The sequence below is a fragment of the Puma concolor genome, chromosome C1, assembly GCF_028749965.1.
Source record: "Puma concolor isolate L17-30 chromosome C1, mPumCon1.1.hap2, whole genome shotgun sequence".
Taxonomy (NCBI): domain Eukaryota; kingdom Metazoa; phylum Chordata; class Mammalia; order Carnivora; family Felidae; genus Puma; species Puma concolor.
The window spans coordinates 31,271,570-31,413,795 of NC_141674.1; the positions used below are offsets into that span (position 1 = coordinate 31,271,570).

The following is a 142,226-nucleotide window of genomic DNA, read 5'->3' on the forward strand; positions in this document are numbered from 1 at the left end:
ATCTTTAAACGCAAATCTCATCACTACCGCCCACTGTCTAACAGGTCTGCACTCGGAACACCCCAATATGGGCCCAAATCCCGCACTAAGAATGCCTAGTCTCGCTCTCCGCTCTCCCTTTCAGCCCTAAGGTGTCCCGGGCACGCCAAGCCTCAGTTTGATCTGCGCCAGGTCAGAAGCACGGTTTCCAGAGCCGGCGAAGTCGGCCGCTCTGCGGCTCTTTCCGCTTCCTCACGGCGGGAGTGGCGGCCCCCTCTGCGTCAGCCCCAGCTCAGTCCCGACCACCAGTGGGCTTGCGCTGGCCGGGAAGGTCCCGCGCAGGCCGCAGCCCTGCCAGGGCAAGCCAGGCACCGAACGACGCCACCTCCCCCTCGGGGGAAAGCGACAGCTCTGCTGCGTTGCCGGGTCCAGGAGGGAGGCCGGAACCCTCGGCGAGAGGCCGGCGTGGGAGGGAGGGAGGGAGGGGGAAGAATGTTGGTGCAACGCAGCTCCGAGCGATCTGACCGGGCGGCCGAACCGCAGCGGACGCAGGCCGGAACTCGGCGTGTGGACTTCGGCCCGCCTTGGGCCGGAAGTGGGGAAGGCGGGATTGTCCTTTTCCGGCAGAAAGTAGGAGGAACCGGGGGCGTCGCCGTGGGGAAGAGTGTTGGTGTAACACTGCCGGCTGCGCCGAGGGTTAGGATGGAGGCGGGTGTCTGTGTAGGGGCGCTCGGAAGGGACGGATATCGCTGTGGCACTGCGGGGACGCTCTGAGGGGACTGGTGTCGGTGTGGCACCGGTGCACGCTGAAGGAGCTGGCGGAACCGGGTGGCCATGGGGATGTGGGCGTCGCTGGACGCGATGTGGGAGATGCCGGCCGAGAAGCGTATTTTCGGGGCCGTGCTGCTCTTCTCCTGGACAGTGTATCTTTGGGAGACCTTCCTAGCGCAGCGACAGGTGAGCCTAGATGGGGCCCACCTGACCCCGACACCTGACCTGCCCGGGCCAGCGTCGGTCTCGACCCGCAAGTCCCTGGATGATTCCTGCGGCTCCAGCATCAGCCTCGACCCTGTGGGTCCCTACTAGGCCTCCTAAATTGGCCCTATGGCGGGCTTGGCCTTGAGGGTATTTGGTGCCTCTGGGAGGTTTTCCGCGACGTGATCCTGGGACCCAGGCCGGTTAGGGCCTGGTGAAAGGGAAGTCAGGGTTGACTTGAGTCGTGCCTGGCCCACAGCTTTCTTAGGATCCTCAGGCCCAGACTTACCTCCTTTACCTTTGGCAGAGACCCATGAGCCTTTAAAAGGAAGATGCAACATTTTTACCAATCACAACTTCCCGGTGATGCTCAACCATGGGATTAGGACACCATTTTCTGAAAATAAAGACTTAACAAATCCTTCTAAGGACCTGAACTTTTTTCCCTTAAAAAACAAACAAACAAACATGTATACAGTATGTTGTTTTGCCCAAAGAACAATATGTTCTTTTGTTTAAACAATTAGAGCTGTAAAATAGAAACTGAAAGTTACTTAATAACAGTTTCCTGGAGGTAATCATAATGAACGGCCTGCTGTTGGAGATGCGAACTTTTAAATGAGATAGATCTTAAGTTTGTCTGCTTTATTGTCTCTGATTGCTGATTTGTTTTATCTACATTCTTCTATGTTGTCATTGTGTCAACCTGATGGCTATGAGAACCTTTTTTTTAACTGCCAGAACTCTTTCTTGAGCATTACCTTCCTCTACAGTACACATTTCTTCTCTCGGGTTACTTTCTGCATGAATCTTTAAATTGGAATTTTTAGTTTTTCATCAGTGGCTGAGTTGTGTCTTGATCTCTTCTTTTAGCCCAGGATATTTTTTTTATTTACTTATTTTTTAGTCTTTTGAGTCTTCTTCTTTTTTTTTTTTTTTTTTTTTTTGTCTTTTTAAAAAGTAATCTCTGTGCCCAATGTGGGGCTCAAACTCATGACCCCAGGATCAAGAGTCACCAACTGAGTGCTCTACCAACTGAGCCAGCTGGGTGCCCCTTAGTTCAGGATCTTTAAAGAGGTGTTAAGCTGTATAGCACTAAGTTCTCTGACATAGATATCTTTGGATAACTTTATTAGTACAGAATCTTGAGGTCCTAAAGAAGATCCTTTGGATAAGGTAAACACAGTATATAGTGTCTAAATTGAGGGGCTTATTGAACATCTATCTGTCTTACTTTAACGATAAGCCCAGTTACAGTAACTGCTCTTTGAGAATGTCTCCTTTACTCAATTATGCTTAATTTTTTAAATGTTTTTTATTTATTTTTGAGAGAGCGACAGAGAATGACTGGGGGTGGGGCAGAGAGAGGCCCCAGGCTCTTAACTGTCAGCACAGAGCCTGATGTGGGGCTTGATCCCAAACTGTGAGATCATGATCTGAACCGAAGTCAGATACTTAACCGACTGAGCCATCCAGGCACCTCCTCAGTTGTGCTTTAATGTAATGCCTTTTATTGAGGGTTTGGTAAGGTGCTCAACAACGTATAGGGAAGCCATGTGTCATAAAACCATTGTAGGAGATACTGTCCATTATATTGCTTAGTTTCTGTGCCCTGTATTATGTCCCGTGGTCTGAAATTTACCATTTCGAATTTGGCATAATGATAAAGTTTGTCTTTTATTTTTTTAATTTTAGAGATAAGAGTGTGTGAGCAGGGGGGAGGGGTAAAGGGGAGAGGTAGAGAACCTTAAGCAGGCTCCATGCTCAGTGCCGAGCTCCACCCTGGGCTCGATCCCACTACCCTGGAATCATGATCTGAGCCAAAATCTAGAGTTGGATGTTCAACTGACTGAGCCACCCAAGTGCCCCAAGTCTGTCTCTCTTGAAGACCTGATCTGTTTCCATTTGTCATTCCTCAGATTTCTCTGAATTTAGTTTCCAGGACCAAGTTTAGTAATTAGCTACAATATCTGTTAATACTTATGGCTAGCATGGCTTCCTTCTCCTTTCCATGAGTTTGTTTTCTATATTATATAGGATGTATGTTTTTCTTGGAGTGAGTGGTACATCACCCTTTGTACATCACCATTTGTGATGTACAGTTTTGGTTTACATGTGCAGACTGAAGTGTGATGACAGCCCTGATTTTAATTTTCCCTTGTCAGCTAGCCTCTGAGTCTCTTGTTCTGCTTTTACTTTGCTGCGTCAGTTGTCTTCGCGGTCAATGCACTTGATCAAACGTAATATTTGTGTATATGTAAAGCAAATTCAGTAGGCTTAAGTGACAGGTTAAGGCTGTAACTACTCAGTGTTTGATCATAAATGACTATTGTAATAAATAAGGCGTTGGCTTGACTGTCTCAAAGTGTTTTCTTCAAAATATTTCAGAGACGGATATATAAAACAACAACTCATGTACCACTGGAGTTAGGACAGATCATGGATTCAGAAACCTTTGAGAAATCCCGACTGTATCAGCTGGATAAAAGTACTTTCAGCTTCTGGTCAGGACTCTATTCAGAGATTGAAGGCACTGTGAGTAAATTACTTTCTGGAGAGACAACTTATCAAAATGTTTAGTACTCTGTAATGTTGGTTTTCATTTTGTATTCTTGTGACACAAAAGAGGGTACCATATCTACACATCCTAGAATGCTTTTTTAACCTTTGTTACCAGTAATAATGGGTGTGGAGCAAAAGAGGCTCATACATAATTGTTAGTGAGTTGAAAACTGGCATATGATAACTATCGTAGGTCAGGTGTGAAAAAGAACCTTCTATTATAAGATATTAAGATCTTCTTCTTCTTCTTCTTCTTTTTTTTTTTTTTTTTTTTAGTTTATTTATTTATTTTGAGAGAGAGAGAATCCCAAGCAGGCTCTGCACATGAGGTCAGTGCGCAGGGCCTGACACAGGGCTCGAACCCACGAAACCATGAGATCGTGACCTGAGCCAAAATTCAAGAGTTGGATGTTAAACCAACTGAAGCACCCAGGCGCCCCTCTGAGATATTCAGCAGTCTTTACAGGCCTTCCTGCCTCCGTCTTAACTTTTCTATTGCCCTTCACACTGCAACCAAAGGAACCCTGAAGGATAATTCTGATCATGCTGTTCTCCTGCATAAAACCTATCCCTGGCTCACTGTTTCCTTCTGGGTGCGGTCCAGATTTTTTGGCATGAGTTTTGGGGGTACTTTTGACCTGGCCATTGCTTACTTCAGCTCTTTTTATTCGTTCCCCCAAATTCTTTCTCCTTTTTTGTCCAGCTTGGTTTCTTGTAACTTTGAGTTTTTTCACATGCTAGTATCTATCAGGGGTGCTCACCTCTACAAGTCCACTCTCTTGCTGGAGGCTGATTAATCCCCACTCTTCCATTAGGTTCCAGCTGAGACATCATCTCTTCTAAGAAACAGTTTGAGGGGCGCCTGGGTGGCTTAGTCAGTTAAGCCTCTGACTTCACTCATGTCATGATCTCACGTTTCATGAGTTTGAGCCCCAAATCAGGCTCTCTGCTATCAGCATGGAGCCCACTTTGGATCCTGTCTCTCTCTGCCCCTCCCCAGCTCACGTGTGTGCAACGTGCTCTCTCTCTCAAAAATAAACATTTAGAAAAATTATTAAAAAAAAGAAAAGAAACCATTTGAATCTTCCCCTGTCCCTCGAGACTGGTTAAGGCAGCATTCTTTCATTATTCCTGTCAGTACTTATCACATGGTGAGACTGATAGTTCTTTCTTTATTTTTTTTTTTTAAGTTTATTTCTTTATCTTGAGAGAGAGAGAGGAAGGGAGAGGATCCCAAGCAGGCTCCGCATCAGGAGCATGGAGCCTGACATGGGGCTTAAAGTCACAAACTGTGAGATCATGACCTGAGCTGAAACCAAGAGTCAGATGCTCAACCAACTGAGCCACCCAGGCACTCCAGACTGATAATTCCTTAAAGAAAGGATACTTTAAGGTCTTGTAATCATTTGGCATCTAGTGACTGGCATAAAATAAGCATATAATCCGTATTTCTTAAATGAAACAAGTGATGGGTCATTTTTACTTAGTAAAACAGACCCAGTCTTCCCCCCCATGCTAAAAGAAGAGAGGCTGTGTAGTGTAGAGCAGTGTTTCTCAGTCTTTTCTTCATGATCACCCCTGGCCCTGTATCTTTTTAGACATTTTTTTCTTTTATTAAAAAAAAAATTTTTTAAAGGTATCTATTTTTGAGAGAGAGAGAGAGAGAGAGAGAGAGAGAGAGAGAGAGAGAGACAGAGCATGAGTGGGGGAGGGGCAGAGAGAGAGGGAGACACAGAATCCGAAGCAGGCTCCAGGTTCTCGGCTGTCAGCACAGAGCCCAATGCGGGGCTCGAACTCACAGACCGTGAGATCATGACCTAAGCCAAAGTTGGATGCTTAACCGACTGAGCCACCCAGGTGCCCTTAGACATTTTTTTCTTAATCACCCCTCCATGAAATTTTAATACCACAGATATACTGTATATCTGTTTCTGTACTGTATGTATGTATATCTGTGCTTTATAAATAAAATGAGTAAGGTTTCTCTTCATTCCCAAACACCAGTTGTTGGTTTTCCACCTCCAAGAACAATTGAAGGTACATGGTGCGGAGGTTAAGAACCCAGGGGGCTTGAGTCTGAATCTCAGTTCTACCATACCAGCTCTGGGGCCTCAAGCAAGCCACCACTTCTGTGCCTCAGTTTTCTCATCTGTTAAAATTGTGTAGTGATATTTCCTCATTTGTAGTGTTGTTGAGAGGATTAAATGAGTTAGTATGTGTGAGAAGGTTCGAAAAGTTCCTGATCCATTATCAATGCTCTGTAAGTGTTGGCCATTATTATTATTATCATCGTGATCGTGATTATCATCACTATTCCTCTAGACCTCTTTTAAATCTCCAGTACCACTAAGAGAAAAATTCCTAAATTGAAAATAAATGAGGTCAGCTACCATAATTGTTTCTTCAGTTTAAGAGAAGAAACCAGCTGTTCAGAGCTTTGTTAAATGATGAAAACATTTCCAGCTGGTCACAAAATTTTCCTTGACAGTTACGGACTAGTGTGATTAGAACCAAATTATTACAAGTCTTTCCTATTTCCTCAGGATGATGCAAAGTAGCGAAAAGTTAAGAAGAGTTAAATCTTATCTGAAAAACAAAATTCATTTGGCTTTTAGGATATGTTGCAATTACTAGTAATTAGTCTTCTCAATGTTGATTTTTTAAATTATATTTTTTACAAGTCCAAGCCTGGTTTAGTTACAGAGATATTGAAGATTAGTATCGAAACTTGATGCTTTCCAACCAAGCCAGGCTTTATTGTGGTTTATATTTGGCTTTGATTAGTTTATCTGAAGCATTTCTTTTGTTAAGGTCCAACTGTGAAATCATCCTTCAGAGGGAGAGATGGAAGCAGAGGTGGTGAATTTAGACACCGTTCTCTTTCCTCACTGATGTTTGATTCTGTGAAGTTCTTTGGCTTACCCCTCACAGGGCCATTATAAAAAGACAGGCAAAACATTTTCAGTCTCTTTCGTTGTCACTAGTAAACAGTTCCAGGAAAGATGGGCAGTAGCTTGGTTGTTACAGTTGGTGAGCATGGGGGTGGTCTAGTTTGTTCCAGGAGATGACAGAGACAGGGAAAACACATATAGAAAGAGAGCTTTGTAATGTGCCTGTTTGATGTTACAACAGTGCTTTGAGGTAGAAAGGGTAGGCATTGTTATTCCCTTTTTATGGATGAGAAGGTGGAGGCTCAGAGAAATTAAATGGCTTGTCCATTTAACGGCCAAGTGACGATAATAAGTGGGAGAAGTGGGTTTCAAACTCTGCTCTTCTGAGTCTTTAAAATTGCATTGAAGAAACCATTCTTAAAACTCTAGGGACCACATCATAAATGTGCTGAATTTATCCTTGGGGAATTAGCTCTATTTACCGTTCGATGGGAAGCATTTTGTGTTACTTTGAAATCCTGTTCTGTTTGAAGACAGGTTCACTAATTCCTATTTTGTGTTGATTAAAATTAATAAGTTTTTATGTTTTGGTCACAAAGAACAAGTGCAAAGATTGATTTAAACTTTTTGTTGCCTCTTTTTTTCTATCCGAAGGAACATAAGCAGAGGCCTTGTGTGACCAATTACAGGTGCCACTGTTCACATAAATGTGACAGAGCACCCAGAGAGAAGGTGTCCAGCCTTTCTGAGACAGACTTTCCTGGTGTCTCACAAATGTCAGTGAAGAGCCTGATCAGGAAGTGGAAGGGCTGGACAGTTGAGGAGGGCAGTGTAGCAACATTGAAATTGTTGCTTTTCCAATTTCTGTGGGTTTCTGAGTGAGCACCTTGGCCTTCTTGAGCCTCCTTTTTTCCCCTCTTTGTGATGAGAAGCCGATACATATTATACCATATCTCACATGGTTTGTAGCAAGGACTGAATGAGTGAGATAATGTCGATGAAGCCATTAGTACACTGCTCAATACATAGCAGTCACGTCATCACTGGGTTTCTTTGGGCAAGTAACTTTAACTTCTGATTTTAGGTGTCTCATCTATAATGTGGTAATGACTATATGTCTTGCCTGCTTTGCAAGAGTCTAGTGGGATCTTATGTTTAAGAGTGATGGAGTTGTGGGGTGCCTGGGTGGCTCAGTCGGTTAAGCGTCCGACTTCGGCTCAGGTCATGATCTCACGGTCCGTGAGTTCGAGTCCCGTGTCCCGTGTGCTGACAGCTCAGAGCCTGGAGCCTGTTTCTGATTCTGTGTCTCCCTCTCTCTCTGACCCTCCCCCGTTCATGCTCTGTCTCTCTCTGTTTCAAAAATAAATAAACGTTAAAAAAAATATTATTAAAAAAAAAGTGCTGGAGTTGTTTTTGTTGGGCTCATTAGTTCTTGTTATAAGACATCCCTGCAGCCTGCTCAGTGAGATTATCAATAGAGGGAAACTTTACTGTTCACTGTGTTTTATATTTCATTTCCCAAAGTATACTAAACAAGGTTTGCGACAGCAGTTTCTAAAAGCATTCCGAGATGCATTTGAAATTCATATTAAAACTACCCTTGGGGCACCTGGGTGGCGCAGTCAGTTAAGCGTCCGACTTCAGCCAGGTCACGATCTCGTGGTCCGTGAGTTCGAGCCCCGCGTCAGGCTCTGGGCTGATGGCTCGGAGCCTGGAGCCTGTTTCCGATTCTGTGTCTCCCTCTCTCTCTGCCCCTCCCCCGTTCATGCTCTGTCTCTCTCTGTCCCAAAAATAAATAAACGTTGAAAAAAAAAATTAAAAAAAAAAAATAAAACTACCCTTGATACGTACTTAAAAGCTGGACTTTTAATAATAGGTGTTTTAACGTTTCACCAGAAGGCTTATAAATCCTTAATTTTGCATTATTTATTAGGATTAAGAACAGGATGAAAGAAGTGCCGTCTCAAGTCGATTAGTTCAACAGGCGGTGCATATACCAGACAGTGGTGCCAAAGCATATCTTTTGGGAAGACGGGGTTTACATCCAAGACTGGGTTAGGTGAGATAGCTGGATGAAGAGTTAAGGGAGCCTTTAAGACAGCAATTTATTAAACCCAAGATTTTCAGACTTTGGTGACTGTGCCTGGAGACTGCCAGGCTCCACTTCCAGTTCCTGATTCAGTGGTTCTGGGGTGGAGCCTGAGTATTTGCATTTCTAACACATTCCCTGGTGATGCTGCTGCTGCTGCTGCTGTACAGAAACTATATTTGAGGTCCATGGTATTAAACCAACCCAGCATACAGGGAAACATCTAAAAGATGGATGGCACCAAGTGTGGGTGAGATTGTAGGGAACAGGAGCCCTCCAGTACTGCCGATGAGGGTGTAATTTGGCGTAAACACTGCAGAGAACAAGCTGATCATAATACAAATACATTTACCAATCATTGTGGATGGATCTAAAAATATGTAGAGTGTAAAAAGCAAGTTGTAGAATAAGTACAATATAATGTTATTTATATATAGTCTCAAAAAGCATATATGAATCACTATATTATTTATGGATACATATATAAAAATGGAAAGTAGATTGGAAGGCTTCCCATGAAATACACGATAGTGCCAAAACCTGTCAAAACCACAATGAACTGTGTGTGAACCAATGAGAATATTGTGCTTCTAACCAAGGAGTGTGATTGATCGTCGTGTTCCTGAGACTCCAGGGAAAGGAAAACTAAACCGATTCCTCTTTAGTTTCATAAACTTAGTATCTGTTGTGGCAGGTTGTGTTTTGTAAGCATGCATTCTTTTCAGATTTTAAGAGCAGCTTGCTCATTCGAATGTCGTGGTGATTTGGTGAATATCTTTGTTCACTGTATCTGCCCAAGACAAAGGGTGGTGCTGAGAAGGGGGCCTCCTCCTATGAAACCCTGACTCCTACCTCAAGATTCACCTTTTCCTTACCTGGGGAAAGCACAGATATCCCATTCCGTCCCTCAGTTTGGTAAGTGGACCTGACTCTCCACTTACACTGATACTAATACTTTGTCCTGACGGATGGGGGCTGTTTCCTTTTAGGCAAAAGCCACTTAGGGAGCCACATAGCCTTGGTTAGATCCCATTTATGTGACTCATTAGCCGTGAGATTCTGGATAAATTGCTTACCTTTTCTAAGTTTAGTCCCTGATCCATAAAACTTTTGTTGTGGTCTTTTGGCAAATTTATTCATTCATTCATTCATTCATTCATTCATTCATTCATTTTACAGCTTCACTTTATAGAGACATAATTCCCATACCATCCTAATTTATCTGTATAAAATGTACAGGCATAAATACTTTACCAGGCTAAACTTAGTATCTCAATTGGTTTGTATCCACGTAAATGCATATTTTAGCCTAAATAAGATAGGTCTCTTTTTTCTTCAGAGATTATTATTTTGTCCTTTTTTCTTTTCTTTTTTATGTTTTATTTATATTTTGAGAGAGTACGAGTGGGGGAGGGGCAGAAAGAGAGGGGGACAGAGGATCTGAAGCAGGTTCTGCACTGATAGGCTTGACAACAGAGAATGCAGGGCTTGAAGTCACGGACCACAAGATCATGACCTGAGCCGAAGCAGGATGATCAACTGAGCTACCCAGGCGCCCCCTGTCCCTTTTTCTTTATGAAATGTTCTCATCTGATAATTTCTAGTCTTCAAATTTAACCAAAGTATGTCTTGTTTTATAGCTTATTCTTCTTTTTGGAGGAATTCCTTATCTCTGGAGACTTTCTGGACGGTTCTGTGGCTATGCTGGCTTTGGACCAGAATATGAGGTATGTGATTCATTAGCATATATATTTTAGAGTCTTACTTTTTGCTTGGCCAGCTATACATGGAAGTTAATTTTTTGGCTCTGTCTTAAGCTTGCTTCTCCGTTTGTACAATCCTTGTCCACACATGCTATGTTAGGATAATGCTAGTTATTGTAGCACACTCCAGAATTTCAATAGCTTATCACAATACTTTATTTCTCAATCACAGAATAGCCTCGCGTGAGTATTTTTGGCCAACAGGTGACATTCTTCCACATGGGGAGCCAGGGACCCAGTCTCTTTTCATCTTATGGCTGTGCTGTCTCCTGAGTGCCCCAGAGTTCTCTGCGTCCAACAGGCAGGTGGAATGAGGGGGTGGAGAAAGTACATCCTCTTCTTAATTCCCTTGGCTCTGTAGTATCCTTTGCATTCACATCTTGCTGGTGAACCAGTCATTTAGTCTCGGATGTAAGGGAACGGGGGAATGTGCGCTCCAGTTAGGCAAGCTATTTCTCAGGGACAACCCCTTCCTTCCAGTGAAAGGGGAAACAAGAATTTCGTTGAACCCACTCAGCAGACGCTCTGTACCATACGCAGTTAGCACATACTTCAAACAAGGACAGGGAATGTATCTTTGAGAGTCTCCTTGGAGCTCCTTGAGTCGACTACCCATTCTTACAGAAGTTCCATTCCCTGGGCAAAGCCCTAAGCCTGAGACTCCCTGACCTGTGGTGGATGCTAGGACACTGCCTCCTGACTTCTTGTTGGAAATTGCCAACTCTCTTCCCTCTTTCCTGATTGTTTATTTGAAATGATGGCTCTCTTCTACATGTATAGGTATCTTGGGTTTTAATTCAGCTCATCCTATGTTCCTTTTCTGTATACCTTTTTCTAAATCAGCCAAACCCTTTAATTTTTTTTTTTTTTTGACATTTATTCATCTTTGAGATGACAGAGAGAGACAGCATGAGCGGGGAAGGGGCAGAGAGAGGGAGACACAGAATCCGAAGCAGGCTCCAGGCTCTGAGCTGTCAACACAGAGCCCGACGCAGACTCAAACTCACAAACTGTGAGATCATGACCTGAGCCGAAGTCGGATGCTCAACCGACTGAGCCACCCAGGCGCCCCTCAGCCAAACTCTTTAAAGACATGATCTAGTATAAGTTTCTCTGCCTTGTCCCAACCAGGCTTGCCATCTTGTCCTCTTCCACTTACAGGGTGCTCTTTTCTCTCTCCGTGCTTTTGTAAATTGCAAGGAATTCTTCCTTTCCTTGTCTCTCCTGTCCCTTTAGTTTACCTCTTCAGAGTGGCATCCTGAGTCTCCTCAGCCTTGTAAGCCTTGCAAGCCTTGCTTGAATTTACCAGCATATGTAGCTGTCTCTCATTTTTTGGTTCTTTTAACCATTTTGTCTATATGGCTTCAGGTGACTTTCACATAGTGCCTATGTAATAAAAGAAACATTGTTTTATTGCCTCCTCTGGCAAGTAAACTCTGAGATACAGATGTTGTTTCAGACTTTGTAACCCATAGAATCAAGCACATTGCTTGAAATCCTGTAAGTACTCAGCAACTACCTATTGATTTGTTCACTAATCATTCATTTGAAGAAGGAATTAATATTACACTATAAAAACCGCCGCTGTTTTCTTCTTGTGTTTAGATCACTCAGTCCTTGGTGTTTCTCCTGTTGGCTACGCTTTTCAGTGCATTGACTGGTTTGCCATGGAGTCTTTATAATACTTTTGTGATAGAAGAAAAGCATGGTTTCAATCAACAGGTAAACTAGAGAATGCAAATATTCTCTTTTATTTATTTTTTTATTAAAAATTGTTTTTAATGTTTATTTATTTTTGAGAGAGAGGGAGAGAGAGTGAGAGCAGGGGAGGGGAGGAGAGAAAGGGAGAGAAAGGGAAAGGAGAGAGAAAGGAGACACATGACCTGAGCCGAAGTCGGACGACCAACTGACTGAGCCACCCAGGCGCCCCTCAAATATTCTCCTGTAAATATAAAGACTTCTTTGTGCTTTTTTGCCCCTCTGCTGGTAATAATTGAAGCATAATTTGCTATTTTAGAGCATGAATTCAGTGAAGGAAAAGGAACTGCAGATCATAGGTTAAAGTCTTGCCATAAACTCTTCCAGTCTAGTATCCTTTTGCTAACATTTAAATGGGTTGATTTTGAACTGTAAAATGCCAGACATTTACTTGTCGTCTTAGACTACCTACTGTCATATAATATAGACTCACTGCCTTTTAACTGTTAAAATTTCTTTAATAGGGACGCCTGGGTGGCTCAGTTGGTTAAGCATCCGAGTTCGGCTCAGGTCATGATCTCAGGGCTCGTGAGTTCGAGCCCCGTGTTGGTCTCTGTACTGACAGCTCAGAGCCTGGAGCCTGCTTCAGGTTCTGTGTCTCCCTCTCCCTGCCCCTCCCCGACTTGTGCTCTGTCTCACTCGCTCTTTCTCAAAAATAAATAAACATTAAAAAAAATTAAAAATAAAATTATGTATCCTTTATATTCACTTATTATTTACTTTAAAAGCAGTTTCTCATTTTCTTGTGATGATCTTTTCTTTTTTCAGACTTTGGGCTTCTTCATGAAAGATGCAGTCAAGAAATTTATCGTGACTCAGTGCATTTTATTGCCTGTGTCTTCACTTCTACTTTATATTATTAAAATTGGGGGAGACTATTTTTTTATATATGCCTGGCTGTTCACATTAGTTGTTTCTCTGGTGAGTAAAATCTTTGTTTCATTTTCTTTTACAAAATTTTCTTGGCAAGATAACTATGATTTAATCTTCATTAGCATGTAAACAGTTCTTGAGAAGCAAATGAAATATAAATAAGTGGTCATCTAAATTTCCCCCTTGGTTTCTGCTTTTGGGTATAGAAATAGGAGAACTGACCCTGACCGTAGATTTTTTTTCTCCTTATGCTGACTCGGATCCTAGAAGCTGGTTATTAGTTACCGTTAATAGTTGTCAGGCAGTTTTAGGCTGTGCATTTGTGAGTTGTCACCAGAATGGATGACTAGGTTTGATCATTCAGTCCCTCTTTACTGAGCTCCAGTGCCTAAACATCATGGATGTTTTGAAGGAAGACTAGATTTAAGAGGGATAAGAAAAAGAAACCCTAAACCTGCCTGATTTTTTTCTGCCCTCTTTCCCCTGCTTTTTCCCTCCTCCATTCGTGCTTTTTTATCCCTTCTTCTCTGCTCCCTTCCCCCTTGGTCCTCACTTCTCTTCTCCCTTTTCTCCCCTCCCCTCTCTTCCTTCTCCCTCCCTTCCCTCTCACCCCGCATCTTCCCTTCCTCACATCTTTGCTTCTTCTCTCTACCATATTCTAAACCACTTCACAACGCATACACTACAACACAATGAAAACAGTCTGTTCCCAGCTCCCAGAAAATAGCATCTATCAGCTCTTCAACTCCTGTGACGATGAGGTGTATTTTAGTCTGAATTGCCATGGTGCTCACTGCTTCACTTTCCCTGGTGGGATCGAGCTCCAAGAACAGGTGCTAGTTGGATTTGCACATATCTGTGTATGGCCAATGAAGTGAGAGGAAAGAGCAGATGGAATGTTCCAGAAATGCTTAAGGAAGTGCCATTTCAACCTCAGTGTACACTGTGGGTAATTAATTTTGTACACTACAGGTAATTAATTTTAGTAGACCACCCAAATAATAGCACACAATCAAGCTCTAGTAATTAATTTTTAGCAAAGAATGCAGGTCTCTCGTGATTACTCTGAAAGGCAGAATTCCAAGTTATGATGGGCTTATGAAGTAGCAGAAAGTCCCAAGATAGTTTTTGAGTGGACCATTTGACTTTTCAATTATTACCACATAGAGACTACTCACTTTGATTTAATTTAACAGATACTGAACACTTATTATCTGGTAGTATTTGGGGTTGGGAATACCAGAACAAATGAAAAGATCCATGTTCTCAAGGCTAGATCAGGGAGTTGTTTTAATATGATTGAATCTGTATAAATGGCAGTGTTTCTTTAAGAACGTATTCATAGGGCCGCCTAGGTGGCTTACCCCGGTGGGGCTCTGCTGACAGCTCGGAGCCTGCTTAGGATTCTCTGTCTCCCCTTCTCTCTTTGTCTCTCTCTCCATCCTCCTCTGTGCATTCTCTTTCTCTCTGTCTCTCTCAGAAATAAATAAACATTGGGGCGCCTGGGTGGCGCAGTCGGTTAAGCGTCCGACTTCAGCCAGGTCACGATCTCATGGTCCGTGAGTTCGAGCCCCGCGTCAGGCTCTGGCCTGATGGCTCAAAGCCTGGACCCTGTTTCTGATTCTGTGTCTCCCTCTCTCTCTGCCCCTCCCCCGTTCATGCTCTCTCTCTGTCCCAAAAATAAATAAATGTTGAAAAAAAAAAAATTAAAAAAAAAAAAAGAAATAAATAAACATTTAAAAAAATGATGGAAAGTCAGATTTCTAAAAAAAAAAAAAGCATACTCATAGGTTGTTCTGACATTTATTTTTCAGGTGCTTGTCACAATCTATGCTGATTATATTGCCCCTTTATTTGACAAGTTCACACCTCTGCCTGAGGGAAAGCTTAAACAAGAAATTGAAGTAATGGCAAAGAGTATTGACTTTCCTTTGACTAAGGTGTATGTTGTTGAAGGTAAGGCTATCCGGGGGTAAGGAGGTTTTACTCAAGTGTTTTGATTTGTTAGGATTTTACAATTTGGCTTCTGAAGATTTCTAGGACTTGGTGGCAGAGTCCAGGGATAGAAACTGGTAGCCTGATACCAAGCCTGCTCTTACCTGCAGCTGTGTTGGGTTGGCTTTACCGTGTTGGTTTTAAGTTTTGGCCAAGGCCTTTTTCACTGCTAGTTGTATCATGTATATGACACTGGTTTAGATACTTCTGTTACCTTCCTGGCTCCCTCAGGGAATGGAGTTGGACTTTCGCATAGTCCAGTTCCACTTAGCTCTAGTTGGGGGCTTATAAAATAAAACCAGCGATGCTGGCTTTGTCTCATCCAACAAAACTTCCAGTGTTCTGGAGGAGTCCAATTTCACTTGCACATACACCAGAAACTGTAGTACCATTGGATACTTCAGATTAGTTGTTCTCTGCTTTTTTGATGATTGCTTTTGAGAGTTAAGCTATGTATTAGCTTACGTAAGACTACTAAAGTCTCAAGCCCAAAAAGACGTAGAGTAAAACTGTTGTATGATACCATGACTTTCAGAATCTATAATTAAAAGCCATGTAAATGTGTGAGGCACCGGTTCTGCCTCTGCCAGTGGGATCTTGGACGAATCCCTTCACGCCTCTCGGTTTCGCTTTTGCTTCTCTAAACCATAGTTTGGCAAACGTTTTCTGTAAAGGGCTAGTCAATAAATATTTGAGGCTTTGTGGGCCACATGGTCTCTGTTGCAGCTCTTGAACCCTGCCATTAATTAGTACAGAAGCAGTCACAGATAATGCATAAGCAAATGAGCATGGCTATGTTCTAATAAAATTTTATTTATAAAACCAGGTGGGAAATTAAATTTGTTCTGCAAACCATACTTTGCCCATCACTCCTTTAAATAAAAAAAGGAAAAAAAAAATCAGTGAGAAACAGCTGTACTGAATGAAGGACTAGAACCTGAGAAGTAACTGCAGGGCCAGGGCGAAGAGATGACTGCGATGGGAAAGAATGAATTAACAGCAACTAGAAGAGCATAGACATCTCAGACTTGTAGTGGCTTCAGAGGTTATACAGCCTGGCTGACTGCACAATTGGGACATTTCCATGGGGGAAATGGTAGAAGAATGACAATTCACACTACTTCTTTAGCCTCTGGGATCACTACTCTTTTAGTGAATAGTAAACTGGAAGTGCAGTAATCAGTGCAGAAGCATGGTCTCTGAGGGGTTTTTATTGAAGGGGGCGGCCTGAGTTGCTTATCACTTAAGTTATAATCAGAGAATATGAAATGACAGCTAATGATATCAGAATAGAGGTAATTGATGTATAAATATATACTGTCAGTGCCATATGGTTTTAGATGAAATAAGGATGGCTTTATGGAGAATTACAACATGAGCTGGGACTTTATGGAAAATAAGGATTTGGCCTTTTTTTTTTTTTTCCTCACTCCCTGGCCATCTTGTGGGGCCAGCCCACACCTAAGGCAGGAAGACGGTGGCCACAAAGATGAAAAAGCCACTGGAGTTGATTAACTCTGGGCTGCAAATCAATATGAAAAGTGGAAAGTATGTGCTGGGATACAGGCAGACTCTGAAAATGGTCATCCTGGCCAACAACTGCCTAGCCTTGAGGAAATCTGAACTAGGGTATTATGCCATCCTGGCCAAAACTGGTGTCTGTCCCTACGGTGGCAATAGTATTGAATTGGGCATAGAACGTGGAAAATACTGTGGAGTATGCACACTGGCTATCATTGATCCAGGTGATTCTGATATAATCAAAGCATTCCAGAACAGACCAATGAAAAGTAAATCATGCAACTTTTTTTTGTTTTAATATAACTGGCCAGAGCGTGTTTAAAAAAAAAAAAAAAAGATTTGAGTAGGTGGAGGGTAGCATATGAGAGGTCAGGTTGTGACATCAATAGGCTTGGGTTTGAATCCTGTTTTGTTCTGTTTTTTATAGTTTATTTTTTAATTTACATCCAGGTCAGTTAGCATATAGTGAAACAATGATTTCAGGAGTAGATTCCTTAATGCCCCTTCCCCATTTAGCCCATCCCCCCTGAATCCTGTTTTTTATCACAAATTACCTGTGTGACTTTGGCGACTTACCTTTGCTAAATGGAAGTTTACTGATCTGTAATGTATGTTTTTGTTCTTAATAATGATCACAGTCCTCGGAAATACTTTGAATGACTAAGTGTTGTTACTACTAATAACAATACACATTATGGATTTGTAAATTGACAGGGATATTGTAGTGAAAAGTCCACAACATTCTGTTCTCAGAAAGTACCAGATAGCAGGTGCTGGGCAGAGAATCTAGTGTGATGTGATGCAGGATGACTGAGTAGATACTTTAGATTGGGTCATCAGGCAGGACCTCTCTGAGCAGATGAGTGTTAGCTGACACCTGAAGGAAGGAGCCATCCATGCTGAGATTAGTAGGAAAACCTTCTAGAGCTTTGTGTCTTCAAGAAACAGAAGAAAGTCCAGTGTGACTCAGCACAGCAGAAGGGTGTTATGACATGAACAGTGTGAGATATACACAGGAGTCAGTCCACACAGTCCTTTGTAAATCACGGTAGGACCTTGGGTTTTATGTTAAGTTCAAGGGGGAAAATCCATTAGAGGTTTTAGTGACATGGTCTGGTTTGTACTTTTTAAATATTGTGGGCTGCTGTGTGGAGAAAAGGTTGTAGTGGGAGGGCAAGAGTAGCAGCAGGACGAGCAGTTAGGAGACTGTGGTAGGGGTCAGCGAGGAGGTAGGGCAGCTTAGACTAGGACAGTAATTTCTAGAGTGAAGTGGATGCATTGGAGATGTGTTTCAGAGGTAGAGTTGATGGAATTTATTCAGAGATTACCTGTGAAGGAATTGGGGAAAGGGAGACACTTAGGGTAATGACCTAGATTTTTGGCCTGAGCAGCTGAAAAATGATAGTTTACTGAGATGGGAAAACTGAGCAAAGAGCAGGTTTGTGGGGGATTAAGTTCTACTGGATTAAGTTCTACATTTTGAGGTATCTATTGAACACTGTATTAGAGTTCCTCAAGCAGTGATTAGCTCTGAGTGAGCAGTAGAACCAACTGTGGCTAACTGAAGCAGGAAAATGCCTTATTGAATCAATGTTTGATAACTCACAAAGTCACCGGGAAAGTTAAGTTTACAAGCTTGGAAAATGGACTGTTCCCAGGGAGATGAGGAGGTTAGAATCACATTGTAGAACCATGCTCTTGCCTCCTGCTGTTGAATTCAGTAGTTTGCTCCCTTATATCATCCCTACCACTTGTATCCATAGCATTAATTCCTCACTGCCCTGGTTCTTTGCATAATTAGCTAAATCTTGAGAGTCCCCAGTAGGTGCATCTGATTGAACCAGGGCACGGGCTGACTGCCAGAAGTGCTGGGGATGCGAATATCTGGCCTTTTAGATTTCTCAAATGAGAAGCAGTCTCCCACAAGACTTACATGGTGAGAAATTTCCTAAACTCTGAAAGGAGAATTCAACATGGAGCAGGAAAACACACACACACACACACACACACACACACACACACACACACACGAATATAAATAACAAATCTGCATTAAAGACCTCCTTGTGGAGATATACAGATGTCAGATAAGCAGCTGGATATATGAGTCTGGAGTTCTAGGGAGAGGTCAGGGCCAGAATATTGATAGGGAAGTATCTGGCACATAGATGGTGTTTAATGCCATGAAGAGGACACTTAGACAAGAGAAAGGGGCTCAGGTTGAAGTCAGTAGGAGAGGAAGAGCCAGCAATGGAGGCTGAGGAGGAGAGACCATTGAGGTAGCAATAAAGCCAGGAGAAAGTGGTGTTTCTTTTAAGACAGGAGAAGAAAGTCTTTCAGGGAAGGAGTGGTCAGCTGTGTCAAATGCTGCTGAGGGGGTGCCTGGCCGGCTGAGTTGGAAGAGTAAGTGACCATTGATCTCGGGGCTGTGAATTTGAGCTCCCATGGGGTGTGGAGATTACATAAATAGATAAACAAAAAATGCTGCTGGTAGGTGAAGGTAAGACATCATAAGACATGAAGACACAAATGGCAGTGCCTTACATTGGTTTTTCAGAATTCTCAAGTATATTACTTCATATCTCAAGTGGTATCATTAACCCATTCAGTAAACAAGCATTATGGAATATACTACATGCCACTACAGTGATACAAAAAGCTTATGGTCTAGAGCAGGGACTCTTAAACTTTAGTGACTATAAGAATATTCTGGAAGTTTTGCTAAAAGACAGATTCTTGGGCTCCATTCCCAGGTGTTTTAGTATCTACTTTTAACAAGCTCCCCTAGGTGATTTTGGTATAGGTATTCCTTGAGCTACACTTTAAGATATTAATTTTATTTTATTTATAAGCGTACAATTTGCTTACTTCCATAAATAAGGCAGCTTCTAAGAAGTATTTTTAATTTAAAAATTAGAATCAAAGGAGACATAAATGAGATAGAAGTGTAAGACCTCTGAATTACACATAACTTTCCAGATGCTGAGGTCCTGAACTACTGACAAAATTGGACCACGTGTTTGACTCTTAATTTCTAGGCAACAAAACCAAAAGATGAAAAAATAAACACACAAATAGGTTAATATTTATCAAAGTCTTACTATATTCTAAACATATATACTTCTATATATGTAAATATACTGTATTCTACATATATTGTTGGGGCGCCTGGGTGGCTCAGTTGGTTAAGCATCCAACTCCAGCTCAGGTCATGATCTCACCGTTTGTGAGTTTGAGCCTGTGTCAGGCTCTGTGCTGACAGCTTGCTCAGAGCCTGGAGCCTGCTCCAGATTCTGTCTCCCTTTCTCTCTGCCCCTGCCCCACTCACACTCTGTCTCTGTCTCTCTCAAAAATAAACATTCAAAAAAATAAAAATATAAATAAATAAACATATATATATATTGTTAAGCATATTTTACACTAGAAGTGTGAATAGATACAAAATACACATTTTCTGTGAGACATCTCAAATTCTCAGGAGAAACAAATGTTTTATCATTTCTTCTTTTTAAGAAATGTATAGGGGCGCCTGGGTGGCGCAGTCGGTTAAGCGTCCGACTTCAGCCAGGTCACGATCTCGCGGTCCGTGAGTTCGAGCCCCGCGTCAGGCTCTGGGCTGATGGCTCAGAGCCTGGAGCCTGTTTCCGATTCTGTGTCTCCCTCTCTCTCTGCCCCTCCCCCGTTCATGCTCTGTCTCTCTGTCCCAAAAATAAATAAACGTTGAAAAAAAATTTAAAAAAAAAAAAAAAAAAAAAAGAAATGTATATAAGTAATAGTAGTAGTTTATGGATCAAGTGGTATACAATTGATTTACTTAGAATTTCTCATGTAATCTTTAATCCAGTTCAATGAGCTAGAGATTAGCCTTTACCATGAACAGGTAAATGAAGCTTAAAGAGATTAAGGAAGTTTCTTACATTTACACAACTAGTACATGGCAGAGCCAAGATTTGAACCCAAAGTCTGCTTTTAACCACTAATGTCTCTATACAGTGTAGAACATTTAGAAAATAAAGAAAAATATAAAGAATCAAATAAAAAAATCAACCATAGTTCAGCTCCTGTTAGCCACATACTGTTAAGTATGTTCTTTTTTTTTTCCAGTCTTTTTAAAAATAGCTTTAATTTTCTTCTGATTCTAGAAGTAAGTATACTTATTTTAAAAAGCCTTGAAAAGTATAAAGGATGGAACAAAAGTCTATAGTTCTAGCAGCCAATGGTAAACACTTCAATATATTGATATATGTCTTCATAGGCTTGTGTTTATGCTTTTCTATTTACATGTATTTTTTTTCATAACAATAATGGAACCTTATATACATGAAGTTTTGTATCCTTCACAGTATATTGGTGAACTTTTTTTCCATCTTGTTAAGATTCTTTCAAAAGTATTGCTTTTTTCTGGCTGTTTAAATTCCATTTCGCAGTTTTACCGTAATTCAGTCATTCCACTACTGTTGGATATTTAGACTTTCCCTATTGCTGTAAAGCTGTGCTGAGCACAAATATTTGTTGGCAATATGGCAGGAAAACAGACAGTCTCCACTGCTGGTGGTGATTTATGTTGATACATTTTTCTTCAGGTATTAAACAGTTTGAAAATGTTAATGTCCTTTGCAGTAATGCAATTTCTAGGAGTCTCACCAGAGGACCCCAGACTTTTTAATTCTTTTCCATGCTTTGAACTGTCTTTTCCTTAGGATCTAAACGCTCTTCCCACAGCAATGCTTATTTTTATGGCTTCTTCAAGAACAAGCGCATAGTTTTGTTTGACACTCTACTAGAAGAGTATTCTGTACTAAACAAAGCCATCCTGGAGGAGTCTGGCATGGAAGCCCGCAAAGATGGAGAAGGGGACAGTGAAGAAATAAAAGCTAACGTTAAAGTGAGTTTTTCTTTTCCTAAGAGGCCCTGGGCTCAGTTTTTATAAACAGTTACTATGACAGCTCAGAATAATATCAGTTTCTGTGCAGTGAGTGGTGAATTAAAGGAGACTACCAAATAAGAACACTGTGGCACCTTTATAATTCTGGTATTTGGGAGAGACTATCACTATTATTACATGCTAACTACCTCTCAAGCTTTTATAGAATGTACACATGGAAATCGGAAGTGTAAGACAGGAAAATTCTTATGATTATAAGCTGTCTTTAAAACAGGACTTCATATATATTCTTGATATGTTTATGATCAAAGACTTCCCACAGGTAGGCCAAAGAGGAGATAAACATTTGATTTTTACCTCATTGAGATGCAGAAATGATAGGCTTGGCAATGGAGAGACTTGGATTTGAATCCTGGTTCTGTCATTTAGTAGCTGTGTGTCCTTGGGTACACTATATAATGTGGTTGGCTTTCTTTTGTTTGTTTGACAAATATTTATGAAACCTGTATTCTGTGCTGAGATACTTTGCCTGGCACTAGAAATGCAAAAATAAAGAGGGAAGATCTCAAGAAGCTTGTGATCTGAAGGGGAGAAACATAATTTTAACAGTGAAGCTATGTATACTGAATGCAGGGGGAGCACAGGAGAAGACATGTCTTAAATCTGACTTGAGTCTCAGAAAGCTTTTTCGGGGGGCTCCTGACTGGCTCAGTCAGTAGAGCATATGACTCTTGATCTAAAGTACCAAGACTAACTGGGGGAAGAAGGGACAATGATAAGAAACAGCACAGTTTTAATCAGGAACAGCCAGCAGTATTTCTATATGTATTGGAATATGCTATTGGCCTTGGTGTCATTCAGAGATGATTTTGGTTCTGTATAACTCTAGGCAATATGTTAAGTTCTCTAAATCATTGATCATTGATCTGTCTCTCTTTTTTTTTTTTTATTAAGTTTATTTATTTATTTTGAGAGAAAGAGTTGGGAGGAGGGGCAGAGAGAGAGGGAGAGAATCTCCAGCAGGCTCTGACATGGGGTTCAAACTCACAAACCATGAGATCATGACCTGAACCAAAATCAAGAGTTGGACCCTTAACCAACTGAACCATGCAGGCGACCCTAGATCATTAATTTCTTTTTTTTTAAGTTGATATATTTTGAGAGAGTGAGCATGCACGTGTGTCATGTGCACAAGACGGTGAGGGGCAGAGAGAAGGAGAAACAATCCCAAGCAGGCTCTGAGCCATCAGTACAGAGCCTGGTGCGGGGTTTGAACTCATGAACTGTGAATTCTTAAACTGAGCTGAGATCAAGAGTCAGATGCTTAACCGACTGAGCCACCCAGGCACCCCTGAATCATTGATTTCTTAATTAAAAGATGCTGCTACAGGGTTTCTCACCTTGGCACTATTGACATTTTGGGCCAGGTGATTTTTATTGTGGGAGGGTATCTTGTGCATCATAGGATATTTAGCAGCATCCCTGGCCTTTCCCCACTACATGCCAGTATCAACCTTCCCTACCACCAACACCTGTTACAACTGAAAATCTCTCCAGACATTGCCAGATAGCCACTGCGGGCAGGGCTTGGGGGGCAAGAACTAGGAAACTAGTTGGGAAACTAGTTCCTAGCAGAACTAGGAAACTAGTTGGGAAACACTGGGCTGAAGCTGCCTGCCTTTAGGGCTCTGAGGATTAAATGAAATGATATAGGTGAGATACTTTGTACTCCATATTATACATTCTAACTACTAGGAAATATTATGATTTGAACATACATTTTGATCCTAAAAAGACAGTCTAATAAAGTGGCCTTGCCTGTTATAAATATGTACACGGGGCAAGATTCTGTGAAGGGATTAATAGCATTGGGAGAGGGTTAACTCCTGTAATTTAGCTTATTTTTGAAGTAGGGTTATCCTGCCGGTTAGGATGTTGGAATAAAAGTCACTTTGGTTTGACCAAGAGTCAGGATTTTAAGCTAAGAAGAGATCTTAAGGTTATGTCATCAGTAGGAACACTGAAGTCCAGAAAGGGTAACTCGGGGACAGCACGAGGGAATCATGCAAGGTCAGCAGGTCACTCTGCTTAAGAGGTACCCACATCCAGGGATGAGGAACAGGGGTAACATTATAGCCAAACCATGATGTTAGATAGTGGCCCACTGATTTCAAACAGTGTGATGAAATTACTGATCTTTAGTATCTAGGAGAACAGTATTCTTTCTTTCTCCTCTTTCTAGTATTTCTCCTATTTCTAGGAGAACAGATTCTTTCAGTAAATCTTAAAAAAGATTAGATAGTCTTTTGAAATGTGTTGAGTGGAGTCTCTGAGTTATTTTGCTGGCTTTTTTTGCTTTATTTCATTGATAACTACAAATATTTTAGCATATGTGTATAAGTTACATGATTAAAATACTTTAGACATAGTCCTGAAGAACCTTTAGTGGAAGAGACTAGCCCTGTACACAAATAGCCCATAAATTAAAGCAGAGTGTGGTAAACATCATGAATGGCCGGAATAGTGTGGCTTTTAGAAATTAAGAGGTTAATGAGGATTCTAATAGATAGTTTTCTTCTTTTTTTAAAAAAAATTTTTAACGTTTATTTATTTTTGGGAAAGACAGAACATTAGTGGGGATGGACAGAGAGAGAGGGAGACCCAGAATCTGAAGCCGGCTCAGGCTTTGAGCTGTCAGCACAGAGCCTGACGTGAGGCTTGAACTCAGGAACCATGAGATCATGACCTGAGCCAAAGTCAGACGCTCAACCAACTGAGCCACCCAGGCGCCCCCTAGTAGACCGTTTTCTTGACCGAGAAGATATTTGAACTAAGCAGAATTTTGACTTGGGAATGGGGCTTTTCAGGTCAAAGTTATGAAATGAATAAAATGATACAGACATAAAAACTACACACTGGCTCTTCTAAGACTAATGATTAAATGTATTCTTATAGATGGGGACGGAAAGGTACACTGGGACCAGTTTGTAAAATTCTTCCTGAAGATGTTGAGTGGTTGTCTCCAATGGCCAGGAAGGTTGATTTGGGTAGAAGCCAAAGCTTGCTTTAGGAAGATTACAATTTGGTGGCAGCATATAGGATAGAACAGATTGGAGGCAGAGAGACTTCTGGGGCCTAGTGCATCAAGGTAAGCATGAAATAAAGAGAGTCTGCATAGAGTGAGAGGTCAGAATAAGTTCAAGAGTCACAACAAAAGATGGATTTAAAGTACCTGGTGATTGTGCTTGTGGGGAGTGAAGGAAGTCAAAGATTGACTCAACACAGAGAAAGACAAATACCTTATGATTTCACTCATATGTGGAATTTAACAAACAAAACAAACAAGCAAAGGGGAAAAAAGAGAGACCGACAAACAGACTCTTAAGTATAGAGAACAAACTGATGGTTCCCAGAGGGGAGGTGGCGTGGGGATGGGAGAAATAGGTTAAGGGAATTAAGAGCACACTCATCATGATGAGCACTGAGTAGTGTATAGAATTGTTGAATCACCGTATTGTGCACCTGCAACTAATACAACACTCTGTGTTAACTATACTGGAATTAAAATAAAAAACTCAGTAAAGAAAAAAACAAAGATTGACTCAACACTCATTAACTGCAGTGCTTTCCAGTGTATGTGCCATACTATTTTAGGGAGTATATTAGTATTTTAAATTTGAATAGCTGTGTCTTTATTAATGTATATTAGGACAATGATAAAACTAGCATATAGTGATTTCATAAATATTGTCATTTAGGACAAGGCTAAGTTTTAAAAAGTGAATTGGTTTAGAGAAAGCTATTGAGTAAATAATCACATAGAGAGTACACAGATGTAGCAGAAGTTTAGGAAACAGTGGTTTAGTCAGGACCTGCTACTGAACAACTACTATGTACAACACATGGGGGGGGGGGGGGCGCGTTCAATCTGGATGAGGTGGAGAAAATGAAGCATTTCATTTTCAACAGAAGTTTAAAGGAGAAAACTAAGTTATCTGAAATCCCTTCTCTCAGGGAGAGCTAGTACATTTTGATGAATATTTCCATACTGGTTATTAACATTTAAAAAGATGTCTAGGAAACTTGACTCTAGGATTTTACCCTTCAGGAGACAAAGAGAATATTTGGAACAACCTGTCTCAAAAGTAGTTTAAAAGGAAAAGTAAAACTATAGAAAAGCTGCCCCTTTGTAGAAGAAAGTATTTCCCAGCAAGGGTAGGGTTATGTTCAGTCTTCCCAGTTAGTAAGAGTAAATGGAAAGTGCACAGGCTTTAGAGATATGGGTTCGGGTTTTACCCACGACATACTAGCGAGATGGTCTTAAGACATTTAAAAAAAAATTTTTTTTTTTTAATGTTTACTTTGGACGCAGAGAGAGATAGAGCATGAGTAAGGGAGGGGCCAAAAGAGAGGGAGACACAGAATCCACAGCAGGCTCCAGGCTCTGAGCCGAAGTCAGATGTTCAACCGACTGAGCCACCCAGGCACCCTGATCTTAAGACATTTTTAATTTCTCAGCTACCTCTTCTTTATCTCTAAAATGAAGATAATATTCCTCTCCTGCCCAGTTTGGTGGTGTTGGGATCAAACGAGTCAGTGTATGAATCCTGTGAAAAAGCAAGTGCTATAGAAAGTGGTGCTTCTTTCTGTTCTGTTCTGTGAAATTAGTGTGGGAAGAAAAGAAAATTCAGTTTTGTCTAAGAATCTGTCACAAAAAAACAAGAGTCCGTTAGTGGACCCTGTTTAAGCTCTTTTCATTCCGTATCTTTGAATGTGACTCTGTGCACTTCTAAGTAGCTTCCTAGTAGTACGTGAGTGACTCGGCTGGTTAAGCGTCCTACTCTTGATTTCGGCTCAGGTCATGATCTCACTTTACGTGAGTTCGAGCCCTCTGTTGGGCTCCATGCTGGCAGTGGAGGGGCCTGCTTGGGATTCCCTGTCTCCCTCCCTTGCTGTCCCTCTGGCACTTGCGCTGTCTCTGTCTCTCTCAAATGAATAAACTTAAAATATATATATATATATATATATATATATATATATATATATATATATATACACACACATATATGTATATATGTGTGTGTGTGTATATATATGTGTGTGTGTGTGTATATATATATATATATATATATATATATATATAGCTTCCTAAACCTAGACACAGGAACCTGCGCCATCTAGTAGAGAGCTGGTTGTTTAATGAAAGAATTCATAGTTCATACTGGGAAGCTGGGAACTAGTGAAAACAGAAGCCTGAGGACCAAGTTACTTTATATAAAATGAGGCAAATGATTAGCTGCCTTCTAGCAGTGGAGATAAATGAGCTGCATGTAAAATGTCTGATCTACACATAGGCCATTAATGGGTGGGAGCTATTATTTTTATTATTAAACAAAACAGCCATATTTTTGCTTATGAAAGCAATAGAAAACTTAGAAAACATGACTAATCCGCCTGACCATAAACATTTTACTATATGTATTTCTAGTCTTTATAAACTCATTTTTTCCATCTTTCTCCTCCTGTTGGATATATGGATTATTGCCAGTGTTTTGTTGTTAAAAATATTCTTGCAGTAAATATCTTCATATGTGGATCTTCAGTCTTAATTTCCCCCTTAGAATAGATGTCTACTAATTGGTGCTTTAAATTGTGATTCTTTCGTAATGGCCCTGAAGGTGCAGGTGCACGAATGTCTCTCTGTCTTTTAAAGAACTAGGCCAGTTTTCTTATCGGTTCTTGCTCTGGCCTAAATTCTAATACTTGAAAGGAAAAGAGATAATAAATGTCAATACTATCTTGCAGATCTCTTTATCCTCTTTCTCATGTATCTACCCAGCCTCACTTTATTTTTTTTATTTTTTATTTTTAAAAATTTTTTTTTTCAACATTTATTTATTTTTGGGACAGAGAGAGACAGAGCATGAATGGGGGAGGGGCAGAGAGAGAGGGAGACACAGAATCGGAAACAGGCTCCAGGCTCCGAGCCATCAGCCCAGAGCCTGACGCGGGGCTCGAACTCACAGACCGCAAGATCGTGACCTGGCTGAAGTCGGACGCTTAACCAACTGCGCCACCCAGGCGCCCCGTACCCAGCCTCACTTTAAATGGACATCTCCTTAAAAAGGAGGAATTGGGGAAGGAGGGGAAAGGTGGTAGAATATCTAGATTCCAATAAATCTTACTGCTTGTGTTCCCATTAGGTTGCATTTTTCTAAACTGCATAAAACAAAATCAATTCCACAATTCATCTGGGTTTTTTTGTACCTCACCCTTTTAAGTATCTGGAGTATATTTCAAAACTTTCTTGGCCTTTACTTTCTAGGATATAAGTTCTCTAATTGTTGCAGGATATTGTGTGTGTCAGTAGGTCAAGCTTATTTAGTATTTGGCTCACATCTTTATATCTTTTTGATATTTTATTTGCTTGGCGTTTCAGTTATTGAGAGAAATATGTTAACATCCTCTATTATGATAGATTTGTCAGAATAAATGTATTCTGAGGAAATAGTATTAGATACATGTAAATTTAGAATTAATGCATCCAAAGGTAAATTGAACCTTGGGCGAATTCTGTGGTGACCTTCTTTAGTAATGCCTTTAAGTTTCTTTTCTTTTTTTTTTTTTTTTTTTAATTTTTAAGTAATCTCTACACCCAACATGGGTTGGGTCTCGAACTCACCGTTCTGAGGTCAAGAGTCCTATGTTCCACCTATTGAGCCATCTGGGCACCCATTAAGTTGCCGTTTAAGTTGATTTTGTCTGATGTTAATACAGCTACACCAGTTTTCTTTTGGTTAATGTTTGCTAGATGTCATCCATTTCTTGAGCTAAAATTCACCATTTCTACCATTTTTGAGTGTATAATTCAGTGGTTTTTATTTATTTTTATCACGTTGTGCAGTGAGCCACCACTAACTCAATCATCCTTTTACTTCTCAACTTACCATCCTGTCTTAGATGCCTTATACATAGCATGTAGGTAGATTTATGATTGAGAGTCACTATTTTTTTTTTGACCAGCTTAGTTTATTTATATATGTTGTGATTACTAATACTTGGAATTGTTTCTGCCATATTACTTTATGCCTTTTTCTTCTGTCCTTCCCGTATCCCCACCCCACCCCTGAACATACACATGTACATCTTCATGCCTTCATGACTGAGGGTTTTAAAAAATTCTATTTGAGTTGTAATTCAGGTTGGAAGGTTCTTGTATGATTGTGCTTTCAGTGACTGCTGTTAAAAATTAGGATTGCCCAGGGGCGCCTGGGTGGCTCAGTCGGTTAAGCGTCTGACTTCAGCTCGGGTCATGATCTCACAGTCTGTGAGTTCGAGCCCCACGTTGGGCTCTGTGCTGACAACTCAGAGCCTGGAGCCTGCTTCAGATTCTGTGTCTCCCTCTCTTTCTGCCCCTCTCACACTCTGTCTCTCTGTCGCTCACAAATAAATAAACATTAAAAAAAAAATTAGGATTGCCCATATAACTTAAAATCTTAAAATATATAGTATCTTCACTGCTTCCTGAACAATCCAGGGACCATATACACTTTGATCCAATTCCTCCTTTCATCTTGTGTTTTATTTTTATTTTATTTTATTTTTATCTCCCAAATTAGCATTATAATTATTATTTCATACAGTCATTTTTTAGATTTACTCATATGCTTACCTGTTTCTTTGCTTACCATTCCTTATTCATCTTATACCTTCCTTTCAGAAATAACTTTCCTTTTTCCAGAAGTATATGTCTTAGCAACTTCTTAAGAAATTTTTGGATTTTGTTTTTATTTCATTCTCATGCTTAGATGTCAATTTAAGACTATCTTTTTTTTTTTTTTTTTTTTTTTTGAGAGAAACAGAGAAAACATAAGCAGGGGAGGGGCAGAGAGAGAGGGAGAGAGAGAGAATCCTAAGCAACCCATGAGATCATGACCGCAGCCAAAATCAAGAGTTGGATGCTCAACCCACTGAGCCAGCCAGGCGACCCAGGACTGACTGTCTCATTGAGCTATTTATATTAGCACTTTAAAGATGCCATTCCATTGTGTTGTGGCTTTTGTTCCTGTTGAAAAAGTCTACTCTGAGCTTTTGTCATTTCTTTATAGTTCTCTTCGGTGGTTCTTAAGATTTCTCTTTGATTTTCATGTTCTGCAGGTATGGACTTCTTTATCTCAGTCCTACTTGGAATATATTGTGATTCCTAAATCTAACAACTTAGATCTTTCCTGAAGTTTTGAAAATTCTTGGCCAGTTGTATCTGTGAGTGTTGCTTCTCTCCCATTCTCTCCAGTCTGCCTTTCTGGAATTCCAGTTAGATGAATGTCACACTATCTCATTCTGTCTTCCACAAGTGGTAACCACTATTTCATATTTTCCCTCTCTTTATTCTTTTCTCTAGGTATATTTAATCTATTTATTCTTTAGCCAGCCTGTTGTGTTTCAGTTTTAAAGCTCTGTTTGTTTCTTTTTCAAACCAGTTTGGTTGTTTCTGGAATTCTCTAGTTCCTTCCTCAGTGTTTTTAGATCTCTTCTTTGTGTAAAGCATGCTGGTTTTTTTTTGGTTTTTGGTTTTTTTTTGTAGCTAATAGTTCCATTATCTGAAGTCTTATGGAGCTAATGGTGCTCTTTATTGTTTCTGCTAACTTACTCATTGTTCCATTGTCTTCTGAAGTCTTTGGTAATTTTTATTGTGACCTCATAATGCATCACTGATTTTAATCTTTAGGAATCCTGAGGGGTCTGGGTTTAGGGTACAATCCTCAATAGAGGATTTGCATTTGCTTGGGTCATCTGTCCCCAGTGCCACCAAACCAGAAGTATTTTAATCGGTCAGCTTGGGATTTTTCTGGACCATATTATACAGATAATGATTTTGAATTTCAGTAAGAAATATTTTTTTTCCACTTTATGTGAGACTTGACAAATTTGGGTTATTTTGCCACTGTAGTTTTTCCTAGCTCACTCTGACTCAGAGTGTAGCCCTTCGTGGATTTGTGCGAGGGATCTCAATTTCACCTCCTCACCTTTGGCTTTTCCTTTTTTTTCTGACGTAGGAAATAAACTATATATCTAAAAGGATATTTATAACTTAGTAAGTATTTTTAGATGTCTGAGGGTTTTTCAGACTATCTAGTTAGTAACATTGCCAGACTCAGGTGTCTAGGGGTGTGTGTGTGTGTGTGTGTTTGTGAGTGAATATGTGTGTGTACATGTGTGAGTGTGTATAAGATTAAATTGTTCATTGTGTCTTGGCACTATTTACATTGAATCTGGGAAATTTGTGAACAGAATTTTATTTGGCTTAGTAAACATTATATATCATCATCCATATGACCACCTGCCATTTATGTTTAATTTTGTAATATTGTAATAATAAGCAAATGATTACATATGTGTCAACTAAAGTTATTTATCTTATTTGATTAATGAATATTGAATACTTTTACATTCATAGTTTGTAAAAGTTGAAAGTACAGGTCTCTGGCATCAGACCACTTGGCTTCAAATTCCAGACTTTGGCTTTGTGGTTAGAGGAAAATTAGTTAACTTCTCTGTGCCTAAATTTTCTCATCTATAAAGTGGTATGGTAAGAATACTTTTGTCATGATGATTTTGATGTATAAATGAGATAATTAAGTATTTAGCACAGAGGGCCTATGTATGTAGTCACTGTTAAATAAATGCTAGCAATTTTTGTAGTTATTTAATCTTTCCCGGCCCGGTCTTCGTATGTGTTGAAGGGAAAAAAATTCAAATATTTTCCTTATATAATTTCTATGCCATCCATACTGCTTTTTTTCAGGTTCTAGTGTTCTATCTTAACAGCTTCCTTCATATATCTGGTAATTCTTGGTTGTCTACTCCTTAGTAAGAGAATGGGGGCTAAAAACTTGATTGGAATCTCTGAGCCTGTAGCTAAGGCTTGTCCACTTTGAGCTTCACTGTAGGGTGACCTGGGTGGGCTTCTTGCTGGAGAACACCTGGGTGTTAGTATCCTCAGGTGTTTCCTGGTAGAGTGGTCAGAGTTCCCAGGGAGTACTCATCTGATCCTTTGCCTGGGGGGTAGTGTTCTGGGAGCCCAGTGTGGGGAGAGGGCTTGGTGGGGGGAGAGTCCTCAGTGTTCAGCATACCCTTACAATAGCTAACCTAACACAGACGCATAGTCTGTGTACGCAGACCATGCTCGTGTGCCCTGGCCCTCCACTAGGCCCACTTGCTAGTTGAAAGGTCCTCTTCTTTTACCCAGAGAGAATGAATGTTTAGGCTCCTTCCAGGGACAGGGGCAGTTGCTTTTTTGTGTAGAGTTGGAGAAGGAATCTGTAGCTTTAACCACTGCTGAAACCACTCTCACTCAATTCTTATTTTAGCTGCCTTCCCCCTTCCCCCAGTTCCAGAAGTACCTAGTGCTGTTAGTGCCCAAGCCCTGTGAAGACTGTGTGGGATAAATCAGGCTGCTTCTGCTTGCTGCACTGCTGGCTTGTGAGTCAGCTTTCTTTAGTCTGCTAAGTCCATATCACTGTCCATCTGCTTCCCTGCTTCCAAAATGTTGCTGTTGTCACCTCTCCTGTTTTCCCCTTCCTTGTGGGTTTAACATCTTAAAAATCTCTTGGTCGTAGTTTTATGGGGGATTTTGTTCTTTCTGCTACCTTGACTTGGAAGTTTTGATTTTTTTAAATGGCAATTCATGGTGTATTTGTGATCATAAGTGATATGTGCTTATTTGTGGATAATTTGGAAAATAGGAAAGATATAAGCTAGTTACACATCACTATAATTTCTATCACATAGAAAAAACTACTGTTGACATTTGATGTACATCATTTGGTTCTGTGTTGTTCATTTTTATGTGCACATTCACATTTTTTCATCATTGGGATCACTATTTTTAGCTTTGTATCCTGCTTTCTTCACCTAGTAAACTGTTTTCCCATGTCAGAACATAATTTTTGAAACATTTCTAATGGGTTTATAATATAGCTATCATATAAATTTGTCATGATTTATTTAAATGTTGTCCTACTGATAAAGATTTATATTTTTTGTTTGTTTTGTTTTTTTCAATATATGAAATTTATTGTCAAAGTGGTTTCCATACAACACCCAATGCTCATCCCAAAAGGTGCCCTCCTCAATACCCATCACCCACCCTCAAGATTTATATTTTTAACATTTGTTTTTGTTTTTTTTTTTTCAAATCCAAGTTAGACTATAAGTTTCATGAAGTCAGGGAATGTCTATCTTGTTCATGATTCTCTCTCCAGTGGTTAACCCAATGTCTACCATGGAGTGATTCAGAGAATGTTTTGTTAAATGAATGAACAGTTTTGCACAAAAGTCTGATTGTTTTTTTTTAAGTTAGAATCTAAGAAGGGCTCTTACTGGGTTAAAAGGTATAAATTTTGTGAAGGTTGTTAATAATTTATTTGCAACATGTTCTTTGATTTAGAATAAGAAACAAGGATGTAAAAATGAGGAAGTGCTTGCTGTACTGGGCCATGAACTGGGACACTGGAAGTTGGGACACACAGTCAAAAATATCATTATCAGCCAGGTAAGTTGGGAGTGACAGTTCTCTTTTTATGGCAAGGTAGTCAGAGGAGAAGTATGGCAGGCAGGAGACGTGGTCTAGTAGAGAGGTTAAGACGGACTCTGTAGCCAGGATACCTGGCTTCATATCACGGCTCCTTGACTTCATCCCTGTGCCCTCAGGCAAGTTCCTTAACCTCTCTCTGCCTCCATCCCTTATTGAATGATAATACTTCCTAGGATTGATGTAAGAATTCACTGAGTTAATACATGTAAAGACTGTGGAGTAGTACGTGGAATGTGGTTAGGACTGTGTCAGTGTTGATTGTTACCACCACCATCACTGCCTGCAGAGTCACTTAGCTGTGAAGATCAAGAAGCATGAGGCTTGATAAGCTGGATTTTTTTGTAAACTTTTTTCTCCTTTATAAGTCATTATACATCTATTGAAAAGAAGTTGGAAAAATGTAGTAAAGATAAAGAAGAAAATAACTATTCCTATAACATTCCTCCTCTGGGACCTAAATCACCTCTCTAAACCAACTGTTACCATAGTTGTCAGGCTCCAGGTGAAATAGCACTATACTTTGTTGACTGGTTTGGAGCAGGTGTGGCCTTCACTGAGTCTAAAGTAGGTCTTTGTACCTTTCTAAAGGGCCGCTGGTTCTGGAGGACAGTGTGTGTGAGGATTTGTAAGCCCCCATGGGCCCTTCCTGTTGCCTTGCATCTTTCAGCAGAAAATGAGTTCCTTGGCTTGAAGCTAGTTGTATGGATACATGGCAGTAGATAAGAAGATAAGTCCAAATCCAAGTTCAGAGTATTCAGTCTAAAGAGGAAAGTCTCAGCCGCCTTCATGAAGAAAGGGGTCCAATGGAATTAGGCTACCCTGAGGTGGTCGGCTGGTCCCTGAGGTGTCGTACCTGATGTGGGTGGGGTTGACTGCCCCTTCTAATAGATTGGGCACTCATCAAAAGCCAGTGGGGGGAATGTCTGGGTTGTTGACCAATGCACTGACTCCATTTCTGGCACCTTGACCACTTTGTTCAAGAGTCCCTTGACCAAGTCCTAGAGTGTCTAGGGAAAGAGGCTAACTGACATCCACAGAGCAGGTATCTTCTCCACCTTATCGACAGCCTCCTTTACCATGGACTCCTTTGGTGAACATTCACATTGGGCAATATATCATCGTACTGTGGGCTAATTTTGGAAGTTTTTCCACATACCTCTTTTCCAGATCTCCTTGTTAGCCATCCTTGAGTTTGTTCCGAGGCCCTGATCATCCAGCCAAACCAATATTTACCACTGCCAATGATTTTATCCTCAGCTCAGGCCTTCTCTTCTTCCAGACTGAGTGGGCAATGAGGTATACTACTAAAGTTTCCTTCACTGAGAGTATTTCCTTCACCACTGTTTGCCAGGAACAGCCCTGAGTGGTTCTGTAATGCCATAGCAGTTCATTTCAGCTGGTGCCAGCAAATTGTATTAAGTTATTTGTAAAATGGGGCTCAGACTTTTCCTCCTCAAATGATTATAGGGAGCTCCCCATGAATAGGGTTGGTTGAGGGATGGCAGAGGGTCAGGAGTTGGCATACTAGGTGTATGAGCTACCTGCTCTTTTAATTTCTGCCTTCATGACATCCTTCATTCCCGCTCGCATATATGCCACTTAGGCGTGATGTTGGGGTGCTTCAGGACATTCCAGTTTCCTGGCTAGGTTAGCCAGCATAGCATCCAGTGTAGGAGAGGCAGCTCGGTTTGCAGGGTCCTGCCGTCCCAGTCAGGAATCAGTCTCTAGTAGGGCACAGTAGCAAACCCAGAGTTGTTTTTCAGAAAGACAGTAGTTACTTGACAAAAATGATATGCATAGCTCATAATTCTAGGACCTTCATAATTCTAGGAGCTTGTCATGTGGATCCACGGGGTTACAAGGGCTGAATGGCGAGCTGCTTGCACTTCATCCTGGGGCTGGCGAACCTTATGCTGAGCCCCACTCTAGGCTGGTAGTGTTTGAGTTCTCTGGCAAATGGTTTGGAGCAGCACCCTCAAATATGGTACCTATGGTCTCCCAAGATCCTGACCTGCCGAGGGAAAGAATGGTATTTGTTCTCTACCTTACTCCAGTACCCCTTTACTCATATTTTGGTACAGACTTTTGACTCTTTTTCTCTCATTTATTGTTAAAGATACACCATTTTTCTCTTGGACCTAACTGCTCAGTACAGCTCCAGTGGTCCTAAAAAGTATTCAAGGGAAGCTTGTTTCTTGGAGCTTCCACATCAAAGTCAGGTGGAAGGCCTTGTATCTGATTATGATTTAATGCAAACAAAGCCAGAATCCATTCTAGCCATTTAACTTTTTACAGAAAGAAAATATCTCATTGCTGTTGGCCACTTTATTATTATCATTATTTTTTTAAATGTTTTTATTTTTTTGAGAGAGAGAGAGAGAGAGAGAGTGAGACTGAGCGTGAGCAGGGGAGGGGCAGGGAGAGAGGGAGACACTGAATCCTAAGCAGGCTCCAGGCTCCGAGCTGTCAGCACAGAGCCTGATGTGGGGCTCAAACCGTGAACCACAAGATCATGACCTGAGCTGAAGTCAGAAGCCCAACCGACCGAGCCACCCAGGTGCCCCTGCTGTTGGCCACTTCAAACCCTCAGTTATTAGAGCCTCCATTTAAGCCTGTCCTTCTAAAAAACTGTACAGCTTATACATTTGGGGAAATTTTATTTTTCTTTCTAGAATAAAACTATAAAGTTACCTAAATAACTTGTTTCTCTGATTACACTAACACTATTGTTAAAATCGCACCGTGATGTCTGATTCTAGTTTTTTTTGGTATTTCTGATTCCACAGTGAAATAAATCACCTTAGTAATAACTTAGATTTTGTATCTTTCTTTCCAGATGAATTCCTTCCTGTGTTTCTTCTTGTTTGCTGTATTAATTGGTCGAAAGGAGCTTTTTTCTGCATTTGGTTTCTATAACAGCCAACCCACTCTAATTGGATTATTGATCATCTTCCAATTTATTTTTTCACCTTACAATGAGGTAATGTATAATCTTTATAATTATCTTACATATGCCCTTGTATTTCAAATCTAGAACCTTTAGGATAGTGAAAAAAGAAACAAAACTGTAGTTTTAACAAGTAGATGAAACAAAACCTTTTAGTCCCTTGATTTACTGGCCAGTAGAAGAAAGTAGCAGAAAAACCCAAGCCCAAATAAACAAATGCTTGCATGCTGTTAATGGGGGAATAGTCGAGGACTAGACTTTGGTGGTGAAAACTTAGATCCTAACGTACCTCAGAAGCATGGTAGGTGGAGATTAACTAGGAGAATGCTAAGTCCTAGAGGACATATTCACCAGTGTTTGGCTGAAAATCTTCTGTGTGTGAGGGGACGAAACAATGATAGTTGAGTGCCTGTATGGCTGGATAAGGGAGGCAGTGTGACAGTGTTCTTCTGATCGTGTCCTCCGCCCATCCCCTTCAGAATGGCCTTAGGGTCCCACCACAGGCCCTCTAAGTCAGAACTGGGCGGGGTGTTATGGTAAGTGAGGCTTAAGAATCACCGCTCGGATTGCCCAGTAGGGAGACTGCATACAGGTGATACGGCATGGATTAATGAGACTGTATATTAACAAATCTGATGATGGCAGCATGTCATGATATTTGATAAATTAAGCCAGGAAATAATATTGGGGATCTTGAGTGATCTCCATTGACAAAAATTCTCTTTGAGACAGGTTGTAGAGTTAAGATTTTTAGATAAACTAAATGAATCCTATTTCTCCATTAAAAAGGGGGAGGAGGTTTGGAAGAGAAATAGGAATAGATCATATTTGCATAGCATTGTCCACATAAACTAACAAAGTTTTCCAGAACACTGAGATTTATTACCTTTAAATTCTTTTTTATTTTAACTGAGAATATTTATAAAATGCCTTATGTAGTTTGTTACTGCTTAAAGAGGTTAAAGAAGACTTTTTTTTTTTAAGATTTTAAGTAATCTCCACACCCAATGTGGGGCTTGAACTAACAACTCCGAGATCAAGAGTCCCATGCTCCACTGACTGAGCCAGCCAGGCACCTCTAGAGAACTTCACAGTTCAGGAGTGCCTTAAGGACACTGAGCTATGTATACTGAGTGACTCCCGCTGCTCTGCTTTTGAAGCAGTTGTGCTATTTGTTTAACAAATTTTTTTGTTTCTTCCCTCACTGTCAGGCTGATGATCCTGTCAGTGTGACTTTCTTGTATGTCATTATCCCTTTCTAGTTGGTATCCTTAACCTACCCTAGACGAGAAAATCAGATCACCAAACTCATTGGGTCGCGGTTACTAGATTGATTCGAAGGGTCCTATTCTAAGTACAGGCATGCACAGTGTTAGTGGTTATTCTTTGCCGCAGCTAATTTGACTGCTCAGAGATTTTTGTTTTGCTTGTTTGCTCTCTTATATTGAGTGGTTGAGTTCACTTCAAAAACCACCCAAATAAATGTGGGGTATTAGAGTAATTTGAAACGTGATTAATCCACAGAGATATTAGCAACTGTTTAAAAAATCTTGAAGAGCCCACGAGATTTGTTTCAAAAGAATTAGGTATTTGAACAAAAAGACTTATGTTTAATTGTCAGCGTTTAAGAGGGCATGATAGGATGGGGCGCCTGCCTGGGTGGCTTAGTCGTTAAGCGTCCGACTTTGGCTCAGGTCATGATCTCACAGTTCGTGGGTTCAAGCCCCACATCGGGCTCTGTGCTGACAGCTCACAGCCTGGAGCCTGCTTTAGATTCTGTGTCTCCCTCTCTCTCTCTCTGCCCCTCCCCCTCCCCCACTTGTGCTCTGTCTCTTTCTCTCAAAGATAAATAAACATTAAAAAAATTTTTTTAATAAAATTTAAAAAGAGGGCATGATAAGAAAGAGCTATTTTCCTGGGAAAGATGGGGAAATTGCCCTTAATATTAAGAAAAGTTTGGCAGTGTACGGCAGAGCCAGCAGGTGCAGGTTAGTAAAGAATGCTTTGCTTGGGACACTTACAATCAGGAGAAAAATTGATCCATCGATAGCTCGACGAGGACCACTTAATGATTCTGTCCCAAAAAGTCTATTCAAGATTTGGAGAGAAATTTCAGGCAGAATTCAGATATTAGCTTTGAATATGTCTAAGAAGGGATTAGGAACTCCCAGACTTCATTTTGAAACTCTCTATTTGCTAGTAGCAGTGAGAGGTACAAATGAGAGACTTTTTTAAACTTATTTTTTGTCTTAATGCTGAAGTATTTTAAGGTAAGAACTAGAACTCATGTCATTCAACCTGAAGTACTCCAGTATACAAATAAATTATTTTTCCCTCAGAAATGTGTATTTTCAAATGAAGTTTGTCCCCTTTGTAATGGTCCGTTCAGAGACTGGATATTTATTCTGGCAATGTTGTCATAGCTCAGAACATTTTAGAAAATTCTGTTTTGAGGTTGTAGACTATAGCCTCTTATATGGAATTAGTGAGCAAGAATTTTTTTTCAGTTTTTTAAAATGTTTATTTACTTTTGAGAGAGACGGAGAGAGAGAGAGGATCTGAAGCGGGCTCTGTGCTGACAGCGGGCAGCCCGATAGTGGGGCTCAAACTCGCAAACTGAGATCATGACCTGAGCTGAAGTTGGACACTTAGCCGACTGAGCCACCCAGGTGCCCCAAGAATATATATATATATATATTTTAATTTTTGAGAGAGACAGAGAGAGAGAGAGAGAGAGAGAGAGAGAGAGAGAGACAGAGCACGAGTGGAGGAGGGGCAGAGAGAGAAGGAGACACAGAATCTGAAGCAGGCTCCAGGCTCTGAGCTGTCAGCACAGAACCGGACGTGGGGCTCAAACTCACAAACTGTGAGATCATGACCTGAGCTGAAGTTGGACACTTTAACCAACTGAGCCACCCAGGTGCCTCCCAAGAATGAATACACACACACACACACACACACACACACACACACACACACACACACACACATTTATTTATTTATTTATTTATTTATTTATTTATTTATTTATTTTAATGTTTATTTATTTTTGTGAGAGACAGAGACAGAATGCGAGTGGGTTGGGGCAGAGAGAGAGGGAGACACAGAATCCGAAGCAGCCTCCAGGCTCCGAGCTGTCAGCACAGAGCCCTACATGGGGCTCGAACTCACGAGCCATGAGATCATGACCTGAGCCAAAGTTGGACACTCAACTGACTGAGCCACCCTGGCGCTCCAAGAATATATTTTAATAGAGAAAGAAAGGGTCTGAATAGAAATCAGCACGACTTAACTCTGACCCGGAGAAAGGTGGTGTGTGTGGGCTATGGAGGTACCAAGAATCTCAGTGCCACAACCTTCTAGCTGTGTGACTTCCACCAAGTTATTTCACCTCTCTGAACATGACCTTCCTCATCTGTGAAACAACAGTAAGACTAATGACCATGTAGGATTGTTCGGGAATACATAAAGTGCCTACAGCAGTGGCTGGCACCTGGCAGATGCTTAAAAATTAGTATTTTTTTGGTAAGAAGAACATTGATTTGGGTATATATCTGTTTCTGGTCTGTTTGCTTGGGGGAAAAGTCTCAATTTATAACAATTCCCCACCTTAGTTCCCTAAATACTAGTGATCTTCCTTTGGACCTGTTGTTTCTCTTATCCTGAGCTGGACTTTGCCCGCACGCCTTGCTCATGCGCCCGCCAGTGGCCGCAGAGGTGGGCAGTGGTCAAACCCCTTCTGTTTACTTTTTCAGGTTCTTTCTTTCTGCCTAACAGTCCTAAGCCGCAGATTTGAGTTTCAAGCCGATGCGTTTGCCAAGAAACTTGGAAAAGCTAAAGACTTATATTCTGCTTTAATCAAACTGAACAAAGATAACTTGGGATTCCCTGTTTCGGACTGGCTGTTTTCAATGTGGCATTATTCTCACCCTCCACTACTGGAGAGGCTTCAAGCTTTGGAAAGTTCAAAACAAGACTGAGGTGCCCAGGGTCTGCGACTGAAGACATTTCTGATTATTTCTGTCCTGGCAGCATGTTCCAGCTCTTGATGTTTTTAAACCTTTTTTTTTTTTTTTTTTTTTTTAAGAAAAATTATTAAGTACAGAAAAACCCAGATTTAAATACATTTAATATCTCATTTCAAAAATGATTTTAATCCATTTCTTAAAACACTGGATGAAATTTTGAGGCTTAATGTTTTTAAAAGCATGGTTTTATCTCTAGCATCTAATTTTACCATCAACTTTTAAAATTATTTGAGAAAATACAGAACTTGTTTTATTTACACACTTATATGGAACCTGCATATAAGGTGTTTGGGGGCCTGTGTTTAAAAGAGGAACACCACCCAGAGTTTTGTCTGTGAGGGAGTGAGACAGTGGTCCCAAATCACTGTGCTCGGACCTGAGTTGAGATTTGTTTTTACTTCCATGTTCTTGTGATCTAACCTGGTGAATCAGTGTTTTACATAAGGAAGAAAGGTAATAATTAGTAAGGCTGATGTGATTTAAATGAAACCAATTAGAAATATGTTCTGTTCTACCAAATGTCTCTGTTCCCTCTCTTGCATCACACCAATCAGGAGCTTCTAAATAGTGCTTTGCAATTAGAAATTATGTTTAGAAGGTTTTAAATCACTGGGTTTTGTTTTTGTTTTTAGGAAAATCTCCGTCTTTATCTTTCTTTCTACCTGGTGGATATGATCTCATTACGGCGTAAACTAGTATTTTTCAGAACATTTCAGCTTTTTCCTCATTTATACTCTGATTCAATAAACAGTACATCCTTTCACTTAGCAGCAATCGCCATATTGAAAAGGTTTTGCTATTTTTAAAGTGGCAGAATGTGGAAAGAAGAACAAAAGGACATTTTAAGAGACATAGGGTGAAATACTGATGGTTCTCTTATGGTATTTCAGGAAAAAAATATAGTTTTATATCTCTTTCAAGAACAGAAGAGTTTCAGTTTTTATTTTTGTAATTTTTATCGGGAAGTCATAAGTACTAATCAGGCCTGATTCCATTTTTGAAAATTACAGTTCTTGATGTGCAGCTAATTTTTATTTTCAAAACAAATGTCACGAAAATTACTTTTCCAGTTTTCAAAGCTGTGTGTTTGACTGCTTCAAATCTCTGTCCATTTTCTGAATGAGAGCTTACTTTGTGCCTGGAGCTCGCACCCTCTGGTAATGTTTCCTTTCTGGGCATTCATCCCAAAGCGGATCAGCTGTGCACCTTTGGTATCTGGCCAGAAAGTCTTTTACTCAGCTGATATTTGGGTACTGCCTTTACATGGAAATATAATAAAAATAAAGCTAGTTTAGTACTGCATTATTTATTTTCCTAAGGCTAAAGAGGAGCAGTCTGATGATTTTATCCAGCACCCTTTATCTGTGAATTCACGCTGTGATAACTGCCTTTCCTTCCTTCTGTGCCTTTGAATACAAATTTCAGTTCTGCACAAGTGAAACATTAAAAATTGCCAATGCGGATTGATGGACTTTGTCCTTAATTTGACAAAATTGTGTGTCATTTGTTACCTAGACGTATGTTTGTTATCCCAGAGGGACCGAGGGCTGGTCGTGACGAGTGGGAAGAAGCGGCCCTACTGCTGAGTGACGCCACTGCCACCCTGTGCCTGATGCGCACAGCCGTCTCTGTGCCTTCCTCCTGCTCCCCTCCGGAGGGCCACCGCTTCTTGAGGTTTCCTCAGAAGCTTCCTTCGGAACCACTGCTCCACTTCCATCAGCTCAGGTTGTCTTCGGTCTGTCTGGTCTGCTCCAGCTGCCTCTTTGGGCTCCCTTACCTGTGACAGCAATAGCTAGCTTTTTGATATGTGATTGTTTGACCTAGTCACCTCCAGTTTATGGATGGCAGAGGCATAGGGATGGCTGGCTAGTACTGATGGGTTCCCTGGATTCTGACCTGTCAGGGGCAAGAGTAGAGAGGCCAGCTAAGGAAGGAGGTGGCACTCTGTACCCTAATTCTCCCCCTAATATACAGGGGACAGGATAAAGCAGATTAAGGCCTCAGGTAAAATGGCAGGGCCTCGGCAGTGTTGATCTCTGAATAAGGTAGAGTCTGCTGAGGTAGAATATATACTGTCTTTTTAATTTTTTTATTTTTTAATGTTTATTTCTGAGAGAGAGTGTGTGAGCAGGAGAGGGGCAGAGAGAGTGAGGGATATACAGAATCTGAAGCAAGCTCCAGGCTCGAGCTTCAGCGCAGAGCCCGATGTGGGGCTCAAACCCACGAACCGCGACACGAGATCACGACCTGAGCTGAAGTCAGATGCTTAACCAACTGAGCCACTCAGGCTCCCCAAGTATATATTGTCTTTGTATCAAACTTGGCCCTTTGCAGAAGTCTGAGAGCTACTAGTAAATTTTCCCTCTGTTGAGGATGGGAGCAGAATTCCTAGGATTAATTCAATAATGTTAGTTCCAGTGACGGTGCCAGCTTGCCTGTGGCCTTTATGTTCTCCCCATCATCCTTAATCCTGTAGGTAGCATTCCCCTCCCTGAGGAAGCCTTCTTCCATTTGGTCTTCATCAATCCTTTGGATTCTTCTGCACATATGTTTTATGTAGCTTTGACTGTTTTGAGTATTTTATCATTATTAGCAGAAAGCTTAATGAGTACTACATGAGGGTTTTTAAGTTCTGTCCTAGGTGCTATACAAAGAAAATTACAAGGAACTTCTATCTCAAAACGTACATTTCAAGACCACAATGATGTGAGCAAGTAACTTGTGTAGCAGGCTATATATAGTTTGGTGGGAAGGCAGGTACGGCCCGTAGTGGAACGGTACCATCCTGTTCAGACAACACAGATAGGAAAGCCTCTGGGTCTTCTTATCCAGGATGGGTTCCAGGGAGGAGGATTTCCCAGTTTGACCAGAGACAGATAGCAAGATACATATTTTCTAAAAATCTGTGAAACCAGGACTGCCCACACCCAGTAAGCAGGATGAAGCTTGCAGTTGGCAGTTGGAGAGGAGAGGATTGCTAGAGGACCTGAGCAAGTTTTGAAATAGGAGTAGGAATCAGCTGAAGAAGGGTGGGGGTGGTATTCCAGGGAACAGCAGGTATAAAAACAAGAGAACTGGGGCATTTTAGGAACTGCAAGAAGTTAGGAGTGAGAAATGAGCCTGAAGAGGAAGATGGGCCAGGCCCAAGGGGCTTGTGTGCCATAATGAAGCTTATGGATATTATCCCAAATAATACTCATTTAGCTAATATAAAGTTCCTGTTAAATACTGTATATTGTTGGAGGCTGAGAATACAGCAGTGAAGAGAACAGCAACAACAAAAAAAACTGCCTTCATAGAGCTTACATTCTAACTGGGGAGACAACGGTGTTTATGGAATGAATGAATATTTGCTGAATGAGTGAAAAGGAGAGATCGACAGGGTTGGAAATGAATTAGCGTTGGAGGTGAAGGCAGGAGTTAAAGATGATGTGGGTTTCAGGCCTGGGCACCTGGTAGATGGTAGAACTAGTCACTGAGGTAGGGTACGCTGAAGAAGCAGTTTGGGGGAGGGGAATGACTTCAGTTTTGGACAGGTTGAGTTTGAGGTGCTTATCACATAGGGTAGGCGAAGGGGCAGAGGACACATTTCTCCTCATCCACCTGGAGCTAGATCCACTAGCTTTGGTTCAAGGTGACCTCGTGAGCAGCATGACACAGGCCCAGTAACTAAGGCAACTGGCTGTGGGTCCTATCACCAACAGAAGCCTTGTTCTGTGGCTAAGAAACAAGCCCACCATTTATCCTGGGAATATTTCTGCTCCTACCCGATCTTTTAGAGCAGCCTCTGGGCTGCTGCTACACCGTTCCTGTGCATGCTTACCTGGCAGAGGGCCTCATCAGCTTCTAAGCCTGCCCAGTGCCCCGGTCTCAACACCCCCTTTGGAAAGTGCCAGAGTACCCAGCAGACAACTGGAGACCCTGTTTGTCGGTAAAACACCAGAGCTCTGGCTGAAAGCCCTTGTCACTGTTGATTTTAGCAGCGTGGGTTGGACACTGGCCATCTGGGTTGAAAGATTAGTGACTTACTAAATTACTTGAAACAAAAATCCCATCATCCGGACTCCTGGAGTTCTGCCAGGGGCAGGTTTGGGACCTGAGTCTTCACAGGCCATGGAGGAGAGACTGCTCGGCCTCTGAGAAGGAGCTGGGCTCTCTTGATGCAATACTGGCTTGATGCAGTTCGGGCTTCCTGAATCCCCCTTTTCCTGACTGCAAACGGGGAGGGGTGGGGGTTGAGTTCCTACTGCGTTTTTGTTGCACTAGACTTTTGTCTCTCAAGGTCCAGTAGTGGCTATTCATTCTTTTTTTTGTTTTTTAAAGTTTATTTGTTTTGAGAGAGACAGCACGAGTGGAGGAGGGGCAGAGAGAGAGGAGACAGGGAATCCCAAGCAGGCTCCCTGCCATCAGTGCGGAGCCCGATGTGAGGCTCAAACTCAGAAAATGGTGAGATCGAGATCGTGACCTGAGCTGAAAACAAGAGTCAGATGTTCAACGGACTGAGCCACCCAGGCGTACCTGGAGGTTCATTCTTGACGGGAAGGGAGGAACCTGGATGCTCTGGGCCATCTGGGAACGTGCCTCAATCACACACAAGCTGAGACCAAGTCCTTCCTGGTTTGATGATTGGTGGCGCCTTCCTTTCAGCATCCTGAACATACTAGTCATTTATTTAATAACTATTTATCGAGTACTTACCGTGTGCCAGGAATGTTTCTTGTTTGGTTTTTGGTTTTGTTTTTCAAACTTTTTTCTTTTCAAATGGGGTGTGTGTGTGTGTGTGTGTGTGTGTGTGTGTGTGTGTGAGAGAGAGAGAGAGAGACAGAGAGAGAGAGAACATTTAAGTTCTATTCTTAGTTCTAATTATATAGGGCAGTGTTATCAGCTGTAGTCACCACGTTACTAGATGCTCACACCCGGCACTGTTTTATGTGCTGGGGAATGGAGCAGCAAATGAGAGACCAAAGTTGCTGCCCTATGGAGCTTATATGATGTTGTTGAATAGCAATAAATGCAAAGGAGAGATAATAAAGGGGTATCTGGAATATTGGTGGGGCGGTGAGAAGGTCATTTTGAGTAAAGACTAGAAACAAGGGCACTGGTTGTGATGGTATTTTGGGAAAAAGCAATCTTTTGGGGAAGAGCAGGGGGCACAACACTTGTGTGACACAGCATGTTCAAGGAGCAGTGTGGGGGCTGGCATGACTGGAGTGGAATATACTAGGGTCCCAGCGTCAACGTGAGGTCAGAGAGGCTTAGGAGAGTCATATGGATCATAAGAACATGGGTTTTTCCTTAGTGAAATTCACCCTCCAGGCTGGTGCCTAGGAATCAGCCCCCTTCTCAGCCCCTTCAGATGCCTGAGTCCTAAGGAAGGAGGTGTAACACTTGCATAAGATTTGAAATCCTCCAGTGGACCCGGTCTCTGGAAAGTTGCAGAGAGGGACATGGAAGGAGCCCCAGCCGGCGCATGAGGAAACCTCCAGGAGGCATACACTGGCTAAGGCCAAGGCTTCAGGCACTAGGACAAGTACAGTGACTTGGCTTAGGGAAGGGGGCACCCCCTCCTACTCCCACTCTCTTCCCCTCACCCCCTGAGCCTGTTCCAGCAGCCACAGCAGCAGTGGGGGCTCCTGGGGGAGGGACAGGGGAGCTGGGAGGCTGGGATACAGGATTTGCTAAAGTATTGAGGGCGAGGTCACCCCTGTGGTCCTTGGGGCTACCTCACCTTGTCTGTCCTGTTTGTCATTTGGGATAAGGGGGCTGAGATGTCACTGGTGTGTGTGTGTGTGTGTGTGTGTGTGTGTGTGTGTGTGTGTGTGTGTTGAGGCAGGGGAGGGAGGACCGGGGGTGGACTAGTGAGAGGAGTTCTCTGCCCTGCTCTTCGGAGGAAAAGGGTGCCCAGCTTGTGTGGGGACCTAGTGCCAAGTTTAGGGTGAGGTGTAGGAGGGTCCAGGCTTCAGCAAATGCTTGGACCTCAGGCTGGAGTCCTGTACCTTCAGGAGGGGCTGAGGCCAGTAGAATGCTTCATTTGGGGGAACAAATACCCAAATCAATAATGGAGCACTGGGATCGGTCACTCCCTGAAAATCAAAGGCTCCCATCCTTGCACGGGTCCGAGGTACCCGCCATGCCCTTTCCTGCTTCTTGGGTGGCCTTGCTGGCCTACAAAGCTGTGAGGCTGGGAGTGCCCAGGGGTACTCAGATCAGATCAGATCTGAGCCAGTCTTCCCTAGACGTCCCGAGTGAAAGTGGCATGAGTGAATGTCACTTCTGCTCTAGTGATCCAGGTCCCACAGACCTGGGAACCCCTGAAGGCAAGAACCAAGTCTTTCAATCTTTCATTACCAGTTCCTGTCCCAGGCCAGCCCACCGTGGGTAGCAGGTCTCACAGAGGACCTTCTGTGCTCTGGGCCTTGGCAAGACGCTGGGTGTCCCCAGCTGGGACATGGCTGAAGGGGTCTGCCCAAAGTTACACAGCAGGCCACCATCCAGGTCTTCCCACAGATGTTCCTCAAATGTGCCTCCCCTTCAGGAGCCCCTGCCCACCCTGCCCCGACAGTGGCAGCAGGGAAACTCCCATCCTAGTTCGTATCCAAGTCGGGGGCTTTTATTTACAGAAAGGCCTGGATGGATCTCGGGGAAGGGGTGAGGATGGGAGGGGATAATGCCAGGAAGAGAGGGGAGATGGGTGTTTAAATACTCAGATGGGAGGGAGGCAGGGAGGAAATAGTGGGGCTGGCTTAAGGATGGCCACCTCTGGGGAGTCACCCACCAGCCATCACCCAGCAAGTACAGGGGAGGAAGATGGGATCAGGGACGGGCAGAGACCTCAGTCCACCTGCCCCAAAGAAGATGGCCCCTGGAAGATGGCACAGATTAAGGAGACATTTGTTTTGGTAACTTCCGAGTCATGCTCCAGGAAGGAAAGCCACCCATCTGCTTTGGAGCTGGGACTTTCGGGTGACACTCGCCCTGTCGGTCTCAACTTTTCATTCCAATGCCCTCCCTTTCCTTCCCCCATATTTTAGAATTTCCTTTTTCTCAGGACTCCTGGGTCCCAGATGGAAGGTCCTGGGAAAACTGGCTTCCTGGGCTGAGGGATGGGGTATGTGTCCATCCAGAGGGAACCCAGTCCTTTCCCCCCAGGGTGCCCACCAGGCTCTGTCCCAGCCTCATGCTCATGGCCCTTTGATGGATCCAGGTTCTGTGAGGCGTGCAGAGGCATAGGCCGAGGCTCCAAGGCAGGCCGCAGGCTCACAGAAGCCTGGCAGCCCCATGGGGCCTGGCAGGCCTGGTCGGCCTGCTTCTCCCGGGGCCCCTGGGGATCCCCGAGCTCCATCTTTGCCGTTGATTGCTTGGCCAGGCCGGCCAGGGAGTCCTGTGAAAGGGAGAAGACCGGGACATCAGGGCCGCCTCCTGTCTCGGCTGGCTGTAGGATTCTCAGTCCCGTTTTTCAGGGAAGTGGTGGGGGTGGGATGAGGTCAAGGATGAGGCCAGGAAAAAGGGACTGCCCCAGACGGGTTCTGAGAGAGTCGCATTATCCATTACTCCCACCTCCCAATTAGTGAATCTTGGGAGCAAATGCCTTTTCATTTTCCTACATGAAGCAGATTTTGGTACAAGCCAGGATGTCCTCAGAATCTCAGCTGTCTGGTTCCCAGCCAGACCCCACCCAGCAGCTCCCGGGTGCTCCAAAGGGATGCAAAAGCTGGATGTAGGAGAATGAGCTGGCTGAGCAAGAGGCCGCCAGGGCAGAGACCCAAGTGTCTGCAGGTCCTGAATCCCAGAGCTGAGGGACAGAACTGCCGCTCGGCAGGGCCAAGGTCTTACCTGGGATCCCCGGGGGCCCAGGCATCCCGGGATGCCCACGTCCCATCTCTCCCCGGTCACCCTTCTCGCCGCGTTTTCCTGCGGAGAAAGAAAGAAGCCTTCACTTTTCACAATTGGAGGATGTTTTTTCTACTTTGGTTGCTATTTCATTTCTATTTCACACACAGCAATTATTCCTGTTTTATGCTAGTTTATAATAGGGGAAAGTTGGAAATGTCTGCAGAACTGGTTAAGTAAGGGAAGGTCCAGACAGGATGGAAGGCTACAGCCAATCAAGTTCATTACAGGAAAGCATCTAATAATAATAATGATAGCTAATATTTACTATGTGCCAACTCTACGTAAATTACCTCCACATGTAATCCTCAGGACAATGCTATGAGGTGGTTGTTATTAACATCTCCCATTTTACAGATGATAAATCTAAGGCCCAGGGAGATTATCAGGTAACTTGTCCAAGGTCTATAAGGAGAAAGTGGCAGAGTCTGGACAGACACCTGTCTTGTGACTCTCAAGCTTCCATGCTTTACTACTTTGCTAACTTACCTCCCCGCTTCTAGAGACATGGAAGTATGTTTATGGAGTACCACTAAGCAAATTTATAACAACACCCCCCCTCCCCAAATACCCAAGTTATAAAATAGTACATTCATCTCCATCAATTTTCTACTGAGAAAGCAAGCCCAGGAGTCACATATGACTTCTGGAAAACTTTGCTGAGGGAGTGGGGGAAAGTGTACCTCATCCGGAGAGGGGGAATGATGAAAGAGAAAACAGGAGGCTGAGCCATCAGACCACACAACCCATAACCCAATTGGGGTCTGGCCTTGGCCAAGTCCATACCTGCCCAGTCCCCACCCCCACCATAGAACAGCACTCACCCTTGGGCCCTGTATTGCCAATCTGACCCACGGCTCCCACGATGCCAGGGACACCCCGAGGGCCAGGGTGCCCGTGGGGTCCCTGCTTGCCTGGGTACCCAGGAGGCCCAGGGGGTCCTGGGGGACCCATCATCCCGACCGCACCCAGGGCCTCCCTCTTGGCACTCACAGCGACCTCTGCCAGTTGCTCTGGAAGGGAGGGAGGGAGAGGAGAGGTCTGTGAGATGGGGGTGGGCTCGGTGAAATGGGAAGGCAGAGCGTCCCCCACGAGCCGGGCCCCTAGGTGTGCAGAGGAGAAAGCCCCGTGTTTAACGTCCCATTCCCCCCGGTTTGCGGAAGTCAGAGATCCAGCGTGGACAGATGTACATAGGTCCCCGGCCTCTTGGAAGCAGAGCTGGAAAGAGCACCCAGGCCTGCAGACCCTCGGGCAGGGCCAAGTGGAGCAGCTCCTGAGGGGTGGCGCCGCGCCGGCTTGGACTGGGAGGAGGAGGGGTGCTGCCCCCGCCCTCACCTTGCATCATCTTCATCATCACCGCCACGATGTGCTGGTCACTGGCATCTCGGCCCTGCGAGCAGAGAAGGCCTTCCAGGAAGAAGCCCCTGGCCGGCTCCCATTCTCCCACGGAAGTCTGTGCGGCATCGGACAGAAATCCCCCCCGCCGCACCCACCCCCAAGCGGTCCGAGGTGGGGCCTCAGGGAAGCCAGCTGGCTCCGGGGACTCCCAGCCTTTGAGGGGTCAGCCGCGCCCGCAAAGGGATTTCCTACCGGGAGACTCCCCGCTCCTGGGGGCCGACTCACCGCCACGCCCTGTCTCCCCGGCAGTCCCGGCACGCCTCGGTCTCCAGCTAGTCCTCGAGGGCCGGGGGGCCCGGGGTAGCCCTGCACCCCCGGGGCGCCCGCATCCCCGCTGGGGCCCGGGTAGCCGGGTTCTCCGCGGACTCCTTGCTGCCGGGGCGGGGGTGGGGGTGGTGCGGAGCGGCGGTGAGAGTTCGCACGCGCCGGGGAGGGAGAGGGGGAGGGCAGGGGAGAGTGGGGGGTGGGAGGAGGAGGGGGTGGACAGGGAGGAGAAGGGGAGGGGAAGGTGCGGGAGGAGAGGGAGGAGGCCGGGACAGCAGCCGTCGCCGGGCAGCGGGGCGCGGCATCGCGGGGGCTGGACTCACCTGTCCCTTGGGCCCCGGCTCGCCAGACTCGCCCTGCAGGCACAGGGAAGCCGGGTCACGGGCGCTGAAGCCCCAGAGCCCGCCCCCCACCCTCCCCCCCCCCCCCACCCGCCCCGGCCGCCCCCGCGCGGCCAGCTCACCTTCTCGCCTTTCTCTCCCGGGAGACCGGCCACCCCCCGGTCGCCCTGCAAATTGAGCACAGCGAGTCAGAGCGGCGACGGACCCCCACCCGCCGCCGCCGCCGCCGCCGCCGCCGCCGCCCGGAACGCGGGGGGAGGGGAGACGCTCGTACTCACCACGCCGCCGCGGGGTCCGGTCTTCCCTGGGGAGCCCTGCAGCAAGCGGGCAGTCAGGACTTGGTGAGTTCCCCTCTCCCTGGACGTCTGGGTGCCCCCCCCCCGCCCCCGCAACCCCCGGTCCTGGCCACACCCCTCTGCAGCTCCTCCCTGTCCCCCAGGGCCGCCTGGGACCCGCCGGACATATTTTTCCGCGAAGATCTGGAGGGCTGAGGAAGGACCTAACTGAGCTCCAGCCCCCCCCAGGTCCTGAAGCCTCTTGCCCAGGTATTTTCCAGCCCCATTTGGTACCTTGTCTCCCTTGATGCCTGGCAAGCCTTGGGGCCCTGGAATTCCGGGAGGCCCCTGCTCCCCCTTGGGTCCCTGAGGAGAAAAGAACCCAGAGTAGTGTATCAAATGAGGTGTCCAGACATGCTCCCCACTGCCCATCACAGCTGGCCGCCTCCACTAACCTGCCGTCCTTGAGGGCCTGGCTGCCCCACCGGCCCCCTCTCACCCTGGTCACCCTGAAATGGAAAGAGAGGATGACACACAGGCCAATGACACACAGGCTAGAGGATGAAACACACCCCCTCCTCGGTCGCCCCCTCCAGACCCCAGGCCCTGCTGGTCAGGATGCCCTCCATTCCTCCACACCAGCACTGAGTCCTTTGCTCCACTTTACAGACCAGCAAACTGGGGCCCTTGCCGGGAAGGCCTCACAAGGCTGGGCAGGACTAGGCAGGTGCTGGAGCCGTGGATAGGACCCAGATCCTGGGTCCAGTGGTGCCAGCTGCTGCAAAGGCCCCCAGGGAGGGACCACTGTGCCAGGCACTTACCTTCTGCCCCATGATGCCTCGGGGTCCGATTTCTCCTTGAGGTCCTGGCTCTCCCTGGGGGACAGAAACTGGGAGTGAGGCAATGGGCCTGGTGCATCCCTCCCTTCCACAGCTGGCTAACCCCTACCCTCCCTGCGTCTCAGCTAATTCACTTCATCATTTATCCCCTGTTCTTTGGGTCCCTGTCCTTTTCCTTCAGTAGGACCCCACATAGTTGTAGTCAGTCATCATGTGATCATTTATTTAATATCTGCCTTTTCCACTAAACTGTAAACCCCGAGTATGAGACTATCTCAGCATCTAACACAGTTGCAGGTATTTGGTGAATGTTTATGGAATGAATGAATGAATGAATGAATGAATGAATGACTCTGCTGGATTCTTAGCCCCAGTCAACTTGGCCATCTGAGGATGTCATACCCGTATAGAACAGAACCAATCCCGCCATCACCACACTGTACATAGAGAAACAAGGACCCAGAGTGGAAGAGGGGTGTCTCCCTGGGTCAGTGAGTCAGTGGCATAGCCCAGAATGCCATTCAGGTCCCCCTAAACTAGGGCTTCACCCCACACTCTCACCCAGGCTGCATATGCTGAGTGCAGGGTCTTCAGACCTGGGAGGGGGACTAATGCAAGAGCCCTGTGTCAGGGAAGGGACACTTACCTCCTTCCCAGGAGGACCAGAGAATCCAGGGAGGCCCTGCTGGCCTGGCTCCCCCTGCAGGAAAACAGTTTTCAGGTCAGTCTGGGGGGTCTAGTCAAGCTCTTGATCTTGCAGAAGCCTGATGAACCCTAAACAGAATCTAGAACCAAATGAGTTGGGGAAAAGGTGTTCTTGGTCAGGTCTTTTGGAGTCCATTTATTTTCCTGTTTGTTTCTCCTCTGGTTGGGAGCCATGCCATCCTGTGTCCACAGAGGGCTGAGGGGAGCGGCAGGAAGGAGGTGCTTAGGCACTGTTGTTGAGCCGGGGTTGAGGCCTGGGCCTTAGGGTCTTTTAGCCATGCCCCTGGACCCTGCCCCCCAGGCCCCCTTGCTCAGATGAAGCCAATCCTGTCCTCAGCTTGAGGTCACCTTACCTTGTCTCCAGGGCCTCCTTTTGTCCCAGGCTGGCCCGGCACACCCTGGAGAAAGAAGATGACATCAGTTTCTATCCTGGCACTGGGGAGCCCCAGGCACCTCCTGCTTTACCTCCTATCCCCATTTCAGATCCCCTCCCTTCCTCAGCCCTGGCTTGTGGGAGCTGAACAACAGAAGGCCCAGCCATGGCATCACAGAGTTGACTGTACCCTGAGCCCTGGTGGGAGAGGACGGGGGTACAGAGGGGCCTATAGTCTATGGGGAGAAGAGAAGCACCCTGTGTTCACAGGCACATGTAAATGACTACAGGAACACAATCTGCACACAGGCATGTTATCAGGCTTTGGCCTCAGCACCTCCAGCAGGGAGGCAGGGGGCGTCCCATGGACTGGGCTTCCAGAAGGTGTGCGATGGAGGTGGCCCTGAATGGTGAGAAGGCACAGAGAGGTAGGGAAGGGCATTCCAAGCAGAAGCACCTGCAAAGGCCTGAAGGTGTAGGGGTAGAAGAGGCAAGGCAGGGTTCCCTGAGAAAGGAGAGGACACGGAGGGGCCGTGGCTGGTGAGGATGGAAGGGTATGGTGGGGTCAGATTATGGTGGCCTTGAATGCTAAAATGAGCTGTGAGGACAAGCCTTGCAGCTGTCCTGTTCACAATTTTCTCTGCCTCTCAGTGCACCCTGGGGACTCAGTAACCATGTCTTGAATGACTGGATGGAATGACTTTCCTGGAGGCAGTGAGGGCCATGAAAAGTGCCTTAGTGGGAAATAACCAACATGGAGAATTGGAATGATCAAAGAGAAGGCTAGAGCAACTGTCCAAATGATGAGGCCTAATCCAGGCCAGGGGCCACAGAGGTGGTGATGAGGTCTGGGCTGGGTGGGGACAAGGACTAGAGCAAGATCCCTGGGTGTGTGGATTTCCACCTCATCAACCACTCATGCCACCATGGGGAAGTGGGCAACACTGAGCAGGAGAAGCAATTTGCCCCTGGGGCCGCCCCTGGGACTCCACCCCGTACTCACCGCTAGGCCCTGGTGGCCTTGGTTTCCTGGCCGCCCCGCCTGTCCTGCACTGCCCTGGGAGAGACAGAGAACCAGAGGCACAAGTGAAAGGTCCAGCTAGAGGATCCATGGCTTCTGCCCCCGTGCAAGTAAGGAAACTGAGGCCCAGAGGCAAGCAGGGATGCATCAGTGGCGCACTTGAGGATCCCAGGCTCCTACGCCTCCAGGATCAGTGTGATGAGACTCAGGGCCTGAGCTGGGAGGAACCCTGACCACTCCCCAACTCTACCGGCAATCCCCACTCATACCTTCATGCCAGGTGTGCCTGGGGTCCCATCCTTGCCGTCGATGCCTGGGGGGCCCTGCTCAGAAGGAAAGTGGGGAGATGCCTGGGGTCAGGCCACCCACCCATGTCCCTCTGTGACAGCTGCAGTCAGTGCGTAGGTAGGAAGTGGGTCTGGTTATCTCAGGAACCCCCACCAGCCAACTCGGTGGGGGGGGGGGCAGAAATGGGAAGAGCATTTGGGGTGATGGGCCACAGTCCTTCCTCAGTGGATGACAAGTGTCCCAGATTGCTGCAAGCTTCCCCAAACCTCTGCTACATCACCACCCCATTTACAGGTGAAAGAACTAAGGCACAGAAAGAGGGCCTCTCCCAAGGTCACAGAGCCAACCCGCCAGCAACAGAGCTCAATCCAGAATCTCAGGCTCCTCGTCCTCTGAAGCTTGGACAGAGTTGACCCCGCTCTCTGTCTGGGTAAGCCTGGGCCACTTACGGTTGCTCCCTTCGGGCCTGTTATTCCCTGGGGTCCTCGAACACCTTGGCTGCCCTGCAAAGTAGATAGAAATGAGGTCACCTTCGAGATGCTGAACCCCTGCCGGGCTGATCAGAGAGGGGAGCACTGAGAACAGGGACCTCCAGCTCTCAGGGTCCCTCTTGCCACAGGCCACATTGTGCAGGGGCTGGAGAAGAGGGGCCTGAGGCCCAGAGGGGAGGGAGTAGAGGTCAGCGCCAAGCTGATGGGACTGGGCTGGGCTGGGCTGGGCAAGTGCAGGGATAGGAACCAGCACTCACTGAGACCTCACCTGGGCTCTGAGCTCCACTTATATGAAGGAACACAATCAAATACAGTGTGTGGACTTTGGGTCTTGATTTGAACAAGAACCCTGAAGAGACATTTTTGAGACAATTGGGAAACACTGAACATAGACTGATATTAAGGAATAACTGATATTTGCTGATATTAAGGAATAATTGATAATCTTGTTGGTATGAAAGTGAATGATATGTGAGAAAAAGCCCTTATTTTCAAGATATACAGACAGAAGTATTTAGGAGTGAAATGACATGATGTTGAGGCAAAGATTTGCTTGAAAATATCAACAACAGGGGCACCTGGGTGGCTCAGTCAGTTGGGTGCCCGGTTCTTGGTTTTGGCTCAGGTCATGATCTCACAGTTCATGGGATCGAGCCCCGTGTCAGGCTCTGCTCTGAGCATGAAGCCTGCTTGGGATTCTCTCTCTCTCCGCCTCTCTCTGCCCCTCCCCGACTAGAGCTATCTCTCTCTCTCCCCCCCCCCAAAGTAAATAATATTTTTTTTTTAAAAAGGAAGAATATAAAATATCAGCAACAAAGTGGTGGATTGAATAGGGCAAAGTGTCAATTTGGGGAGACAGGTATATAGAAATTCAGCATATAATTCTCTCTACTTTTATATGTGTTTAAAAACTTAACATAAAAAACTTTTAAGAAAGTTTAGTTACTGCTCAGTTTTTCTATAAACTCAGAACTGCTCAAAAGAAAGTCTATTAATTTTTTTAAAAAGTTAAGAGAACTGGGATATAGACCAAATCCCATTAGCCCCATGGCTGATTTGCTGGAATTTCATTGTCTGGCCACAGCGAGCGTGGGACTGGATCCTATGCCTTCTCCCAAATTGAATGTGATCAGCACAGGCTGGGCTTGCAGGAGTGGGGGCTGGTGGGGTGCCTGGGCTCCCAGCACAGAGGCTCCTGCCCCGCACGGATCACTCACCTGCACAGACACACAGGGTAACGCACACACACATGCACGCACTTGCAGACACACAAAGTACAGACGCAGAGTAACTCACGCACACACCCCCATGCATTCGCATAGACACTCAGAGTAACACACACACGCGCACCTGCAAAGACACACACAAAGCAACACATTCGTGTGTACCCATACAAACACAGAGTGACGCACGCACACACAACCATGCATCCGCATGGAAAGAGTAACACACACACACACACACACACACTCGTATAGACACCAGAGTAATGCACACACACACACACACACACACACACACTTGCACACGAGCCTTGGGTGGCCCCCCCCCAGTACTCTCCAGGGACCCTGGCTGGACAAAGGGTGGCTGAGGACTCACCACATCGCCCTTCTCCCCGGCTCGGCCTGGCGGCCCCCGTGGACCTTCCTCACCCTGGCAAGAAGGACAAACAGGCATCCAGATCACATGGGCTCAGGGGGCCCCACTCCCTTTGCAGCTCCAGGAGCTCCAGCCTGGAGGAGGTATGTGTGCAGGAGCAAGAGGACACTTACTGGTGACCCAGCAGCACCAATGGAGCCCACCATGCCTTTGTACCCACGAGGACCCTGGGGAGAGAAAAGAGGTACAGTCAGTTCTGGCTGGACCCCAGAGGCCAGGGGGCTGTTCATGACAGCTATTGCAGGACACCCCCGACTTACCGTCTCTCCTTTGGGTCCCTCCATGCCTGGGTAGCCCCTGATGCCCTGGGGACCCTGTCAAGACACAAGAATGACAGCAATGGCGATTTCAAGGCTCCTCTGAGGCAGGCAGCATAGTCCCTATCTCAGAGAGGGGACACTGAAGCTCAGAGATGGGGAGGGACTCACCAGGGTCACTCAAGGGGACAGAGGCAAAACCTGGGCCTCAACTGAGTCTTCTGGCTGACAGCTTTGGTGCCTGTCCCTCAATTTCTGACAGCCTCCCTCTCTCCACCCAGAGACGTGCCAACTGGACACAGGTGTTTCTTTTACAGGTTAAAGGCCAGAGCAAGGGAATGGCGCCACTAAGATCCCTTAGGATGAGGAGAGGGGGGTCCCGGGAGGAGCATTCCTTACCGGTGGTCCAGGGATGCCTTGCTCTCCAGAGGCACCCACGTCTCCCTTGGGACCCTGTGGGGCAGGAATGAGTGATCAGACAGGCAGGCAGATCGAGAGAAAAACATACAGACATCCAAAGATACCGTCCCTTTCCCAGAAAAAGCAGACAGGAAGGACCCTAGAACCCGTGGGAAAAGGGAGGCCCAGCAAAGAGAAGGTACTTGTCCAGAGACATGCTGACCTGGAATATAGGCCTCTTGCTTCTCAGCTCAGTGCCCAGAGACCCACAGGGGAAGGAGAAGGGATGAAGAAGGGGCGGTCCCTGTAAGACCCTCTTCACACACACCTCTGTAGCCCTCTGTTCCTCATACTCACGGGCCTCCCCTGGCGGCCAGAATCTCCCAGAACCCCGCGTTTGCCAGGATGCCCCTGAAGGGAAGGAGGGAACTCAGTGTGAGGTCGCCTCCCAACCACCTGCTCTGCCCTCCAAGGACTTGGGCCAGTAGCTCACCTTCACTCCCTGCAGCCCTGGGGGGCCTTTCACACCCGCCGGACAGTTGGTTGGACACTGGAAAGAAAATCCCGCCAGGTTCTGTGGTCACCGGCCTGCCCTGTCTTGCCAACTCCCAGACCCTCCTCTCACCCCACTTGGCTGAACCTCCGTGGGGCAGCCCCTCGCCATCCCACTGACTCTACCTCCAAAGCCGACCCACCCCTTCCCCACATTAGACCCGCCCCAGGGCCTCCTCTCACCAAGAAATCCGCACTGCCTTCCAGACCCTGGATGGTTCCTGGGCGGCCCTGAGAGCAGATATATGGAGATGAAGCCTGACCTGAGCCTTTCCCACCTCAGGCTTGTGCCAAAGACCCTCATCCTTCCCCATGCGGGAAGTCTGGGGACACTTACCGGTTTGCCAGGTGGCCCCGGGGGCCCTGGTGGCCCCTCTGGTCCAGGATCCCCCTGGAAACAAGATGGGCCAAGATCATACTCCTGTCCGGCTCTTCCAGGGTCACTCTGCCCCCTCCTCCAGTCCCCGATACTGTCCTGTCCACCCTGTCCTCCAGGTCACCTTCTGAGATCTGAGATCTTGGGGAGATAAGAGGCCTAATTGCAGGGAGTGGCCCCAGCCCTTGGCTTTCCTGAACCACCTACAGCAAGGTGGGCTCAGCGGGAGAGGCTTCTGCCCCAGACCTGAAGGAGCTCCCTGCTGGCCAGAAGCAGGCCCAAGAGCTGCTGGAGAGACTCCAGCTTGCCAGCTTGGAGGTTAGAGGGCAGGAGGCAGAGTGAGCAGAGGGGTGGTTGGGGCTTACCTTGGGGCCTGTGATTCCAATCTCACCAGGGAGCCCAACAGGTCCAGGTGGTCCCTAGGAGGAAAGCTGTCACTGGCTAGGATGCCTTGGAGGTTTAGCCCACCCTGATACCAAGGTAGGGATAGGCACCTAGAAGCCCCTTCTCCACTTTTACTTTGGAACCAAGCCCAGAGAGACTGACAACTTAGGGCTTTAAGGGCCATAGAATCCCAGAGGCAGCAGGTAGGCCCAGAGTGAGCTGGCCCAGAGTTCTCCGGGAAGTCTGCCTGTTCTGGACACCATCACAGGATGATGGCCCCTCCCCTTGATGGCCCATCCTTCTGTATCCTCCTTCCCCAAGAGTCCCAGGGACCCTGTCCCATCCAGAAGGACTTACAGGAGGTCCAGCAAAGCCAGGGCCCTGGAACAGAAGGAAAGGAAATTGGGTTCATGGCTCCTTCTGCAAGTCCCCCCCTCTACCCACAAAGGGTCCCTTGAATCCCTTGCAGGTTATTATACTCACTGGCAGGCCAGGGGGACCTGGGAGGCCGGGCTGGCCCTGCAAGAGCAATGGGAGAGGTTCAGAGGCTGGGGTCTCCTAGGTCTCTGCTCCTCTCTACCACAGCCCCTTCCTTGGATGGCCCAAGCTGAGTCCCCAGCAGGCCACTTACCTTGACTCCAGGGATCCCCATGGGGCCAGGCTCCCCCTTGGCTCCAGTTAGACCCTGGGGAAGAAACAGAAGGTAGATCAGTGAAGGGCAAACTTGTTCCCTGAACCACAGGAGAGGGCAGGGCCTGAAGTCTCTCCTGGGCAGGCCCCAGCTGCTTCCCACCCCACTCCATGAAGGTCAAGTGACTGCAACACTGCTTTCCCCTCCCCCAGTGCTCACAGCAACCCTGGGAGACAGGAAGGCAGAAGGATTACTCTTTTATGAAAGATGAGAAACCAAGGCCCCAAGATTTGGTCTGCACGGCCATTTTCTTGACGTCTGTCTGCCCTTGGCAACTTTTTCCAAGCCTTAGTGTTCACATCTCCAAAATGGGTTAATCATGTTTACCTCTCTGGATGGATGTGAGAACCAATATGCCAGTGGAAGGCAGTGTGCTTCTTAATCTTTGCAGGTTGTGGAAAATTTGGAGGGGTCCTGGTGGCTGTTCATAGCCATGATGACCCTCTTGAGCCAACAGGGCAAAGGCAACTCATGGGACCTCTTTCTCCTCCCATCTTTTAGTGACTGACCCAGGTGTATTCCTCAATCAGATGACTGTCTCAATGGTTCTGGCTGTGTCCAGGAGCCTGTGACCTTGGGGCTCCTGGGAATTCTGTGGTATCGACGAATAATGTTCCTCTCCTGCATTGCTCCTGGGGCCGCGAGGGGGTAGTAGGGAAGGGAATAGGGAAGGAAAGGACAGCTCCATGCACAGTGTTCAATCTGCTACTTGGAGGCTGGAAATGTGAGACTAAATCCTGGCTGCTACAGATGAACAGAACCCCTGTTTGGACCCCCATGTGCCTGTGATTCACGCTCCTGGGGTGGCTGTGGGGTCACAAGTCATATGGAGGTGAAGGGAACTCATAGCTATAGTCTCCACCTTGCTGCCCTGCTCTGAACAGAAGAGAGAGAAGATGCCAGAATTGGACTCTGGAAGTCAGTGAGTGGAGCCCCAACTGGCTTTACCAGACACTCAGGTACTCACATCAATCCCAGGCTTCCCGTCCGGCCCATCTGGCCCCGCTTTGCCAGGTTCTCCCTTAGGTCCCTTAACAACAGAGGCGGGGCAAATATTAGCCAGAGGAGGGCAAGAACTAGAAAGGTCAAAGGTCAAAGAGAAAAAAAGCACTCACCGGAGGCCCAGCTTTCCCAGGGGGCCCCTTGTCACCCTGTAAGATAGGAGTTGGTTAGACAGCACCCTGTGGCTCATGCTACCCCAAATGGGCAGCCCTGGCTGGCTGGCCCCACAGCCCCTCTCCTCACTTTCTTCTCTTCTGTCCTGCATCCCCTCAGCCTTGCTTTTTTTTTTTTTTTCTTTTTGAAAATAGCTCCCTTTCCCTCAAAAAAAAAAAAAAAATCATAGATGGATTGAGACCAACCCCAGCCAGGTTGGAGAGGTGCTGTTAACGTGCAAGCGGGTTATAGACACATAGATGTTGGTAAGGTGCCAGTTAGAAGACCCACAGATAAGGTTGTGGGCTCCAAGTTACCTCAGAGAGTGGGTGTCTCTTGGATTTGGGCAAGTGTGGGAGAAACTGGGACTTTCAGAAAAACATGAAAGGGAGGTGAACTGGGTGGGGAGCAGCTCTTTTCTGGATTGGGGTCAGGAAAAGAAGAGACTGGGGCAAGAGCAAGGACCAAGACGGCCTATGAAGAGGGTCGATTCAATCTGTTCCTAAGGCAGAAAGGATCTCCTTCCCCGGTGACAAAGGACCCATGGTGGAGGACAGCCAGGGCCTGTGGAGTTATATGCAGGCCGAGAGGACTTCAGGCAGTTCAGGGCCTGCAGCCGCCAGAGAGTCTGGCAGGGACCCAGCGCCCAGTGTTTGGAGGGTGGGGGCGCCAGGTTGAATAGAAGTCTGTCCAGATGGGTAAACATGGAGCTGACCTCCTGGGGGAGCCTCCTGAATGAGGCATTTAACCCTCACCATGCTAGGGAGAGCAGGGAACAAGCCCTGCTGGTTCTAAATCGGGGAGGAAAATGCAAAGGAAGAGACAGGAGTCTGGTTCAGCTGGTCAGCGGTCTGACCAAGGCTCCCAAGCCACCCTGAAGAAGAATGCAGACGTGCCAGGGGGCAGGGCAAGGCGTCTCCCACCCCCCCCCCCCCAAAAAAAAAGGGAGAGTAGGGGTGGGGGATAAGGAATCGCTTTGAGCTGCGGCCGGCAGACGGAACAGCAGCTCCTTGTCCGCCGGCGGCTATAACGGGCTTTGCATCTCAGCGCTAGTTTTGAGGTTTCCCAGAACAAACGGGCTCCTTGTGGCGCAGGCCGGCGCCGCTTACTGACAACAGGGGGCGCTGCATCTCCAGGCACCCACCCCACCGCCGCGGCCGCTCACAAAGTTAGCCTTTGTCCGCGGCCTCCCCCCCACTCCGCGACGCCCCCCCCCCCCCCCCCCCGCCGCCCAGGTTGGAGACTTACGTCGATGCCGTCAGATCCAGGCACTCCCGGCGGCCCTGGGGGGCCCGGGGGCCCAGGTTCTCCGGGCGGACCTCTCTGAAAACACACAGAGGCGTGCAGCCCTCAGACTGTGCAGGGAGCCGGGCGTCCCAGCGGCGAGCCTCCCCGGGAAACGCAAGCGCCCTTGCGTTTATTGAGAACCTAGTGTGCACCGCACTGTGTACCACTACATGTACCGTCTTTTGGAACGCTCAGAACTGTCAGGCGGATACTATCACGAGCCCCAGTTTGCAGTTGAGGAAGCAGGCTCAGAAGGATTATGAATAATCACAGAGAGTAAGTGATGGAGCTGGGGCCGCCGGTCTCCTTCCACCGGACCGCGCTGCCCTTGGGCTGTCGCGGTGGGGAAGAGATGGAGATGCCGACGGCGCAAGTGAATCACAGATGGTAGGCGAGGCGGTGCCCAGCAGACTGCTGGCTCCAGTGAACGGTTGCTCGTATTATTCTTTTTAGATGAACAACAGGTATACATGGTGAGTAGGTACCCCTCCCTCTCGCTCGAAAGGAAAGTGGGGGAGGCGCAAGGAGAGGGGGCGTAGGGAAGGGAGGCCCGTTCTCCCTTCCCCTCAGAGCAACCCTCTCCCAGCGCCGTTCCTCCCTCGGGTTGCCCTCGTTTGGGGGCCAGCCCCGACCCAGGCAGGGGTCGCGCGCCTGCCTGGTGCCCGCGCCCTCCCCTGGCCGAGAAGTGCCAGGCTGGTGCCCGGGCCCGGCCCCATCGCGCCCCTGTCCCGTTAGGCCCCCAGCACCCCCACCCCCGGCGGCCCTCCGCAGCGCGACGGGGGCGCGGGAGTGGGAGCCGGGCCGAGGGGCAGCGGCCGGCCCGAGCGGCGTCTGGCTGGAGCCGGGGCCCCCGGGGAGGAGGCGGGGCGGAGGCTCCGGAGCCCTGTGAATGGGCACCATTGTCTCCCCCGCCACCTGGGCTCTCGGGGCTGCCAGGACCGGGCGCCAGCTCCTGGCCACGCTGCCGGTCCCAGGCTGGGCCGAGCGTCCCCCGACAGGGTCCCTCTGGCTCCCCGGCTAGTCCGCCTCCCTTCGCGGCGCCTGGACGCGCCCCCGTGCGCACCCACCGAGGGGACGCGCGCCACGGGGCCGTACGAACCCGAGGGGGGCGTCAGGGGGGCGCCAGGGTAGCGGGCAGACAGGCCGAGCCCTTCACCAGCCTCCTGGGTCCCGCACCCCGGACCCCCCCACCCCGCACCCTGGCCCCGGCGTGGCGGCGGCCGCGGGACTTACGATCTGCGCCAGGGCGAGCACGAGCACCTGGAGGAGCACCAGGAGGCTGCGGGGGGCGGCCGCGGCGGCCATGGCGGGCGGCGGGGTCGCGGAGGACGGGTGCCCGGGTCCACGCTCGCACCGGCCCGCAGAGGCTCCGGGCGCGGCGACGCTGGCTGCTCTCGGACGGGACGGGCCGGGCCGCCTGGATATGCGGCGGGGCGGGGCGGGGACCCGCGGGGTCTGTCACCTGAGAGGGCCGGGGGAGGGAGGCCGGCGCCCTGCGCCCAGCTCCGCCCCGCTCCGTCCGGCAGCCAGTGCCCACCCTCTGCCCTCCGAGGAGCGGCCGGGGTGCAGGACTGAGACCGTCGTCCCATTTCTCCGGGAGGCCGTCCGAGGTCCCCCTCCAGCCTGACCTTCAAGGCCCAGCACCTTCCCCCGGACCCGCAGCCCGCGCCCCATCGCTGGCCGGGTGGTCAGCCACTTCTGCCTGCGAGCCCTGGCCTGAGTCCTTCCTCTCTCCTCCAGGGCCCGGGCCCAGAGTGAGTTTTAGGTTCTGCAGACCCTGTCTATAACATAGGCACCACTTTGTTCAACTTGACACACAGTCAGGCCTCTTCTCTATGAGAACCTACCGAAGCCCTTCCTGGATCAGCCATCCCGTGAATACCCCTGTCCACCTTTTCCTTCTTGCTTCCCTCCCCCCTCCCCCAACTCTATAATGGAGTTGACTGTGCGTCACCTCCAGACTCCATTTCCCTCTCATCTCCCTGCTTCCGCCCCAGCAGGGAGATACGTCTCTTGGAGGTCACCAGTGGGGCCCAGCCCCTCTTTAGTAACCCTCTCTCTGCTCCCCCCACCCCCCACCGCCCAGGAGGCTGTTGGCTCCTGGAGCTGCCCTTGGCCATTCTCTCCTTGAAGCTTCCACCGTCCAGCCCTCCTTCTTCTATTGCCTTCTTCTATTGCCTTTTCTTCACTGCAGCTTTATCTTTAAGCACCACAGTCTCTAGCTCTGGGCCTTCTTTCTCATTCGGGGTGATCTCCTCCACCTTCGTGGAAACAGCCACCACCTTATTTACCAGTTTCCAAAGCCTACTTACCCAGCATCACCTCTCTTCCAGTCTTAGCTTCCTTTCCATTCATTTAAGTAATATTGGTAGGGTGATTTGGAATCAGACTGTCACTAACCATGACCACAGGCACCTGACACTATATGATGTCTCAATTGCCTCATCTGTAAAAGGGGATGATGATAGTCCCTGTCTTACAGGGTTTTTGTGAAGATTGGATGAGATGATGTGTATGAGGTACTTAACCTAGCAGACACGCATACTAGGTGCTTGATACGTTTTCGCTTTTATTGTGATTTATGGAGGACACTTTCTTTACCATCCTGTACCCAGTATGAGGGAGAGGACCACAAGATAAGCTAAAATAGTCAACTCTCTGGAACTTAGGAAAGTCCAACCCCATGGGGCACGTGGGCAATGGGCCCTGAGCTTTGAGACGTGTTACTGGAGCTTAGTTTGGGAGAGAAGGCTTGAGAGAATTTAATTGATCTGCCTAACAGAGTGGGAAGGAATTTGGAGTTTAGAGGAGGTAAGAAGAGAGGAGGAGGAAGTGAGGGAAGGATGATGGCATTGCCCAGGGTAGGAGGGTAATATTTGTAACAGACATCTCAGAAATGGGATGGCCAAAGTTGTTGTTGTTTAATTAAAAAAAAAAAATTTTTTTTTTTTTTTGAGGAGAAGACGAGTGAGGGAGGGGTGGGGTGGGGGCGGGGGGGGGGGACACAGGATGCAAGCCCCATGCAAGGCTCTTTGGAACTCACAAACCTCAAGATCATGACCTGAGCTGAAGTAGGACCCTCAAGTGACTGAGCCACCCAGTTGCCCCTGTTGTGGATATATTTTTTTAAATTTTTTAAAATGTTTATTTATTTTTGAGACAGAGACAGAGTGTGAACAGGGGAGGGGCAGAGAGAGAGGGAGACACAGAATCTGAAACAGGCTCCAGGCTCTGAGCCGAGAGTACAGAGCCAGACACAGGGCTCGAACCCACAGACCGCGAGATCATGACCCGAGCCGAAGTCGGACACTTAACCGACTAAGCCACCCAGGTGCCTCTGTTGTTGATATTCTTAATATTTGTTTATTTATTTTTGAAAGAAAGCAAGAAGGGGAGGGGCAGAGAGAGAGAGAGGGGGAGAGAGAGAATCCCAGGAAGGCTCCACACTGTCATGGTAGATCCCACGAACTGTGAGATCATAACTTGAGATGAAATCAAGAGTCAGATGCTCAACGGATGAGCCACCATGGTTTTTTGCTATTTAAGTAATCTCTCCACCCAACGTGAGGCTCGAACTCATGACCCTGAGATCGAGAGTCACATGTTCTTCTGACTGAGCCAGCCAGGCGCCCCCAAAGCTGTTGGTTTTTACGTTGCTCATTTCTTCATCTCTTTGTGAGCTAAATACACATGGGCCTCGTGGAAGTTTTCTTTTGTGGGTAGAAATTACAGAAAGGGGATGCGCTTCACATCTGGATAGCACATACTAGTGTATTAGTTGTCTTTTGCTGTATAGCAAGTCACCTAAAAATGTGATGGTTTAAAGCAACAATTTCTTGGATCAGGAGTGGCTCTGTTGGTTGGCTCTGACTCCGGGTCTGTCATGAGGTTACAGTCAGATGTGCCTGGGCTCGGCTCATCTAGAACGCTTCTTTACTCAATGCATCTGGTGTCTGTACTAGGAAGCCTCCGAGAGCTGGGGCGGGAACAAGCTGGAATTTCTCAGGAAGCTCTCTCCTTGATCTATTTGTGGGCTTTCCACAGGGTCTCTCCAGCACAGCAGCTTCAAGGTAGCCGAACTTCAAACATAGCAGCTCAAACAGAGAGGGAAAACACCAGACCGAAGCAGAATTGCCTCTCAGGATCTAGCCTCAGAAGTCATACAGCATCGATGTCACTACAGTCTCTTGGTCCAGGCAATTTCAAAGGTTTTCCCAGTTTCAGGGGAGGGAACAGAGACTCCACCTCCTGATGAACGAATGTCAATGTAACATTTTAAGAAGAGCATGGAGCGTATGTGTGTGGGGGGTGTGGAACCTATATGGGTGTGGCCATCTTTGGAAAATGCAACCTACCATACTTGGGCTTATAACCTGAACCAATTCAGTGGAAACTGAAGCTCAAAGCAGGCGCTGAGCAAGAGAAATTGTCCCACAAGACATGGACTAGAGGTTCAGGCCAGTCACATACAAATCTTAAGGAGCAGGGAAACTCTGAATAAGTGGAGAGTTGTATATCCACATTCCTGGATAGGAAGACTCATTGTTGCAGAGATGTCAAATTAATTTAGGGGTACCTGGCTGACTCAGTCAGTGGAGCACATGACTCTTGATCTTGGGGTTGTGAGTTCAAGCCCCATATTGGGTGTAGAGATTTAAAAATTTTTATTTTAAAAATAAAATCTTAGGGGCACCTGGGTGGCTCAGTCAGTTAAGTGTCCGACTTTGGCTCAGGTCATGATCTCACAGTTTGTGAGTTCGAGCCCCACATTGGGCTTTCTGCTGTCAGCACAGAGCCTGCTTCAGATCCTCTGACTACCTCTCTCTCTGCCTTGCCCCTACTGGTTCTCTCTCTCTCTCTTTCTCAAGATAAATAAATAAATAAACGTTAAAAAAATTTTTTTAACGTTTATTTATTTTTGAAACAGAGAGAGACAGAGCATGAACAGGGGAGGGTCAGAGAGAGGGAGACACAGAATCTGAAACAGGCTTCAGGCTCTGAACTGTCAGCACAGAGCCCGAAGCGGGGCTCGAGCTCACGGACCGCGAGATCGTGACCTGAGCCAAAGTCGGCCGCTTAACCGACTGAGCCACCCAGGCGCCCCAATAAATAAACTTTTAAAAAAAGTACTAACTTCTAAAAATAAAATAAAATAAATCTTAAAAATTGATTTATGAATTCCATGCAATCTCAGGCAAAATCGGAATGTAGGTTTCATGAAAGTTGACAAACTGATTCTAAAGATATTCTACTAGAGAAATTACATGAAAATAGCCAAGAAAATTTTTTTTTCAACGTTTTTTTTTTGTTTTTGTTTTATTTTTATTTTTGGGACAGAGAGAGACAGAGCATGAACGGGGGAGGGGCAGAGAGAGAGGGAGACACAGAATCGGAAACAGGCTCCAGGCTCTGAGCCATCAGCCCAGAGCCCGACGCGGGGCTCGAACTCACAGAGCGCGAGATCGTGACCTGGCTGAAGTCGGACGCTTAACCAACTGCGCCACCCAGGCGCCCCAAGAAAATTTGAAAAAGCAAATGAGAAAGGTCTTTCCCCACCACAGATCAAAACATACTGTAAGGGAGTTGTTCAAATAGTGTTCTATTAGCCCAAGAATAGATTTTTATGAAAAGAGAAAGACAAAAGACACACACACACACACACACACACACACACACACACACATTTATCACATCTGTTTAATTTATGGGAAAGGTCTTTATATTTAGTTTATGATAAAGGTTAAATTTAAAGTCATTGAGGAAAGAGTAGCCTAGTCAATACATATTGAGGCAACTGGATACATATTTAGAGAAAAATTCAAGTTAGATTTCTATATTAGTATACAAAAATATTTTCCTGGACTAATTAATTAAGGACCTAAATATAATAATAACAACAAACTATTAAAACCTAAAGGAAAATGGAAAATGTTTCTTTAAAAAAATTAAAAAAAAAACCTTTTTTAACATTTATTTATTTTTGAGAGAGAGGGAAAGAGAGAGCGTGAGTGGGGTAGGGGCAGAAAGAGAGAGACAGAGGATCAGAAGCAGGGTCCATGCTGTGAGCGCAAAGCCTGATTCAGGGCTCGAACTCACGACCGTGAGACCATGTCCTGAGCCAAAATCAAGAGTCAGGCGCTTAACGGATTGAGCCACCCAGGTGTCCCTACAAAAAAATTTTTTAGTTTATTTATTTTGAGAGAGAGAGAGAGCAAGAAAGCAAGGAAGGGGCAGAGAGAGACAGAAGGAGAGAGAGAGAGAGAGAGAGAGAGAGAGAGAGAATCCCAAGCAGGCTCCTCACTGTCAGCACGGAGCCCGATGCGGGGCTTGAACCCACAAACTACGAGATCATGACCTGAGCTGAAACCAAGAGCCAGATGCTTAACAGACTGAGCCACCCAGGTGCCCCTGGAAAGTGTTTCTTTTAAAAATAATTTTGTGATAAAAAAATTTTTTTTACATAAAAATAATTTTGTGGTGGGGAAAACTTTTCTGAGCAATACACAAAACCATGGAAAGATGCCCAAGTTTGACTTCATGACACTTTAACATGTCTTTACAATAAAAACGTATGGAGAAAGTTGAAAGACAGAAAAATATTTATAATATATATTAACAGACAAAGAACTAATATGGATAACACACAAAGAGGTCTTACAGATCAATAAGGCAAGCTCTATCAAACATTTAATGGAATATCTCATTTGAATCTCCTACAAGCTTTTAGAGGATAGAAAAACAAAGAACACTGACACTCATTTTGTGGGGTTAATAATAACTTTGAGTTTCAAACCAGTGATGGGCAGTACGAGAAAGGAATATTAGCAGCCGATCTGTCTTATGAACACAGATGAAAAAATCCTGTTTAAAGTATTAGCAGATTGAATATAGTGAACTATTGAATGATACATCATGACCAAGTTGGTTTCATAGCAGGAAAATAAGGATTATTTAAAGTTAGAAAATCTTGAGGTGCCTGGGTGGCTCAGTCAGCTAAGCATCCAACTCTTGATTTCAGCTCGGGTCATGATCTCACAGTTTGTGAGTTTGAGTCCTGCATTGGGATGTGTGCTGACAGCTCGGAGCCTGGAGCCTGCTTTGGATTCTGTGTCTCCCTCTCTCTCTCTGCCTCTCCCCTGCTTGTGCTCTGTTTCTCTCTAAAAATAAATATATATATAAAAAAAGAAAATTTAAAAAAAAAAAGTGGAAACAGGGTGACTAATGTAGTAGATGCTGTCCACGAAGTCAGCATGGAGCCCACTCGGGGGTCTCTCTCTCCCTCTCTCTCTGCCCCTCCCCCCCTTGCTCACTCACACACACTCTCTCTCTCAAAATATATATACTTTTTTTTAAAAAATAGAAAATTTATGGGGCGCCTGGGTGGCTCAGTCAGTTAAGTGTCCAACTTCGGCTCAGGTCATGATCTCACAGTTCGTGGGTTCGAGCCCCGTGTCAGGCTCTGTGCTGACAGCTCAGAACCTGGAGCCTGCTTCAGATTCTGTGTCTCCCTCTCTCTCTGCCCCTCCCGGTCGTGCTCTGTCTCACTCTGTCTCTCAAAAATAAATAAGTGTAATTTAAAAAAAAAGAAAAGAAAAGAAAATCTCAGGGCACCTGGGTGGCTCAGTCATTTGGGTATCCGACTTCGGCTCAGGTCGTGATCTCCTGGTCTGTGGGTTCGAGCCTGGCATTGGGCTGTGTGCTGACAACTTGGAGCCACGAACCTGTTTCCGATTCTGTGTCTCCCTCTGTTTCTGCCCCTCCCCCCTCATGCTCTTTCTTGCTCTCAAAAAAATTTTTTAAATAGAAACTCTACTAATTTAATTTACCACATTATTAGATTAAAGAAGAAAAGTTTAAGATCATCTCAAAGATGAGGGGAAAAAAAAAGAAACTCTGTTTTTGTCTTCCCACCTACCATAGTAATTTACTCTGCACGAACAAACCTGAAAATAGGAGCCCAAGAATCCCAGGTCCTGGACCAGAGGGAGCAATGACACCCCAGCCCCCACATCAACCTCATCTCTCCCAAAGAGTGCCTTTTCATCTGAAGGAGCTCAAGATTTCTTTTCCTTTTTTCAATAAAATTTTGTTTTAATCATAGAGATATTTTATATTTGATCAGAGACTGAGTCTGATTCATCCTCTGTTATCAAGCTGCAGGTGTCCACAGATTTTTGGAGAAAGTGACTGATCACTGAATCACCCCCAAGTTGGATCCATGGACTGAAGTTTTCCTCAGGACCTTCCCTAACCATGCCCTTCTCTCTCAGGGGCAGGTTCTCAGGACTCAATTTGGAGTAAATGACTAAATTCTCTTACACCTGACCAAACCCACTTTGTTTCCTCAGTCATTTTCCGAAATACTTACCTCCTTGGTTCTCCGTTTCCCCTCCCCCAACCCCACATCAAGTTCTCAGCCAATCTCCCATCCCAACCACTGCGTCTTCTGGAACATTGGTTCAATGATTAGCAAATTATCTGACTGTTCTCAATTTCTCAGGGCACATTGTCCACCTCCAAGCCTGGACCTCCACATGATGCTCCCTGACAACCTGCTGTCCTGCAGCTGTCACAGATGGAGGCGTCACATCCCTCAGGGTCAGAATGTGGGATCAGCATCCACATTATTTCTTTGAGTGCTTCTCCAGAAATGTGCTTGTAGAAGACTCTACTCCCTCAGGTGCCAACTGGTTCTATCACCCCCTCCTCTTTTCTCTGGGTCCTTTCCCTCACTCACTAATGATTTGGGCACCTGGGTCACATCTTCCCCTCCTCTCAGGGTCCTGCCATCTGGGGCGCCTCACCATCTTCTTGGATGACCCTTTCAACATCCCAGATCCCATTGCCTTAACCACCTCATTTCTAGTGATCATCTCCTCAACTCCACTTCAGCCATATTCTCAAGGCCATCCCTGGGGCGTTGGCTTCATTCAGAGTGCCTCGGCTCTGAAATACTAAAACCAATCAACCCTGGGATCCCTGAGCCACCGTGCAGGAAGTCTGACCATCCTGCTGGGGAGACTACACGGAGAGAGATGCCCAGCCGAGCCCAGCCTTCCAGCTGTCCACACCAAAGCACCAGGCATTTTGAACCTTCCAGACCTGCCTGATCACCTGCTAAATGCCACTGAGGGCCTGAGGAAACTCCACATGGAACAGAAGAATTGCCCAGCTAAGCCTCAATTACAGCTGTGAGTTTTTTAAAAAAGATTTTAAAATCTTTTTTTAATTTTGAAATAATCATAAATTCACAAGGAGCTTCAAAAATAGTATAGAAAAGTCCCATGTTCCCTGTATCCAATTTATCTCAATCATAGTGTCTTACATAGCTATAGAACAATAACAAAACCAGGAAATTTGCAGTATAATTCAAGCACATTGTAATTTTCAGCAAACATGTACTGGATGGGTTTTGGTAGTAGTTTTGTTAGTTATATGTTATAAATATATAATTTCTAAGTGATTGTGAATGGTATTTTATTTTTAAAGTTTATTATTTATTTTGAGTGAGAGAGAGAGAGAGAGCACACATGCAAGTGGGGATGGAGCAGAGAGAGAGAGAGAATCCCAAGGAGGCTCCCCACCATCAGTGGGGAGCCTGATGCAGGGCTTGAACCCACAAACTGCGGGACCATGACCTGAGATGAAGTCTGATGCCTAACCAACTGAGCCACCCAGGCACCCTCTTATTGTATTTTAAATTTCTCCTCCACGTGTTCACTGCTATCATATGTAAATACAATTGATCTTTGTATATTTATATCCCAATACCTTGTTGAACTCAATTCTAGCAGGTTTTGTTTGGGGGTAGATTTAAACATTTTTCCATGTGAACAGCCATCTGCAAATAGAGACAGTTTTATATTTTCTTTCCTATCCATATGTCTTTCATTCTCATTTCTTACCTTATTGCACTGGTCAGAACTTGCAATACTATGTTGAACAAGAGTGGTGGAGGTGATTGGGGTGCCTGGGTGGCTCAGTCAGTTAGGCACCCTTCAGCTCAGGTCATGATCTCACAGTTTGTGAGTTCGAGCCCCGCACAGCACTCTGTGCTAACAGCTCAGAGCCTGGAGCCTGCTTTGCATTCTGTGTCTCCCTTTCTCTCTGTCCCTCCCCTGCTTGTGCTCTGTCTCTCATAAATAAATAAAAATTAAAAAAAAAAAAAAGAGAGTCGTGGAGGTAGACATATTTGCCTTGTTTCTGGTCTTAAGAGGTGTGATAGACAGTTTTGTGTCAACTTGGCCAGGCTATAGTCCTCTGTTATTGAAACACTAATCTAGCTGTTGCTGTGAAAAAAAAATTTTTTTTTTTAGATTTTATTTCTACGTAATCTCTACATCTAATGTGGGGCTCGAACGTCCAGCCCTAAGATCAAGAGTCTCATGCTCTACCGACTGAGCCAGCCAGGTGCCCCTGTGAGAATAATTTGTAGATATGATTCAAGTCCATTATTAGTTGGTTTTAAGTAAAGGAGATTATCCTAGGTAATCTGGATGGGCCTGCTTCAATCATTTGAAAGGCAGAACTGAGGGCTCCCTGAAGAGGAAGAAATTTGGCCTCTGTTGCAGAGAGAGAGAGAGAGAAAGAGAGCAGGGGAGGGGCAGAGAGAGAGCAGGACAAAGGATCCGAAGCAGGCTCTGCTCTGACAGCAGAGAGCCCAACGTGGGGGCTCAAACCCACAAACCACAAGATCATGGCCTGAGCTGAAGTTGGATGGCTAACCAACTGAGCCCCCCAAGCACCCCTACATTGACCGATTTTTGAATATTGAACCACCCTTGCATCCTTGGAATAAATCCCACTTGGTCATGACATAGAATTTGTAAATATATTGGTGTATTTTATTTGCGAACATTTTGTTAAAGATTTTGCATCTGTAGTCATGAGGGAATTGGTCTATAGTTTTTTAATTTTGGTGTCGTCTTTAGTTTTGATATCAGAATAATTCTAGCCTCATAAAATGAATTGAAACGTATTCTCTCCTCTTCTATTTTCTGGAACAGATCATATAAAATTGGTGTTAACTCCTATTTAAAGATTTGATAGAATTCTCCAATGAAACCATCTGAGCCTGGAGGGGTGCCTGGCTGGCTCAGTTGGTGAGAACATGCAACTCTTCATCTCAAGGTTATAAGTGGGAGCCCCACATTGGGTGTAGAGATTACTTAGAAATAAAATCTTAAAAAAAAATTTTTTTAATGTTTATTTATTTTAGAGAGAGAGAGACAGACAGAGTGTGAACAGGCAAGGGGAAGAGAGAGAGAGGGAGACACAGAATCCGAAGCAGGCTCCAGGCTCCGAGCTGTCAGCACAGAGTCCGTCGCAGGCCTTGAACTCACAAACCTCGTTTGTCAATATTATTGGTCTTTTCGAAGAACGAGTTCTTTATTTTATTGATTTTCTCTATTGTTTTCTGTTTCAATTTTATTTCTCTTGTTATCTTTGTTAATTACTTCAGTCTTCTTGCTTTGGATTTTACTCTCCTTCTACATTCTATGGTGGGAGCTATCTGAGAGATTCTGAAACATATTTTTCACAGTTATTTTTAAGTCCCTGGCTGCGAATTCCAATATCTGGGCTGTCTATGGCTCTGTTTCTATTGACTTACTTTTCTATTTGAATATGGATCACATTTTCCTGGTTTTTTTTGTTTGTTGTTTGTTATTGTTGTTGTTGTTGTTTTGCATGTCTATTAGTTTTTATTGTATACGGGGCATGAATGATGTGTTATAAAGACTCTGAATTGTGTTATATTCCTTTGGAGAGTGTCAACTGTTTTTTCAGCCATTTGGATCTTGAACTTGTGTATGCTTAGTTTTATTCATTGTTAGGGTAATTCTACTTCTGGCTTTGCTCCTAATCCTAGGGTATACCTCTTAGTTACATGATATAAGAATTTCTCCTAAGGTGAGACCCTTCTGGGACTTTAATAGAATGTCCCAGGTGTTAACCAAGCACTTCTAACTTGGCATAATTTAAGCTCCACACTGTCTTCTTGCAGTGGGCAGCAGCTGAAATCTTTGCTCAATTTCATCCTTACAGCCACTAATTTTCACATGGGTTATTTGGAGTCTTGTTTGTGCACGTGCAGTTAGGAGGTTAGCCACGAATTTGAAGGGAGTTGACATACAGATTTTTGGCCATCCCTCCTTGCGGCTCTTTTGTTTTTGTGGTTTTCCCTCAAATTTTTAGCCAGCGGCAGCCCTGAACTCCGTCTTCTGATTCACCAAACCCAGAGGATTCTGGATTTTTACTTGAATTTTAGCTTATCTTTGCTATGGAGACTAAGGGGTCCCCTTGGCAGAAAATCCATATAAATGTGGACCATGTCTCGTGTGGTTCTCTTCATTTAAATGCTGAATCCTCCTCCAGTTTGTGCCTGCTTTTGGTTACTTTACCGTGCCATAATTCAATTTTGTGACTTATTTTGGCAATTTGCTGCACCATTTCCAGAACTGGAACTCAGCCCAATGTAGCAATGAAACAACTGTTTAGTGAACATCTGCTGTGTACCTTTGAATAATACAGACACAGTTCCTGTCTTCACAGAGCTCACACTGGGGGGATAGGGGCTCAAATAGGAAAGACGTGTGCTGAGGGCTGTATTAGGGGAAATTTGGGGGACTGTGGGGACCCAGCATATATTGCTATCAACTCTCTACTAAGCGTTTTGCTGGGGATCCTGTTTGCGGTCCCTTCTCAGAGATCCTTAGCTCAACTAAAACACCTCCTTCAACTTTTCTTTCCTTCCTTTCTCTCTTCCTCCCCCATTTCCTTCCTTCCTTCCTTCCTTCCTTCCTTCCTTCCTTCCTTCCTTCCTTCCTCATTCCCTCTCTTCTTTCTGAAGTATTTAGTGAGCATTTTCTCTGTCCCCAGGCACTGTAACCCAAGAGGGTATGGTTATCCTTATTTGGTCCTTAAAGACTCCACCTCCAGAAGGTCTTTCCAGACTCTATAAGCTGGATCAACCCACAGAACATGGCTGAAATTCATTTTTTCAATGTTTTATCTCACTAATATTTCCCCAGGACCGGCTATGTATCAGGCCTGTAGTGTGAGGAAAGAATTAAATAATTGACATCATCAGAGAAAGGGTAGCTAGGAATTGCTAATTATTGTAAAGATTTTATTTTAGTTAGAAAAATATTTATTTGCTCATTTTGAGAGAGAGAGGGAGCGTGTAGGGGAGGGGCAGAGAGAGAGAATGAGAGAGAGAGAATCCCAAGCGGTCTCCATGCTATTAGTGCACAGCCCGCGGGGCTCAATCCCATGGAACTGTGAGATCATGACCTGAGCGTGAGTTCATGGCCTGAACAGAGATTAAGAGTCACACGCTCCACTAACTGAGCCAGCCAGGTGCCCCTAGGGACTACGAAATATTAATATTAAAATTTATCATTTGCATATTTATATTATTATAATTATCATTTACTTATAATCATACTTCTTGAGCACTGGCTATATGACAGACACTGAACTGGTCTGTTCTGTGCATTTTGTGGTTAAGTCCTCACAACCTCTCAGTGAAGTAGGTCCTGTGATTATCCCCATTTTATGTAAGCCTCGGTAAAGACTGAGGCTTAGAGGAGTAAGTGGTTTTCCCAAGGGCACGCAGCTGTATTCCCACCGTTTCCGGCTCATGGTAAGTACCAATAACGTGCATTTCCTCCCTTTTCCACAAAGATCACAGCATATGGTTGTGCAGCTGGGATTCTGCACAAACAAGGATGATAGCGAGGAGATTGGGGCTGAAATCCAGCCTCTCGGCCACCAGCTTGCCACAAGCTTTTATTTTGCTGGTCTTTGCCCTTCTTAGAGACTTAGAATCTTTTGTTTGACTGGAGGTCTGGGGCACTGCAGCTTACAATCCTCAGACCTCTAATCTCTAACCTTCCAATCTCCTGCTCTTTTCTCCTCAGCTCTGATGGGGAGGAGGGGTGGGCGTGGAAGGTAGGAAGAAAAGTCCAGCCTCCCTTGTCCCCCCCTCCCCCCTCCCCCCGCCCTCACCCATCTGTTCTGTTCTTCAGGGAGTCCAACTCCTGGTCAGCAGGAAATGAGGCTGTCTGGGGCTTTGGCGCCACCTAGTGGTTCTCTGCCGCAGCGCAGAATGCCTACAACTTGACAAGTTGAATAAAAGCCCTTTTCTCGGGGAGGAAAATCCTTCTGGAGATGAAATGCGGAGAGAAGAAGATAAAAGATGGTGGGAACCCAATGAGAGAGAGATCATGGCTTTGGGGGGAGTTTGAGCTTAGAGCCTGTATTCAGCTAGACTTGGGTCCAGATTCTACTGCATATTAGTTGTGTGATGACGGGCAAGTCACTTCACCTCTTAGAGCTTTGGTTCCTTCATTTGGAACATGGGGAAAACACCAGTGCCTCTTGGTGTCCAGGAAGTGCTTATCACAGTGCTAAGCAAGCTTTGGATATTTATTTTAGGCAGAAGGAACTTTGTCAGCAAAGGCAGGGCACAGGGCTAGTTTCTCGGAACACAGAAGAGGCGACATGGTCCCCTTCTCTGCTAGAACCCCTTCCTGGAAGAGAACCAGCTGCCTATTCCAGGCTGAGCTCCAGTCCCAAGCAGGTTTGCTTACCTGGACTCTGGCTGCCCTCAAATGCCTGGGCAGCAAATGCCAACCACTGCACTTCCTTCTCCTCTGAGCTGCCCAGTCCTGCTCCTGCCTTCATCTGACCCCCTATTTCTTCCAGCTGATTCTTTCCCAGCGCTGGTGCAACACTGATAACATTGCAACTATGGTGCTGGCTTTCATTGAGCTGTTTTCTCCTGGTTTCCCTCCTACCTCTCTAGCAGTTCCTTCTGAGGCTTCTTGTGGGTTTCTTTTCTCTGCACGCCTTTACTTACCGCTCCACAGGGTTCTGTCCTGTCCTTCTCTTCTTACTCCCCGTGTTCTTCCTGGACCATCTTACCCCCTCCTCTGACTTTAACTATCACCTGAATGTTTTCCACAGAGCCTCAGACCTGCTTATCCAACTGCCTCTTGGATGTTCCACAGGCAGTTGATAAGTCCAAAATGAAAGTATCTGCAGACCCCCCCCAAACCTGCTCTCTTCCTGTGTGGCTTATGCAGTCAGCCAATAGTTTCACCCTCTGCCCTATTGCTTAAGCCAAAGATATGAGTGTCAGCCTTGACTCTCCCCTCACCCCTCCCTCAGTTTTATCACCACGTTCCAGCTGCTATACCTCATATATGTTTATCTAGTCCTTCCACCTCTCTCTATTCCTAGTGCAACTGCCTCACCCTGGACACCATCCTCTTTTGCTTGGATTATTACAACCGCCTCTGAATTGGACTCTTTGCCTCAGTTTTACCCATCTTTGCTCCTAGTGTTCCCTTCTGGAGGCTGTAGGGGAAAGTCCATTTCCTAACATTTTCTACCTTCTAGAGGCTTCCCACATTCCTTGATTTTGGACACCCTCCCTCCGTCTTCAAAGGCAGAAACATCACACCTCTCGGACGTCTGGACTGTTCTTCCATAGTCAGATGGAAGGGTTCTTTCTTCTTTCTTCCGTTTTCCTCTCCCATTTTTAAGGACCCTTGTGGTTGCATCGAACCCACTCAGATAATCTAGGATAATCTCTATTGCAAGATCCTTTATTATATCTGCAAAGACCCTCTTGCCATATAGTATAACAGATTCACGGATTCTGGGGATTAAGACATGGATATCTTTGGAGGGCTCTTATTCTGCCCACCATAGTCCTCTCTCTGATCCCAAAATATTCATGTCTGTCCTACATGCAAAATACATTTACCTCGTTCCAAACGATTCCCCAAAGTGCCCCAAAGTCTCAGCCCATTGAAGTATCAATTCAAAGTCCAAAATCTAAATCTCATCATCAATATCGTCTCTATTAGGTATCAGATGAGACTCCGTGTCATCTCTCCTGGGGTGGAGCTCCTCCCCATCTGTGGTCCCGGAAATCTAGAAAACAAGTTCTCTGCTCCCAGAATAGAATGCCAGGACTGGCATATGCTAACAGTTAAAGGCATTCCTGTGCAGAGAGAAGATGGAAGAAATAAAGGAGTCACAGGTCCCAGGTAATTTCAAAATTAAGTTGGACAAGCTTTATTAGGCTTCAAGGCCTAAGGATAATCCTCCGTAGCTCAAGGCTTAGCCCTCTGAGTTGTTTGTTCTTTTTCATGAGAGACAGCACCTGTTCCCAGCTGGGCCATTGTATCAGCCTGCTTCCTGCTTGTAGCCTACTTTCATTTCTGACCCTCTCTGTCCCTTCCAGTCCAGGTTCCACTGTTTCTCCTGAGATATAAGACTCAAGAACCTTGTGGGCCTCTCATGTATGTCTCAGAGATTCACTCCATTACACCAGAGGCTCCTTCACAGATGTTCCCTGGATAATTCCATTTCTGGTTTTGGCTTCGTTGAGACAGCTGATGTGATCTATGAGTCACACACTCTCTTCAAAAATCCCTTCACGTGACCAAATACTTGGACCTTTGGATCTTTCGGGGATGTTAACAAAAGGTTGTCCAGGCGCACCATCGGCTTTTTCTCGAGTGCACTTTCCCTGACAGTGAATCTCTCCATTTTAATATCATTTGCAATCTAGATAAGCTGAGAATTCCCCCAGGTCATCAAGCCCCGGTTTGTTTTTGTTTGATAGTTCTTTCCTCCGTGTGTCTGTGTCCCCTCCCGGTTGGTTGCGGCAAGTGGCAAGAAGCCGCGAGGCCACACCTTTCAACGCTTTGCTTGGAAATCTCGGCGAAACATCCAAGTTCATCGTTTGTGAGTTCTGCTTTCCACGCGACTGCAGGGCGTGTGATTCGAGGCCTCTTGCCACCGAGGAACGAGTTTCCAGTAAGGTGTTCCTCATTTCCTTCTTAGCTCTTATGGGCAGCACCTGTAACAGCCATATTTCTACCAAGTCTGTGCACGATGACGTGGGCCTGCTCAAAGTTGGTTTATGTTTTCTCCTCCGCGCCCCTCACTTCTGAGTCCTCAGCGGCAGAGTCGTCGTTAGCTCCCTTGTTGCCACCGAGTCTGTTCAAGGTCATCTAAGCTTTTTCTATGATGCTCCCTACTGTCCCTCCTCCCTACCGTCCTCTCCCTACTGTCCAGTTCCACTGCCTCTTCCACGTGTTGAGATGCTTGGTCCAGCACCACCAAAATCTGTATTTGTTTTCTACGGCTGCTGTAACAAATAACCACGGACTGAGAGGCTTAACGGATACAGATGTGGTGTCTAAGAGTTCTACAGGTCAGTAGTTGGACACTGGGATGAAATAAAAATGTGAGCAGCTCTGCTTTCCTTTCTGAAGACTGCGGGAGTCTATTTGCTTTCTTTTTCTACCTTCTTTTCTTTTTTTTTAACCTTTATTTATTTTTGAGAGACAGTGCACAAGCGGGGGAGGAGCAGAGAGAGAGAGAGAGAGAGAGAGAGGGAGACACAGAATCCAAAGCAGGCTCCAGGCTCTTGGCTGTCAACACAGAGCCCAATGTGGGGCTCGAACCCGTGAATGGTGTCATGACCCGAGCTGAAATCAGAAGCTTAACTGACGGAGCTACCCAGGAGCCCCTCTTCTTCTCCCTTCTAAAGGCTTCCCACATCCCTTGGCTTGTGGCCCCCTTCTTCCATCTCCAAAGCCAGCAATGATGTATCTTTCTGGAGATTCTTCCATCACAAAATCTCCTCTGCTTCTCTCTTCTTCCTCCCTCTTCCACTTGCACAGATGCTCGCGGTTATAGGAGAGTCTCCTCTTCTAAAGAGCCTTAATTTAATCACACCTTCAGAACCCCTTTTGTCATGTAATGTAACATAATCACAGGTTCCAGGGATCAGGATGTGGACATCTGGAGGGGGGATTGATTCTTCTGTCTTCACACCCTCCAGAAGTTAGCCAGGGTGGTCTCTCTGAACAAACTCAGTCATGTTCCTCTCCTGCTTAAAACTCTTAAATGGCTCCTGGCAGACTTCAGGATACAGACCAAATTCCTACCTCGGCTGATGGAGAACAGCTTTGTGATGTGGTTGTTCTTGCTGTTAAACACCACCTCTCACCTTCCCCTCCCTCCTGCCTCAAGCACCCTGCATTACAGCCACACTGCCTGCTGGCAGCCTCACAGCTTCCATGATCACATCAAGGTCACTGTTCAGCTAGCTCACTCTTACCGTACCTTGGGTCTAGGTTAGGCATCATCCCCTTCCAGAAGCCTTCCCCTGGGTTATGTGTCTCCCCCTCCTCCCCACAACATGCTCCAGTGCTTCCCCCATCAGGGTGTATCGTATGGCCCTGGCATGACCGTGGACTTCTCAGCCTCCTCTGGTAGACTCTAAATGCCCGAGGGCAGGGACTGTGTCTGCCTCTTTGTTGCGTTCTCATTGCCCAGCCAGGGTCCACTATGCAATGGGCCCGTCATGACTGTTTGCTCTGAGAAGTAATGGTCACAGTTCCTTCCAGCTCACGCCTTCTGTTCTGTGAGCTGTCATTGCAAGACTTGCTTGAGGATTTTGGCAGAGGTGTCCAAGGCCATCATCATGCTAGTGGGAGCCATCTGAGCTGTGAATGGGAGCAGCAGAAGCGAGAGGGCTGAGCGCGGGGCCAGACCACTAACGACTGCTGGTTTCAGTGGTTTCCCAGCTCAGGAGGCAACACAACCAGCTCCTACTGTCACGCTCCAGACTAGTCAAGGAGTTTCCTTTCCATTGATGGAAAAGAGACTCCGCAGCTTGAAAGGTTGACATTTCTTCGCTTGAATTTTTATTGTCTCTGTGAAAAACAAAATAGTAAATAGCATTCAGACTCCCACCTCTTAAAAATGCCCCCCTCCTCTCAAGTGCTTTCTATAAACACACAAGCACACACACACACACACACACACACGCATGCACACACACACACAATTTACTTTTCTTCAACGTATCAACGTATCATGGATTTCTTTCCTAATCAGCACATAAAAATTTCCCTCCTTTTAAAATACCTGCATCTATTGTGTATAACAACATCATAGTAAAGCCACCTCCCACTAATGAAGGACACTGATACTGCTTCCATTTTTATTTATTTATTTTTTTTTTTGCAGTTACTAACGCGCTGTCTCTGATCTAAACCTTAGCAACACTCCCTCCGCAACCAAATTCAAGTTCATTTTTGCTTAGCTTCTCCCCTCACCCTGCCACTACCTTGCCTCCTACTCAAAGTTCTGTCTTTTCCGGGCTTTGTGCTTCAGGATCAGGAACAGGAAGAGAGATGGGGCAGGAGAGGCAGGAGGAAAGGAAGAGGGGAACAGAAAGGTAGAGCTTTGCGTTTGGTGGTGTGGCCAGGGAGAGGACTGGTCTCCCTGGAAGTTAGGGAGAAGTGTGGCCGCAGCTTATGAAAAAGCTTATCACTCTGAGAGACACAAGACTGCAATTCCTCTCTACGGGCGCTTACTTTTGATGACTGAACCTCTTCAAATGTGACTCCATGTAGAGAGGGGGCTACCTGGAGTCCCAGGATGTGTTAGGATTACACAAGCAATGCTACAGCGAATGCCACTGGAGATGCATATTCTGGCGCCCCTGTTATTGTGTCTGGAGGATCAATCCCCACAAGAGGAGTCACTTGTCCCGCAGTGTGTGCATTGAAATACCACTCCAAAAGTGTTTCAAACTACTTGCCAAAAAGCTTGGAACCAATTTCTACTCCTGCTACAGTTTATGAACCTGGCCATTTCTCTACACCCTCACTAACACTAGTCTTTATTTATCGTTGATGAGTTTGCTACTATGATAGGAAAAACATGCAAGAGCCAAGGAATTTCTTTTCCTTTCGTTATCAGGGAGGTTGTGCAAGGCATTTTGATCGCACCGTTTTGACCTAGCTGATATTTTCACCCTGTGTTTATGAATATAGATGTTTTAATCAGAATCACACTAAGGGCTTTATAGACCTCGTGACTTCAACACATCTAGTGTCCAGTGAGTTGCCTAGAGCTGCACCACAAGCAGCAGAGGGAGGTTTAGAAATCAGCTTTCTGGATAAATTTAACCAAAGAGGTGAAAGGCCTGGACTCTGAAAATGTTAAAACACGGATGAAAGAAATTGAACATGACACAAACGAATGGAGAGGTATCCCATGCTCATGGATCGGGAGAACAAGTATTGTTAAAATGTCCACACTACCCGAAGCAAACTACACATGTAGCACAATCCCTATCAGAATACCAACAACATTTTTCACACAGCCAAAACAAATAATTGTAACATTTGTATGGAATGACGGAAGACTCCAAGCAGCCAAAGCGATCTTGAAAAATAACAAAACTGGAGATATCACTGTCCTGGATTTCAAGACATAGTACAAAGGTGTAGTAAGCAAAACAGAATGGTGCTGGCACAAAAAATAGATGAATAGATCAATAGAACAGAATAAAAGGCTCAGAAATAAACCCACGATTATATGGTCGATTAATCTTTGACAAAGGAGGAAAGATTATGAAATGGGAAAAAGATGGTCTGATTACTGGTTTTCTGTCTCCCAGCCCAAATGAGGGTATTATAATTTTAAAACCTTTGCCAACAGGACAGGTGAAACCAATTTTATTATTCCATTAATTTGTAGTTTCTAGTGAGAGTGAAATCTTTTCATGTTTATTGATCATTTTGTTTGTCTTTAATCAAAGTTCCTGCTCCTATCACCTACTGTATTTTCCTACTGGGACTTTTAATTTATTAAGTTCTCTCACAATTGCATTACTGTGAATTTTTCTGAGATTACTATTTTTGCTTTTTGTTGTTGATGCTGTTGCTATGTTATTTAATGCACATACTTAAGTGATAGAGTAGAGGTCAAAAATAGATCTACTGTTCATAGTTAATAATAAGGATAAGCCCCACTTGTTAAACACCTACAATATCCCAGAATCTTCTCATACATTGTTTCTAACTTTCATAGCCCTTCTTTTTTTAATAAAATTTAAAAAATTTTTACGTGAGAGAGAGAGAGAGAGAGAGTGAGCAGAAGAGAGGGGCAGAGGGAGAGAGAGAATCCTAAGGAGGCTTCATGCTTAGCACAGAACCCAATGTGATGCTTGATCCCACAACCCTGGGATCATACTCTAGGCTGAAACCAAGAGTTGGACGCTCAACCAACTGAGCCCCTCAGGTGCCCCATAGCCATTCTTTTAATCCCATGTTAAAGATGAGGACACTGAGGCACATAGAGGTTAAGTATCTTGCCTGGGGTCACACAGAAAATAAATGGACAGTTCTTTTATTATTTCTAATCCTCATGTTATTTTCTCTGCAGTCCAAGTACCCTTTCCCCCTCCTTTCTAAGGTTACTTACAGGAGTACCTTTCCCAACATGGTAGCTTGTAGGCAGTTGTTGGAATGGCAGAGGGCTGTTGAGTCAGAAGAGAAGCATTGTCTCAAACCTTTCCACCGAGACAAGGTTGGTGGGGTGGACTCTCCAGCCCTATAAGAAGCTAAGGGGTGAATTTCCCTCTAGTGAGGATCAGTGGGTATATGGCCAGGGGATCCCTGTCTCAAAAAGTCATGGAATGGTAGCCTGGTTAGGTGCTCTGAATTCACTGAATGAGCCACATGATGAAGCCAATAGTATACATCATCAGTACCAGAGGCCAGAACAGGCAAGCCAGCAGAGAAATCACTGGTTTCCCCAGTCATGACCTTCAGCAGGGATCAGCAGTGTACCTGAGCAGAACCAGCTGTATCTTGGGGTGCATTAGCACCAAATACATAAGACTCAGATCAGACTCATCACACTGTGTTGGAGATCAGCAAAGGATACGAAGGGCAGTGTACAAACTTGAGGTCCCTACCCCATGACACTGTAAGAACTTGGCCAGAAGAGGTCCAGGAATCAATGAGGCCTTCAGGAATAGAGGAAAGTGGGCAAGCAAGAATGGGTGACATGTTTGTTTCCTGGTAAGAGACAAAACCAAAAGGAAGACTGTATTATTGGTGCAAAGCTGAATTTGTGTGGTGGCTTGCAAATCTGGGCCACTTCCTGTTCAGGCACTAGTTGTATCATATGTTTGCATAAGCAGGGCCCCAACTAGCTGGGTCAGGGGACATCCCCCCTAATCAAGGGCACTAAAGAAGTTACTTGAAGGCCTGTTGAGTCTGCTTGGATGAATATTTCTGGTGTGTGGTACATAAAGGGCTAAGAACCTAAAAGGATCCTTCTACTCAGGAATTAATAAAAAAGAACCAAAATAACACCATTGGTGAGCAGGTTTAGTCATGTGAAGGACATTGCTGTGTCTTCTTCTAAAACAAATGTTTTTAAGGGGCCTGGGTGGCTCGGTTGATTAAGCATCCAACTCCTGATTTGGGCTCAGGTCATGATCTCATGGTTCATGAGTTCGAGCCCTACGTTGGTCTCTGTGCTGACAGCTCGCAGCCTGGAACCTGCTTCGGATTCTGTCTCCCCCTCTCTCTCTGCCCCTCCCCTGCTTGCGCTCTGTCTGTCTGTCTCTGTCTCTCTCTCTCTCTCAAAAATAAACATTACAAAATTTTTAAACAAATGTTTTTAAAGTTCTGTTGTTCCTTGTGATATTTGTAAAGCAATTTCTTTTTGAGTTAAGAAACATAGGTGATAATCTTCTGCCCCACCGTGCTTGCCCACTTGTTACAATTAATGATTGCAAGCTTCCAGAGTTGAGGCTTCTGAAGACTCAAGGTTGGGAGCAGAGCCAAATGACCCTATTCTTTACCAGGAGTCACAGGGGCAAATCACAGACAAATGCCCATACACTCATCCCACTCCCTTGGAAAAATCCCCTCCTGTTCCACTTTCCGGTGTCTTCCTGGGGTGCCATTCTGGAGTGCCCCAGCTTTGATGGAAAGCTGGTGGATCTCTCTTTGCAGATGTCTCATCCCTTCCTTTCTCATTGTTTGAGAATGGTGTCAGAGACAAGACTGAGACGTTTTGGAGCGAGGAGGAACTTTGTGACCTGACAAATACTGGAGGAGAACCTGTCCCTCTCTTGGCACTTGTTGGAGATTGTCTGCTGTGGAAATTGCCCAGGAAAGGGCGCTGGATGGAAAAATGGAATCCTGGTTCTAGTCTGGGCTCTGTCCCTTTCTAGTTAACCTGGATCTAGAATCTAGAGTCTGAATTAATTCTAGTGATAAAAAGATTTAATGACTAATTCCTTGAATCCTCAAAGAAGTAATTCCTAAATTAATCTAGGTTATACACGTCTTTGCAAATCTAGCACCCACTCCTCAGAAAAGTACACATACCCACACAGCCATGAAATTCATCATATAATTGCAGGGCATTGACAAAGAGCCAAAGTCCATTTGTGTACCATGCTTTCCATGCTTTAGTGATATTAGGAAAGATGCTTTCCATGCTTTAATGATATTAGTAAAAGTGTGAAGTCCAACCTCGTCAGCACAACCCACAATACTCTTTGTGATCTGACCTCTGCTCCTTCTCTGGCTTCTCCTGATGCTGGTCACATGCATCCTGTCCAACAACTTGCAGTTGTCCTTTGTCACCAATGCATGCTTATCTTTCTGCCTGGAATGTTCTCCCTGATTAGCTGGAAACTGTGATTAATTCTATTAAGGCGGAGTTAAGCACTTCTTTTTTGTGTGTGATGTGAACCTAAATAGGGCATTTTGTTGGGCTGTTTGGTTGATGGTGTCAAAGTAGCCACAATGTCAAATCTCTATGTTAAAATGTAAAAAGTTTTCTTTAAGCCAGTGTGGCAGGACAGGGTTTCTAGTCTCTCTTCCCCCTTCTTCTTTCCCCTAGCCATTTCTGATGGAAAAGGATTATTTTAACATAATGAATTATGATCAGAATGACTGTTCCGTGAGAGGCAGATAACATCAATAAGAATAAGATTTCTATGTCCCAGATTCTTCCATCTGAGGAATTTGGAAGTAAGAAGCCTACTTTCACAGATGAGTTTTAAGATCTTCTGCTTCTTTTCCAGATCGGAATCAGGAATGACGTTATCTGGGCCCTGACCACCATAGACCCTGTGGGAGACATTGTCTTCTAGCTGACCACAGCCATTCCCAGCCCTTTCTCTCTTGCTGCCTCCCCCTATAGGGGCTGGAGAGCCAGATACACGCTTTTTTGACTGCCTTTGTAGTTAGGTGTTGAGCTATGAAGTCTAGTTCTGGCCCAGGAGTCGTGAGGGAAAATCTATTGGGAGTTTCCAAGAAAATGTTTTCTTTCCTGATAAAAAAAAAAAAAAAAAAAGGAACAGTCAGATTGGAGACACTCCTTTTCTCCTCTTCCTGCCTTCAATGATGTTGTGATGTTTGGAGCTTTGACAACTATTTTGTGACCACGAGATGATTCGCAGGCACCATGGTTCTCAAATCTGAATGTGCATCAGAATCGCCCAGAAGGCTTCTTAATATATAGACTGCTGTTATTTACCCCCAGAGTTTCTGATTCCCAGGTCTGGAGTAGGCCTGGGAATTTGCATTTCTAACAAATTTCCAAGTGATGCTGATGCTGTTGGGCTGGGAACACACTCTGAGACCCACTGAACATGAGAATAAAAATTCCATAGGCTGCTGATAGCAAAACAGAATGGTAGAGACTGGACGCTGATGGTCTTGTCAGGTAGCTGAATACATGTAAATAACTCCCGTGTCTGGAATTCTCGTTCTGTCGGAAACCACTATTTGTTGAAGCTTTGGTTAGTTGGGTTTCTCATGATCTACATTCAAAAGCATTCTGAACTTACAGAGAGCTGGACACTGTGGAGCGGGCCAGAGAGAAAAATTCAGAGGGATGCTCATCCAAGGCTAACTTAGCATGAAGTAAAAATGGCCACAACAGCAAATATTTTTTTTTAAGTTTATTTCTTTATTTTGAGAGAGAGAGAGCACGAGCAGGGGAGAGGCAGGGAGAACCTCAAGCAGGCTCCACACTATGGGTGCCGAGCCTGCGATGCAGGGCTGGATCTCATGAACTGTGAGATCAGGACCTGAGCCGAAATCAAAAGTTGGCCACTTAACTGACTGAGCCACCCAGGCACCCAAACAGGAAATATTTTGAAACATCTCTTAGTGTCAATGACTGTTGACAATAGTAAGATTGTGGGAGTTTTAAAATATTAAGTTAATTAAAAATTTTAAAATCAAAGTAGAACTTTTTTTTTTTTTTCAACGTTTATTTATTTTGGGGACAGAGAGAGACAGAGCATGAACGGGGGAGGGGCAGAGAGAGAGGGAGACACAGAATCAGAAACAGGCTCCAGGCTCTGAGCCATCAGCCCAGAGCCCGACGCGGGGCTCGAACTCACGGAGCGCGAGATCGTGACCTGGCTGAAGTCAGACGCTTAACCGACTGCGCCACCCAGGCGCCCCCAAAGTAGAACTTAATGACACATGATAGTGCCCTGCCCCGCCCTTACCCACCCTGATGCCCACTCCTCCCAAGCAAGCATTTTCAACCCATTTATTTATTTATTTATTTAGAGACAGAGAGAGCACGAGCAGGAGAGAGACACACAGAGAGAGAGAGGGAGAGTGCCAAGCAGGCTCCGTGAATGGTCAGCGTAGAGTCTGACATGGGGCTTGAACCTAGGAAACTGTGAGACCATGACCTGAGCCGAAAACAAGAGTCAGACGCTCCACCGATTGAGTCACCCAGGTGCTCCACATCCTCAACTCTTGTAGTGTTTCTTCCGGAATTTACAAATTTACCTAAATGACATGCTTATGCTAGTATTATATACCTTTTTGTCTTTGTTTATTCACTTCCTGCTATGGAAGGTAAGAATTTAGATTTCCTTTCGTATTTCTGCCCCCCTTTCCATGCCATAAACTTCCTCTCCCACCTTTTCCCTATATAGTTAAATAACAAAATTTTGTTAAATTAATGCTCGATGTCTGTGATAGCATGGCTAAACAGTATTGATAGATGAACCTTGCTTACACTTCTTTTCTGGTTAAACTTTTTTTCCCTTGGAGTCCGTAATTGCCCCATTTAAATTTTTTTAAAATTTCCTGTGAATCTATGATTAATTCGTCCGCTCATCCTCTGACAGAAGAGAACTTCCTCTTAGTTCCAACACATCAGCTCATCTATAAATTTCATTTTTCTTGGCACTTTCTGTTCTAAAGTTCGCCTTACGCCTCTAATCAGGAGTAGGCATCCTGCATAACCGTCACCCTGGAATTTCCCTTCATCAGCACACTGGGAATGACCTTTATCTTTTTCCTGTGCTAAATGCTTTGCTTTCAGGATTTGGTGTTTTCCATTTTCCTGGGTTTACTCTGTCATTTTTGACAAAGTGTGCACAGGAGGAGAACTGGTTTGGGTTCCAAGAGGAAGCATATGCCTGATGCAAAAGAGGCAATTGAAGACAGTTTAAAGAAGCATGGGCAGGGTTAAAAACACCAATAAGGAGCATGTTGTACCTTGGGGCGAGCAACAGCAGAAAGCCTAAAAGGGCAAGAGGAGAGGCTATTCTCAGAAAGGCCACAGCTGTAGGAGAGGGTCACCCTCACAAGACTCTCGCTGTCATTTAGGGTGTGTTGGCTCAGCCAGCAGGGAGGGAGTAGAGAAAATTATTCAACCTCCCTCCACCGCTGCCCTCTGATTTCCCTCAGAATGCCTCCCATTGGCTGAAGCCAGCCTGCCCTCGAGTTGCACTGATGCCTTACGCTGCACCTGGGGGGCACACAGCAGGGCTAAGAGTAAAGTGGACGTGGAAGGGCCAACAGAGCACAGCCAGCACTGGAGGTAAAAGTTTGAAATCTAGTGTATCTGAGAGTCTCTCTGTTCAAAACTGCCTCTAGAGTAACACTGTGGCTGGTATGGAATTCTGGGTTGGCAACTCTTTTGTCTCAGAATTTTGGAGGCAATGTTCCGTTGTCTCCTGGCTTCCAGAATTGCTGTCGAGAACTCTGTGCCATTCTGATTCCTGATGCTTTTTATGTGACTTGTGTTTTTCCTTCCTGGAAGCTTAAGATCCTGTCTTTCCCCCCAGTGTTCTGCTATGTGGTGAGGGGTGAGTTCCTATCATTATACAACAGGGCCCCAAAGTAGGCCCAGGCCAGGTGTACTTGCTCTGTCCTTCCTCAGCCCTGAAAATGTAAGAAATATGGATACAGGTGCCCACTCTCCTACATCATTACAGAGGTGCAGCGCAACGGCTCATGTGTGATGTTTGGCCATTATTACGCATCTGTGGACAATGAAGCAAGATTGCAATGGTGGTGAGTTAGGCTGGGATTCAGACACTGCTAATACAGACAGCTCTGTCTCCTCTCCTGGAATCTGTGCTGGTTGATAGTAATGGGCAGTTATATTGTGAAACTAGGGGCGAGGAGGGAAGAGGGAGACGTTCAGTAGAAGTAAGGGGCACAAATTGTTTTGAAGAAAGTGGTAGGTTAGTATGGCATGAACAATGGGCCCACCAGGGTCCTCGGGTCTCTGGTGATGGGCCTGAGCCCCCAGGTTAGAGGGAGAGGTTCAAAAGCCAGCCAAGCTGTCTTTAACAAAGACTATGAGACTGCACACAAGTAATCTGGGGCCTAAATGACAATGTGTGACCCAGAGGTAGGGAGAAGCCACTCTCTCTGTCTTTGCAAGGGATTGCCCAGAATCCGGAGAAGTCTTGGTGCTGTGAGTATCAAGAAGTTGACAGGGACACCAGCCTTCTCACAGTGGGCTCCATTAGCTGTGGAAAACTGACGCTCTTCCAAGAGTGTCAGGCTGTGGAAATTGACACATCGGAACTGGAAGAGGAGAGGAGGGTCATGTAGCTCAACCCCAGGGCTCAAAGAGTTGGCTTGTGCAGCAGACATATGTATTCAAGGCTGAACACTCAATCCACTGCAAGGCAGGGGAGGCTTTCAAATGTCACAAATTCTCTACACTAAGAAAAAAGTTTGAGGGTTGGTTGAAGACAGTTGATTGGAAGGACTATGAGTTTATTTGAGACCCTTAGTTCATTTATTTACATGTGACAAATAGAACAGAGATAGCAGTAAAGTGGGGGAACATAATTATCCAACTTTCTTAATGAAAGTCATTTTATGAGTAGTACCCTATTCAGGTAAAGTGACTGACCAGTCGATTAGAAGCTGGTTTAGTTCTGAGGCACCTGGGTGGCTCAGTCGGTTAAGCGGCCGACTTCGGCTCGGGTCATGATCCCACGGTCCGTGAGTTCGAGCCCCGCGTCGGGCTCTGTGCTGACAGCTCAGAGCCTGGAGCCTGTTTCCGATTCTGTGTCTCCCTCTCTCTCTGACCCTCCCCCGTTCATGCTCTGTCTCTCTCTGTCTCAAAAATAAATAAGCGTTAAAAAAAATAAATAAATAAAGAAGCTGGTTTAGTTCCACATATGACTCAAGATTTGACCTCTTAACAAGATGATGATACACTAATGAAAATTTCCAATAGCAGTAGTCCCAAAATATTCACCATACCACCTTTTTGGTAGTATTCTGGGCATTTTGTCACAGTGGTTACTATAATATAACAGTTTTAAAAAGTTTCTGTTTAGTCCTCTTATTTCTAAGAGTTGGGTTTTCAAAATACTCAGATATAAAGACCAAGGAGAGAAACCATCTGGAAGTCAAGCATGATAGGTGGTGTTAGGTTTCTCCAATTCATCCCAGTTTTTTGAAATCCACAGATACAAGGTGACCAAACTTGGTTCAGCAGCCACTGAGACAGATAGGAGGCTCTTCTCTCTGGCGGTAACTAATGTGAATCGCTTTTATGATAAAATAACACAATCATATTATGGAATAAAGGGAACTGTTTTGTAAGAATTGTCAAGGTAAAATTCAAGACTTCAAGAACAAAATCTGTACTTGGGAAGAGAAGAAATTTGCTTTAGCCATATCCTCAGACCCTGGGATATGCATTCACTTTCCTCTAATAATAATAATAATAATAATAGCAAATACTTGATGTATCTGTTAAGATAGATAGATTATGGGGTGCCTGGGTGGCTCAGTCGGTTAAGCGTCCGACTTAGCTCAGGTCACGATCTCACAGTTTGTGGGTTTGAGCCCCGCGTCAGGCTCTGTGCTGACAGCTTGCAGCCTGGAGCCTGCCTCAGATTCTGTCTCCTCCTCTCTCTGTTCCTCCCCTGCTCATGCTCTGTCTCTCTCTCAAAAATAAATAAGGATTAAAAAAAAAAAAGATAGGTAGGTTATGCCATGGTAAACAAACAAAATTCAGTGGTTTGACAGAAAGAAGACTCATTTCTTGCTCATGCTACCTACCTTCCTTTGTGTGTTGACAGAGGGCTCTTGCTTATTAGCCCCTCTGGAATTCAGGACTGAATGTTTACTTCCTCAGATTCATACGTTGAGATCCCAATGTGATGGTATTAGGAAGTGAGGCTTTTGGGAGGTGATTAGGTCACGAGGATGGAGCCCTCATAAATGGGATCAGTGCCCTTACAAAAGAGATCCCAGAGGGGTGCCTGGGTGGCTCAGTTGATTAAGCGACCAACTCTGGCAGGTCACGATCTCGCGGTCCACGAGTTTGAGCCCTGCGTCAGGCTCTGTGCTGACAGCTCAGAGCCTGGAGCCTGCTTCGGATTCTGTGTCTCCCTCTCTCTCTGTCCATCCCCCACGCTCGCTCTGGCTCTCTCTGTCTCTTGAAAATAAATAAAAATGTTGAAAAAATTTTGTTAAATAAATAAATAAAAGAGATCCCAGAGAGCACTCGCAGCTTTTGCCACATGAGGATACAACAAGAAGTCACTGTCTATGAATCAGGAAGTGGGCTTTCAGCAGACATGAAATCTGTGGGTATGTTGATCTTGGACTTCCCAGTCTCCAGAACTGTGAGAAATATATTTATGTTGTTTAGAAGCCAACCGATCTATGATATTCCATTATGGCATTCTGAACTGAGACAACCACCATCATGAAGGCTGATGGTCACCATGCCAGGGGCAAAGAGAATCAGAGGAGTCCCAAAGCAGCAAATAAATGATTTGGACATGAAGTGACACATATCCTTTTTGCTCAAACTCGTTGGCCACAACCAACCATAAGAGAGCCAAGAAAGAAAATCCTACCATGAGCCCAGAAGGCAGAAAGCCAGAAATATTTAGTGAAGAGAATTAATTGTCTATCACTCACTTTGTGGCAAGAGCCGTTCCAAATATATTGCAGGCACGGGGTGCCTGGGTGGCTCAGTCAGTTAGGCGTTGGACTTTGGCTCAGGTCATGATCTCAGGATTTGATCCCCGCATCGGGCTCTGAGCTGACAGCTCAGGACCTGGAGCCTGCTTCAGATTCTGTGTCCCTCTCTCTCTCTTTCTCTCTGTCCCTCCCCTGCTTGTGCTCTCGCTCTCAAAAATAAATAAATAAAACATTAAAAAATATATATTGCAGGCGTTAGTTAAGCCTCATAACAATTCTGCGAAATAGGTCCTATTAATATTATCATCCCCATTTAATAGATGAAATAACTGAGGTACAGACAGGCTAAGTAACCTGATCAAAGTCACACAGACAGTAAACGGTGAAGCTGAAGATTTAAACCTACCCATTCTGGTCCTGTGGCCTGTGAGCTTAACCACCAGACTATGCAGTCTCTCACTAGATGGGAAATTTTGAGAAGTGCTGTCAGATGATGGACAGCCACTAAAGGATTTTTAAGCAAGAGGGTATGACTCAATCAGATTTGCTATTGAGAAAGCTCTCATTGAAATTGAAACTATAGGGTTAGACTAAGGCAGGACAGCTATTTGCATAGTGAAGGGATGGAGATGAGGAGGGATTGAGCTAAGATACATTTACAACAATTAACGGGATAATCTTGAGCTTCTGTTTCATCAACTTGAGCCTCTGTTTCATCATTTCTTGAACATGATTACGGTAATACCTACCTTAATGGGTTTTTCTGAGGATTATAAAAAATAACATAAGCAAAACCTGGCACTGCTATCTGGAATTACAGAGATCTACATTAAAAATCCCAGCTATACTACTCACTGGATGAGAGAGTTCATTATTCTAAGCCTCAGTTTGCTCGTTTATAAAACACATGTTAGGGGCGCCTGGGTGGCTCAGTCGGTTAAGCATCTCACTCTTGATTTCGGTTGGAGTCCTGATCTCGTGGTTTGTGAGTCTGAGCCCTGTGTTGGGCTCTGTGCTGACACTGTGGAGCCTGCTTGGGATCCTCTCTCCATCCCTCCCCTGCTCATGCTCTCTCTCTCTGTCCTACTCATGATAAAGAAATACAACTTAAACATTTTTTTCTTTAAATGTTTGTTTACTCTGGAGAGACAGAGTGCGAGCGGGGTGGGAGATAGAGCAAGGGAGACACAGAATCCAAAGTAGGCTTCAGGCTCTGAGACGTCAGCACAGAGCCTGATGCAGGGCTCTAACCCATGAACCAGGAGATCATGATCTGAGCTGAAATCCAATGCCGAACCGACTGAGCCACCTAGGGGCCCCAATAAACACAGATAAAAAAACAAACACGTGTTGGGGTGCCTGGGTGGCTCAGTCAGTTAAGCATCTGACTTTGCTCAGATGTGACCTCACCTCTGGTAAGTTCAAGCCCCGCATCAGGCTCTGTGCTGACGGCTCACAGCCTGGAGCCCATTTTGGATTCTGTGTCTCCGCCGCTCTTTTGCCCCTCTCCTACTCGTCCTCTGTCTCCCTCTCACTCTCAAAAATAAATAACATTAAAAAACCACATGTTAATGTCAGAAAAGTTAAATAAGTTGAAAAATTATTACAAGCTCGTTCAGGTTGAGAAAATTAGCTTAATTAGCTTAGGAGAAAGGCAGAATTCCTTCCAGAGAAAGAACTGAGATTTTGTTTAGGAAAAACTTATGTGTTTGTGAAAGTCAAGTCTCCTAAGCACAAATAGAAGAGAAGAGGATTAGACAGAGAAGCAAATGTTTTTGTGGAGGTTTTTTTTAAATGTTCATTTATTTTTGAGAAAAAGAGCACAAACAGGGGAGGGGCAGAGAGAGAGGGAGACCCAGAATCTGAAGCAGGCTCCAGGCCCTGAGCAGTCAGTGCAGAGTCCCATGTGGGGCTTGAACTCATGAACTGTGAGATCATGACCTGAGCTCAAGTTGGATGCTTAACCAACTGAGCCATCCAGGCACCTGACAAGTAAATAGTTTTGATCAATAAATAGAAAGTGTTGGTTTTCTACTGATGAGATGAAAGTTTTGAGAGAAGCCTGGGCTTGGGAGAAAGTAAAGAGATGGAGGAGAGGGTTTCACTAGAGAGAACTATGAGAATCTGGTCTTACCAGCTTCCCCAGTCCATTCTTCCCACGGCAGCCAGAGTGATCTTTTAAAACTACTAATTGGATCTTGTTGTTCCCTTTCCCTTAGTCCAGTGCCTGATACTTAGAAGTTTCTCAGTAACAATTTGCTGAGTGAATGAATGAATGAAAACACTTGCCAGGTAGCAGGTGGATCCCTAAAGAAAGAGACTTTTGTGGAGTTCTGTGTAGTGAGGGCGGTTTTGGACACTGATGTTTAATAGTCATTTTAAGTAGTTCCCCATTTGTTTTGCTGTAATCACCCTTCCTCTCCACCACATCCCCCCAGATAACCTTCAGTGAAAGTCTGCTGCACAAAACAGCACTGTTTGGGGAGGATTTAAGAAATGAAAAAAAGTATCTAGGCAAACAATGTCCAAAGATGGCAGGAAATCCAATGAGCAGGGGAACCCAGAATTCAGTGGGACCAGTGAGAGGTGACCAGAATCCTCTGAAAACGTGGGGGAAGATGTGCTGTCCCCCTTATGGTGGATTAGGGGCTTGGGCCCTCCATTTGGCTGTTGAAGAAAAGAATAAGCTGGACGACTTTGGAGTAGCCACAACCCTCAGGTTACATAAGAATGATAAATATTTAACTCATAGAGACGTGTGTTTTGAGGATTATATTGGGATAATTCATATAAAGCACTTAGCACAAAGCCTGGCACATAGTAAGAACTCAGCAAATGTTAATTGTTTCTCTTCACTTTCTTCCACTCCCTCCACTAGCTTTCTGCCAGGCTCCATTCATTCTTTTCCAAGGACACTTAGGGGGCGTGCCCTGTCTTCTCTCCGCCCACCACAAGCTCCGCCCCTCACTTCTGCCTGGCTTGGTTCTTGAGAGGCGGAGCCGAGGGAAGAGCCCAGGGCGACGCGGTAAGGGCGGGGCGCATGCGCGGGCTGGGCTGGGTGGAGGTGGAGAGGAAGAGCTGCCGGAAGTAGGCGGCGGAGGTGGTGGCAGAGCAGGCGGCAGCTGCCAGGGAAACCGAGGCGCGGGACGCACGGCCCGCAGACAGGCAGGCCAGGCGGCGTCTCTGCGCGCCCAGGAGTGCCCCGTTTGCCTGGGCTGAGGGTCTCTAGTCCGGCAGCCTCCTCTGGACTCGGGCCTTTCCCTGAGCCCGCCAGGGGGCGCCGCACTGAGGGGGCTGCAGAGTGGGGGGCGGGCGCGGCTGACAAGAGAAGGGGGCGCCCGGCCCGGCCCGAGGGGGAGGGCTTTTCCCCCCGCTCAGGAGGTGCCCCTGGGCGGGGGACCCGGAGTCCTCACCTCCGAACTGAGGCAGGGGTTCCTGGGGGCGAGGAGGGCGCTTCGCCCTCTGCCCCCGCCGGCACCCTGGCCATGACGGGCAAGTCGGTGAAGGACGTGGATCGGTACCAGGCGGTCCTGGCCAACCTGCTGCTGGAGGAGGATAACAAGTTCTGTGCCGACTGCCAGTCCAAAGGTAGCGCATCCCTCCTGGCGGGCACGGGGTGTAGCTAGCCTCCGGCCGCGCCTGGGAGGTGGCCTGTGTGGGGAGGGGGTTTCTGGAGCTTAGGCCGCTCGAATCACGTTAAATGGTAAGGCGTGCTACTCTTACTGATGAGGCTGCCGCGTGTTCTGCGGCGCCGGGATGGTGTGGGGAGAGGCTGCGAGGGCGAGTGTGAGTGCCTGGGAGGGCCGGTGATGATGGGGGTGGAAGTGGTGTGGTGTGTGCAGGTGAGAATGCCTGTATGTCAGGGCTCCGAAGGAGTTCTGGGCCGACTGTCATTTAGAGGCAACCCAGAGCTCACCGCCTTCCACTTGCAAAGCTGGGGGCGGGAGGGAAGGGGGGGAAGGAGGAGGAACTGCAGTGTGTGTGTGTGTGTGTGTGTGTGTGTGTGTGTGTGTGTGTGTGTGTGTGTAGACGGTGGGGGGGGGGCGGAGAGGCAGAGAGCGGGGGAGGAAGAGAGGGAGGGAGGGGGAGGAGGGAAGTGACATGACGGTAGAAAAACTGCTTAAATAATTTTTTAAGGTGGTGATTGTTGCTGCCCGCTACTTGCGTAGCAGCTCCTTCTGTCATTTTACAGCCTTGCTGAACTCTGTCAGAGTGCATGGGTAGCTTTCTTTCTGGATATGTGAAGTGGGTACCTGCCTTATGCAGTGACACAGTGCGGATTTCTAGACAGCCTGGCCCTGGCCGTGGAGTGCGTTGGAAGCCTAGTGTGTGTGTGTGTGTGTGTGTGTGTGTGTGTGTGTGTGTGTGGTGGCAGAAACTGGCACATTGTGGCTGAAGTGCAGGATCCTGTTTAGTCAGTGGAGAGAAGGAAGCAGTGGATGCATCAAATATGTTGTTCCATGATGCTTACCCTTCCAAAGGTGAAATGCGATCATTGTAAATGGGCAAAGCCATTTAGTCTTTGTTTTCTGTGTCCTCAAAGATTCATGATTTGATCCCATTAAAAATCAGTATGATAGGAAAGCTTGGTTATAAGTGAAAGCTTGGTTATATGCACCCAAAATGTACAGATACGAGATTCTGTAAATATTTTGTTTCCTTATTTTCCTTCTGAATTCTTTGGAATACAATTGGAGAAGTTGGGAAAATACTTTTCCCTTTGGGGAGAAGGGGATAGTTCTATTTGGGGAGCTATTGTTAATTTGCTTCTGTTCATAATGCAGTGGATTTACCACAGTCCTTTGCCATATAGCATATTGGGCACACAGTATACAACAAAGATTCAAATGTATTTGTATTTATCAATATTGAGAAAGGAAGGACATGCCTAATTCATACCTTTAGGTAATTACCTTTTATTTTAGAAACATGAGGTTATGAAAGGAGAACAGGGACACATAGATTTAAATACCTAGTAGTATATTTTGATGCCCTCTGCTAATAGATAAATGGCATGTGCTCTTAGGAAAAAGGTCCCCAGACCTCTTTCCTGAATTTTTGCTGTAGCAAGAATTTGCTTTAAAAAGTATTTTAGAATCGGGGAGCCTGGGTGGCTCAGTTGATTGAGTGGTGGACTTCGGCTCAGGTCATGATCTCCCAGTTCATGGGTTTAAGACCCACATTAGGCTCTCTGCTATCAATGCAGAGCCAGCTTTGAATCCTCTCTTCCCCCTCTCTCACTGCCTTCCTCTGCTGGTGCTTTCTCTCTCAAAACATAAATAAACTTAAAAAAAAAAAGTATTTTAGAGGCAATTTATATTGAGTAGGTTAATTTCTTAGAGTTGACTCTTGTTAAATCTTGTCCTAGATCTACTGGAAGATTCAGTTTAAAATTTAGGAGTGTATCTCCTGGCTTTACTCGCATTCCCTTATGTCCTTAGTTGACAGATCTGGAGTCACAGTGAAGCAACCCACGAGAGTGAGCATTGCTACATTTGGGGAGTCAGATGCCATTTTGATGATTAGTACTGCTTTCAACCCCCCATTTCTCCTACTACTCATACTTATTCATATTCCAATGAAATATAGCATATGGAAGAGAGAGCTTGATTCATCACTTCTTTCCCCCAAACTTTCCACTACTCTTTCTTAATAGCATTACTGGGGATCAGGTAATGAAACATTAGTTAATTCTTAATGAGAACTAGTAACTACTGGCTTGTGAACTTTCTTAACTGCCATTAATGGTAGAATTCTGCCTCCTGAAATGATTTCTTATCACAAATTAGTTTCACATTTTGGCTTAGTGGCTTCAGTGACTTGGCCATTGTAGTAGACATGTAATGACAAGGTGTCAGTCATCTTTCTAATTTTTTAAAATGTTTATTTATTTTTGAAAGTGAGAGACAGAGCGCAAGCAGGTGAGGGGCAGAGAGAGAGGGAGACACAGAATCTGAAGCAGGCTCCAGGCTCTGAGCGGTCAGCACAGAGCCTGATGCGGGGCTCGAACTCAGACTGTGAGATCGTGACCTGAGCCAAAGTCGGATATTTAACTGACTGAGCCACCCAGGTGCCGCAAGTCAGCTCTCAATTCAGTTAAATTACACATTGATGAAGCCTCAGTTTATCCATTTTGTGAATAATCTAGCTCCTTCCACTCTTTCAATCTTTGTCACTCATTTTCCTCCTCTTTCCTCATTTTGGTTTCCATAATGATCATGTAGACAACTACCGGGTCATGGAAGTTGACACTTCCATGGAAGTGTCCATGGAAGAGACGCTTATACCAGGAGATTAAGTTACCTGTTAGCTCTGGTAAAAAATACATGCAGTGGGAGGAGGTATTTAAAAACTATTGGGTTTGGAAAATGAGATTCAGATCTGAGTTTATTTGTCCCTATGTCTCATGTTGTTTCTTACTTAGAAATTGAGAGCTAACTATACAGAACTTGGTGAGTGATTACTAATCCACTAATATTAAATCACATAATATAGCCCTGGGCTGCAGACCTATGAGCAGGTATTTTTGTGATGTTCTAAAACAACCCTTTGGTAATGGCTCTTCTGTTTAAAATCTTATACTTGCTTAAGGGTGTTACTATCTTTAGATATGTAATGTGAACACCAGAGTAGAAAACAAGCATGTGTGTTCTTTACGTAGTATGAGCTTTGTTGGTCCTGGGATTTTTAACTCTCTTGAACACAAGACTCACCAGTTTCTGGGACTTCTAAGGCACTGAAGTGATTCCTGTGTGGCAAAGGAAGCTGCTTTGTTACTACCTTTTAAAAAGTGCTTTGTTGGGGCGCCTGGGTGGCGCAGTCGGTTAAGCGTCCGACTTCAGCCAGGTCACGATCTCGCGCTCCGTGAGTTCGAGCCCCGCGTCGGGCTCTGGGCTGATGGCTCAGAGCCTGGAGCCTGTTTCCGATTCTGTGTCTCCCTCTCTCTCTGCCCCTCCCCCGTTCATGCTCTGTCTCTCTCTGTCCCCAAAATAAATAAACGTTGAAAAAAAAAATTTTTTTTTAAGTGCTTTGACTTACTTTTAGGTCCAAAGATATGGTTTCCTCCTCACCCAAGGATATTGTGACCTTTTGGGTAAATTTTTGGACTGATTTAAGTAGTGATAGAACAAAGGACAAGCTTACTAAAAATTCCAGATATGCCAATGGTAGCTCTACTCAGTTGAGGCTGGGTCCCATTTTTGGATAGAACCTTGTGGGGTTGTACTAGTCCAAGGCTTAATCTTAACTCTGTAGTTCCATAGTCAGTGGCCCTGGAATGACTCCTACTAATCAACCTCTTCAGAGACTGGTTTAAACTAGACACTATCTTACTTACCATGTAAGGATCTTTGTCATGACCTGAATACCTGTTTCCACTAATGGGACATTACTCTCTCAGTATCAAATTTTTTTAAAAAATTGAGAGCTTTTTAATGAGCAGAGAATTAAAATGGAAGAGATTTGATGGTCTTGTGGAATATTTACTACAGACTGTGAAATACCACATGGAATTCTGGAGTTTGACAGAAACTTTGTAATATTTGGTACTTTCCCCTTCTGCTGCATCCTGTCTCTGAAATGTTTTACCTTGAATTACCTAACCATTGCTTCTGTTCCAGTTTCCATTATATGTTCTTAAATTTATTTTATTTTTAAAATGTTGTGTTTTTGTGAGAGAAAGAGAGTGTAAGTGGGGAAGAGGGGCAGAGGGAGAAAGAGAATCTTAAGCAGGCTCCACGCTCAACGTGGAGCCCAACTCAGGGCTCGATCCCACAACCCTGGGATCATGACCTGAGCTGAAATTGAGAGTTGGAAGCTCAACCGACCAAGCCACCCAGAAGCCCCTATACTTTTAAATTTAAGAGATATCACTGTCCTGTGGTTCAAAATGTAAAAGCTTCAAAGGCAAATATGTACAAGAAAAAGTTGTATTCTTCGATCCAACTACTAACTAGGCCCAACCCTGGTTAGCTTCTGAGATCAGACTAGATCCAGGTGCATTCAGGGTGGTGTGGCCGTAGACAGAAAAAGTTGTATTCGAATTCCTGATCCCTTGGGGCACCTGGGGTGGGGGGGAGGTTCAGCCAGTTAAGCACTGACTTCGGCTCAGATCACGATCTGGTGGTTCATGAGTTCTAGCCCCACGTTGGGCTCTGTGCTGACAGCTCAGAACCTGGAGCCTGCTTCAGATTCTGTGTCTCCCTCTATCTGTGCCCCTCCCCTGCTCATGTTCTGTCTCCATCTCTCAAAAATAAATAAATGTTTAAAATTAATAAAAAATAAATAATCCCTGATCCTTTAGCCACCATTTTCCCTTCCTCGAAGTAACCACTTTTGGTAATACCTTATGTGATTTTTGAGAGATGATATATACACAAACAATTACTTTTTTGAAAGTTTACTTCTTTTAGTAATCTCTGTACCCAGTGTGGGGCTTGAACCTACGACCCCAAGATCAAGAGTCACAAGCTCCTCTGACTGAGCCAGCCAAGTACCCTACAAGCAACTACATTTAATTATATGCTTTTTCAGTGCTTTCATGCAGGGAGTAATATTACAGTTCATTTTCAATCAGTAGTATAATATGGACAGCATGCAGGTGCTCTGTCCATGCACATTCAGGAGCTTCTTCATTCTCTCCAGGTGTTTTCTAAGGTGATACCTAGGATATTTTGATTAAGTTCAAAGATATGCCTAAGTGATTTGGAAACATCTGCTCTTGTTGGAGTCATTTTAGAAAATGTCCTAGGTCTGTCCATAGCACATATTTACCACATTTCAGGTGGTAAAGAAGTATAGGAATGGAAGGGGCTGCAGACTTGATGTTGAAACATCCAATTAAACTCCTTCACTCTTGTTTTAGCTTTGTGGCCTTCAGCACTGCCCTGAATTTTCCTGATTTGAAAAATGAAAGTGCCTTGTAAAATAAATGTTCCACAAATGTAAGCATCACTTGCTATCACCATTGCTGGTCTGATTGATGCGGCCTTGGTTTTAGTTGTTTCACTTTCTGATTTTATGCCCTTAAATACTCTGGTGACTGGAAGCCATGGTTAGAATGACTCACTCAATAATTCCCTAGTCTTTAAGCCAAAACCATTTCCTATATATGAGGGTTCTGGCATTTTTGCAAATGTACTTTATGGTACCCTTGAGGATGGTCTCGGAATTTTTCCTCACTCTTCAAAATTGTATGAAAGATTAGACCAGGGAACTTTATGTAGAGATTTTCTAAAGTAGTCCTAAATTTTAACTCCAGTAAATTAATTTCTGGCTTTGCTTTATATTTGTTTTGTGTTGATAGTTAAGTCATTGCTTGTTAAGTAGCATTTTTTAGAACATGAACTTTCCTATCAGTTTTTAATTATTTTACCTATATTTGTGACACCTTTTGAGAGGTTAAAAAAATTCCATCAAATCTAGACAACAGAAGAAGTTTTGTGTCCATCTCTAATTGTTAAACACTCTTCTCCGGCCAAGATCAAATAAGTTTCTGGGTTTTTACAGCAAATGCACCTTAACTCTAACAGTCATGGCTGGGTTGACACAGTTACACTGAAAGTAATTTATTAAAATCCTCATTAGACTGTCTTTTAATATCAACTTGTTAAGCCTGTTCCCTGGGAGATGCTTTCCTATTTGTTCTCCTTGTCCTTTAAATAACATTCGGTGGCAGTGGGATAGGGTACAAAATACCTTATCATTTAGGCGGAACTCTGCAAATCTCAAATCCACACCATATATATTCTTTCTGAAAATATTTCTAAGCACTTACTTTGCGTCAGACACTGTACCAGGATATGTGGTAGATTCAGAGCTAGGGCCTTTGGTCTGAAGGATTACACAGTTGAATGGGGAAGCAGATGTGTAAACTGATAATGATGCAATGTAGTATTATCATGATGGCACTGTGTGCAGGGAGAAAGGAAAGACTGGAGAAAGCAAACAAGTCCGCCTCAGGAAGTCATGACTTCAAAGGCTGTGTAGGCTGTGTCTTGAATGATAAGCATGACTTTGCTAGGTGAATTTAGGGGACTTTGCATTCTAAGCAGAGGAAAATGGAATGTGCAAAGCTTCCAAAGTAGTGTGTGTGTGTGTGTGTGTGTGTGTGTGTGTGTGTGTGTGTGTGTGTGAGAGAGAGAGAGAGAGAGAGAGAGAGAGAGATAGAGAGAGAGAGATTGATTCTCTAGTATATTTTGACTACATGTTGGGAAGTGGCAAGGGATAAAGGTTTTGACAGGTAGTCAGGGGCCAATAAGGTTAAAATCCTAGCCCTGTAGTTGATTTGGTGTATAGTATTGAGATTATGGATATGCTTTAGACCCTCTGCTGTGTAAGAAGCCCATACTATTGGAAGTCTACCTGCTACTCAAATGGAATAATAAGTATTGCAGACATGAAATGTTTTCTAATTGATGAGTAGTAAGAAAGGTCTCAATATTGTGCCCACAAGATCAATATGGAAGTGTGCCTTCACGAGTACATTAAATGATCTTAGAAAAGTCTAGTGAAATGCCAGCAGTAGATATTATGTCATTTCTGGAGTTGACGACGTTGATTTTGAGGCTGAGCATGCTTAGATACTCAAGCGGTTTAAGAGTGCTGAATATTTGATGTGTGCTCTTGGTTGCTGAGTGCTTAGGAGGTGTAAGCAGGTAGCTTGCAGCCTGATCTCTCAGTGCACTTTTCAGCAAACATGTTGCTTTCCAATAAACCAGAAAATTACTTTCTTTCTGCATTTTTCATCTGATGTCATTATGATATGTAGGTGGCAGCTTTCTTGGGCACAGTTGTCTATATAACTGTTCACCACATGAGTCATTGTCTGTTCCTATTCTTCTGCCTGAAAATTCCCTCTTGGAAATGATGTCATGCAGTTGGTGACTGCAACACTTTACTCATTATGCACGTTGCAGTTGGCTCTGTATGTTATGTTGATGGAACCTACCTGTGCCATAGACACGGGATAAAGTGACTTGTTCAATGGACTCAGACTCAATTCCTTCAAATGATATCCCCCCGTAATAAAGACGCCAAGAAAGAATCTGCGTAACGCACACACATGTGTTACATTCTGAGCATACAGTGCCTAACTTCTGTTATTGTGTCTGCTTAAATCCTTATCACAGTTGTACTTCTGTTTGAGCAAGTGGCCAGTTTATGTAGATACTAATTTTGAAGAAGTTCTGTATTGGCCCTGGAATGTGACAGTTCAGCTTACCACACTGAAAAGGTAGGAACCAATCTATGTAGAGTAGAACACTTTAAAGTTAATTCACTTTTACCAAATTCCTCTATTGTTAAAGAAATATTCCTATACTGATACATTTTTTTTTTAATTTTTTTTTTCAACGTTTATTTATTTTTGGGACAGAGAGAGACAGAGCATGAACGGGGGAGGGGCAGAGAGAGAGGGAGACACAGAATCGGAAACAGGCTCCAGGCTCTGAGCCATCAGCCCAGAGCCTGACACGGGGCTCAAACTCACGGAGCGCGAGATCGTGACCTGGCTGAAGTCGGACGCTTAACCGACTGCGCCACCCAGGCGCCCCTATACTGATACATTTAAAAAAATTATAATGTGCCACAATTAACATGTCCACTAGAATGTAAGCTCTACAGGGGCAGGCATAGATGTAGCTCTTAGTAAATATTTGTTTGAATGAATGAATTGATCTTGTCATTATAAATCCTTTGTTTCTTACTAGAAGAAATCTTTTACAGATTATCTGAATAGTTGTTTAATTCTTAAGAAAGTTAAGTTTTAAAATATATTTTAAAGTCCGGGACCTGTCAGGGAAACAGAAACCACTGTAGGTAGTACAAGCAGAGGGGATCTAACATAAGTAATAGTAACATACGTAATGGATGATATAAAAGCTTAGCAGGTAAATGGGCTGGTGAGGCAACCCAGATATTAGCAACACCTGGGAGCTACTGTGCCCCTAAGGAAATGAGAAGGTGCTCGTGTCACCAAAGGCCAGAAGTCTGAGCTATCTGGTGTAAGCTAGACGCACAGAAAGCAAAGCTGTGTGGTGCAGCTGGAACTGTGACCCTGTAAGAGAGCATTACCCTGGCTTCCCTCTTCCTCCTCCCTCTTTTTTTTTTTTTTTTTTAATTTTTTTTTTTTTATTAAATTTTTTTTTTCAACGTTTATTTATTTTTGGGACAGAGAGAGACAGAGCATGAACGGGGGAGGGGCAGAGAGAGAGGGAGACACAGAATCGGAAACAGGCTCCAGGCTCTGAGCCATCCTCCCAGAGCCCGACGCGGGGCTCGAACTCACAGACAGTGAGATCGTGACCTGGCTGAAGTCGGACGCTTAACCGACTGCGCCACCCAGGCGCCCCTTCCTCCTCCCTCTTAACCTCATCGGTGTCTCCCATTGATGGAACTTACCCAGAAATCGGTTGGCAAGGGAGCCTGGGAGATGTAGGTCCCACTGACAGAGTGGAGCAGGGGTAGGATCCAAGTGGAAACAGGCAAGGCACAGGGGCACTTAAAAAAAATCTCCAAGATGTTATTCTTTCTCTTTATAGGTAAATAGTTGAGTTATTTTGGACAAGAGATAAGTGTTTTCAGGCAGATACGACCTTGTGTGCTTCTAAAGAATCTTAACGGTTGCTGAAAAAATAATTAGTCCCAGGAAGTAACGTAACAACTCAGTTATTGAGCTGGCATCCTATATAATTAGGATGTGTGACCGGGAAAATTGGCTTCTGTTGAATCTGTATTTCGCTATTTTTCACTCTAGGAGCAGTTTATCAGTTTGGGTACTCAGAAAATAAGTTCCCACCCTGTCGATCCTGGGAAGTGTTGGGCATGATTGTGTGTGTGTGTGTGTGTGTGTGTGTGTGTGTGTACACATACACTAAGCTTGTCTCATCTACAACGGAAATTGTTGTAGACTTGAGTCAATAACACATAAGATGTACAAAGAAAGTTTTAAGGACTTCAGCCTTCTAACATGGTGCAGATGAGACTTTCCTTGACAGTTAAAGTAATTGCAGTGGAGCTAATTTTCCTTGTGCTACACATCATTTTAACTAGTGTTATTGGTTCGTCTGGGGTTTTCCCCCCACAGCTTCAGATAGGTTAGCACTGGGGGAGGGAGGTGAGATCACCTGATCCACTTTCTTCTATACTGGACCTGAAAAGTATTTTTTGTCTTCTAAGGAAGGTTGCCGCTGTTCCATTTAAAGGCAGAGCTTTCCAAGGTACTGCTAGTAGTTTTCTTCTTGATTATAAAATGTTTAATGAGTTACAAGATAGAAGTTTGGCACTTTCTAGAAGGGCTTTTTTTGTCAATCAGGTCACCTGCCTTTGGGCCCCTGCTACATTAATGGAATTGGTGGAACTAGGCCAGCAAAGGTTTTCAGTAGAGTGTGAGTATATTTCTCTTCAGGCTGTTATTTTCCACAGAGGCGACGGGGTAAGGGACTCTGAGTAAAGTTGCCGTCTATAAAAATTGCAGATTTCATTGTTCTTCTCTTTCCTCCCAAAATTAATTTCCTCTTGGCAGGTACAATTCACAGATGTAATTAAAGTGTAATTTGGTATTCTAAAAAGCGTATCAGACTGCTTCCCAAAGTACCAGTTCTTTTCAGCCAGTCCATTTCGATTTAAGAGGTACATCTATGCATTTTTTGAAGCCTCATGTTTAATAGTTACAACATTTTGCTACTGTGTTTGACTCTTCCATTTTCCAAACTTTCTCCTTCCCTACCCCACTCTTCTGGCTCCTGTATTTCCCCACAGGCTTTGTGGATGCTGGTCCATTGATGGCTGAACTGCAGGTCCCTTCCCAGTGGAAAACCCCAGAGATGAGCCAAATCTACCTTCAGCTGTGGCCATCCATCAGTGTAAGGTTGCCTGGCGGTTGTCTTCAGTTTGTCCGGCACTCCTCTCCCTTGCTCCCCCTCCCCCCATCCTCCCTCGTGTGTGGCTGAAACTTGCCCTGGAATCCCGCCTTTGTAACATGTCACTGGGTAGTAATAAGACTTTAATATCGCTGCTGCTTTTCGTTTTCAGGTAATGTTAAATAGTTCTCTGACTGTTTTTGTTGACCATAGCCCTCTTTTCCCCACCCAGTTTGTATATTTCTTATGGGTATTCTGGTTTGCTTTTGAATGCATATAGGATATGGTTTATTTAGAAAGTATTGGATTTCATAAGCCCAACTGGAGAATACTTTGTTGATTTTTTTTTCTTAATTTCAAGTCAGAACTTTCAAAAAGAAATTTCTTAATCTGAAAGACTGAGAACTGGATCCCTCAGGCACCATTTCATTTCTCCTCACCCAAAAAACAAATGTGTAATGTTCTCATTTTATGATGCGTTGAAAATAATAAAGCGAATACAGGAGTAAGCTCAGCTCTAGCTCATAAGCCTGGCCTACCGTAATGATTTGAGAAAATAGAGCACCTTCTTTTTTCCTTTTTTTTTTTTTTTTTTTTTAATTAGCATCCTGTCTTTCACAGCTAGTGATGGGAAGACCGTAAAATCCCCAAGCCTTTACTGGGGCCGCCTAGCTTACTTCTTTAAGGCCTGCACATTAATCCTGCAACGTAACTTACTGAAGTACACTCAAAGTTAATTTTATTAAGCTTCTTCCTCTTTCCTTGCCTTACTGGAAGTCCCCCAATGTGTAGATTTAGAAATGAATTCTCTAGAATTTCAAGCCTTGAGTTAAACATTTTGTCTTAATATTGTTTAGATGGTTGCTTTTCTTCTTCTGCCTTCAAAAAATAATTTGTTACAGAATTTTCTGCGTGAACTGGTAACATCTTATGCTGCAATCTAAAGATCCTGAAGGAGAGGGTGTCAGTGTCTTCTTGCTGATACTTTCCCACTTGCCTTATAATTGACACAAGCTCTTCGATGAATAATAGGAAGGACATTCCGTGCTCTTACCATGATGCTTTTGTTCAAAGTAGCGATAAGCAGCGGTTAGTGGAAACCAATTTAAGTGTGGCAGCTGATTTGAGAAAGAAAGAGTGAAAAAGATTCAGGCTCTTCTGCTATGTTGAAAGCATTTGTATTGAAAGAACAGCTGTTTGAAACTGGGGGCCCTGTCTCTCTGAAGGTAGGCCTGAGGAGTTTGGTTAGAGGAACTGTCTTAGACTAGAGGAGAATTGTGAGAAAAACTTTCCTGTAGTGTGAGTGCTGTGTGAACGTCCCAGCTTGTATGTGAGAGAAGGAAAAATCATTCAATGCGGCATTGGAAGGAAGATTCCAGAGCAGTTCCTCTGAGCTTTCTGACTAGGTTCTGAAGCTGGTTTGTCTGATACGAGTGACTCAAATCAAAGGCCCATATTGTGGGCAGAGTAAAAATAGGGCTCAGTTTCATTAGACTTCTTTTTCTCTTTTTTAATTTTTTTAATGTTTATTCACTTTTTTGAGAGACAGAGAGCGTGAATGGGGGAGGGGCAGAGAGAGAAGGAGACACAGAATCTGAATCAGGTTCCAGGCTCTGAGCCTTCAGCACAGAGCCCAATGCACGGCTCAAACCCACAAACTGTGAGATCATGACCTGAGCTGAAGTCGGATGCTTAATCAACCGAACCATCCAGACGCCCCTCATTAGACTTCTTAATGCATTTAAGGAAAAGAAAAAATTCATCACCATAGACCAATTATTTTTTGTATTGTGGGATATTGGGGAGTGGGGAAGCAGGAAGGTCCTTATGCCTATTAGTTAAACATCTTTAAATGTTATTTTCTTTAAAAAACAAACTTTATTTTTTTTCTGCTTTTGAAAATTACTCATATTTGTGAAAAAAATGATTGGGAAGTATGAAAAAGGGTAATGATGCAGAAGATATTTCACATAATCCCTATCACCCATTGTTTTACTTGAAATTATTCCATAATAATTTTATATCATTGTTTTGCTTAACACTTATCATAAGCGTATTTCATGACATTAAAAACATTTAGGTACCTTTACTGTATTCCATCATTTGAATATGTCATTGCTTATTTAATTCTTGCCCAATTGTTGAACATTTGGGTTTTTAGTTATTCAGTATTATAAATAATGGTATAATGTAAATTTTTGTGTTGTTGTTAGACTCATGGGTTATTTGTGTGTTCAGAGTTGAGTGGTCACGTGGGCCCTCTAATTTTAAAATGTTGTCAGGGAGTCCTCTGGGCTGAGCCCATGCAGAGATGGCCTTGCTGTGGGGTTGTCATTGTGAACTGCTTCACTGCAGTAGACATCTGTTGAAGTGAGGAGTGGAGAGCTGCAGAGAATCCTGGCTTAACCATAAAGAACAAATTTATGGGACATGATCACAGCAAGATGGGCCAAGATACATTCTTTTTTTTTTTTTTTAAGTTTTATTTAATTTATTTTGAGAGAGCACACACGCAAGCAGGAGAGGGGCAGAGAGAGAGAGAGAGAGAGAGGAAAAGAGAGAACCCCAAGCAGGCTCCTCACTGTCAGTGTGGAGCCTGAGAGAGAGAGAGAGAGAGAGAGAGAGAGAGGAAAAAAGAGAATCCCAAGGCAGGCTCCTCACTGTCAGTGTGGAGCTTGACTCAGAGGTCGAACTCACAAACCATGAGATTATGACCTGAGCCAAAACCAAGAGTTGGACACTTAACTGAGCCACCCAGGTGCCCCCCAAGATATATTCTTATTTTATGCATAGTCTTCCACATTATATGCTTGATATACGGACATGTTGTTGTTCATTGATGAGCATCTTTTGTTGTTCATACAGTCCTCCTTCACTTAACCAGTCCACTGGGAAGGTAGATTAGAAGTCCTCCATTGGTAGAAAGGGGGTAATACTGCTGCCTTTTTTGTTTGTTTTGCGGTAGATTTTTTTGGTTCTGTTTTAAGAGCTTTCCTTGGACTGTAAATTCCACAAGGACAGGGACTATGTGTTCCACGTATGTCTGTATACCTAATGCACAGCATCTGGCGCACATTGTCCACGTCTCCATCATGAACACGATTATTCTATTAATGTGTGCTCAGATCATATTCTTTTTTTGTTTTGTTTTTTGAAAGTCATCCTCATGCTGTTAACTCTGATGTTTGAAGACCTGTGACAGCCCAGGAAGCCGAGCAGGTGAATTTCGTGGTTGCTTTATTGTGGTTACTTCTTTGCGCCATCTCCTTTTTGTGCTTCTGGCATCTGTGCCGCCTTGAAAGAGGGAGCCAGTCACGAAGCCAGTACTCTGCCCTCTCAGTGGGAGGTTTTCGTGTGACACATCATCTTGGGAGAAATGTAGCATGGGGTGTGAAACAGGAGGCTGAAAAAGCACTCCTTTAGCCTTTTTGTGGGATGGGAGTAAATGTTTAGACACTGCTCTCAGGTGCTACAGAAATTAATAATCACCTTGCAGCAGTTTTAGAAGCTCTTCTTGTACCCACTGGAACAGGTTTACTTAATTTGGAGAACCCTGCTTTAGCTGTTTTGAAGCTGCGATTTTTTTTCCTAGAGGCCTGCCCTGGGTTCCTCTACACGCTGTTCCTTTTGCAGGATCTTTCTGTCCACACCGGTGACATTTGCCTCACCCCATTGCCCCACACTTTCTGACCCGTATCTCATTATGCCCAATTCTGAAACATCGAGTTTTGAAACATGGTAGTGAGTGTTTTCTTTTTGAAAGGGCAAATCTCTACCTTTTGCTCTCCTCCCTTAAGCCAGGACTGTTTAGATGACTACTGGACTGTCTGTACTTTGATCCCAGAATTCATTTCTAGTATGCTGTTTGTTTGAAAATGAAAGTTCTCTAGCTTGTTTGGATACAACTGTGATTCAGTTAAACTGGACCTGATTTTCCATCTGTTTGCCATTGGTTGGGGATCCACTGATGTGTTAGGAAAGCTGCTGCACACCATTGCAGAGAGAAGGCCATATGTCATGGTCTTACACAAGGGTTTGTTTGTTGACTCAGATTATGTGTAAAGCCTCCTTCTGGGTGAAAGGCACGAGCTTCCCTTCAAATAATGGAAAGGCATATTCTACCTGGCCACTTGTTCTGGAGCCCTGGTATGTTCCACTCTTCTCCACTTTTGGGCTTCTTTTGAGGAAGAGGAATGTGGGTAGGAAGAGGTGTGAATAAGCCTTCACACACAATCTCAGTTGTTGGGCATCCCAGTAGCAGAGAGTGAATTGTATGTTGTAATAGAAAAGAACATCTAAAGAACAGGGTATCAGTTTAGCAACCATTATTGAGCATCTATGTGTAACACACTTTTGGGGGTATAGAAAGATGATTCTGGCTCCAGCCCAGCTGGTGATTTCTTCTATGAAGTTGGGCAAATGACTTGACCTCTCTGGGTCTTGGTTTCTCCATCTGTGCTTGGACTAGACAATCCTTATGGTTCTTTCTGTACTTAATGTTTATCTGTTTGTTACAGAACAAGAGAAAAGACTTTTTCACAGAATTGTTATATTCTTAAATCTCATGTGCTTCAGACTAAATGGCCTAGAAATAATTCCTGTAGAGAAGAACTTCTCATTATCAGCCCTATTGATATTTTGGCTACTTCTTTGTTGAGAGATTGTCCTGTGCCTTGTAGGATGTTTACCAGCTTCCCTGGCCTTGCCCACTAGATGCCAGTCATGACAGTCCCCACCCCCTGCCAATCGTGACAACTAAAAATGTCTCCAGACATTGACATTGCCTCTTGGGGGGAAGTTGCTACAGTTGAGAAGCACTGCTCTAGAGGGCAAAGAGTGGTACTGTTTGAATGTGGGCTATTCTTTCTTTTTTTTTAATTTTATTTTTTATTTTTTAAAATTTACATCTAAATTAGTTAGCATACAGTGCAACAATGATTTCAGGAGTAGATTCCTTAGTGCCCCATACCCATTTAGCCCATCCCCCCTCCCACAACCCCTCCAGTCACCCTCAGTTCTCCATATTTATGAGCCTCTTCTGTTTTGTCCCCCTCCCTGTTTTTATATTATTTTTGTTTCCCTTCCCTTATGTTCATCTGTTTTGTCTTTTAAAGTCCTCATATGAGTGAAGGCACATGAGTTTTGTCTTTCTCTGACTGACTAATTTCACTTAGCATAATACCCTCCAGTTCCATCCACGTAGTTGCAAATGGCAAGATTTCATTCTTTTTGATTGCCGAGTAATACTCCATTGTATATATATATATATATAACACGTTTTCTTTATCCATTTATCCATCCATGGACATTTGGGCTCTTTCCATACTTTGGCTATTGTTGATAGTGCTGCTATAAACATGGGGGTGCATGTGTCCCTTTGAAACAGCACACCTATATCCCATGGATAAATGCCTAGTAGTGTAATTGCTGGGTCATAGGGTAGTTCTATTTTTAGTTTTTTGAGGAACCTCCATATTGTTTTCCAGAGTAGCTGCACCAGCTTGCATTCCCACCAACAATGCAAAAGAGATCCTCTTTCTTCGCATCCTCGCCAACATCTGTAGTTGCCTGAGTTGTTTATGTTAGCCATTCTGACAGGTGTGAGGTGGTGTCTCATTGTGGTTTTGATTTTATTTCCCTGATGATGAGTGATGTGGAGTATTTTTTCATGTGTCGGTTGGCCATCTGGATGTCTTCTTTGGAGAAGTGTCTATTCATGTCTTTTGCCCATTTTTTCACTGGATTATTTGTTTTTTGGGTGTTGAGTTTAGTAAGTTCTTTATAGATTTTGGATACTAACCCTTTATCTGATATGTCATTTGCAAATATCTTCTCCCATTCTGTCGGTTGCCTTTTAGTTTTGCTGATTGTTTCCTTCACTGTGCAGAAGCTTTTTATTTTGAGGAGGTCCCAGTAGTTCATTGAATGTGGGATATTCTTAATATCTATTTTCATTTTGTTCCTCTTCTGCTTATTACCTATCCTGGGGATGGTGAATGAAGAGCAACCTCATTGGTCAAGAGCTATATCACTCTTCTTTAGCTACTAAAGAAATTCTTCCAAAGAAGAAGAAATATGCATTTCCCAGCCAGTGGGCTCGGTTTGGATCTTCAGAATTATTTTTAGAATATGAGTAGATACTGGTTGTTGCAAAGAGGAAGTTAAGGCTTTAACCTGAAACAACCTAAAAAATGTAAAGAAGTAAGTGTCCCCAGGGAGTGAAGACTGTGACTTCTAGTGGATCAAGTTAGCTCTTGCTGCCTAAAGTGAGGTCATGAGTGATAGTTTAATCATAATATCAAGTGTTGAAATATCAGGTCCACCTGGGAGACTTTGGGGTTTGTTTGTTTGTTTGTTTAAGATTTTATTTTTAAGTCGTCTCTATACCCACCATGGGGCTTGAACTTACAACCCTGAGATTGAAAGTCCAGTGCTCTGCTGACTGAGCCAGCCAGGCGCCCCCACCTTGCAGACTTTGAAATGATTGCCTAGCTGTTAGCTCAGCCATCCCTCCCCTACATACCTCCTCCCCACCTCCTCCCTCACACCATTGAGGTAGTGATTGAAATGTACTAGTTCCCTTATGAGACCTAATTTTAATACTTGTTATTTTTGCTATAATATGTTGGGTTTTGGTTGAATGATTTTGCATTTGCCCCCAGTGCCACCTTTTCCTCATTTCTTATAAATCTACAGTCTTGACTAGGTTGGGTACAGAATGATGCTGTTGGCTGACTGGGGTAGAGTGTGTTTTGTGACCATCCTCGCTGGGATGCTGTGGGATCCCAAAGCCATGATTTAAATGCTTAAGCCTGTGTTGGTCCCTATCCCTCGGTCCTGGCAGGCTCTATGTTCCATCCCAGCTGAGCTTTTGCTGGAGTAATTGCCCACATAGAGCCTTCAAGCCAAACAATTGTTCGTACTGAGATAGTCTCACTGTTTAGCTCCTAATGAAACAATCTCCTTCCTGCCCCCAATGAAAGCAGCTATTTTTTATTTCCTCCCTCCCTTTTTGGAGACGCTGTATCTCAGCCCCCACTCTTCTATCGTATTCATAAATGCTTTAAGCAGGGTCTTTGTGCAGAGGAAATTGGCTAGAGCCAAAATATCATGGGCTAACTAGGAGACAAAGAGCAGAAAGGACACCCTTTCCCCAACTTTCTGTGTAGGATATTTAAATTACCTTTGTGTGATTTTTCTGAGTAATAAGTGATTTAAACCTCGAGTCCACATAAGAAAAATACTAGGTTTTTTAACAGTACACTAAATTGGGCCGTTGTTACCTAAAGGAGCTCACAGAAATAACCAAAACTAAAAATAAAACTGAACCACAAAACAACCATAGATGAGTGCCACAGGACAACAATAAGATGCTGTGGGAATCAGGGCAGGAAGGAGAAGAGGCTCGACTGGGAAAGTGGATGGAGCAAGATTTTCATAAAATCATGTTTTGTAAATACAAGTAATAGCCCAGATACAGCTATTTGTGAGAGATCTTAAGTTGATCAGAAAGTATGAGTAATCCAGTTTTCCTTATGACCAAACTTTAGAATCTCCAGAATGTGAATTCAGGGAGAGAATCCCAGGGAACTCCAGTGTGTCCTGCTTCTCTTTCCCACTTTGGGTAGCTTCTTCTGGATTATCGGTGCTTTCACGTGTTGCCACGTCTACTCTAAAGCTCTGGCTCACATAGAGACACAGTCACTTCCTCTCATTCTTTCCCCTTAGCCCTCTTAAGACTGTTTGGAACTTTGGGGTGCCTGGGTGGCTCAGTCAGTGAAGCATCTGACTCTTGATTTGGCTCAGCTCATTATTTCATTCATAGTGGTGAGATTGAGCCCTGCTCCAGCCTGCTTAAGATTTATTTTCTCCCTCTCCCTCCCTCTCTCCCTCCCTCCCTCTCCCTCCCCCTCCCTCCCTCTCTCCCTCCCTCCCTCTCCCTCCCTCTCCCTCCCTCCCTCTCTCCCTCCCTCCCTCTCCCTCCCTCTCCCTCCCTCCTCCCTCCCTCCCCTCCCTCTCCCTCCCTTTCCCCTCCCTCTCTCCCTCCCTCTCCCTCCCTCTCCCCCCTCCCCTCCCTCCTCTCTCCCTCCCTCTCCCTCCCTCCCTCCTCCCTCCCCCTCCCTCCCTCCCCCTCCCCTCCCCCTCCCTCCTCCTCCCCTCCCTCTCCCTCCCTTTCCCCTCCCCTCTCCCTCCCTCCCCCTCCTTCCCCCTCCCTCTCCCTCCCTCTCCCTCCCTCCCTCCCTCTCCTCCCTCTCCCTCCCTCTCCCTCCCTCTCTCCCTCTCCCTCCCTCTCCCTCTCCCTCTCCCTCTCCCTCTCCCTCTCCCTCTCCCTCTCCCTCCCTCTCCCTCTCCCTCTCCCTCTCCCTCTCCCTCTCCCTCTGCCTCTTCCTCTCCCTCTCCCTTTCAAAAAAGAAAAGAAAAAAAAAGACTGTTTAGAACTTTGAGTACAAAGGGAGAATAAAAAAGGGACTTTCTTACAAAATATATACGAAACTAAAATATAGTCGCCCTTTCAAAGTTTAATTGCTGATCCTACCTTGGCTTGTTTCTAGTCCCTGTTCTGCTTCCCAATTCTGAGGTCTCTGTGCCTTAGCTTTATGGGACCAGCTTCTTGATTACCTTGCTTGATTTCTTTTTGCTCAGCACCAGGCTCTCCTCCATGTGAAAGGTGCTGTCTAAGGACCCACCACGCAGGAGTTTATGCTCTAGAGAACTTGACCTAGAGGTAAAAGCCAAAGTAGCCTTGTGCTGTTGCTCACTTAGGGCTCTTTTACTCATTTCTTAGTAGATAGGCATCCAGGCCTCTTCCTGAGGTTGTTGACATAGGAGACCTCATCCTCCGGGTTAAATTCAACATTCTCCAGAAAGAGTGGGGCTTTCCACTTGGAGGCCCAGCAGCATATGCCACAACTTGTACTGCTTTCTCAGGGAGCATTTATTTAACAAGAACTGTGTACACACTGGGTTTTTTTTTTTTTTAGAAGGGAAACTTTTATTTGGCTGCATGAAATTTAAAAACAGTTAAATACAAAAGCACATTCTTTTCTTCCTTTCTTCTTCATCTTTTTCTTCTTTTTAAAAAAATTTTTTATTTATTTTTGAAGGAGAGAGAGAGATCGAGTGCGAGCAGGAGAGGGACAGAGAGCACGGGAGGCATAGAATCCCAAGCAGGCTCCAGGCTCTGAGCTGTTAGCACAGAGCCTGATGAGGGGCTTGAAGCAACGAACCATGAGATCATGACCTGAGCTGAAGTCAAATGTTTATCCGACTGAGCCACCCAGGTGCCCCTCTTCTTCTTTTTAACAGCAAAACACATTCTTTTTTTTTTTTTAATGTTTTTATTATTCATTTTTGAGACAGAGAGAGACAGAGCATGAGTCGGGGAGGGGCAGAGAGAGAGGGAGACACAGAATCTGAAGCAGGCTCCAGGCTCTGAGCCGTCAGCACAGAGCCCAACGCGGGGCTCGAACTAACGGGCTGTGAGACCATGACCTGAGCTGAAGTCAGACGCCCGACCAACTGAGCCACCCAGGCGCCTCTACAACAAAGCACATTCTAAAGTTTATTTTTGAGAGAGAGAGAGTGCACATCTGCTCAAGCAGGAGAGGGACAGAGAGAGGGAGAGAGAGAATCCCAAGCAGGCTCCACACTGTCAGCATAGCCAGATCTCACAAAACATGAGATCATGACCTAAGCTAAAATCAGGAGTCAGACACTTAATCGACTGAGCCACCCAGGTGCCCCACAAAGCACATTCTAAACAAAATAGCAAAGGTTATAAAGAAATTTAACAATTAAGAAACAAATAATTGTAAAATGTCAGTTCCCCTAATCTATGAAGTTAGAAGTAAATGGATATAAATATTACTAAATTTAGCTGGGGGTGTTGCTGTTTACTTTTTGTTTGTGTTGCATGGTTTTTAAAACCAATCAATCAAAATTTACGGGGCACCTGGCTGGCTCAGTCAGTGGAGCGTGCGACACCTGGTCTCAGGGTCATGAGTTCGAGCCCCACGTCGGGTGTACAGATTACTAAAAAAAAATAAGTAAAACTTAAAAAACGAATCAAAATTTGTTTAGATAAATATTAAGTTACTTTTGTAGATTTTTAAATAACAGCTCATTGCATTGTCTGTATTGTTTCAAGTGTCTCTTCCTGGTTGTGTCAAACTTCAATTAATGGCTTAAGTAATAGTGGCTATTTTATTACTGTCAAAGTGCAATAGTTATACTGCCCAATTCTAGAGAGTCCAATTAATTGGTAATAACGTGTTCCTAAGAATTATATTAAGCACTGGCTCAGGAATTATAATGAGAGCAAATGTAGTATCAATTAAATAACAGCCATTTCCTAAAAAAGAGGTAAATCGAAATTACTTTTAAAGAGAGAAATAGGCAAATGTCCTGCTGTGGTTGTGGATGTTCAGGAGGCAACTGCTGTTGAAGCTAAATCAAATTTGCATGTGACCCTCAGGCCTCACAGTTTAACCCTCTTCATTCCTGGGGAACCTGATGAAGGGAAAGCGTGCCCTGACCCTCTCAGGCTTCTGCTTGATGAATTAGCCACTTGGGAGAAGTTGGAATTTAAACTTTCTGTGAGACAGTATTTGTCTGCTGGGACCATTTTCTTTTCTTAGCTCATTGAGCTTTCCTCCCAGTCGACAGGGATGCCAACCAACTTTGTTGAGCTTTTTTCTCATGGAACATAATCCATCTTTGGCAGAGGAAAAATATTTCTCTCCAGTTCTCTCTCAAGGTCTTTGGCCCTCTTTCTGTAGGAGTTGCACTTCTGTTATACACTGCTGATGTTTTGTACACTTTGGGAAGTTTCTTTATTTCTAAGCAGTAAGTTACCTTGTTAATGAACCTTCTGCATGTTTCATTATATGTTCTTGCTGTAGTCCCGTCAGTGTTTGAAGTTTCAGCTGAAGCTTTGGAGTTTCACTTTCAAGCTGTGAATAGTCAAACTGTAAAGATGCCTGCTCCGTTTGGAAATTTCACTGGACCTGCAGGCTCTTGTTTTCATTTGACTTTCTTCACATAATTGTTTAAATATTCCTGGCTTTTCTCCTTCAAGCCTTTTTAAAGGGACATTTAAGGTAACGGCATGGACGAGTTTCTTCAAATTGCCTTTGGACTCATAGTCTAGGTGGTCTCCATTTTCTGATCCACTCTCTTTGTCTAATCCCAAATTGCTGTCATTCGCATAATATTCTCTAGAGAGCAGGCAGGTTTATCATTTCCAGCACACTTCAGTCATAGATTTTTAGCTGGCTCTCTGTATCATTTGCAACTTATTTCATTTGCGTCTTTGAGTTTTCAAGCATTTTTTTTTCCTCCCGTTCCCGTACTCTGCTTCCGTCCTGCGGCTTCTTGGGAAAGCAACTCTAGGCTTTCCTGAAGATGCGTGTTTTCAACCACACCATCCGTTCTTTCCCTCTGAAGTTGTTCTACATTCTTCTGAGATGCTCTTAGTGTTTTGGCACCAGTCTCTAGGAATTGGAGAGATTTCAATGTATCTTTGAGTGACCGTGTGTGTCCTCGAAGGCAAGCTGTCATCACTGCATGAAATGAAAGTTTAGGGGGCTCACTTTTCTATTCTTTTTTTGAGAAAGCCTATTGTGTGTTAAAGTGAAGAGGTGGATATATTTAGATTTGTATTTTTTGTCATACTCTGTGTTCATAACATCAGAAGACTAGCCTCCACTGGAGGCATCAGCTTGTGCAATCAGCCTAATCTTCTCCTTGACTTTATGAGATTCTTCAACCCCGGGCAGAAAATCTTTTGACTAACTCTTTTCCTCTCCTTAAAATATGTTTGTTCTTTACTATAAAAACAGTCATAGCAGCACATACCAGAACCTCCCAGGGAAACCCCAAGAGACTTGGGCCTTGTCTCAAGCTTTCAGACAGCACCACCAAGAACAGCTGGTCCAGGACTGGCTGGAAAGACACTTTGTGGCAGTCAGGAGGCCCTCTGTTTGGAATCAGGGACTTACCACGCCCAGGAGTCCCTCTGTCTGTGTCCTGTCCCTGAGTGTGAAAAAGGCCTCTGGGTGTCTATGGGTAGGATTGACCCTCCAACATTTCTCTGTGAGGCTGGAACATAGCAGCTGGCACCTGTATATGTGGTTTTAAGGGGGGAGTGATGTCTTCATGTGAAGAGAGGAGTAATAAGAATTGATTCTAGAAAGGCCCCGATCAGGCAAGAATTTAAGCCACACTTAGGATTTTGGAGTTCACTTGACCACGAAGGTCCAGTTACATGTCTTTGAATGGGGTAATGACATCATCAGAACATACCTTGCCAGAATGTCCTTTTCGGGGGGGGGGGGGGGGCAGGAAAAAGGCCAAACTAGGACCCTGCCCTTTCCCTTCTGAAGTGTTCTGAAGAGTTGAATAATAATGGTACAGGTTGGTTGATTTGGTAGTTCTTTATTACCAGTAAGATCACCTAAGTATGCACTAGTTATCTATTGCCAGGACAGATAGGATGAGTTATATAGCCTAACCTACAGTGAATCCCTACCTACTATGGACCAGGAAAATAAGACTGGGGTGGACCTTGAACCTACATTTACTAAAAGTTAACTGCCCTTCCTATAGTCTTTTCAGAGTAGTTCAGTGAATTTTAGAGATACTGTTACTACGTTTTAGAAGAGGTAGATTTCAGAGATACTCTAATCTAGGTAAGGAAATTGACTCTTGGAGAAGTGAATTGACTTGCCTGAAGTCAAACAGCTGATTTTGTGGTACAGCTTAGATAACCCATATTTTTAGCTCTGTGGATAGCAGGGGCTAAGTAAATAACATGAGATATGTACAAGCATGTTTTGGACTAGTTCAGAGCAATTACTGTTTTTGCTAGGATTTAAAGGAAATGAATAGCCACTGTATAGAGGTGCTGAGGAAAGTTGCTGCGCTCAGCTATAGACATGTGCCCTGTTTTGGGCCCTTTGGCTATGTAATTCCTATAGGCTCTTTTTCAGTTGTATTTAATTTTTTGGTCCTCCCTTGCCCAGGGCTCAGCAAAGTCCAGGCAAATCCAGGTCTGTAAGCACTGCTGACACGAACAGAAAGATGAAGAGTGTCTGCTTCTCTACTGATTTCTTAGCTTTAATGTCTTTAGAGAAAAGCCATTTTAAGTTGACTAATCATTTCATCAATGAGGACTTAGCAGTGTTGTACTTCACTAACCTTTTTCTGGCTACCTGGTAGGAGGATAATGTTGCTCTGCTTCATCTCCACTGATGTCATAGCAAGCTGATTGCTATCTCTGTTTTATCACTGATGTCCTGAGTTGAGTTGGTTCACCTATCTCATATTTTGGTTGAGTGTATGACAGCTGCTATCTTCTACTAGAATCTCCAAACTTCCGTCTTTATCTTGCGTGTCTTTTTTTTCAATGTTTATTTATTTTTGATGGACAGAGACAGAGTGGGAGTGGGGGAGGGGCAGAAGAGAGGGAGACACAGAATCCGAAGCAGGCTCCAGGCTCTGAGCTGTCGGCACAGAGCCTGACATGGGGCTCGAACTCACGAGTTGTGAGATCATGACCTGAGCGGAAGTCAGATGCTTAACTGACTGAGCCACCCGGGTGCCCCATATCTTACATGTCTTTATCTTGCATATCGTGTTATTTTATGTAAATATGAGAGGAGTGTAGATGTAGCACCAGGAGATAAAAATGCAGAATAACGGGACTCAGTATAAGGCATCTCTAATAATGAGTGCCATCTAACAGTAAAAGTGACTCTTTTGAAATGGTATATAACTGACTTAGCACTGGAGCTCTTCAAGGAGGACCCAGGTGGTCACCTGAAGAAGGATTGCCCACATTCAGTGAGGGCTTAGACTTAGTGACTTCTGAGGTTCTTTCTACCTCGGATTTCCCAAATTAACATTTCTTGGGGTAGTATTTACCTTTATTCTCTAATCAGTCTCAGAAATGTTTCAATTTGCTTTGTCTCAAACATTTAAAAAGCTTAACTTCCGTTTTTCTTTCAAATATATGAATGTGAATGGTGTCTCATTTTGAAAAAAGGAAACAACATTCTTGCAAGAGAGACCAGATGGAAAGGAACTTCTCTTGCAGAACATTCTGAGAGCAGAGGTTGATTGAGTAAGCCCTTGTTCTGATGTGCTGGTTCCTTAAAATGTTCGTGCTTACAGAAGTTCAAAGTTACTGTTTATTGTTATTTTGGAACAAGGAACTAAGTGAATTCTCTCTTGTATAGGTGAAAATAGGCTGGTAGACATACCTCTCAGCAGACTTACTTAATTTCTCCAAGAAGCACTGGCCTTTCTGTGTATTCTTCTTCGTAGTGAAACAGGGGGTGAAGGGATATGGTGAGTGGAAATGAGGTAACTATCATTAGAATTGTTCTTAAAACAATCACTGCATCTTCATCACTTTGCCTCCCAAATTTCATGTTGGAGTTAATGACAGGCCAAGTCAAAGAGAAATAACCTGTTTTCAAACCAGAGTTTGTTGATTTGGCTTCTTCCTCACGTGTGTATCACATTCAAACCAGTTTTCAGTGCCAGTCACAAGCTCCGTGAACTGAATTTGACTCAGTTCTTTAAGTTTATCAAGCCTTAACATCTTCATAAATTGATTATCTCATGTTGCATCTTCAGAACCATTGAATGTCAAGCAGGAAGGAACCCCACCGTTACCTACAGATCAGCTAATGGAACTGTGATATTAGAAGAGATCATGCAGGGATCATGTCTCTGCCGTCCCTGAGAAATGATCATCCAGCCTCTGCTTGAACACCTGCACTTAACTGGATTCTGCCCTTTCAGGATAGGCTGCATTTGTTTTCACACAGCCTTAATTGTTTCAGAACTCTTCCCCAGAGTGTGCTAAAATCCACTTCTACTCACTGGTGCTAGCTCTGCCTTTGGAGCCTCACCAAAGTAACTTAATCCCTTTTCTGTGTGGTAGCTTCACCTTTAAGGTGTTTGAAAACATCTCCCTTCATTTTGCAAAACAGGAAAAAAAAATTATATTACTTTTATCTTCTTGATGACTTCATTTAAAAAAATATTAGTTTTGGATACACTAGTTGCTTGCATTGTGCTAAGTATTTGGGGTAAATGATGAAGGCGTGTGGTCCTTGCCTTTTAGAGCTCACATTCTATTTAGGGCAAGAGAGACCGTAAGCAACTAGCTATAATAAGATATTGAGTATTAGAAGAGCAAAGTACATAGACACTATTAGCCATAAATAAGGTCAAGATTTATTCCATTAGAGAGCTTCACAGAGGAGGTGGCATTGGACTGGATTTGAAGTTTGTGAAGCAGGGAATGAGAAGAAAGCCATTCCAGGTAGGAAGAATGGTGTAGGCAAACAGGTGTGAGCGCATGGCAAATTTCAGAATGATGATTTCCTCAGCATGTATAAAGAACAGGCTTTTAGAGGGCTTTATCTGTCATGTTAAGGAGTTTCAACCTCTCTTGCAGCCAATAAGGAGGCATGGGTGGCTGTGCTGTTTTTAAAATACCTGTACTGTTCTTCCTCATTACAGAAGTAACACAGGTTCATTGCAAACCATTCAGTAAGTACATAAAAATATAGAGAAGGAAATAGATATTTCACAACGCTACTCCCCAGAAAAAACTATCTTTTGGTATTTTACATATTAAAATATTAAAATTAAAATATTATCTGCTGTCTGCCCTTGTGGCACTTACAGTCTAGTGGAAAAGAGGTGGTACACAGCTGCACAAATAAAAACATGACAAAATGTTGTACAGCTTAAGAAACCAAAGGGTAAATGAAGGTTTATAATCTTTAAAAAGTCCTTATCTTTTACCGACTTACACCAAATCATGCACAGATCAAATGGTATAATATTTGAGATTTGCTTCAAAATGTGCCACGGTTGGGAGAAAGGGAAAGTGTGTGGGAGTATAACTGAAAAGACGTTGGCCAGAGGTTGATAATTGCAGAAGGTGGTGGTCAATTATACTCTGCTTTTGTGCGTTTGACACTGTCTGTAATAAAATGCAAAAACCAGAAGAAAAGATGGAAGAGAGATTATTCTCTGGTTTTGATTGGGAGGCCGAGGAGTTCCTTTGAGGAAGAAACTTTTCAGCTGAGATCTTTGATAGATACAGGAGTTGACCAGGCTGTAAGTGGCAGATGGTGGTTGGGGAGAGAGCTTTTTAGGCAGTGGGGTCAGTGTGTAAAGGCCAAAAGCCAAGTAAGGAATGTATTGGTGCTTTGAGGAAATGAAAGAAGACTGGTATTGGAGTTGACAGACTGGGGAAGTAGGCGCGGGCCAGATCACGTGGACTTTGGAGACCATGTTAAGGATTTTGTTGTTTAATCCCACAGTGAGAGAGGGAAGCCTTTCACAGAAGGGTTTTACATGGCCCTTTACAAAAGGTCCCTTTTGCTTCTCTAAGAGTTCAAGCTGGCTGTTTTGTGGAGAATGGTTTTGGTTTGGGGCTGGAGGAGACGAGACATAAAAGTGGGGAGGTGTCAGGAGGTTATTGCACCAGTCCAGGCGGTCTGGAGACTTTGTATTAGAGAAATAGGGTTGCCGATGAAGAGAAGGGATACTGAACTGAGAGATATTTTGATCTTGGTGATGATGTAGATATGGGGATGGAAGGAGAAAGGTGTACATTTCTGACTGATGCAATTGAATGGGTGGAGGTGTAACTGACTAAGACCCTAAGAAGGATGGAGAAAGCAGGTTTTGTGTCAAGACTGAGAGCTCAGTTTGGAATATGCCATTCAGAAAATTTGCACCAGTTTACATTTTCACACCTATATATGAGACACGTGTAAAGTTAATATTCGGGCTTCTGATCTGTACAGGTTTAAGTTTTAGAAAGATTCTGGGGTGCCTGGTGGCTCAGTCCGTTAAGCATCCAACTCTTGATTTTGGCTCAGGTCATGATCTCACAGTTCATGATTTAGAGCCCAGTCCGGCTCTGCGCTGACAGCACATTCCGTCTCCCTCTCTCTTCTGCCCCTCCCCTGCTCATTTGCAAGGAGGTGGGGAGGAATGTTCAAAATAAGGACCCTCTCAAAATAAGTAAATAAACATTTTTTTTTTTAATTTATTTATGGGACAGACAGAGACAGAGCATGAACAGGGGAGGGGCAGAGAGAGAGGGAGACACAGAATCGGAAACAGGCTCCAGGCTCCGAGCCATCAGCCCAGAGCCTGACGCGGGGCTCGAACTCACGGACCGTGAGATCGTGACCTGGCTGAAGTCGGACGCTTAACCGACTGCGCCACCCAGGCGCCCCAACATTTTTTTTTTTTAAAGAAAGTTTATTCTGGTAGGAGGCTGGAGACCAATTAGTCCGTGAGCTCTTTGAATCTGGGGATATCATCTGTACTGTCTCTGCCTTTGTATCCCTAGTACTTAGGTAGGCAGAGTGTTTGGCACATAGTAGGTACTCAGCAAATAATGTTCCAAGAATGAATGCTTATAGGTTTAGGTAGAGATTGATAGATTCAGGGAGTTTCCAGGGTAGATTCAACAGGGCTTGGATGTAGTAAGATGAAAGAGATTTTCTTTTCCTTGACCCTTCCTGTTGAAGAGCTTTTCAACAGTTCCATGATGCTGACAAGTCTCCCTATGGGTAGCCATCAATTTATTAGTGTGTTTTTCTTTTTTTGGGGGGGGGGAGGCAGAGAGAGAGAGAATCGCATGAGGGGCAGAGAGAGAGAAGTGTGGGTCACCCGAAGTGGGGCTTGTGCTCACCTGATGTGGGACTTGAACTCATGAACCGTGAGATCATGACCTAAGCCCAAGTCAGATGCTTAACAACTGAGCCACCCAAGCACTCAGTGTGTTTTTCTTTTGCTCAATATTTATTTGTTTGGAACTCTATAGGTTAGAGATCAACAAGCTGTAATTATTATAATAGTAGCTTCAAGCTATCTGTAATTCTAGTTTTCTTCTCTCTGCTGACTCCTCAAGCCCAGAACCCACTAAGGCTAGCAGCTTTGGTGGTGGGGGAAGTTGGAGCAGCAAAAGAAATTTACAGCAGGGCGGCAGTAGTTGGTATGTAGAAACTGTCCAGTAGTTGAACGTAAATAGTATTTAATTACATGCTTTCCATTTTACAAATGGAAACATAAGCCCTAGAGAGACTTGTCAAAACACATGCAACTAGTCAGTGTAAACCTAGATTTCCCTGATACTGGGCTAGTACTAACTACAGTCAAATTCTTGATAGATCAACCAAATTCATATACTTTTTAAATTTTCATGATTGCTTATTGCAGAGTGATTGCATTTAATTTTAACACTGTTTAATGCTTCCAGAGTCTGCTGTGAAGCACCTGTGGAATATGTTCACTTATCCATGACCTTGTTCTTGTGTTGTGCTAATTACTATCAATTTATGTTGCTTTTCTATTTTGTTTGTTTTCAAAATAGTTCGGAATATTGCCTCTCAGAGTCTCTCTCCATTTTCAACTTCGGAGTGGTATCTTTTGTATTTTCTCCTTCATTGCCATGACCAATGTGTATCGAACAATGAAGTTTACCAGATTTAAGTAGGCAGGCCTTGGTAGCACCAGTACCAGGTACTGTGGAATCCAAGCGTGTCAGGTTGACAGTTTTGGGCCTTTGTATGTGTCATGAAGACATGTGTGGGCACAAAGGCAGAGTGGGGGAGTCAAGCAGAGAAGGGGAATAGGTGGGGGTTTAGATAGCGTATTTTCAAAGAATATTTTCAGGGAGATGAAGCTCGTTAAAATTTCATGTGTTTTAGAAGATTTGAAATGGGATCCAGGGTAGATTTCTTCTTTGGGGTATTTAGTCAGTCAATTTTGGTTCTGACATTTTAGGACTGGAACTCATATTCCTGTCTAAAAAGAAGCATTCTGTGATGGGGCATAGTGTTCGTATATGTATACGAATGAGTTAACCAGCCTTTACAGTGAAGATGAGTGGGAGATGGGTTCTGGAAATCTCATTCTGTACCATGTTATTACGTGGGGCTCTCTCATATTGTCCGTCTGTATTCTGTGAGATACACATTTTACAGATGAAGAAACTGAGGCTTAGAAAATTTAAATATCTCTGAAGAGATCAATTATTAATTGATGAAAGTTTATTCTGGTAGGAGGCTGGAGACCAATTAGTCTGTGAGCTCTTTGAATCTGGGGATCTCATCTGTACTGTCTCTGCAGTATAATTGATGGAGCTGACATTCAAACCAAAGTTTTTTCTGGCTGTATAGATTGTACTTTTAATAACGACACCTTTCCCCTACATTTTCAGCCATATAAAGTAACTTTTGTCTTTTGTCTTTTCCTCTTCTGCAATTTCATAATCTTTTATGGAGCATGCAGTTATTGATTAGTAAATCTAGTGGCTGAAAACTAAAGGATGCTGAGTGGCCAAGTTACAACTGTTACTATTTCATTGGGAAAAGGTTATGGAGAGATGTGGGAGGGGAGAAGAGGAGGCTGTCCTCTGACTTTCATGAAAATATTATTGCCTGCATTAATTATTATTGCCTCTGTACTGAGGCCTCGTCAGTGGCTCCAGAGTATCAGGTCTCGGTAATGTATTCCTCAGAGGCAAAGGGACTTTACGTACTCTGGAATGAGAGCTGGAGAAAGTCCACAGCAGTGGCAGTGACTTAGATGATTGGGAATCACCCTCTGGACTTAGAGCCAGGAAGCAAACGGCAGAACATTCCACAGCTAACTTTTAATTAGTGTTGTGGCTTTTGATTGTGTTAGGAAACAAATATATTTTAACTATCTCGTCATTAGGTTCTAGAATCTAGAGCAAAGAGAAAATGGTAAAGAAACATGAAATGTTAGCTTTTGGTCCCCCTTTTTCTTTTCTTTTTCTTTGTTTTTTTTTTTTTTTTTTTTTTGAGAGAGAAAGTGGGTGCATGTACAAAGTCGACGCAGGGCTTGATCTCACCACCCTTAGATCATTACCTGAGCCAAAATCAAGAGCCAGATGCTCAACTGACTGAGCCACCCAAGCACCCTTGGTCCCATTTTTAATCCTATATAACTTAAATTTTATCTGAATTCCTTTATGAAAACTATAGCCCAAAGTAGACACACCACACCCTTAAGAAACCACATTCACATCTGTTTAGGCTTTTCATTTTGTTTTTATATAGCTCCCTGCCACTGAAAGATGTGTGTTAATTATTTGTGTGTGTTAACTATATGGCAGACCTACTATGCAAATCAATCTAGGGGTTTCAAGGGGCTGAAGATAAATCTGAGCCTATCAAGCTAATAGCAGTAAGACGTTATTGGGATAAAATCTCAGGCAGAGAACACCACCTGGTGGTTATAGGGAGGATTTGAGCTTTCTGCATTTGTAGTATTTGCCAGAATGTCTGAATGCTATAAAGAAATTACATTCTTATTTATAATAATGGTGAATTCAGATTTCTAAGAATAATTTTCTGCCATATGATTCTAGCATTGCTTCATTAAAACTGCTGTCAGGGGCGCCTGGGTGGCTCAGTCAGTTAAGCATCCGTCTTTGGCTCAGGTCATGATCTCATGATTTTTGAGTTCCAGCCATGATGGGCTCTGTGCTGACAGCTCAGAGCCTGGAGCCTGCTTCAGATTCTGTGTCTCCCTCTCTCTCTGACTCTTCCCCGCTTGCACTCTCTCTCTCTCAAAAATAAATAAACATTAAAAAAAATTTTTTTTTTAACCCTGCTGTCAAAACCTGCAGACCAACCAAGTGATTGTGTCTGGCAGAATTGAAGTCTGGTGCCCTTGGTTCTTCCAAACACAGGCCTCATTTATCTCTGTAAAAAATCAGTGGGTGTCTTTTCACTCTTCAATGCAACCTCTAACTGGGATAGCGTGCTTATTTTATGTGGCAAATTTTTTCTAGTGGAATGACGGAGAAGGAAATATTAGTGACTTTCAGTAATTTTTTTGGCGGGTATCATATAAAAGCAAGTTGTTTCTTTCTTGTATAAAAATTATAAAGAGGAGTTTGATGATTTTCCAGAGTGATTATTAGGATGAGCAAAGTTGGCAAGTTCTTTTTATTAAAATTTATATCTGAGATTTCTTTTTTATTGCAATAAGCATCTTTATTATTTGGCAATCTTGAATTGAGATAATTGTGTAGTTGGGTAAAGTAGGGACATCAGCTCGAAGGGAAAGGATGCTATTAAGTTAATCAGGATGCATATTTTATAGGCCTGGTGGGGAAGGGAAGATAATAAAGTTTTAAATTTCAGGTTGAGACTTGGGCTGGCATGGCATGTCTGTATCTTTTTTCCTAGTAGGAAAATTGAATCCAGGCCCCACCACCATTGAAAAGTTTCTTGAGAGAAGGTTATTCATGTAAGCTACTAAATAGAATGTGACATGAATTTGCACTTTCCCCTGGGATATTTTTTATATAAGTAACAGTATAGTAACTCTGCATTCTAACAGTCATGTTCTCAGACACTGTACAAAGCCACTCCATACACAAATGCCCACATATTGTATAATTCCACTTACATAATATATCCAGAATTGGCACATCTATAGAGACAGAAAGAGATTTGTGGTTGCAAGGGGTCTGGCGGCGGGGGGAGCCGGGGGGGAGGGGGGGCGGGAGGAGTTGGAGTTGAGAGGAAATGGGGAGTGCCTGTTAAGGAGTTTATTTCTTTTTGGGTAATTGAAATGCTTTGGAATTAAATAGTGGTGATGGTTGCACAACTGTGTGAATGTACTAAAAAAAACACTGACTGTACCCTTAAATTTAAACTAAACTTAAAAAAAAAGTGCCGATCCATGGAGAAGTGAACCAAATCAATAAAAAAAGGTGAATGTGGTAACAATTCTCTCATTTATGTTCTAGCAGAAATGTCTGATAATCTAAATATTCCAGCTTGGGCCTTGAATGTTGTTTTAATTTGTATTTTAATGCCCTGTTCTCGACCTTCACAGGGCCACGATGGGCCTCCTGGAACATTGGTGTATTCATCTGCATTCGATGTGCTGGAATCCACAGGAATCTGGGGGTGCACATATCCAGGGTAAAATCAGTTAACCTCGACCAGTGGACTCAAGAACAGATTCAGGTACTTAAATAGCCCAACAGTATGTCAGCTGCTCTCATATTTCCATGTAAGAGCAGTTCCAGATGAATTTCAGTCAGACTGGGCACAAAGGTGAAAGTAAAGGAAAATTTAGTTGTCAAACACGTATGTCAAATTCTTATACCTTAATAGAGAAATTTGTAATCTTTATAGTTAAGATACAAGTTATTCTACTTATATTTTACTTTCTTCAAAACATAGTCTATGGTCTAGGATCCCATGGGTATACCCCCAAGGTATAAAGGGGGATCTTTGGATTATTTTATGAGACCCCTGGCATTTGCAGATCTAACATTTGTAGTTTTAGATAGTCACACACACACACACACACACACACACACACACACACACACACATCCTCCAACTTCTAGACTTACAATATTTTATTGTTAAAATGTCTATGCAAATCTTGCTTGCTGTTAGGTTGGTGGGCTGGGGATGAGATACTTAAGTTAGTGAGACTAGATGGCTTAAGATCTGCACCGTGATATGGCTTCATTATTCTCTATTTTCTTCCTGCTTTGAAACTTTTAAACGTAATTAAATTGTTTTTTCTTTTTTGGGGGGTGGAGAGGGGGAGAAAGGATCTAAAGAAAACAGTTGCTAAAGTTGGCAATAGAAATAAGAGGTTATTCTTAACCAGAAAATGGCTTTAGAAATTAGACTGCTTTTATTGATTCAGTAAAAGTCTAAAAGATTAGTTATATTTTTCAGTTACACTTTATTTTATCTTATGGAGGAAATTACATGCCATAGAGGTATTTGGGAATTTGAAGATTTAAAAACTCTTGGGATTTGTCCCTCACAAGTGCTAAGGAATCTATTTCAAAGGCCTCATGGGAAACACATTTATTGGTAATAAAGCTGAATAGATTAATTAATAGTATAAACTCAGAATTGTAGTTATTGCCCAATTATTGCCTGCCTGATTCGGTACTGATTATTGCCTATCAAGTAGACATTTTGATTGGTAGTTATGTGTCTTGGGCCCTCAAATGGGATCTTGAATTATTACTGAATTAAATGCATCTTGTCAGATGAATCTTTCAAGAAAAAGAACTCGGGGAGGGGGGTGGGAACGACAACCATGGGAGCAAATGGTTGGCAGTGGAGAGAATGGTGTTCTGGAAATCAGGTATGCACATAGATCTTGGTTCTGCCATTGTTTGATTAGTCCTTCAGTTGTAAAATGCTGCAGTTGGGTGAATTTTCCAGTTCTTTTCTCATCTGACATTCCATGTGTCCCCATCTCTTTGATTGCAGTGCATGCAAGAGATGGGGAACGGAAAGGCAAACCGACTCTATGAAGCCTATCTTCCTGAGACTTTTCGGCGACCTCAAATAGACCCGTATCTTTTTTGGAGCAACTTAGAAGGCTGAGTGGTATTTTGGTGTTTGGGGAAAGTCACACAAGACTCAAGCCCCGTGATCTGACTGGGCCGTCTCTATGTGGTTTAGACAAAGTCTTTCTTTCTTCTCTCCTGCCACCAACACATACAAAAAGCATATGTGTACTTTCTGATGTTGGAATGGTGCTGTCACATGGGGAAGATTCATTCAAGAATTAAGACTGCAGTAGTTCACTGAATTCTCCCACAAAGTGACATCTCTGATAGTCTTGGCATCTCTGAAACTATTGTGTGCTGAAAAGAGTAGATTACTGTGCTGTATTGAATCAGTAAAACTACCATTCATTTTTAAATGCCTTTTCTGTGTCCTATGTGAAAGAATTAACTGTTACTGACCAGCTAATCAATAACCTTCTTCCCCTGTCAACAGGGGATAGCACCCTACTCACAACACCAAACCCCCTAAAGGCAGTGCTTCTCAAATGTGGTTTGTAAACTGTCTCGCTAGAGTTTGCCTTTTGTTGGGTGCAGGTGGAACCTGTTAAAATGTAGATTTGGGGCCCTGCAAAAGATATGCAGCAGAATCTGGTAGTGGGTCACAAGAGTTAATAGCTTTTTTTCAACGCTTATTTATTTTTGGGACAGAGAGAGACAGAGCATGAACGGGGGAGGGGCAGAGAGAGAGGGAGACACAGAATCGGAAACAGCCTCCAGGCTCTGAGCCATCAGCCCAGAGCCCGACGCGGGGCTCGAACTCACGGAGCGCGAGATCGTGACCTGGCTGAAGTCGGACGCTTAACCGACTGCGCCACCCAGGCGCCCCAAGAGTTAATAGCTTTAAGGGCACTCAGTTGCCTTTGTTTAAGGCCTATTGACCTAAGGGTTTTAAAATAGATAATTGACTGCTGTACCAGTATTCTAGAAGAGCCACAGGTTCCTCTGATGTCCATATGAAGAATAATCCCATTTGCTGCTATCATTACCCTGAAGGAAAGTCATAGGAAATGGCAGTAATGGTGAAGGAGGCATTGTAAGGTTTTGGTCGGGGAAACTGCATGTGAAGAAACAGGAACCATATGGAGAAACCAGGCAGGAGGGAGAGGGGAGAACAACGTTACACTGAATACAGATTGACCTATTGTAGTCATACTGTGGGAAAGATTTGTTTGACTTATCCTTAATAAGCTTTCTGCAGAGCTGTCGAGGGATTTATTCGCGATAAATATGAGAAGAAGAAATACATGGACCGAAGTTTGGACATCAATGCCTTTAGGGTTGGTTATCAAGCTTTGTTCATAATGAGTAGTTTGCTTATTAATCAGGCCAGGGAAGAATTTGAGAAGAGCCACTGAAATACTCCAAAGCCATTTTTAAAAAGTAGAAAAAAGCCAATTATTGAGTCAAGACCATGAAATATGGAGCAGACTTCTGCATCAGGGACAGATAGGGCAAATCATTAGTGAGTTCTTTGCCTTGATCTGTATTTAGGTGTTAGTGATTCCCACTTCCAAATTGTTTCTTCAAATGGACATATTAGGCATACTAGATCAAACAATAATATGTGTAAACGTGTGTGTATATGTGCATTTTTTCTGTAAATGACGTCAACAAAATTAATGAAATCACCAGAGTTTTTCTTCAGTTTGGCCAGCATGTATTTCCAGTGTGTTGATGGACTAATTGCCAGTGGGACCCTGTTCCTGAGAAGGGTTTTAGGAGGAGACTACTAGTTGCCAAGCTTGCTTTCCATCCTAGGCATGTGGTTAGAATCAAATACGATGTCTGACAGCTAAGGCAAGTATAATATACAGGAGGAAATACAGCATGGTTTCTGGAAGAAGAAGATAGGTCTGACTAATGACAGCTAAAGGAGAACCAATATAATTATTTAGACCTAAAAAAAACTTTTGACAAGATTCTACAGTAAATTTGCTTAGGAATAATTGACTATTTCTTTGTCTGCAGAAGTATAGAGAAGAGAGTATGGGATTCTCCAGCTCTCGCACGCATGAGCCCTGTCTGTCTGTCTGTCTGTCTGTCTATCTATCTATCTGTCTGTCTGTCTATCTATCTATCTATCTACCTATCTATCATCTATCTAGTTTTACATTTTAATGGGGTTTGTACTAGCCCGTGAAATCACTTAAATTTTCACAGGGCTCTAAGTCCTTCCAGGGAATTTAAAGTCAAACTAATTGGAACATACTCCAGATTGATGTTTTGGGTTTGTGTGAAAAGGGCCATCAACTTGTAGGTGAGTTTCAATGTAGGCAGGGAAGTGCAAGGTAATACATTTAGTTGGGTAAAGATGATTCCTTCTGAACTCAGTGTGAGGGACTCTTACTTGTGGTCATCCAGAAAAGGAACCTGGAATTTATCCTAACCGTTTCAAGAGAGAATTAACCCAGTGTATAGCCACAGCTTGGATGGCATCATCAAAAAGAGTTTGGAACCAAAGCACACAAATCTCCTTTTATTTGTAGAAAACTATGGTCTGCTTAGCTCTGTTAATTGTACCAAAAGATAAGAAATCATACAAGGTCAGAAAAGAGTATCTGAGACAATCCAGAAGATGGGGGAGGAGGGAAGAGTGGCCGTATGAAGATAGTGTTCATTCATAATTATGTTGCTGCTGTACTGTACCCATGTAAACAGCCCGTTTTAATCACAGAATGTTTTCACTTAGGGAGGAAATACCTCCTGTTTACCAAAAATCTGTTCCAAAAATTTTTTCTTTGATGTACTTAGTTTTAAAAATATCCTTGTGAAGATTTATATGCCAAGAATTAATATTTGCTAAGTGAAGACAGTATCAAGTTGAAAAGAAAGTGGTTCTGTTAATTAAAGAGTATTATTTTTAAATGGACAGAGAAAGCGTTTTTAACTTTGAGAAATTAAGTGTTCTGTATTAAAACATTGCACGATGTGTGGAACAGACATAGCCACATGTGTTCTTTTGTGATTAAAATATCATATTACAGATAATATGAAAATTGAAGTGGAAAATCTATGCCTACTCTTATCATCTTTACCAATGATTATCACCTTGGTGTGTTCCCTCCTTTTTCCTATGTAGTTACTTTCTGGAGGCCTAATTATAATAGTTATATAGATTGTCTACTATTTTCATTCAATTTAGCATATCATATGTTTTTATGTACTTATATAGTGTTCATAGCTTTTAATTGTTACATCCTTCAGTGAGTAACTAGCTCACAGTATATTTTACCATTTTCCTTCTGTGGAAGAGACAATATAGGAGACAAGAGAGATTGTTTAAATTTTCCTTCAGCATAGATAATTCTGGGGTGAACTTCTTGCTGCATAGAGTTATATTTCCATATTTTGGATTATTTTCTTTTTTTTTTTTTTTTTTTTTTTAAATTTTTTTTTTTTCAACGTTTTTTATTTATTTTTGGGACAGAGAGAAACAGAGCGTGAACGGGGGAGGGGCAGAGAGAGAGGGAGACACAGTATCGGAAACAGGCTCCGAGCCATCAGCCCAGAGCCCGACGCGGGGCTCGAACTCACGGACCGCGAGATCGTGACCTGGCTGAAGTCGGACGCTTAACCGACTGCGCCACCCAGGCGCCCCTGGATTATTTTCTTAAGATACGTTACAAGATACGGTATTATCTAGGTTGAAGGGCTTCAGTATTTGTCTCTTCCTCCTTTTGCTAGTATACTTTCCAGAAGTTGTACTGTTTTATACTCTGTTCTCAGCGTCATGTAAGAGGGCTAGTTCATCCATATCAACATTAGGTATTACTGAGATCTTTCTCCTCTCAAAAAAGTATTTTAAACTTCATTTTTTGATCATAGGCAAGGCTGAACATTTTTTTAAATGTACTTCCTTTTATATGCCTGTCTTAAGTTTACTCTGTGGTTCGTTTGTTTTTGTTTTTGTTTTTGTTTTTTTGCATTTAAATGTTAAAAATGTGACAACATTTATTTGCTGTTAAAAATGTGACTAATAACATTATAGTCTATGAAAGCATTATGAAACTGCCTCTGGAAGTAACAGAAACTGAGACATTCTGATCTTTTATTTTTGAAGTGCTTTTGGTTTTATTCAGGATACCCTAAAAGGGATACTTTAATCCTTTTGCTCTTTTTTTTTTTTTGCCTTATTTCCTTGATTTTTGTTTCCCTAATCCTTAAGCTTGAAATTACAGTTTATTTCCTGACTTTTAAAAAAGGAGATAAAGACTGAGAAGACTTATGATTGAATTTAAAAATCCTTAAGCTTGAAATTACAGTTTATTTCCTGACTTTTACAAAAGGAGATAAAGACTGGGAAGACTTATGATTGAATTTAAAAACACAAGGGAGAGAGTGCCTGGGTAGCTCAATTGTTTAAGCATCCGACTTTGGCTCAGGTCATGATCTCACAGTTCGTGGGTTTGAGCCCTGCGTCAGGCTCTATGCTGACAGCTTGGAGCTTGGAGCCTGCTTCGGATTCTGTGTCCCCCTCTCTCTCTGTCCCTTCTCCACTTGTGTTCTGTTTCTCTCTAAAAAATAAAATCACAAAGGATATCTGTCAAGTAAGATGAACATGAACTTATTCACTGTTGTACCAAGGTGAGGCGGCTCCCCTCCAAGCATGAGCAAGTTAAACTTGAGTCACAAAGGGGCAGCAAACTGGTAAAACGTTTTTAACTTCTATAGATAGCCTAGACTCACAGTTCAGGAGTCACAAATGAGTTAGACAGAATGAGGAGGTACTTAATGGTATGTGAAAGATGTCTCTTACAGCACTAAGGCTAATGTGGAAGAGGCCAGCTCTCATGCCCCATATGAAGAAACCCCCAAGTTTGTCAGACCCTGCATCCGTTCAACAGGAATATTTTGTGTCCTTTTTGCACATTTGGAATTATAATTTTCAAACTATTAGTCACGTGTGTTCTTTGTCTTGTTTTGTTAAATCATTATAGAAAGAAAAAGATGACAAGTGGAAAAGAGGGAGTGAACCAGCTCCAGAGAAAAAAATGGAACCTGTTGTTTTTGAGAAAGTTAAAATGGTAAGTGGGAAAGTCTTTGCACTGGGTGGATGACCTCAAGTGTGTTTATATGTGGAGGGGAGGGGTAGGAGGCCTTCTGGTGGGTGGGGTGCGGTTGATAGCATACTGCACCACTTTTCCTGGGGCCCAAGGGTTCCACATTTACATTAGATTGCCTGCTGCCATTTCTGCTGCTTTCCCATCGCCTTCTTGCTGCCTCAGCTGCTCCGTGACACTTCTCCTTGGGGCTGGTTGGGAGTTTGGGAACTGCATCTGCCCTTCTGAGCAGGAGGCACGTTCCATGCCGGAATGCCTAGGCTATGTGATACCTTCTGAGCAGATGCTACATTAACCCTTCTCTCTTTAGACCCTCTCTGCCTCATTTTCCTGTTGCAGTTAAGAACAGTCCAGAAGCCTGGCCGTACTAATCCATTGCGCTCCTTCTTGTATTCTTGCTCTGTCATATTGAAGTAGACACCTTTCTTTTTTCACAGGACATTGTGGCTGTAGTAGTAGATACCCTAATGTAAGAGCTTGGAATCTTGGGAGAGAGGACTTTTTACTATTTGCTTAAGGAAGAGTCTTTTATCATCACTCTGAGTCGCACTGCCTGCAGAACACAGTCCTTAATGATATTGGCAGAGTGAATTAGGTAATCTTTAAACTGATCTCCCTTTTGGTATCGAAGGTTTTCTAATCACTGGGAGATTTGTTGGCTCTTGGCTCTTACACCGTCAGACACCCACCTTTGTTCTTGGCTTTTCCTGGGACCCAAACCTGCTGTTTTGGTTGGACCTCCTGGTGTGGTTGTCCTGGTTTCAGAAAGCCAAACAAGCACAGACGATATTTTTTTCACTTTAGGCTTGGTTTATGCACTCGTACTTCCTGACTTGATTCTTTCACCTGACACTTCCTGAGTTTTGTTTCTTTGGTAACCCTTTGAATAACAGCAGCCATACCACAAGAATACCTGTGGCTTTACAGTGAAGAGGGGGGAAAAAAGCGTTCAAAAACACCTGCTTATTTCTTTCTTTAACATATTTTCACCTTAGCCACAGAAAAAAGAAGATCCACAGCTACCTCGGAAAAGCTCCCCGAAATCCTCAGCACCTGTCATGGATTTGTTGGGCCTTGGTAAGAGCCAGACTTTTCGGGGCGCCTGAGTGGCTCAGTCCGTTTAAGCGTCTGACTTCGGCTCAGGCCATGATCTCGTGGTTTGTGGGTTCAAGCCCCGCATGGGGCTCTGTGCTGACAGTACAGAGCTCTCCCTCTCTCCACCCCTCCACACCCCCCCCAGCCCAAGATTACTATACTACTCACACTTGCTTTCTCTCTCAAAATAAATAAATAAACTTTAAAAAAAAAAGTCAGACTTTTCCACTCCCATAATCTTACAAATTATGATGAGTTCTCAGTCACCCTGGGAAGATAGGTGGAGATGGGATTCTTCAGTTTGTGTCTTCATCATTTAGATTGTTCTCTCATGTTTTTCCTGTTGTTTTACGTCTGAGCAGTTGTTCTAAGAAGTGTTTACGCTTTTCAGAATGACAGTATAGTGTCGTGGTTTAAGAGCATGGCCTTTGGAGTCAGAGGTCCATCTCTCCACTTGCTATCTATGTGACCCTGGGTAGTTTGCTTAACCTCTGAACAGTACTTTCCTAATCTGTGTCTGCAAAGATGATAACAGTCTCTACTTCAAAAGTGCTGGAAGGATTAAATGAGATAGTGCCTCTCAAGCTCTTAGCCTCTTACCTGGCACATACTAATCATTCAGTAAAGGTCAGCAAGCTTCACTAAAGCAGCACCTGTGAGCCATGCCCCCAGCCCTCTCATTTTTCAGGTGCAGCCTGTTTCTGAGATGGCCTATTATTACCTGTGTTTATTTTTCTCCAAACCTTTGAAACCCTGAACTAGCGGCTCTGCCCCTTTCAGAAATAGAGTACTCTTTACCTTTCACAGATCTGACGGCTATACTTTAGTACATTTCTGCTGATTTAGGTTATTGGCTATTTAGGTTTATAATTTCTGTACCTTTCATTTTCATTTATCTCTGAAAAAGAGATAAAAGCTACACAGCTTTACCCCTCACATAGCTGGAAGGGAGCCAGCCAGCCCGTTTGCTGTGGTGCTAATATAGCCTTCAGGCCTGGGTTTCTGCTGCCCTGTGCCTGATAGCTGGGCTGCAGGCTTCTCCGGCATGCTCCTGGGAACATAGGGTGAGGTCTTTTTTGAGAGGTCCCATCCAAGCTGGGTGGTTTCAGAAGCCTAGATTTCCAGGGCCCTGATGGAGCATAGGCCTACTCTGTCTGCTTCTCGTCTAGAATAGAAGAAAGACATGAACTTAATGAGCAGTGCTACAGATTAGCTTTCATCTCTCTTTCCAGATGCTCCTGTGTCCTGCTCCATTGCAAATAGTAAGACCAGCAATACTCTAGAGAAGGATTTAGATCTTTTGGCTTCTGTTCCATCCCCCTCTTCTTCAGTTTCCAGAAAGGTGAGTCACGTGGGCTCCTCCGAATTAAAGAGCATTTTGAAAAGGGTAATTTTGATAACTTAGTAATGGAGCCAAGTCATACTTCCTTGGTGGAATTGGACTTCGGTTTTCTTGATTTCTTGATTCTTCCCTTAATATTGTCATCTCTGTTACAGCCCAAGATTACTATTCATTCCATTTTGTCTCCTGCCCCAAAAGAGTGAGTCCTTTGAGTGGGCTTCTGTTGAAGGTGTGTCACCTTATAAAGGCTGCTACTTTAGGTCAGCTCCTCAGCGTGAGTTACCGCCAGAGAATTTGTAGGTTTGAAAGACTTGAAACTGTTAATGACCACCATCTGTGGAATGCCTGCTTAGGACCAGGCACAGTGCTAGGTGACTTTGTATATCAGCTTGCATATTTCTTTTATAATTTAAAATATTTACCACAACCCTACAAAACAGGGAGTTTATTGATGAGGAAACATGAATTCAGAAAGGTTATGTGACTAGCCTCTCATCATGCGACTAGTAAATGGCTGTGCTGGGACCTAAACTCCATTCTCTGTGGCTGCATCATTTGTAGGTTGTTTTTATTTGTTTGTTTGTTTGTTTGTTTTTCACCAAATCTGTAGATTTGTTCTGTAGATCAAAGAATTGTACCAGAACTTAACTATCCGGTGTTTTCACATATTTGTATGGTAGGAATGTTAGGAAGCTATTAACTTGAGCTGTGAATTCTTATTGCAGATGTTAGAAGCGGCAGAGAGATGAGGGAGGTCCTTACCGAGACCCCTGTGAGGACCATTCCAATTCTCCCCCTCCCCTCTTTGCCCTAAGGTTGTAGGTTCCATGCCAACTTCAGGGAGTGCTGGCTCTGTTCCTGAAAACCTGAACCTGTTTCCAGAGCCAGGGAGCAAATCAGAAGAAACAGGCAAGAAACAGCTCTCAAAAGACTCCATCCTTTCACTGTATGGATCCCAGACACCTCAAATGCCTGCCCAAGGTAGAATTCATGGGGGTGGTGGCAAAATGCCAGATAGAGACAAGAGGACTTATATGCAAGAATTATTTGTTGTAATAGGGAGCAATTGCTTTGGGGGCCAGGACGTTATACTGTAAACAAACCTGAACCTGACATTTTTTTGTGAAGCTACGAAGTGTCAGCAGATGGGTAGTAATGTAACTCAGAGCCATACTCCTGTGGGGTCTGGTGTCACCCTTGTGTGAAGTCTGACTCAAGGTCTGGACCTGGACCCTAAAAGGAAAGTGGCTAAGTTGGCAGCCCACTGGTAAGCTGTCGCAAGCCTTGTAGGGAATCTATTTTGCTATGTAAACGAGCATTATGAGTTGAGTAGAAATGCTACTGAGAAATTCTAGCTGGAAAGGAGTAGCCAGTGAGAATTTAGATTGACTTTGTGCACTTTCCTCTTAAACCTGTGTGTGTGTTTTCTTGGCAGCAATGTTCATGGCTCCAGCTCAGATGGCGTATCCCACAGCCTACCCCAGCTTCCCTGGGGTCACACCTCCTAACAGCATAATGGGGAGCATGATGCCCCCTCCAGTAGGCATGGTAGCTCAGCCAGGAGCTTCTGGGATGGTTGCCCCCATGGCCATGCCTGCAGGCTATATGGGTGGCATGCAGGCTTCAATGATGGGTGTGCCAAATGGAATGATGACCACCCAGCAAGCTGGCTACATGGCAGGCATGGCAGCTGTGCCCCAGACAATGTATGGGGTTCAGCCAGCTCAGCAGCTGCAGTGGAACCTTACTCAGGTAAGCTACCCCATTTACTTGGGACAAGGGTTTTTGAGCCTTCCTCAAGGCCATCTCATTTTGTCTCTTCCTTATTCTTTGAATCCTTACAGTGTAGATGAGATAGATAATGCAGAGACCTTCTTAGGTTTGCCACGCCCTTTTCTTTTCCAGATCTGCCCAATGGCAGATTTTCTGAGGAGTTCTGGGTTACTGAACTGAACTGAAATCTAAATTTCTCCACACTTATATTAAAACAATAGCAGAAGCAACCTATACAGGTAAACAAGGAGTGCAAATAAAACCACTTATAACCCATGACTACCACATCCAGTAGACAGAATACTCCAAACTTCAAGTTACATGGTGGGATCAACCAAATCCAGCAGAGCCATCATCAGAGAGACTTGTGTGGAAAGACGAGAAGGTGCAGGGGGCTAGAGGTGACAGAACATAGATTAAAATCATCCCCTAGAAAGAGAAAGACGTATCTCAATCAGGGGCACATTGAGAAGAGGTCTGAGACTTAGCAACTAGAACTCTGGTTACGTGGAGAATCGAAAATGAGGGGCTTGAAATATACAGGGTAATAGGTGGTAGCTCTGGAAAAGTATTGCTTCAAGGGTAATGGAGGTGACTTAGAAGGAAGAGGTGCCCTTTGGGGACCTGGTAGTGAAGGGAAAGTAACAAATGAGAAGTGGAAAGAAGGAATTACAAGATGAGAAGATAAACCATCCTCTTCCCCCCATCCAAATAATCATTTCACTATAGTGACAGAAGAGGGCACTCTTGAACTAAGAAATCTAGCAAGCTTCCCCAAACCCCTCACACCTGGCTGTAGTATTGCTGATTCAGAAGAACAAGGCACTACAAAATAAACAGAAGGTGGCAAGTGACATTTATACAGAACTACTATGGGGAGAAACTAGAAAATGAAAATCAAAACATTTCAATAAATGAAAATTCTCCCCCCCAAAACGGCCATGAACAGAAGAAAACTGTTACACAAACCACCAACCTGAAGGAAATGTCCTTTAATACTGGAAGACGAAACAGCTTGAACCAGAAATTTAAAAGCTTAGAACCAAAATGGACAAAAAACTGGAAGTTGTGAAATGAAACTACTAAATTCAGGAAGTAAATTGAAAAAAGACAATTATCATAGAAATAAAGACTGAATTACAAGTTACCCAGAGAAGAATAGATTCAACTGAAAATATATTTGGCATTGAAGAAAGTCATGAAACAGGTAAGAGAATGGAAACTAAATATAGAAAGCAGGAAAATAAATCCAAGAGAAAGTGATACAGAAATTAAGCAAAGAAGGCCTAACATAAATATATTTGGAGACTGCCAAAGAAGAAAAACAATATAGTGGAGCAGAATTAGTATATTTAAATCTGTAATACAAGAAAACTTCCTATAAACAAAAGACTTGAATACAATATTGAAAGAGCCTACTGTGTATGGAAAAGTTGATCCAGAATGGTCAACTCTAACATACATCTCAGTAAACTTTGAGACTTTATGGAACAAGAAAAATTCTCAGGGCTCCACCCCTCTTCTTACCACCACCCAACCCCCAAGATCTGCCATCTATAAAGCAAAAGGAACAGACTTCTAATAGCAACAGACAAAACAACAACAAGGTACTCACGTACACATGAGACAGGTATTTTATAGCTAGACAAGCTATCATCCTTCAAGGATTGAAGCTATTAAAAAAAATCTTTAAAAAAATCTTAAATATGTAAGAAGTCAAGACTTATAAGTCTTTCCTGAGGAGTATACCAGAAGACAAGCTTCATCCATTTAAGAGATGACTGAGGACATTTTGGCAGAAGGACCGATGATGATTAAATATTTAATTGAGAATCTAAAATTAAGGTAATGATAAGGGTAGAAGAATATATATAGTATTCTGAACAAGCAATGCAACTGAACATAATGGGAGGAGAAAGTGAGAAGGGGGAAGTAGAATAAACTGATTGTTAGGAAATAGGTGGAAGTCCAAGGATGAAATAAGCTGACAAACCAAATGGTAGAAGCTTGAGTACAGACTAAAGCAAGCAAAAGAAAGTATTAGCATAAAGGTAACCACTAGAACAAAAATGAAACTTTATAAATGCCAAGCAAATATTTTAGAATAAAATGGAATGCATAGACTATGAAGTACAGCAAATATAATAAACACAGCAAAAATGTAATGTGATAAAATTAAGACCAAACACATCAGTCATATCAATAGGTAGCTCTTCTATGAAAAGAAAAAGATGTTTAAATTGGCTCACAGAGCAATGGCTGATTTTACACTAGATGCAAAGAAACCCAACTGAAACAAGAGCGATTCCAAGTCCGAAAGCAAAGAGATGGGCGAAGGAGTATCGGCGGAGCAGCGTGCGTGCGTGTCCACACGTACGCATGCCCTTGCTATCTTTCTCAAGTTTAGGAGGCGATGTTTAACTGCTTTATAAAAACTGTCTTCATGCTTTCCTTTTTCTGGAGTCTGGAATCATTTATATAGTATTGGTCTTTGGAGATGGGGTGGAATTCGGAATTCCCATGTGCCAGTGTATGGGCCTTTTGCTTTTTTTGTGTGTACTGATTCTTTGATAGCTTTCTCTGTTCTATGAAAGTCAGCTGTGGAAAACTCTAGGTGCCTAGATTAGCCAGTGAACCTAAGGTTTTAAATTCATTTATCAAAGATTATACCAAGCAGTCTGTCTCATGACTTTTTAGTTTCCTGTTCCAGTAGTTATTTCTCCCTTGTCATTTCCTATTTTGTATGTTTGTGTTCTCCTTTCCCTTTGCCCTTGCTTTCAATTAGGTTAACTGGTGGTCTATTTTGTTAATTATATATATATTTTTTAAAACCCACAGGATTTTGTTTTATTTATTCCACAATTTTTTGTTTGTTTGTTTGTTTTTGACTTCAATTTCTGGTTTATCTCTATTGTTTCCTTCTTATGCTGTCTTTTGATTTACTTTTGCTTTTCTTTTTCTAGCTTTCATAGGTGGGATTTTAATTTGCCTATTTTCAGTCCTTCATGTTTATTTGTATATGTAATGAAGTGCTGTGAAACTGATTAGGACATGTCAAGAGGACATATGAGCCAACTTCCAGAGGCTCCCGCTGTCCAAACATGGGATAGTGTGAACATCCAAAAGAGTGATACTTATGGATTATAACACTGAAGGGGAAAAAAAAAATCCATGAGTCCATAGTGATACATATTTTTAAATGGGTGTGGAAGAGAGAGGGAGGGAAAGCCTTATTTACACTGCCTTAGATTTACAGTGCCTAGATGCCTTATGGCATCTAGTAATTATAGAAAGAATAGGGTATTCACATATTCTCCAAGAAATACCCTTTAGATTACATACACATTACAGTGAAAAAAAACAGTGGATACTACCCTAGCCAAGTGCTCAAACATCAGATTAGCAACAATGGGACAAATTAACATCATGTGCCTCCTGGTATCTTGTACTAAGAAGGACACAATATCACTTCTATAGAAATCTTGCCAAAAGTATTTAACTTGGATCCAATCATGAGAAAATGTAAGGTGAATCCAAATCAGAGGATTTACTGCAAAATAACGGCCTGGATTCCTAAAACGGTGTCAAGAAAGAAAAAGTGGTGGGGGAATTATTCTATATTAAAGGAGACAAGAGACGTGAAAATGAAATGTAACATATATTATTGTATTCATATCAAATTTCTTGTATTGTGGTTCTAGGAAAGTGTTCTTTCTTATGAGATGCCTCCTAACTTCTTACTAAGAGATGAAACGTTATGTTCTGCAATTTTCAATGCTCATCAAAAATTCATATATATATATATATATATATATATATATATATATATATATATATATATATATGAAGATCCCACACAAGATATATCTATCTCAGAGAGAAAATACGGCAAAGTGTTAACAATTGTGAATTTAAGGAAGGATTTATGGGTTTCGTTATATTCTTTCAGCTTTTCTATAAGCTTGAGGTTTTCTTTAAAAAATATTGGTGGGAGAAAAATAGAACTTCTCAAGAAAAACACTTGTACAGAAATGTACCAGGCTTGGGAAATTTAAGGCATTTTTCTTGATAAGTAGTTTCTTCTGTTCACTCCCAGAGGCCAGTCTTTCAGTCTCATTCATAAAGAGGCCTCAGCCCCACCCAGACCTTATTCCACTGGTTCTTTTCACCCAGCAACTTCCCTTCTCACACACTGAAGACATGTTGGTCTTTTTTTCTTTCTTTCTTTCTTTCTTTCTTTCTTTCTTTTTTTTTTTTTTTTTTTTTTTTTTTTGCCTTCCTTTGTTCATTCTGAACAGTCCAGTTTCTCTTTCTTTTTCTCTGTGCTTGAGCGTGCACAAGCACTTCACTGACACTGACAGTAATAACTCTGCTGGAGATAGAACAGGAGCGCTGGTCCGGGGCTCGTCTGTAACTCTCAGGGCCAGCAAGTTAACAATAGGCCCCTTCTTTTTAGGAGGAAAGACTAGAAAGGGAAAAAGAGAATAGCTTCTCACGATGCTTTTATGTTGACTAGCCCTAGGACTCCTTTCCTTCCCTGAGCACTCGTCTCTGTCAACATCTCCTTTCTGAAAAGTCCTTCATTTACATGATCTGGAGCCCTCAAAATGATCTGTTAAGGTTCAGGGCAGATCTGTCCCATAACAGTTCCCCTTGTCTCATTGCCCCCTCCCCGCAGACAGAAGGACTCCTACCCTGTCTTTTTGCAGTAATTGGCTGCATGCCCACAGCCTGGTCTGAAAGTCTCCTCTCTCCCTTTCAGATGACCCAGCAGATGGCTGGGATGAACTTCTGTGGAGCCCATGGCATGCTGAGCTATGGACAGTCGATGAGCGGCGGAAATGGACAGGCAGCAAATCAGACTCTCAGCCCTCAGATGTGGAAATAAAAAACAAAACACCTGTATGGCTACCACTCTCCTCAGCCCTCTCTCCCCCACTTTTCCTCTTTCCCCAACTCCTCCCACCCCATCCCCCTTTCCTACCTCTCTGTTTGGTTTAGAAATTACTCAATCTGTCGTTTGGGGGTTGGCATTCTGCCCAGCCCAGCCACTTCCCGGACACGCAGGCCTCTCTGTTGCTTTATGACGAA

The 142,226-nt window shown here is 44.1% G+C and overlaps 3 protein-coding genes, 2 long non-coding RNA genes and 1 pseudogene across 7 annotated transcripts in view; 4 read left to right on the forward strand and 2 right to left on the reverse strand.

Moving 5' to 3' along the window:
• Positions 1-625: 625 nt before the first annotated feature.
• On the forward strand, positions 626-44,555 carry ZMPSTE24 (zinc metallopeptidase STE24). 3 transcript variants are annotated; one of them, XM_086716593.1, is made up of 10 exons: positions 627-936; positions 3,343-3,489; positions 10,137-10,223; positions 11,865-11,981; positions 12,786-12,938; positions 14,705-14,846; positions 21,107-21,291; positions 32,741-32,845; positions 35,724-35,867; positions 41,378-44,555. In XM_086716593.1, exons 1-10 carry the CDS (start codon positions 814-816, stop codon positions 41,417-41,419), a joined length of 1,245 nt encoding a protein of 414 aa, XP_086572719.1. In that variant the 5' UTR covers positions 627-813; the 3' UTR covers positions 41,420-44,555. The 3 variants fall into 3 exon arrangements, with proteins under 3 accessions (XP_086572718.1, XP_086572719.1, XP_025790771.1); XM_025934986.2 differs by lacking the exon at positions 41,378-44,555 and adding an exon at positions 39,590-41,325 and having other exon boundaries at positions 628-936; XM_086716592.1 differs by lacking the exons at positions 3,343-3,489; positions 41,378-44,555 and adding an exon at positions 39,590-41,325 and having other exon boundaries at positions 626-936.
• Positions 14,853-19,922, forward strand: LOC147577943 (large ribosomal subunit protein eL30 pseudogene; annotated as a pseudogene).
• A 1,895-nt stretch (positions 44,556-46,450) lies between the features above and the next one.
• On the reverse strand, positions 46,451-61,923 carry COL9A2 (collagen type IX alpha 2 chain). The gene is made up of 32 exons (XM_086716594.1): positions 61,741-61,923; positions 60,469-60,543; positions 59,181-59,216; positions 59,033-59,095; positions 58,006-58,059; positions 57,858-57,893; positions 57,732-57,755; positions 57,356-57,409; positions 56,952-57,005; positions 56,798-56,845; positions 56,556-56,612; positions 56,420-56,473; positions 56,063-56,116; positions 55,667-55,720; positions 55,520-55,573; positions 55,347-55,400; positions 53,706-53,759; positions 53,238-53,291; positions 52,951-53,004; positions 51,928-51,972; positions 51,516-51,569; positions 50,852-50,905; positions 50,486-50,539; positions 50,325-50,396; positions 50,034-50,069; positions 49,878-49,922; positions 49,738-49,770; positions 49,376-49,522; positions 49,088-49,142; positions 48,577-48,765; positions 47,696-47,773; positions 46,451-47,243 (listed from the first exon to the last, which is right to left on the reverse strand). Exons 1-32 carry the CDS (start codon positions 61,810-61,812, stop codon positions 47,044-47,046), a joined length of 2,067 nt encoding a protein of 688 aa, XP_086572720.1. The 5' UTR covers positions 61,813-61,923; the 3' UTR covers positions 46,451-47,043.
• On the forward strand, positions 50,032-69,693 carry LOC147577944 (uncharacterized). The gene is made up of 4 exons (XR_015254630.1): positions 50,032-50,096; positions 50,195-50,300; positions 53,551-53,686; positions 69,008-69,693. It is a non-coding gene; the product is annotated as an uncharacterized LOC147577944 (long non-coding RNA).
• A 23,964-nt stretch (positions 69,694-93,657) lies between these two features.
• The window catches only part of SMAP2 (small ArfGAP2), a 49,602-nt gene continuing 1,033 nt past the window's right edge, over positions 93,658-142,226 (forward strand). The window contains exons 1-10 of the mRNA XM_086716601.1: positions 93,658-94,175; positions 126,368-126,501; positions 127,783-127,868; positions 129,064-129,142; positions 132,803-132,889; positions 133,921-134,002; positions 135,253-135,362; positions 136,178-136,343; positions 136,798-137,114; positions 141,898-142,226. The exon at positions 141,898-142,226 is cut by the window's right edge and continues 1,033 nt beyond it. Coding sequence (XP_086572727.1) covers positions 94,073-94,175; positions 126,368-126,501; positions 127,783-127,868; positions 129,064-129,142; positions 132,803-132,889; positions 133,921-134,002; positions 135,253-135,362; positions 136,178-136,343; positions 136,798-137,114; positions 141,898-142,023 — 1,290 coding nt within the window. The 5' untranslated portion in view covers positions 93,658-94,072 and the 3' untranslated portion in view covers positions 142,024-142,226. The remainder of the gene's footprint in view (positions 94,176-126,367; positions 126,502-127,782; positions 127,869-129,063; positions 129,143-132,802; positions 132,890-133,920; positions 134,003-135,252; positions 135,363-136,177; positions 136,344-136,797; positions 137,115-141,897) is intronic.
• The window catches only part of LOC147577945 (uncharacterized), a 2,823-nt gene continuing 1,561 nt past the window's right edge, over positions 140,965-142,226 (reverse strand). The window contains exons 2-3 of the long non-coding RNA XR_015254633.1: positions 141,830-142,226; positions 140,965-141,600 (exon numbers count right to left, since the gene is read on the reverse strand). The exon at positions 141,830-142,226 is cut by the window's right edge and continues 95 nt beyond it. This is a non-coding gene — a long non-coding RNA (uncharacterized LOC147577945). The remainder of the gene's footprint in view (positions 141,601-141,829) is intronic.

Excerpts from the sequence above, each read along its gene's own strand:
- ZMPSTE24 (XM_025934986.2), top strand. The coding sequence starts at position 814 with ATGGGGATGTGGGCGTCGCTGGACGCGATGTGGGAGATGCCGGCCGAG. Across the intron at positions 937-3,342 it reads CCTTCCTAGCGCAGCGACAG|AGACGGATATATAAAACAAC; the intron begins GTGAGCCTAGAT and ends AAAATATTTCAG. Across the intron at positions 14,847-21,106 it reads TAAGGTGTATGTTGTTGAAG|GATCTAAACGCTCTTCCCAC; the intron begins GTAAGGCTATCC and ends TCTTTTCCTTAG.
- COL9A2 (XM_086716594.1), bottom strand. The coding sequence starts at position 61,812 with ATGGCCGCCGCGGCCGCCCCCCGCAGCCTCCTGGTGCTCCTCCAGGTG. Across the intron at positions 50,397-50,485 it reads CAGGCCCTCAAGGACGGCAG|GGACCCAAGGGGGAGCAGGG; the intron begins GTTAGTGGAGGC and ends TTTTCTCCTCAG. Across the intron at positions 48,766-49,087 it reads GATGATGAAGATGATGCAAG|AGCAACTGGCAGAGGTCGCT; the intron begins GTGAGGGCGGGG and ends CCTCCCTTCCAG.